The 144179-nt window shown below is 45.0% G+C and overlaps 1 pseudogene; it reads left to right on the top strand.

The window, feature by feature from the left end:
* Positions 1-61527: 61527 nt before the first annotated feature.
* LOC123171068 (uncharacterized) lies at positions 61528-99720 on the top strand (annotated as a pseudogene).
* Positions 99721-144179: the final 44459 nt, after the last annotated feature.

Below are 144179 nucleotides of genomic sequence, written 5' to 3'. Positions count from 1 at the left end.
AACTGTGAGACTACATATAAAGAAGCATGCAACTGTAACTTGACTCCAGCAACTACCTTCTTGCTGTTGAAGCTCACAAGGTTCATCTGATATTGCCAACTCGTCTTGTGTCAAGAGTGCTTGGGAAGTAGTGTCAGGTGGCAAGGGAGCTTGGGAACGTGCTGCTAGCTCAGTTGACGCACGAGTAAGTCGTGCAGCTGGTAGTACTGTGGTAGGTGTTGCAAGAACTAGGGCTGTCTCTGCTTGTTTGGTGGCAGCTATTTGTTTCTGTTTGGCTTTTTTTGCAACTCGTGTAGCATGGGATGCCGTGTTTGTAGAATTTTCCGCTGGACTTTGACCTTCTATTGCACCATCAGTACCAGCAGAATCTGCAGGATTCATCCGCTTCTCATTCCCTGCCATTCTGTGTTTCTTCCTCTTTCTCTGTGCCATGTTAAGTCAAGCCGACAAGAAAAACGAATAACAATTTAGTTCTTCAGAACAAATTGATGCGTGATGCAGACGAACTGAACTTTGATGTTAGACAACCACATGATAGGAGGATGTAATATGTATGAAAAACAGGACGGAAGAGATAACCAGAACTATGATGTGTAAACTAAGAAGAAGACATTTCACCAAATTAGAAGCAATGCAATGGAAGGTAGACACCATATGAAAGATGCTACAAATATCGCTCTGCCAAGTTAACAGTGTCTCATCATAAATGGCGTTTAAACAAATGTGAAGCAGTACAAGAAATAAATCATATGCAAGATGCAAACAACATCACACTACCATGTTAGAGGTCTCTCGTCATTAGTGCCATTGCATATTCACAGCATTGCATATTCACAGCTTATGATGTGTAAACTAAGGAGAAGGCATTTCAACAAATTAGAAGCAATGAAAGCTAGACACCATATGAAAGATGCAACGAATATCACTCTACCAAGTTAAAACTGTCTCGTCATAAGTGCCATTTCAACAAATTAGTAGTACAAGCTAGAAAAGAATGTGAGATGTAACCTATATCACACTCCGAAGTCAAACGTGTCTTATGATAAGTGATTGTTGCAGGTTACACAACAGTAGTAATTTGATGTAAGAACATGGTGTGATAGACAGATATTGTATGTTCTAGAAACAGGAACACGTGTCTTATTCAAGTATAATGTGTAAAGTAAGCAGATGGAATTCAACAAAATTAGAAGCAATACAAGCTAGACATCACACATAACATGCAACCACATATAACAGTGCCAAGTTAGAGGGAGCACCGGTGATGCTGCACTAGGGGAGACGTGCTCATCATAAACACAGCTTTGTTGAGTGTCTATGCATGTGTTGTCTTGGAAATCATCTTGGGGGTGTGGAGGAGTAGAAACTGTAGAGGCCCTCCGTTCGGAAGGAGCACCTTTATCCGCTGCCTTGCTAACTTCCTTCCGCTTTATTGATTTTGAATTGTCAAGTAAAACCGACAAGAAAAAGCAATAAAATTCTCTCTTCAGAACTCATTCATGCATGATACTGACAATCACTACTTTGATGTAAGGCAAACACATGATACCAGGATGGAATATGTACGAAAAACAGGACGGCATGGCATGTTCAACTGTTTGTGTAAACTAAGCAGAAACCATTCCAGCAAATAAGAAGCAATGCAAGCTAGACACCACATGAAAGATGCAACCAATATGACTCTGCCAAGTTAAAAGCGTCCCATCATAAATGGAATTTCAACAAATTAGAAGCAGCGCATGCTATAAATCATATGAAAGATGCAACTAATATCGCACTGCATATACTAAAGGTGTCTCGTCATGTTGATTGATGCGGGATACAAAAAAACAATAGTTTTATGTAAGGACATGCTTAATAGACAGATGTACTATGTACTAAATACAGGAAGGCATGTCACATTAACAGGTATAATGTATAAGCTAAGCAGACTAGCACATGCAGTTTAACCAGATTGGAAGAATTACAATCTAGACACCATATGCAACATGCAACCACATATCACGCTGCCAAGTTAGAGCAAGCACCTGCGATGCTAGTGTAGGGGAAATGCTGTAATCAACTACAGAGCTACGTTCACTATCTTCATCTAGCATTTCTGTTTCTTGAGAATCATGTCGGGAGGCTGACGCTGCATTCTTTAAATGAGGAGTAGTCCCCTTGCCTGCCTGCCTCATCATAAGTGATTGATGAGGGATACACAAGAACATTAGTTTGATGTAAGAACATGGTTAATACACAGATGTACTAGTATGTACCAAAAACAGAAAAGGCATGTCATATTCAAAGGTATAATGTGTAAGCTAAGCAGATGCAATTTAACCAAATTGGAAGCAATACAAGCTAGACATCCGGCTGGAGTGGTGAGCATGATCATCTAGGACCTGAGAGCCTGGTGGGAGGCGGGCTGCTTTGCCACCATCGCAGCTTTTTAGTTGGCTTCCAGGTGATGCCTATCTTTGCTGGGCTTGTCACTGGCTCGGCCAGTTCCCTGACTAGCTATTTGTCTTCTGGTGCTCACGGGATGGTGGTTCATGTAAAAAATATCTTTCCTTATCTTACCGACTTCGGCCTTTCGAATACAAGCTAGACACCATATGGAACATGCAACCACATATGACACCGCGAAGTTAAAGCAAGCACCTGGGATGGTGGTTCATTGCGAGCGAGGTCATCAACTCCAGAGCTACGTTTACCGTCTCCATCTGCTGACACTGCACCCTTTATAGCGTTGTAACGTGTCGTGCCTAACCGCACACGAAGCTGGAGCGACTTCTCCCTTTTCTTTTTGGCTTCTCTCATGGCAGCAGAGTCTGAAATACCCTTGCATAAAAACACAATAGTGAGAGTAAGGGTGAAGTGTGTGTAGAACTAGTGCACTGTAAAAGTAGCAGATAGCAGGTGGCTGAAAAATAAATGACAGGAGACATATGATAGCTCTACAACATTGCATGGCAAACAAAATTAGATTCTACTCCGTATGATTTTGTAATATATGAGCACAGGAAATGCAGGTACTCCTCCAGCACACCACCACATGTGGTTATATCTAAGATAACAGTCGACTGAAAATAAATAGGTCAGTCGATTTTTTTAATGAACCGTCCGATCTATAAGGAACGGGCAGATGGCCTTCGTCTACCTCCCGCCAGTCACTGTTGATGATCTTTCTCGAACTGCCAGCGACCACCGGCCCAGACCCCTACCTCCGCCGCCCCGCCCTCCCATCGACCTCACACCACCACCGTGCTTGGCAGCGCCCCCAGGCCATCCCTTTAATCCCGGCCGACCTCCAGATCAGGCGCCAGTAGCTCTAGGCCGCACACGCCCCTAAGATAAACACCAAGGCGTTGCTTCCCCGGCGTAATAGGCGTACTAGCGCCTGTTACGCCGGGGAATGCTTCCGTTAATTGGGAATCAACTGGCCAGAAATTGAAATTCAGGGGGGCGACGGACCTCTAGCTAAGGTGAAATAGTATATGCGGAGAAACCTTGTGCATCGCGAGTTAATAGGAACATCTAGTATCAAGAAGAAGCGGTCACCTAGTGTCTTCTGTGGGATGAATACTGTGCAAGCAGAGACGTAAGATTTGCATGAATAAGGGAAGAGGAGTACCTTTTTCGGTTGCCGGTGTGGTCACCTCCACATGTCGCGCCGATCTTCTTCTTTTTACCGGGGAAACCGATGTTCTGGAGGGTGCAGGCTTGGACGAACCCATGGCCAAATTGTTGACCCTGTTGCCGTGGCCGTATGTCGGCGGAGGGGAAGCAGATCCAAGGCGGCGAAGGACGGCGTAGTAGGAACAGCTCCGGTGCGGTGGAGGGTGGCGAAGTTGGAGCGGCAGCGGTGAGGCGCAGGACGGCATGGTTGAACTGGGTCAGGTACGGACGGCTCAGCCTCGGCTTCAAGGGCGTTGCGGTTGAGGTTGCGGTGGATGACAACGTCGCGGTATCGGCTCCGGCGTGATGGAGGAGGGCGGCGGTTGATGGGTGGGATGGGGTGGCGGACGGAGGACGCCGGGGTTTCGCGGCTGGTGGAGAGGTAGTTTTGGTGCCCACGGAGTACGAATGGGGAATCGGACGGGTGGGGGGGAACCATGTTTCGGTCTGGGACGCGCTTGTTTTTGGCTTTTTTGAACAGAAGATGGGACGCGCTTGTTTGAAATTTGGGGAAAGTACAAACTTTGCCCCCCTCTTAAATTTTGGACCTACTGCGGGTCGGGGGTAGGATGGTAATCCCAGGTGTCCCAAATAGTGGGCTGGAGCGATTTCGGCCGCGCGCATGTGTGCTTAGGCGGCCATTGTGTATGAATGTTTTTCGGATGCGGTTGCGTGGCGTCTAGATGAAGCTACAAACCTACCCCGGTTTAGACCTTTGGACGTCGGGCCGGTAGGTTTCACGGGTCGGAGTTATTAGAAAAGTAATTTCCTTGTACTACCAAACATTGGTCTCACCGGTTTCGGGCGAGTAGAGGCTCTTTTGGCGCTTCGTTCGAAATTTTGAAACACAAGCATTCACGTTTAGAGTACTCTTGAACTATGAGGATTGACCTAAATAGACAACGTTATATTTGACCTTGTATTTTTGAAAACCTCATTAAACTATCTGCTTCTTTTTGAAAATTTGACACTTGAAAATCCTATAACTACGATTATTTTGGAACGGAGGAGCTAAATTTGAATCTATTTTGTACACGACTACATATGCTATTATGTACAAAATCAGAGCAAAGATTGGTGCCCCCATAATTTAGGTATGGTTTACAAATGCCATGATATCAAATTCAAATAATTGAATGGACTTCATGTTGAATTCGATTTTTTTAAACCACCTTAAGTTGAATTCAAATGTATGCTAGTTCATAGGTAGCTATTTATAATGTCCATTGTGTAACTTTCGTATGTATAATGTGCTTTACACACAACATGAACTATACTCACATTTATATTCGATTGCTAAAGCGATGCATTGTCTGGAGTTCAAAATACTAACTATGTGGATCAATTGTGTCGAATAATAACATAGACATGCTCAAATTCGATAGAATCTAGATGTCTGATGGATCAATGACCGCTCCTTACGCGAATTGCAAATATCATGATCCCATCCTAATATTTGGATACAATTTATATCTTAAATCAATGTGTAGAGCAGTCTTTTACATGTAGTTTCACTCTCCATCCGTGGTCTCTCACACATGCTCACACACTCTCTCCCGAGGTGTCTTTCTCGCACACATGCTCTAGATATAACCCTCCCTCCCTCTCGTAACCATTTACAACTATTTTCACTAACCTTTATCACAAGCACTCTTCCTCTCGCAAACATACACACGCACAATCCTCATCGACCCTTTCTATATACATGGACCTGCCTACGTGTCTCATGTACGCACATTATCTTTACGCCTGTCTCTCACGCATTGTCTCACACCTCTCTTCCTAATCGACGAGTATGATTCTAGCAGAGCATTCTGTAGGATGCCCCTTAAAGTTAGGTTGGATGAATAGTAATATCAGAGATAAAGGGGTTACCTTAGTCCGAGAACCTAGGGTTACAAATCCTAGCCGGCTTTGTCAGTGGACATAGAGTCCTTCACAATTCTGCTATCTTTGTCTTGTACGACTAGTCATCCATGGGTCTTCCTAAATGCGTCACGGGCCGACCAATGTGGCGCAGATCGGAACCGAACGAAGGGCCTCACCTCGACCCACCGGACCTCACGCGGTGACACACCCTCTGCCCCCATGTCTCATTATCTTCTCACACCCACACATACCAACACAAACACCACACACAGAGAAAATTTCTCCTGGTGCCTCTATTCCCTCCCCCCTTGCATATACACACTCAAGGGAATGGAATCTCTTGTCGTGACGTCATATTCGTCTCTCTCTCTCTAGACCACTCTCATTTCTCGTGCTATCTCTCCCACGCCCCCCCGTCGGCCCCTCTATCCGTGCCTCTCTCGAATATGTAATACACACACATACCTCTCTAGGCCCCGCCAAATGCATCAACTACACATTCACACATGTTACATCACGTACCCCATTGATCTAAAAAGCCCTCTCTTCACGTTTATTTCGCATACAACATTCCTTTTGAATAAAGTGTGGCCAAAAAATTATTTTAGAGTTTCTACATATATACAACATTACAAAGTTATATGGAGGAGTACGAACGCTAATTTGCATTGTGTGGTGCCCACAATGATATTTATTCCGCACTGTGAATTTGTATATTTTTATCTATGTACAAAGTTAGTCATAATAAAGAGAAATGAAGAGCATATCTCTCTCCATCGCATACCCCCCCATGTACGCCCCTTTCACGTATGCACACAAAACTATCTCCAGGTCCTCTAAAAGTAAGCCCACAGAAAATTCACGCATGTTTCATCTTTCTCTCGCGATATATGCAATGACGATCATTGTATTTGAAGCGAAAGCACGATACATACATTGGACTTCAGAATCCACTCATTACGGTCACCATTTATGTTTAGTGGTTATTATACAGTCACGGGCTCACCGTACAACTCTGTATTTGCTCATGACATGACTAGTTGACCAGTTAAACGCTCCACGTGGCGCCTCTAGTGTTGCATCACATTATCTCACTACCATCATGCCCACCTGTCGACTTGTATCTACTCTACATCTACACTCTTATAAAATACATAAAATACACTCTTATAAAAAACAGAGTTGGTGATGATGGTGTGCCTGCCATCCTGCAATATAGGTCGTCTGATTTATATCTGACGGATAGGAAAGAAACTATGGCAATTTTGCAAAAAGGTACCCACACACCTCTCCACATTTGCAAATAAGGCCTTCCCTCGTTCATCCTTTTCTCTCACAAGATAAACAAGTCATACAAATGCATCTTGATGTTACGTGCAACGCACGGGCATCTTGCTAGTAAGAATGAAAACAAACGACAAAAATATATTTGGACGGTGGTTCGAAGTCATGACCGCAGGCACAGCGGACAAGGTGGCCTTGTATTGGTATGCTGAGCCGTCTGTTTTAACACACAGGAGCTCGTGTGGTGATTATACACACACACACACACGCATGCACACGAATTGCATCCATGCAACACTCACACAAACACATGCACCCACGCACGCACGCAACACTCACACGTACACACGCAGCCACGCACGCACGCAACACTCACACGCACGCACGCAACACTCACACGCACACACGCACGCATGCATGCACACACCAGTACACCACACGACCAACACACACTCTCACGCTCAAGTGCTCAACCTACACGTGCATGCGCACACATCAGGCCCTGACAGACACATACACAACCAGGTGATTCCCGCGCACGGGTTGGAGCCTTGTCACGCCTGCGTAAATTTGTGTTTATCTGACCTTTTTCCAATGCGAACTGACAGGTGGGACCCACAAGGAACGTGGTCAATTTAACTAGTCAACATGGCGCCACGCAGACTATTTGGCCGGTCAACAGAGTGCAATCCGATGTTGAACTGTGAGCAAGTGACCGTATAATCACCGCAAAACGTATATAGTGACCGTAATCAGCTTATTCTAAAGTTCGGTGACCGTATTACGCTTTTCTCTCTGTAGGCCCTCCAAAACTACATCTCTACACGTTCTCGCATGTTACATCTAACAACTATGCAATACAACACTACTACTACACTCTAACACAATAAATCATATGTGTTTTTAGTTTTACTAGATATCATATTGTTACTTATAATTATTCAGTTTGCATACATTAAAATTGCCTTTGAAATGTATGGCCAGTGTCATCTACCGCGCGGGAAAAATCCCACCCTTTCCTGTTTAATCGGGTTTGTATCGATGGATCATGCGAAACAGCAAAACAATAGTACTATACCGTACTACAAGTGACAGTTCACTGGGCCGTCGTGTCGTCTACTCCTCTGTCGTAAGAGTGGAGCGCTTGCTTTCATAAATCTTCTAGTCCCTTTCGCCGACATGTGGGACATCAAGCTACCGGGTCCACGTGCCATACCAGAATACAGTGCAGAGCAGCCGGGGTGAAGCACCCCAGTCATGGCGCCAGCGTAGTAATGAGCAATGAGGCGTCAAATCACAAGCTGCACCTTTCCCACAGTTAAGTTGGAGGGACGAAGCAACCATCATTTCACTCGTTGCTGAATCTGCTTCTCCCTCATCTTCTTCAACTTAACCACGTGTTGCTTCTGCCGTTGTTCTGCTTCATGTGGGACGCGGATCGGCTTGGTAAAGCACTGACATGTGGGACCGCATGTTAGCAAACTGCCAGGACAACGTCCTCCGAAAATAAGAAGCCTAATCCTAGACTTACAAAGGGCTACGTAGCTGCTACGTATACTTTCCATCTAATCTATATATGCCCCCCTGATTTTCAGGTGGGGTGGGCCTAATCCTCTCCTTTAATCCAATCAAATAGTCCCACATCACATCAGTTCGTAACTTTACGTAAACCATTACGTGGATGTAGCATTGCTCAAATAAGAAACCTCCCCCGCCATCCGCGCGGCAAAATCACCTCCTTTTTACTAATCTTGATTCTATAATTTTTTAGATCAATATAATTGAGATTTGTATAGATATCACATAGGAGCAAAACCAAGTGGTATGGTTAAGGGCATCCACAATGTGTAGCCAAATGTGAAAATAGCTTTTGGCATCGTGGGAACCATTGTGGACGGTGTTGCCAAAGCCAAAAAGATGGAACCGAAGCTCCCTGATTGATTGATTGAAGGAATAGAAAAATGCAACGTCTCTCCTCTTTCTCCCATGCTTGGACGCATGTAGTACAATATAGAGCACATAGTCTACTCCCCTGTCCCTTCTATCATAAATCACAAAGCAGTGAGGCGTCAAATCACAAAAGCACGGACGAAGCAACCATCATTTCACTCTTCGCTGACTCCGCTTCTCCATCGTCTTCTTCGAGAAACCATCTCACCGCACTAGTACTCCTAGTAGTACTAGTAAAGGACTTCCTGGATGCAAATAAGGTGGTTGTCTCGGCTTGCAGGCGGCACTTGCGAATGACTTACCGTGGTCTCCCTCAATGGTGTTCTCCGTCGAACGCACTTTGCCAAACCACCCAAAAAAGATATCGTCGACGTCACCGCAATGGGGAAGGAAGTCAAATATAGTTACTACCTCCATTTTTTTGTCACAAGGCCAGTATATCAAAATTACAATTTGCAAAGGGCCACTAACACTAATCGAGGCAAAATTGATGGGGTTAGCAACCAAGGACATTAATATCCCCTGCATGCATGCGGAAGTGAGAAGGTTGGTTTGCATGGCGCTGCATTAATCAAGCGATGAGTACTGAGATGGTTAGCTCTTTGGTCTTTGGAGAAAAAAATACGCATTAATTGACACGTGAAACGAGGATTTGTATCGATTAAATCCCGCGAAGGAAAACCCCGCCTTTCTTTTTTAACACTAGTACTCCTAGTATGTACGTACTTATCCTGTTTGGGTCTAGGCCTTGCATTGCCAAACTTCGCCACACATTTTTGCCAAGCTTGCCTAAAGTTTTCAAAATGAGAAGGAGGTACACTTGCGCACGGCTGTCGCGGTCGCACCGCACCCTCACACGGTCGCTCCTGCACGCAGCGGTCGCACCGCACCCTCACACAGTCGCTCCTGCACGCCGCTAACCCAACCAAGGGAACGCACCCTCACTGGCACGTGTTGTCGCATGTGAACAAACCAAACTCAGCCATCCTATCCCTGACACATAATTTTCATTCATAGAGTATGTTTATCCAACCGCATGTTAGGGAGTATCCGTACGGCCCATGCGGTGGTCTGTTGGGGAAGAAGAAGAGGTGAGGAAGAAGGAAAGGGTTAGGAGACGTAGGATATTCATCCAACCGCCTGAAATGGTAGACTGACCCAAGTCAGGCGACTTGCATAACAAATGTATGTTTTTACACAGCAAAAGATCCATAAAAATAACAACATAAAGAAAAACAATCACTGCTCGCGGAAAGAGACGGCCTCGTCGTCTTTGGCTGCCGGCGCGAACCAGCCGTCGCTGCCGACGTGTGTCTCCGCACCGTGGTTGTCCTTGGCCACCAGCTACTCGTTCAAGCGGAGCGTGCGGGCGCTCTGCACGGGCGAGAGCACAACCCGGTTCAAGTCGAGGACGTCCGGTTCCGCCTGCAGGAGGGCCTCGATGGCAGCGGCATCCGCGCGCTTCGCGTCGAGTCGAGCCTCCGTCGCCCGGTTCAAGTCCAGGACGTCCGGTTCCGCCTGCAGGAGGGCCTCGATGGCAGCGGCATCCGCGCGCTCCGCCAAGTCCAGGACATCCAGTTCCGCCTGCAGGAGAGCCTTGATGGCAGCGGCATGTGCGCGCTCCGCGTCGAGTTGAGCCTCTGCCTCCCGGTCCTCCTTTAGTATCGCCATGTTGAACCGCTGGTCCGCCTGCACCATGGGGGACTCGGACACCGACATGAAGTCGACGTCCATTGTCTCATACCCATCGGGGGACTTCTGCGCCGCGACCTCCGCCATGAACATTGGATCGGCTTCCTCCTCCTCGTAGCTTGGCTCCAGAGAACTCGGGGATTGGCCCCTCACAAAGCGAGCTTGGGAACGGAGGTCTATGGCGCCGACCGCCGCCGCGATTTCTGCGCGGCGCTCCGGCGTCAGCATCTTGTAGTAAGTGATCTTGCGGCGCACCATGGCTTTTCGGCAAACTAGGGGACGCTTGATGCGGGCTAGGGGATCGAAAGGTGGGGGAATGGGCTAGAGATTTGTTGTGGTTTTAGGGCAGTGGCTGGCGTAGGTCGAGCAGCGAAGGTTCTGGTGTGAATAGTGGTTCCGGTGACGACCGGTCAATCGGTTTTGACTGTACATCACTCTTGTCGCGTTCGCGTTGCAGCCCGGCACGCCGGACCCTCCACGTCGCTCACCGAATGGAATGCGCTTCGTCTTGCGTTTTCGCTCGCTTGTGGGACCGCAGTTGAGAGCAAACCGACGTCCCTCGCCCTCCCCCGCCCGCGTCATTTATTATACCACCACTCCCTCCGTTTTATGCGGAGTAAATAAAAACAGAGGGAGTATACTACGGATGAGGATCCCCTGACGTGGCCGAACCCATTGAGTAACTGACATGCGGGGCCTAGCAAGCATGGGGTCCGCCAGTAAGTGACCGAAAGGGAGGGTAAGGCAGGGATACCTACGTCAGAGGATCCACTTCCACTATACTACTTTGACCAAATGTTAGAGTAATAATATATGACATGCAACTTACACAAAGCATACAGGGTCTAATGCGTTTTTCGAGGCTAACTTTGACCAAATGTTAGAGTAATAATATATGACATGCAACTTACACAAAGCATATGGTCAAATTCGTATGTGAAAGGAGTTTCCAATGATATAATTTTCACATTATACATCTCATGTACTATTAATCTTGTCAATAGTCAAATTGGAAACCATCTCGAGTACAAATCTAGGAGTACGTACGAATCTAACAATATTGATTGGGCGTTGTTGAATGTTGATACCTTTTTGATCAAAGTAGAGATACTTTGACTACACATAAAACTTATATGTAAACTATAAAGGATAGGGGGAGTATATTGTACGTTCAAAAACAAAACGAACATTAAATACCCTTTATATATGATTTGCGGATGCTATGATCACCGGTTCAAAATTTTGAATCCGCCTTAGGTATCACGTGCCCCCACTCATTCCCTCTCGATTTCATCTCGGGGTCCGGAGATCTATTGAAGGAGGACTAGGGTGGGTACATGCGAATGATACTCGGCGGAATGTTCAAATGAGGCATGCGGGAGGATGGACTCGACTGGAGGGCGACATGATCGATGGAGAAGAGGGTTGGAGAGGAATGAGAAATAAGCAAACGCCACATGATTATACTTGAACATCTCAAATAAACAATAAGTTGTCTTGCTTAGCCTACATAGTGAAAGGCCTAATGCGCAACGCGGAGCACTGACGCTCGAATATGGCCGGGAAAACAGGGAAACCGACATGTGGGGCACACCCGTCGGGACGACGTAGCGCAGACTAGTCCAATGGAGGAGCTGGCCCACGACCTCCTCGCCACCGACAACCGTTCATGTGGGTCATTGGGGCCAACAATGGGGCGCAGCTCCAGCACCGCCTCTGCACACGGCGACCGCGATGAGCGACACGCTCATATCGTTGCTAGACACGGTCGGTTTCAGTGTGCCGAGGGTGGCGTTAGTGCTGTGGCACGACCAACGGTATGTTTGGTTTGTGCCCAAGGTTGCCCCATCAAAACATAGGGTCTATACATACACAAATTATCTTAGGCACTCCAATAGTACGTCCACTACACATTCACGTATTTCACATCTTTCTACATCTACGGGAACCTACGAAAGGGTTAACGTAAATTGCCTCTCTCTCTCCTCCCCTGATTTTCATGGTGGTGGGCCCCTCCCTCCCCCCAATCTACAATCAACAGCTCACACGTTTCACATTACGTTAATTACGTAACTGGGATTACGTAGGTGTAGCATTACTCGTGCTAAAAAAACCAACTAAGCCAACCTCCTAGCATATCGCGCGGGAAAAGACCCGGCCGCGCCGTTTTAGTCGGGATTACCGGATTACTAGTAGTAGTATCGATGGATCGCGTGAAGGAACAAATTTTTTTTTGAGGGGGCGAAGCACCTAGTTTAAAAGGAAAAAGGCGGTACACTCATAACACTCCTGTCGCGGTCGCATTGCACCCCACACACGTTCGGTCCTGCACACGGCTCACGCAAACGGAACGCGCTTCAGCTTGCCTCTTCACTGACACGTTGGACTGCACTTGGAGAAACTGACCATGCGCCAAACTCCCCCCGCCCACCGCACGAAAATCCTCCCCCCCACCCAAAAATTCCCCCCAAATCTGATTCAACCGCCCTTCGGCCAACTAGCCAATAATATTCCCCAAACCCCCCTCCCCCCTGTCCCCCTCCACTCCATTCGCTCCGCCAAAGCCGCCCTCCCTGCCGCGCCGATACGTCGGCGCCGCGGTTCGGTGATCTTCTCGCTCCCACAGTACGCTCTCGTAGACTGCCGTCCTCTAGCCGTGCCGCCACCTCTGGCTACGTTCTTGTGGAGGTGCACGGCGGTCAGCGCCGCCACCACTGGCGACGTTCGTGTGGAGACGCACGGCGGTCAGCTTCTCCCACGGTACGTGCATTCTAGACTGAGGCCCGTTCATATCGGTGTAGCGCTGAATGTTAGCTGATAGACGCTGTTAATCTCACTGTTTGCCGAAGTAGTTTACTGTCAATATGCTCTACTTAAGAAACTTCCTTGCCCTGTTCTGCACTCAATTTGCTTAGCTGAGATGGCATGCCAAGGCCGATTAGTTGCTAAAATATCCTGCCATATATTTATTGTGACGTAGATTGCCATGGTCTAGTAGCCAATCTGTTAGGTGAAAGAGCTCTACACCGTTTTATACTCGATCTTTGTTGCTGCGATGGCCTTCGATAGTTCGATGGCTGTGTGCTCGGCCTCATTGACTGCTGAAACAGCCTACCATAATTTGGCACTCAAATCTGTTTGCTGAATTAGCTTTACATATATTTCGTTACTTAGATCTGCTCGTCCAAATATCTTGCCATAGCTTTAGACATCGACTTCATAAAAAAGCATATATGTTTTTCCTGTAATATCTAGTAGAAGAACTAATTTGTATGTCTAACAGATGGACATGACTTGGATAACTTCTGCTCGAAGATTCTCCGCTGCATATGTCGAGGGGGTTGAAAACTTCATGAACTTTATCAGAGCTGAGTACGGTGGTCCGAAATAAGATGTGCTCTGCCCGTGTAGCAGTTGTATGAATTCAGTTACAAGACCCCAGTCAACTATGCAAAATCATCTACACTTGTATGGGATGTCGGTCACATATACTAGGTGGGTTCATCATGGTGAAGCTGTGAACGTCAATGTTATTGACTACGTGGAAGCAGTAGATCACCATCTTGATCTGCCTGATGCTCAAAGGGAAGAGGAGGAGGAGGTGGTGGTGGCAGAGCCAGTGAGTTTGACCAACATTGAAACAATGCTACGAAATGCTCGTGCATTCCATGAACTTTCACCTGCAGAAGAAAAACGGTGGGCCCGCATGTTGGAACAATGCAACGTTGCTGTCACCCCAGGAAATAAGCTGTCGATATTCTCAGCTATGGTCACCTTTCTTCAGGTGAAGACATCTGAGCGGATGACCAACAAATCATTCGATGCAATGTTGGCTGCTTTCCGCGAATCTTTCCCAGATGTGTCTGAGCTGCCACACACCTACAGTAAAATGAAGAATTTCCTTCGTGCAGTTGGAATTGGATATGATCATGTTTGTAAGAATAATTGTGTTCTGTTCCGGAAGGATTATGCCAACTTAAGTGAATGCCCGAAATGCAAATCATCAAGATGGAAAGATGGCGATGCTGTGAAGAGGATTCCTCATAATGTTCTGAGAATAATTGTGTTATGTTCCGGAAGGATTATGCCAACTTAAGTGAATGCCCGAAATGCAAATCATCAAGATGGAAAGATGGCGATGCTGTGAAGAGGATTCCTCATAATGTTCTGAGACATTTTCCAATTATACCAAGATTGCAGAGGTTGTTTCATGATGCTGAAACAAGAGAGGATGTACTGTGGCATTCTAGGAACCAGGAGTACAGAGATCAGAATGTAATGAGCCATCCATCTCATGGTAGTGAGTGGAAAAGCTTCAATGATAAACACAAAGAGTTTGCTGCTGACCCGAGACACATTAGACTTGGCTTAGCTTGAGATGGATTTAACCCATTTGGCCACCAGAGCGCCACATATAGCATGTGGCCAGTGCTTGTTATCCCTTACAACATGCCTCCAAATGTCTGCACCAAAGAATCAAACTACATGATGGCCTTGCTCATCCCAGGTCCAAAAAGTCCTGGAAAGGATTTTGATTTGTTCATGGAGCCTCTTGTGGAGGAACTTCAACAACTATGGAAGGGTGTTCTTACTCGAGACCTATATAGCAGCCCACCAGCTGATTTCTTTCTGCGTGCTGTTATAATTTGGTGCATCCATGATTATCCGGCTTTGGGCACTATGTCAGGGCGAACGACACATTGTTACAATGCATGTTTTCGCTGTGACAGGAATCCGCTGTCATACGCAATACTTAGCAAGATCTGTTACATTGGACACCGCCGTTTCCTTGCCAAGGACAAGCCGCATCCTAGAAAATACCGAAGACATGTGTTCAATGCAAAGCATGAAAACCGTGATGCGCCAAAGAGGCTCACCGTCGATGAGTTGCAAGTGGAATTAGAGAAGGTCAGGCATATTACACCAGGAAACCATCCTGGTAATGGTAGCGGGAAAAGGAAGCGTGGCAGGGTAGAAGAGAGATTATTGTTTACCCACAGGTCCACTTTGTTCCACTTGGAGTATTGGAAAGATTTGGATCTGCGGCATAATCTTGATGTGATGCACATCGAGAAAAATATATGTGACAGCATTATTGGCACACTTCTTAATATTGAAGGCAAGACGAAAGATACCTTAAAATCTAGGATTGATTTGACACACCTGGGTATCAAAAAGAATTTGCAGGTGCAAGATGAAGGTAAACCACGGGATATGGCACCAGCTGTGCACGTCTTGGACAAGGTAAAAAGAAAAGAATTATGCGAGGTCCTGTCACGTGTGAGATTCCCACATGGATTTGCTTCCAACCCTGAAAGGAGAGTCAGTGCAGATGGAAACAAGGTACAAGGGTTGAAAACTCATGACTGCCACGTCCTACTTCAAAGGGTTTTACCTGTTATCCTTAGAGGATTGGGCCGCCCTGACTTATACAGAGCAGTTGCAGAGTTGGGACAAATCTTCAAGGAACTCTGTAGTAGGAATATCAGGCTAGATGCTTTGGAGCGTCTTAGAGACAAGATACCAACTATCCTATGCGACCTTGAGAAGATATATCCTCCAGCCTTCTTTGATGTGATGGTGCATTTGGCTGTTCATCTACCTGATGAGGCACTACTTAGAGGTCCAGTACAGTATGGCTGGATGTACCCTATTGAAAGGCGGCTAGGCACTTTCAAGGGCTATGTTAGGAACAGAGCTAGACCCAAGGGTTCCATTGCAGAGGCCTACATTGCTACAGAAGCGTTGACATTCTGCTCAAAATACATTGAAACAGCTGATCAGCTTAGCAAAGAGGTGGGTGAAGACAATCCAGGGCTCAATGTTTTTGATTATTCTGTTCGAGTTACAGGGAAGAGTCGACAAGAGGACAAACCTAAAGATTTGGACAAAATGGTTTGGTATGTGTTGAATAACTGTCCTGAGATACTACCTTATATCAAGTAAGTGCAGTACTGCAGCTTATACATCGTAATCTACTAAACTTGCAGCACATTCTTATATATTTAGATGTTTGACGCGATCACTATGTTGTGCAGCATCTACAAAGAGGAGTTACTACCGCAAAATCCAAGAAACATTGACAAACTGGTTATGGCAGGATTTGCGAAATGGTTCAAGAACCATGTAAGCTTTTGAAGTGCACTGTCAGTTTTTTTAATATATTGAGTACATAAGATGATCAGCTTGTCTATTTTCTAACCATAGGTTAAGAAGATGCGGGAGGATGGGCAGGCAGTTGATGATTCCCTTTACTCACTAGCAATGGGTCCTGATACTCGGGTAAGACATTATGAATCTTGCGTTGTTGGAGATGTGCGCTACAACACCCTTGCACGAGACGAAGGCAGGAAGACACAAAACAGTGCCATCATGAGCACAGATACGTATGACAAAGAGACAACTGAAATGTATGCTAACATAATAGACATTGTTCAGTTGCAGTATGTCTCTAGTTTCGAGGATCATTGGTGTGTGGTTCTGTTGTGCTGTCGTTGGTATAACCTGTTTTCCAGGATCGCAAAACCCAGAGCTGATGATTATTTCAAATCCATCAATGTCAAGGCGGCGTACCAGACCAACGAGCCTTTTAATTTGGCAAATCAAGCAACACAGCTATTTTTCTTGGAAGACACATTTGCACGTAGCGATGACTGGAGAGTGTTGCAAAGGTTTGAGCAGAGGAATTCGTTTAATGAAGTTGCTCAACAAGATGATGCTTACACTGCTCCTGATGTACAAGATAACACAGATGTTCCTAATATCTTTGAGAACCATCACGTCAATGACGTCGGCGAATAGATTGCCTGTCGTGCTATGGACATACAAGAGTTGATCAAGAAGAAGCCAACGTTCGAGGACGTTGAGGACGAAGAAGAAGATGACACCGTGGGGAATTACGATTCAGACTCATACACATGGCGAAGATGTTGACGCTGCTGCTGCGGATGATGATTACATTGCTTTTGTCGTATTTGCCTGTCAGAAGACGTTTTTTTATCTACTATGTGAAATTGTGTTTGCTATGACAACTGAAACCTGATGAACATGTTGTTTAGTATTCTGTTGTGAGAACATCACTTGTTATGTATTCTGATTTGTGTTTGGTGATTGTATGACAACTAAAACATGATGACATTGTTGTTTAGTTGTACTCATATTTTGCTGTGAAACTTGAATTTGATGACATAGTTTGTTGTTGGACTGCAATTTGCTCGACGTCTTCGAATGAGAACAAAGCTGACCCGACAGGGCCTTTGCTATTTATTTATTTATATGAGCAAAAGGGGATACCCCCTGATTTCCGTTAATAGAAATCATTAGATGTTCACAACACTACGCCCAGCCTGCTACACAGGTTTCATTCATTACTAGTTTCAGCAAAGTGCTCATGTCGTAGCCACTAAATACATCACGAGTGCTACATACACTGCAAATAAAGAGACAATCATCCTACAGAGCACATCGATTTTGCCCATTATCTTCACAAGCTCTTTCATCTCCTCATTGCTGTCAAGGCCGTTCAGCAGCTATTGCTTGGTCATGATCAGAGGAACTGCATCTTTAACCTTCTGCTCTGCATCTTCCTCTTCTGCCGTTCCTTCAGTTACTTGTCCAACACCCCAACCTGCTGGTATTGGGATTCCTCGGCTAACCAAATAATCAGCGTAGTTGCATTCCCCCACATCACCAACTTCCCAGAAATACAAATCACACGAGTCTTCCCTTTTCTGCAAGAATCAAATTGGAAGATCATCAACCAAACTATTAAAAAAATCAGCAACTGAAAGCAGCAGAACAACACTTAAACATATTATTACCCCACGATTCGGGCATTTGTAGAAGACTCGGCCAGGGTTGCGAATTGTGGTTGAGACGCGACGGATGACTCTGCGTGATTTGCAGCAGTGGCACCACACCAACGGCAGCGGGTTGCGATGAGCAATCGGCTGCGGTGCGCGTGTCGGCGGGGGTGTGATGAGACCCACATGTGATGGTACGGGTGGCGACTTGGCGCATATCTGGTTGTTGCCTGCTGAAGAGCAGGTGGACGAGCAGCCAGCGGACATGGTTGCTGCGGCCAGAGCTTCTGATGCTAGGCAGAGTAAGTAGAGAAGAGGAGAAGCGAACGTTGGATATGTCAGTTTCATTACTCGCAGAGTAGCATAGCACCATATATAGTCATAGTCTAGGTTTGGATGCGAACCAGCTACAGGAGGGACCTCCTTGTTTTGCGAAAAAATTTTATTTCTCCACCTGACAGCTGGGACCCACCGGCTGTATCTTCACACGCAAGGAAGTGCCTCCTTGTTTTGCGAAAAAAATTATTCATCCCGTTGACAGCTGGGACCCGTCAGATTTGGTGACTGACTTGTGGGCCTACTAAGCGGACGTGTACGCACGGCTTTGTCAACTTAATCAACAAATGATTCTAGCAGCTGGACCGTTGGATGTTAATCCAACAGTCATGCTCCTTCTTCAACCTCTGTTCTTGCTCCTGTCTCCCGCGGGCGGCACCGCGGCTGTGCTGCCGCGCACCCGAACCAGTGAAGTTTCCCACTCCTCTCCATCTGCGACTCTACTGCCCCGTCTTCCCCATCTCCGGGTCGTTCCAGTCTGGGTGCGCTCGGCACGGTGTGGTCAACGTGGTCAACAACCGAGAGCCATCGGAAGATGACTGTACGTGAGAGGCTAACAGTGGGGACGCACCACGCCCATGGATGCATGCATGCAACGGAACGCGGCGAGGTCAACGTGGTCAAGGAACGACTTCCATCGGAAGTATACTGTACGTGGAGAGTCTCAGCTGGGTCCACGGCCGCAGCAAGTAAGTGCCTCCTTATTACGCGGAAAATAATGAGTCCTCCAACAAACAGCAGGGACCCACTGGACGGGCCACCGTATTTTGCAAAAAAAAAACGTTTGCCCCCTGACTGCTGGGACCCACCTGACGGGCCACCGCATTTCACAAAAAAAAACGTTCCCCCCGCTGTCAGCTCGGACCCACCGGAAGTGCCTCCTTATTACGCACAAAAAAAATGAATACTCCCCCGGCTAGCTGGGACCCACCTTGGTGGGAGGCTGACTTGTGGTCCTACTAAGTTGATGGGGACGAAGGGCTTTGTCAACTTAGTCAATATGAACGATTCTAGCTCCAGTGACCGTACGATGTCCATCCAACGGCCGTAGTGCTTCTTCAACCTCTGGTCTTCTTGCTCCAGCCGCCCAAAGCAGCGCCGGTCGTGCCGCATGCTCCTGCCTCCCGTGGCCGGCTGTGCTGCCGCGGAGGCCTCACCGCCCCCTACTATTCCCACAACTGGCCAGGCCCTGCGGCGACGGCAGCCTCACACCGCAGCCGAACCAGTGAACCCTCGTATTCCTCTCCGCGCGGGCTTCCACTGCCGCGTCTTCCCCGGCTTAGCGTCGTCCCCTTCCTAGGCCTCGCCGTCGTCCACCGCCGTGGTGCTCTCCGCGCGGCGTGGTCAACGTGGTCAAGGAACGACTTCCATCGGAAGAGTACTGTACGTGGAGAGGCTGACAGCTGGGTCCACAGCCACAGCCCAGTTTTTTTGTGATTTGCCAAGTAAGTCGCTTTGTCAGGCCTGTTGGGCTGCAAATCTTTCAAGACGAGGAGAGCTTTCATTCGGCTGGCCGAGAAAATGGCCCATCAGTAATGAGAAATGGGCTGTACATTTTTAAAACACATCAAACCGGCAATTAGTTTCAAATATCTTTTTTTTCATTTCGAGATTTTAAATTACATTAATTTTTATGCGTGGAGAATTTGTTGGATTTTATACTGATATACATTTATTTTTAAAATCAGTTTGAATGTGAGTCGAAATTTCGGGATTAAAAACAGTTCGGACCACACCGAAATATGCAAAATTTCGTATAATTTTTTAATCGTGGCCACAATATGGGCTGTAATGCTAACAAAAAGAATATGGGCTCCAAAAAAACCTTAATAATTAGCAAATGGGCTGTAAATTATTAGAAATAATGGCAGATGGGCTGTATGCTGTTTTCCACAGATTTGAGGCTTTCCTAAAAAAAAGGGTTGACGCACAAGCAGTGACTGTTGGATGGCCATCCAACGGCCGTCGTGCTTCTTCAATCTCTGCTCTTCCTGCTCCAGCCGCTCAAACAAGCGCAAGCGGGACTGCCTGCTCCCTCCTCCCCGCGGCCGGCTCTGCTGCCGCGCAGGCCTCACCGCCCCACCGTACTCCCATCGCTGGCCTAGCCATCCCTCTACTCACCCACACCTGCTGTTATTCTCCGGCGACGGCAGACGAACCAGTAAACCCTCGTACAGTCGTACTCCCCTCCGCGTGGGAAACAACTGCCGAGTCTTCCCTGCCTCCGTGTCGTTCCCTTCCTAGGCCTCGCCGTCGTCCACCGCCCTGGTGCTCTCGGCGCGGCCTGGTCAACGTGGTCAACGACCGACATGCATCTGAAGTGGACTGTATGTGGAGAGGCCGACAGCTGGGTCCACGGCCGCACGCAAGGAAATGCCTCCTTATTACGCGAAGCAAAATAATGATTCCTCCACCTGACATCAGGGACCCACCGAAAGGGCCTCTGTATTTCGCGAAAAAAACGTTACCGCCGCTGACAGCTCGGACCCACCAGCTATATCTTCGCACGCAAGGAAGTGCCTCCTTATTACGCACAAAAAAATGAATACTCCCCCTGTTAGCTGGGACCCAGTATAGTGGCAGGCTGACTTGTGGGCCTACTAAGTTGACGGGGACGGAGGGCTTTGTCAACTTAGTCAATATGCACGATTCTAGCTCCAGTGACCGTACGATGTCCATCCAACGGCCGTAGTGCTTCTTCAACCTCTGGTCTTCTTGCTCCAGCCGCCCAAACCAGCGCCGGTCGTGCCTCGTGCTCCTGCCTCCCGTGGCCGGCTGCGATGCGGCGGAGGCCTCACCGCCCCCTACTACTCCCACCGCTGGCCAGGCCATCCCTCTACTCACCCACACCCCCTGTTATTCTGCGGCGATGGCAGCCTCACACCGCAGCGAACCAGTGAACCCTCGTACTCCTCTATGCGTGGGCATCCACTTCCGCGTCTTACCCGGCTCCGCGTCGTCCCCTTCCTAGGCCTCGCCGTCGTCCACCGCCCTGGTGCTCTCGGCGCGGCATGGTCAACATGGTCAAGGAACGGCTTCCATCGGACGTGGACTGTACATGGAGAGGCTGATAGCTGGGTCCACGGCCGCAGCAAGGAAGTGCCTCCTTATTACGTGCAAAATAATTATTCCTCCACCTGACAGCGGGGACCCACCGAACGGGCCACCGTATTTCGCGAAAAAAACGTTTGCCCCTGACAACTGGGACCCACCAACTACATCTTCGCACGCAAGGAAGTGCGTCCGGGCAAAAACAAAGATTCGCCCCCCTGACTGCTGGGACCCACCAGCTACATCTTCACAGGCAAGGAAGTGCCTGACAGTCAGGACCCACCTGGTCGAAGCGTACGTAGCGTTGTCATTCTGGTCGTGAACGTGTACGTACATATATACTGGTGGATGTAGAGGCGCGCACGTGTCGTAGTAGAGGCGCGTACGTGTCGTAGTAGAGGCGTGCACATAGCATGTACACGTATGTGCAGCAGCCAAGGTGCAAGAAAGAAAATACGGCCACATATGTGTACATACGGGCGGGGTCTCGAACGCCTACTCGCGCATACGTACGGCCAGGGCTCGTGTACATGGCTGGGTCGGAACGGAGAAACATCGTCGTCATCGTGTTCATGGGGAGGCAACGGAATGCGTCGTGTTCATGGGGAGGCAATGGAATGCGTCGTGTTCATGGTGAGGGGTGTGGCGTACCGCAAAACGGAGGAAACGGACCTCCTACGGTCGAAACGGGGGTCCTGTTGATCGGGAGGAGTGTTGCGTACCGCAAAACGGAGGAAACAGACCTCCTACGGTCAAAACGAGGGTCCTGTTGATCGGGAGGGTGTGGCGTACCGCAAAACGGAGGAAACGGACCTCCTACGGTCGAAATGGGGGTCCTGTTGATCGGGAGGGGTGTGGCGTACCGCAAAACGGACGAAACGGACCTCCTACGGTCGAAACAGGGGTCCTGTTGATCGGGAGGGGTGTGGCGTACCGCAAAACGGATGAAATGGACCTCCTACGGTCGAAACGCGGGTCCTGTTCATTGGGAGGGGTGTGGCGTACCGCAAAACGGGACTCCACGGGATACTGTTCATCTCCACCGTCGACCTCCTCCAGCCTCCACGGGCTACCGTCAACCTCCTCCAGCCTCCACGGGCTCCTGTTCATCCAGCCTCCACCGCACGCTACTCCACTGGCTACTGTTCAACCACCCCTCCACGGGCACCGCTCCACCGTCTACTGTTCATCCAGCCCTCCACACCACGGGGTCCTGTTCAACCACCCCTCCATGGGCACCCCTCCACCGTCTACTGTTCATCCAGCCCTCCACCACACCACGAGGTCTTGTTCATCCAGAGGCAACGCCACCGCTCACTGTTCATCCAAACCCCCTCGCAACGCTCACTGTTCATCCCAGAGGCAACATCGATCGACTTCAGTTAGCAGCAGTAGCGAAGGAATCGCTCGATCGGGTTCAGTTAATAGCCATCGATCGATCGCTCGGGTTCAGTAACGCGTAGCCTGCAGTGCAATCGCTCGGGTTTAGTTAGAGCCCAACGCCTCGCTCGGGTTCAGTTAGAGCCAACGCCTCGCACACACGCACGTACGTGTACGAGAGAAACGCGCATCGCTCAGCCCCCGACCTCCCACCGTAACCGGGAACTCCCCAAAATTTTCCTCGCCCTCGCTTCTACCATGGTTTTTTCCGTCATGGACGGCCCAAAGAATGTCATGCAGCTGCGTTTCCGGCCCGCCCAGGACGAAAAGCTCATTTTTTGTCATGATTTTTTGTCATAGAAGTAGGAGCCCACCACATCTATGATGATACCGGGTTTTGTCACAATTATCATCATAGAAGTGTCATATGTATGACAGAAAAAAATTCGTTCGGCCCAAAATGTCACGGATGTGTCTTTTTTTTGTAGTGATACAAGTGAAATTCTACCATGGGAGGATCCTTCCTAGAATAAAAGTGAAATTTTTGCACAAAGGTATTAGTGAGTAGGAGGTATTGGTCACACATATCTCCGAGGAAGGCGGTGATGCCGGCATTCTCCACCAAATAGTAGAAGTCATCATAGATTCCTGCCTCCCTCAAAAATGTATCACTTGGCCACTCACACGGCCGAACCTCCGCAGAGCGGGGAAGGTTGTACTTGGGCTTCTTCTTCTCCTCATGCTCATTTCCCTCTAAATTCCGGCTCGAAGAGCCCCTTAACCATCTCTTCATGGTTTTTCTTTCCTCTGAAAGTTTCTGAAATTTTTAGTGACTTAAAATAAAAGTGAACAAAACTCAACAAGATTGATAGCAACTACTCCCACTGTAACATCCCAAATTTTCAATTTGGAATGTTATACATAGGTCATTCATGCATATCATATTTTACTGCATTTTTGCTTTGCGATCCTCAAAATTCTAAGCAACTCAAGGACCCACGGAGAGAGTTGGGGATTTCACGTTTTTCATATTTGAATTTTATCAAATATCAAAACAAGGATCACTTTGGTTTTAATTATTTTTCTCTCCGAAAATATTTCATATTAAAATATATGAGAGGAGATAATATGACTTCTCCAAAATAAAGGGAATATTGGAGGAATAATATTAAAATCAAATAAATAATTCTTTTGGACTTTTATTGCTATTTTATTTGAATTAGGAAAAATATGCGTTTTTGAAAATTGCATTAGAGGCCCAAATAAATGTTCACTTTGTCCGCAATATTATTAGAGGACCGCGAAAATTTATTTCAGGATTTTTGGACTCTGTTTAGTATTTCTTTTATTTGTTTTTCTGCGTCAGGATTATTTTTTTAAAAAAAGTGCACCAACCTAACCGGGCCGTGCCCGATCCGGAGACTGCCCGGCCAGGCTTTATAAGCCGCGCCCTGACCCCGCCGCCCCAAACCCTAGCCGCCGCACCGCTGCCTCGATCCGAGCGCCGCCGCCAGCTCACGCCGCCGTCCGTCGTCGCCACCCCGTCGCTCGGCCGCCGCCGCCGATCCCGCCCCGCTTTCGTCGACCCCGCCACGGAGGTAGCCGCCGCCGCCGTCTGGTTTTTCTCGGGAAAAACCGATCGGTTTTTTAAGTAAACCCTATATTCGTTTTTTTAGATTTCGGTTCGGTTTGTTTTTTGTCAGTTTTTTTAGCAGACGTTCGTCCGTACGTTCGTTTTAATGAACGATGTTCGTCAGTTAGCCGCAGACAGCGAACGTTCGTTCGTCTCGTTTTATTTTCCAGGGTTTTTCCGCGATTATTTTCGATCGCGATTTCTGCCCTAAATCTTCATTTTTGTTTATCTTTTCGCTCGTTTATCCAAATCAGGTGAAACAAGCGCCTAGATCTTCGTTTCGAAGCCCTCTTTCTGTTTAACCAACTTGAACAAGATTTTGGTACTGTAAAATTTGACTTTAGTCCAGATTAGTAAACGGATCTTGTTTCTTTCATAGTTTGAGTTTCGTTGCTCCGTTTGATTTGATTCTTTTTGCAAATCGAATCGCTTTAGTTGAGTTTTCAGATTCGATCTTCTTATTTGAGTTTTACTCGTGCATCTTCGCTTGATTGCTTATGTATGCTATTGTTTGTTTGCGATAGAATTCCCGCAGTGCGAAGCGTGCTACTACGAGTCTTTAGGATTTGTAGATCGTCAGCAAGGCAAGTAACACATTGATCATACCCCTCACAAATAGCGATGGATATAGCAGTTGATTTATCGGGCATTTGCAAAGAGATTTCAGTTGGTGTCAACTTATTCAAGTCAAGTCTACGATATAAAGAGAAGGGCATAACACTAACATCGGCTCCCAAATCACATAAAGCAGTTTTAACATAGTTTCTTTTAATGGAGCATGGTATAGTTGGTATTCATGGATCTCCTAGTTTCTTTGGTATTCCACACTTAAAAATATAATTAGCAAGCATGGTGGAAATTTTAGCTCCCGATATCTTTCTTTTATTAGTAATAATATCCTTCAAGCATAAGGAGACATTTTCAGAATATCAGTCAAACGCATACGCAAAAAGACAGGTCTAAGAATTTCAACAAAGAGCTCAAAGTCCTCATCATCCTTTTTCTTGGATGGTTTGGGAGGAAAGGGCATGGGTTTCTGAACCCATGGCTCTCTTCCTTTACCATGTTTCCTTGCAATGAAGTCTCTCTTATCATATCTTTTATTTTTAGGTTGTGGGTTATCAAGATCAATAGCAGGTTCTATCTCCACATCATTATCATTGCTAGGTTGAGCATCAACATGAACATCATCATTAACATTATTACTAGGTTCATGTTCATCACCAGATTGTGTTTTAGCATCAGAAACAGAAATATCATTTGGATTCTCAGGTGTGTCTACAACAGGTTCACTAGAAGCATGCAAAGTCCTATCATCATTCTTTTTCTTTTTATTACTAGGAGGACCAGGTGCATCAGTATTAATTCTCTGAGAGTCTTGTTCAATTCTCTTAGGGTGACCTTCAGGATACAAAGGTTCCTGAGTCATTTTACCACCTCTAGTCATAACTCTAACAACATTATCATTGTTCCTATTATTCATCTCATTCAACAAATCATTTTGTGCCTTGAGAACTTGTTCTACTTGAGTTTTTACCATGGAAGCATCTTTACTAATAATCTTGAGATCATTAACAGTTCTACACATATAGTCACCCAAGTAGTCAAGCATATAAGCATTATATTTCAATTGTCTACCAACATAAGCATTGAAATTTTCTTGTTTAATAATAAAGTTATGAAATTCATCCAAGCATTGACTAGCAGCTTATTATAAGTAATATCACCTTCATCAAATCTATAGAGAGAATTTACCTTTACTACCTGTGTCGGGTTATCAAGACCTTGTATTTCTTCAATAGGTGGTAAATTCTTAACATCTTCAGCCTTTATACCTTTTTCCTTCATAGATTTCTTGCCTCTTGGATATATTTAGACTAAGAAATATAATACCGCTCTTCTTCGAAGTTGGCTTAGGTGGTGGTTCGAGAAGAGTCCAATCATTATCATTACTCAATATATTATTCAATAACGCCTCTATCTATTATAAAAGATATGAAGTATCTCAACCAGCACAACTATCTAGGTAGTCCCTAGAAGCATCGGTTAGTCCATTATAAAAGATATCAAGTATCTCATTTTTCTTGAGAGGGTGATCAGGCAAAGCATTAAGTAATTGCAGAAGCCTCCCCAAGCTTGTGGGAGACTCTCTTCTTCAATTTGCACAAAGTTAAATATTTCCTGTAAAGCAGCTTATTTCTTATGGGCAGGAAAATATTTTTCAGAGAAGTAATAAATCGTATCCTGGGGACTACGCACACAACCAGGAGCAAGAGAATTAAACGATATCTTAGCATCACCCTTTAATGAGAAAGGAAACAACTTAAGAATATAGTAATAGAGAAAAAGTTTCCTCATGAGCAAATAGGGTGGCTATGTTAGTCAATTTAGTAAGATGTGCCACAACAGTTTCAGATTCATAACCATGGAAAGGATCAGATTCAACCAAAGTAATTAACTCAGGATCGACAGAGAATTCATAATCCTTATCAGTAACAAAAATAGGTGAAGTAGCAAACTTAGGATCATATTGCATTCTAGCATTCAAAGATTTTTCTTTCCACTTGCATAGTAATTTCTTAAGATCATCTCTATCCTTACAAGCAAGAAAGTCCCTAGCTACCTCTCCATCCATAACATAACCCTCAGGCATAACAGGTAATTCATATCTAGGAGAGCTAGATCTAACATGTGTTTCAAAGTGTTCGGTTTCAATAATTTCATCAGTTTCAGAAATATCATCTTCATCAGCATTCTCAATATTTTTTGCTCTAGCAAGTTGTTCATAAAGAAAATCACCCAGTGGCACATTATTATCAAGCAAAGTAGTAGTATCATCATAAGCATCATGCATAGCAGAAGTAGCATCATCAATAACATTCGACATATCAGAATCAATAGCAGGTGTAGGTGTCGCAAGTTTACTCAAAACAGAAGGTGAATCAAGTGCAGAGCTAGATGGCAGTTCCTTACCTCCCCTCATAGTAGAGGGAAAAATCTTGGTTCTAGTTTCAGATTCCTCATAGTAATCAACAGATATAAATCCCAAGTGACTCAGAGAATAGAGCTATGCTCCCCGGCAACGGCGCCAGGAAAAAGGTCTTGATAACCTACAAGTATAGGGGATCGCAACAATTTTCGAGGGTAGAGTATTCAACCCAAATTTATTTATTCGACACAAGGGGAGCCAAAGAATATGCACGAGTATTAGCAGCTGAGTTGTCAATTCAACCACACCTGAAAGACTTAAGATCTGCAGCAAAGTAGTATGGAAGTAACGGTAACGGTGGCAAAAGTAACAATAGCAATATTGTAGTGATTGTGACAGTAGCAATGGCAAAGTAACTTAGCAAAGATCAATATGTGAAAAGCTCGTAGGCATTGGATCGGCAATGATAGTTGTGTCAGATAATATTCATCATGTAGCAGTCATAACCTAGGGTGACACAGAACTAGCTCCAGTTCATCAATATAATGTAAGCATGTATTCCGTATATAGTCATACGTGCTTATGGAAAAGAACTTGCGTGACATCTTTTGTCCTACCCTCCTGTGGCAGCAGGGTCCTAATGGAAACTAAGGGATATTAAGGCCTCCTTTTAATAGAGAACTGGACCAAAGCATTAGCACTTAGTCAGTGGCAGAGCTAGAACTTTTGTGGAGCCTGGGCAAGTTTAGCCTAAATGTATAATCTAGATATCAGAAATCGGGTATTCGGATACACATCATATAATATATCACCAAACTTCTGAATCACAGATCCACATTAAAAATGAAGTGAAAACATAAATATAATAGTCACACAAAATGTAATTTTAAAGTGAACTAATATATAGTATATCAATATATGTTTCAAAGACCAAATACAGTTGAGACTTGACAACAAAGATAAATTACTGGCCTTGCATAGAGGCAAACTCGCAATGTTGGCAACAAAAGTAAGGCTATCCATACCATACTAATGTTTACCAGATGTGATCTTGCCATTTCTTCCACCACGGTCAAAAGAATCTATCATTTGTTCATTTTTGCCAAAAGGAAGACATACAATCAGCCTTGCGAGAGGCATACTCACCATTTTTGCCGAAGTCCTAGAAGGCACTAAAATTCTTCGCAAAAAAGAAGGCACTACAAGATAGAAAATGGGTTTGTAATTAAGTTGTGAGATGTGAATAGATAAATCTTGAAAGCTTGCAAAAATAGAGATGGACAGATGGAACATACCGACAGTGCACTAAAGAAAATCACGGGGCAAATGCCCTTCCGAGACCTCATTACAGTAAATGTTTGAATGATATCATTATCTTCAACTGAGTTGAATAACTCCCGCTCGGTGTAGCATATCATCAAGTCATTGAACCATTCATTATTTCCGGTGGGCAATGTTAGGCGGTGGTTGTGACTCAATGCCTATTTCCGGTTGCACACCATTCACATTTGTAGTGCTGCTCTACTCACAAAAAACCTCCCCATCTCTGAAATTTAATGATAAAATTTGAGGTTAGTTGTCACGCAACTAAATAAGAAAATGAGCTACAATAAGTAACAATAGTACGATCTTTTAAAAAAAAGTAACAATAGTATAGAACTACTTACACATAAACTACATGTATTGTATCAAAATTCCTTAAAGTCGTCAATGAAACAATAGCTAAATTTAAGGCCTAAATATATTGGTTCATTGCATATTGCCAAATGACTTTTCAAATTTAAAGAATTCAAGAAACACGTTCGTATCAAAATCTGGAGGCATAGCATAGAGGAGTGTAGAGCTGCTGCTCTTTTGAGATTCTACATCAGGTCTTCGCCGTGCTTCAAGCCCTAGTCTTGACCAGTTATTCAGAGATATTCAGAGATAACTAGATGAGGGATCCCTAGCCCCTAGCCCTAATTTCCATGGATAATTCTTAGCCAAGGAACTATGCCAAAGATGAGATCATGTGAGTGAGGAAGGAGTAGGCTTGCCTGGGCGTCGGACGTCCGCTCGCCGCCGGTCCTGCGTAGCCCCCTCTCACCGTCTAGGGCAGTAGGGCTCTAGGCTGGCTGCCACCCCTGTCGCCCAGTCCCAGCGCTCGGCGCCTGTGAGAAACGAAGAGACAGAAGCGATTGATCCAACCACCTTACTGTTGGCTGGGCTGCGGACTCTCGTACGGTGGCCTGCTGGGCTGTGAACCAAGAAACGAAGGCCCAAATTATTTTAGCCCAGATAAAGGAAGCTACCGAACTACTTTAGGACATTCTTAATTGATCAAGCGCTGCTGTCGGGGAGCCAGGGAGCCCGGGCAAGTGCCTAGGGTCACCGGGCGGTGTCTCCGCCGCTGCACTTAGTGAATACATGAACTCCTCAAACTACGGTAATCACCGGAAAGAATCCCAATTATTGTCACCTTGGGGTATGCGGATCATAACTCGTAATAGGTGTCCACAACTTGCAAGATACGATCAAGAACACAAATATATTCATGAAAACATAATAGGTTCAGATTTGAAATCATGGCACTCGGGCCCTAGTGACAAGCATTAAGCATAGCAAAGTCATAGCAACATCAATCTTAGAACATAGTGGATACTAGGGATCAAACCCTGACAAAACTAACTCGATTACATGATAAATCTCATCCAACCCATCATGGTCCAGCAAGCCTACAATGGAATTACTCATGCACGGCGGTGAGCATCATGAAATTGGTGATGGAGGAAGGTTGGTGATGATGATGGCGACGGATCCCCCTCTTCGGAGCCCCGAACAGACTCCAGATCAGCCCTCCCGATGAAGAACAGGAGGTGGCGGCGGCTTCGTATCGTAAAACGCGATGGATCCTTCTCTCTGATTTTTTTCTCCCCGAATAGGGTTATATAGAGTTGGAGTTGAGGTCGGAGGAGGTCCAGGGGGCCCACATGCCCTCTAGGCGCGCCCCCCAGGCTTGTGGCCTCTGGGTGGACCCCGTCTGGTTAACTATTGCGCCAGTATTTTTTATATACTCCACAAATATTCTTCGTAAATTTTCAGGTCAATCCGAGAACTTCAAATTCTGCACAAAAATAACACCATGGCAATTCTGCTGAAAACATCGTCAATCCGGGTTAGTTCCTTCAAATCATGCAAATTAGAGTCCAAAACAATGGCAAAAGAGTTTGGAAAAGTAGATATGATGGAGACGTATCAAGGCATCACGTCCGAGACAAGTAGACTGACTCCTGCCTGCATCTACTACTATTACTCCACACATCGACCGCTGTCCAGCATGCATCTAGAGTATTAAGTTCATAAAGAACAGAGTAAGGCCTTAAGCAAGATGACATGATGTAGACAAACTAAACCCAATTAATATGAAAAAAGCCCATATTTTTATCCTTAATGGCAATGATACAGGTACATCAAGGAAAACATTGTATTGAAGATCAAAGAGAGAGAAGAAGCCATATAACTACTAGCTATGGACCCGTAGGTCTGTGGTAAACTACTCACACATCATCTGTGGGGCAGCAAGGTTGATGTAGAGGCCCTTAGTGATTGATTCCCCCTCTGGCAGAGTACATGAAAAGGTCTCCATATTGGATCTCTGAAGAACAGAAACTTGCGGCGGCGGAAAAAGTATTTGGGGTGGTTCTCTAATGTACGGGGAATATTTGGGAATTTATAGAGCTGGAATTAGGTAAGGAGGTGCCACGAGGGGCCCACAAGCCTAGGATTGCACCTGGCATGCTTTTCGCTGCCTCATGGCACTTCAGGTCTTCTCCCGAAGCTTCTAGGGTCCCTTCTGGTCCAGAAAAAATCATCAAAAAGTTTCGTAGCGTTTGAACTCCGTTTGGTACTGATGTTCTGAAAAGCCAAAAACAAGAAAAAAAACAGCAACTGGCACTGGGCACTAGGTTAATAGGTTAGTCCCAAAAAATGATATATCATTGCATAATAAACATCAAAGATTGATACTATAATAGCATGGAACAGTCAAATATTGTAGATATGCTAGAGAAGTACCGGACTACTAGAAAATTGTTCTTTCATAAAAAGATTTAGCAAAGCAGCATTAATATCACATGACTCTGCACTAGTGGTGGGAGGAGCAATTGGAGTACTAATAAAATCATTATTATTAGTATTGGAAAAGTCACACAACTTGGTATTTTCTTGAGATATCGCGACAAAGCAAACAAGCGGTAAACAGAAAATATTTTTGTGGAAATGTTTAAGAAGTGGGGGAGATTAAAATGAGAGGCAAATGGCAAATGAAAGTAAATGCAAGGAGATGAAAGCTTATGCAATGGTTCTTGATAGGTTTTGGTGATGTCTCTCCGGCAATGGCGCCAGAAATTCTTCCTGCTACTTGTGAGTTGTGTTGGGATTTCCTCGAAGAGGAGAGGATGATGCAGTATAGTAGAGATAAGTATTTCCCTTAGTTAAGAAACCAATGTTATAAATCCAGTAGGAGAACCACGCAAGACCTCGTGAACAATGGCTACACACAAAAGAACAAATACTTGCACCCAACGCAAACAAGGGGTTGTCAATCCCTTGGTGGTTAATTGCAAGGATAAAATCTCGTAGTGATAGATAGATAAACAAAAACACAAAATAAAATAATGGTAAATAAATTGCAGCAAGGTATTTTTGGATTTGAGTATATGATAAAGATAGACCTGGGGGCCATAGTTTTCACTAGAGGCTTCTCTCTCGGACAAAAAGCATGCGGTGGGTGAATAAGTTACTATTGGGCAATTGATAGAAAAGCGCATAGTTATGACGATATCCAAGGCAATGATCATGTATATAGGCATCATGTCCGAGACAGGTAGACCAAATCCTACCTGCATCTATGATGACCCACAAGTATAGGGGATCAATCGTAGTCCTTTCGATAAGTAAGAGTGTCGAACCCAACGAGGAGCAGAAGGAAATGACAAGCGGTTTTCAGCAAGGTATTTTCTGCAAGCACTGAAATTATCGGTAACAGATAGTTTGGTGATAAAATAATTCATAAAGGGTAACAAGTAACAAGTGTAGCAAATGTGCAGCAAGGTGGCCCAATCCTTTTTGTAGCAAAGGATAAGCCTGGACGAACTCTTATATAAAGCAAAGTGGTCCCGAGGACACATGAGAATTATCGTCAAGTTAGTTTTCATCATGCTCATATGATTCGCGTTCATTACTTTGATAATTTGATATGTGGGTGGAGTGGTGCTTGGGTGCTGTCCTTACTTTTACAAGCCTCCCACTTATGAATAACCCCTCTCGCAAGCATCCGCAACTATGAAAGAAGAATTAAGATAAATCTAACTATAGCATGATGTGGATCCAAATCAGCCCCTTACGAAGCAACGCATAAACTAGGGTTTAAGCTTCTGTCACTCTTGCAACCCATCATCTACTTATTACTTTCCAATGCCTTCCCCTAGGCCCAAATCATGGTGAAGTGTCATGTAGTCGACGTTCACATAACACCACTAGAGGGAAGACAACATACATCTCATCAAAATATCAAACGAATACCAAATTCACATGATTACTTATAACAAGACTTCTCCCATGTCCTCAGGAACAAACGTAACTACTCACAAAGCATGTTCATGTTCAAGATCAGAGGGGAAATAAATATCATTAAGGATCTAAACATATGATCTTCCACCAAATAAACCAACTAGCATCAACTACAAGGAGTAATCAACACTACTACCAACCCGCAGGTACCAATCTGAGGTTTTGAGGCAAAGATTGAATATAAGAGATGAACTAGGGTTTGAGAGGAGATGGTGCTGGTGAAGATGTTGATGAAGATTGACCCTCCCTAGATGAGAGGATCATTGGTGATGACGACGGCTTCGATTTCCCCCTCCCGGAGGGAAGTTTCCCCGGCAGAATCGCTCTGCCCGAGCCCTAGATTGCTTCTGCCCAGGTACCGCCTCGAGACGGCGGCGCTTCATCCCGAAGGCTTCCTTATGTTTTTTCTAGGTCAAAACCCTCCATATAGAAAAACATGGGCACCGGGGGCTGGCCAGGGGGCCCACAAGCTCAGGCGGCGCGCCCTGGGGGGTAGGGCATGCCCTCCAGGCTTGTGGCCACCTGGTGGGTCCCCTTTTGTTGTTTCTTCGCCCAATATTTTTTATATATTCCAAAAAAATTCTCCGTAAAGTTTCAAGGCATTTGGAGTTGTGCAGAATAGGTATATTAGATTTGCTCCTTTCTGGTCCAAGATTCCAGCTGCCGGCATTCTCCCTCTTCATGTAAATCTTGTAAAATAAGAGAGAAAAGGCATAAGTATTGTACCTTAAAGTGAAACAACAGTCCATAATGCAATAAATATCAACATAAAACATGGTGCAAAATGGACGTATCAACTCCCCCAAGCTTAGACCTTGCTTGTCCTCAAGCGAAAGCCGAAATCGGTAATCATGACCACATGTTTAGAGATAGAGGTGTCGAGAAAATAAAATACGGACATGAGGGCATCATGATCATCCTTAGAACAACAACATATTATCATATAGCTTCTCATGCCAAAGTGATAATTCGTTCACAAGGTAAATTATAGACCAAAAACTTTATTGAAAACTAACAAACTATGATCTTGGCCATTAAAGCAATTGCAATTTATCATAATGTCAGAAAGAGTCAATGTAAGAGCTTTTATGTAGCAAGTCCACATACTCAACCATCTTTTTGTCTTTCATAATTGCTAACACTCACGCGATAGTTGTGAGATCGAAGCTTTAATCAGACACATAGAAATATAGGGGCTTATAGTTTCGCCTCCCAACCGTTTACCTCAAGGGTAATGTCAACAATAATACTTTATGATCACCTACATTCGAGTGGATATGTATGTTTGGATCTTTCTCCAACATGTAGTGCTTGCCAAAAAGAGAAAATACAAGAGGAAGGGTGAAGACCACCATGAATCTTGCATAAAGGTAGAAAGAAAAATAAAGGATAGGCCCTTTGCAGAGGGAAGCAGAGGTTGGCATGTGCTTTTATGGTTGGATGCACGACATCTTGATGCCAAAGAACATCACTTCATATTGTCGCTTGTGATAGAGAACTTTATTATGCATTTTGTCGCTTTTATTTCTTCCCCATCACAAGTTCGTATAAAGCTTAGTTTCCTCACACTAAAAAATCATACATATTTAGAGAGCAATTTTTAGTGCTTGCACCGATGACAACTTACTTGAAGGATCTTACTCAATCCATAGGTAGATATAGTGGACTCTCATGGCAAAACTGGGTTAAAGGTTTTTGGATGCACAGGTAGTATCTCTACTTAGTGCAGAAGATTTGGCTAGCATAGGATGAGAAGCAAGCTCAACATGTTGGAGGATCTAGTACATTATAACTTCTATTCGGATATAAGAAAACATAACCCATTATGTTGTCTTCCTTGTGCAACATCAACTTTTTAGCATATAATATTTTAATGAGAGCTCACAATCACAAAAGATGTCCAAGATAATGTATTTATATGTGGAACCTCTCTTTCTTTATTACTTCATATTAATTGCAACAATGACCAATACTATGTTTGTCAATCCTCAACAAATTTCATGCATCATACTTCTTATGTGTGAAGTCATCACTCTCCATAAGATTATATATAATCTTTTATTTCTTTATTTCTTTTCCTTTTTCCAAGATCAAAGCAAGAAAGCAAAGCCCTCATCTCAAAACTAATCTTAATCATATAACTCTCGCACTCGATTACATAGATAGATCACAAAGCAAAAACTCAAAGACTAGATCTTACTAAAACTTTTATTCTACTAGATAACGATATAACCAAAAGGACTGAACTAAGATAAACGATAATGATAAAGATGTGATGGTGATATGATACCTGGACACCTCCCCCTGGCACAAGCCATGGGGAGTGTCCATACCCGTGTACTCAAGTCTCCTTCGAAGGTGGTGGTGATGAAGTTGATGATGTGGGAGGCTTGTCCTCCGTCTTCCAAGGCATAGGCTCACCATCATAGAAGGATGAACGAGTCTCCGAAATCCTCAAATCTACAGCCAAACTCATTCTCTTAAATCTGTATTCATACTCACAGTTTTGGTTTTGCAGGTCCTACATCTGGGCTTAGAGGTGATTGATTTTCTCATGAAGCTTGAAGATGCCCTCTCCAATATCATTGTTGTCCAGCTTGTGGTCACGGGTGAATTCCGTGATCATGGAGTGGTTGGCATTGAGTCCGCGTTCCACCATCCCTTGGCACTTGAAGACCTCGTGCTCCATGATGCGTCTCCAACGTATCTATAATTTTTGCTTGTTTCATGTTGTTATGTTACCAATCTTGGATGTTTTATATTCATTTTATAGCAACTTTATATCATTTTTTGGGACTAAACTATTGACGTACTGCCCAGTGCCAATTGTTGTTTTTTACTTCGCAGAATAGCCCTATCAAACGAAGTCCAAACGCAGCAAAAAAAATTGGATATTTTTTTGGACTAGAAGACACCTTGGAGGCCAAGAAAGCACCTGGGAGGAGGCCCGTGGGGACCACAAGACACCAAGGTGCGCCAGGAGTCCCAGGCACGCCCTGGTGGGTTGTGGGGCCCATAGGGGTCTCCTGCATCACCTCTTCGCCCTATAAATTCCCAAATATTCCAAAAACCCTAGGGGAGTCGACGAAACACAATTCCAGCCGCAGCAAGTTCCAGAACCACGAGATCCAATCTAACACCATCACGGAGGGGTTCATCATCCTCATTGGTGCCTCTCCGATGATGCGCAAGTAGTTCACCATAGACTCAAGGGTCCGTAGGCAGTAGCTAGATGGCTTCTTCTCTCTTTTTGATTCTTAATACAATTGTCTCTTGGAGATCTATTTTATGTAATGACTTTTTGCGGTGTGTTTGTTGGGATCCAATGAAGTTCGATTTTATGATTAGATTTATATCCATGAAAGTTATATGAGTCTTCTTTGATCTCTTATATGCATGATTATTTATAGCCTCGTATTCTTCTCCGGATCTTTGGTTTAGTTAGGCCAACTAGATTGATTTTTCTTGCAATGGGAAGAGGTGCATTGTGATGGGTTCGATATCACAGTGTCCTCTCCTAGTGACGGAAGGGGCAGCGAGGCACGCATGTATCATTGCTATTAAGGATAACAAGATGGGGTCTATTCCTACATGAATAGATCTTGTCTACATCATGTCATCATTCTTATTGCATTACTCCATTTCTCCATGAACTTAATACACTAGATGCATGCTGGATAGCGGTCGATGTGTGGAGTAATAGTAGTAGATACAGGCAGGAGTCGGTCTACTAATCTTAGAAGTGATGCCTATATATTGATCATTGCATGGGTATCGTCATAATTATTTGTTCTTCTATCAATTGCCCAACAGTAATTTGTTCACCCACCGTGTGCTATTTTCTCGAGAGAAGCCACTAGTGAAATCTACGGCACCCGGGTCTATCTTTTATCATATTTGCTTTTTGATCTATTTTTGGCCACTTTTATTTTCACATCTATTATTCCTAAAACCCAAAAATACCTTGTTGTACTTTTTCTTTACTTATTTTATTTTGTGTTCTTGCGAGATCTATTTATCCAAACTCATACAAACCAATCTATCTTTTTTCCCCGAGGAGGGATTTACAACCCCTCTTACGCGTCAGGTTGCAAGTATTTGTTATTTGTTTGCAGGTACCGTTTACATAGTGTTGCTTGATTCTCCTATTGGATTGATACCTTGGTTTCACGATTGAGGGAAATACTTACCGTCGCTATGCTGCATCATCCCTTCCTCTTTGGGGAAATACCGACGCGTTCTAGCCACGTCAAAGGAATTTCTGGCGCCGTTGCCGGGGAGACATCATCAACATCTATCAGGTTCCTAATCACAAATCTCATCTCCTTGCAATTTACTAAATTTGCCATTTTCCTCTCCTTTTCATCTTCCCCACTTCACAAAAATTTGCTTTTTTATTCGGCCTCTTTTTCGTTCGCCTTTTTCTTGTCAGATCTATCTTTTTGCTTGCAATCTTGTTTGCGTAGTAATGATGTCTCAAGAAAATACCAAATTGTGTGATTTTTTCAATACCAATAATAATTATTTTATTAGCACTCTGATTGCTCCTCCCGCCATTAGTGCAGAATCTTGTGATATTAATTCCACTTTGTTGAATCTTGTTATGAAAGATCAATTTTCCGGTACTCCTAATGAGGATCTCGCATCCCATCTAAACACATTCATAGAATTGTGTGATATTCAAAAGAAAAAAATGTGAACAATGATATTGTGAAGTTGAAATTGTTTCCTTTCTCTTTGAAGGATCGTGCAAAATTTTGGTTTTCTTCTTTGCCTCGCAATAGTATCGATTCTTGGGATAAGTGCAAAGATGCTTTTATTACTAAGTATTTTTCGCCCGCGAAAATTATTTCCCTTAGAACTCAAATCATGAATTTTAAGCAGCCTGAGCATGAACATGTTGCACAATCTTGGGAAAGAATGAAATTGATGCTAAGAAATTGTCCTACTCATGGTTTAAATCTTTGGATGATCATACAATTTTTTATGCGGGATTGAATTTTGTTTCTAGAAATCTTTTAGATTCCGCCACGGGTGGTACTTTTATGGGGATTACTTTGGGTCAAGCTACTAAATTGCTAGATAATATCATGGCAAATTATTCACAATGGCATACCGAAAGAGCACCTACTAGTAAAAAAGCTAATTCGGTTGAAGAAATTACTACTTTGAGTGAAAAAGTTGAAGCTCTTATGAAACTGGTTGCTAGTAAAGTGCTCATATTGATCTTAATGATTTGCCTTTGTCTACTTTTATTGAGCAAAATAGTGATCCCGTTGATGTGAATTTTGTCTCGTGAAACAACTTTAATAATAAATCTTATAGAGGTAATTTTAATCCTAGGCCTTTTCCTAGAAATTCCTCTAGTAATTATGGTAATTCTTCTTACTATAATAATAGGAACCCCTTTGATCTTGATAATAATATTAAAAGATTCATCAATGCTCAAAAAGTTTTCAATACTATGATAGAAGAAAAGTTGAATAAGATTGATGATATGTCTAGAAGCATTGATAGAATTTCCCATGATGTAGAAAATCTCAAGATTAAATTTTTTCCACCCGCATGTTTCTATGGATGAAAGTAAGAAAAACCCCGCTATGCTTAGAGCTAAAAGAGAATTTTTAGAAAGAGCGTTTTCTAGTGATTGCTTTCATAAAAATGGTGAAGATATTAAAGTGATTGGTATTTCTTCTATTAATTCCTTGTTTAGTAAAATTAAAATTGGTGATACAGGGACTGAAGAAGAGTCAACTTTAGTTAGAGGGCATCCCAATAATTTGGAGGGTGAAAATCTTGATGAAAAAATTGCTAAAAGTGGGTTTGGAGAGGTCAGAACTTTAACTAGTGATGCACCCACTCTTTTCGATTACAAAGACTTTAATTATGATAGTTGCTTTTTAATTGAATGTATTTCTTTGTTGCACTCTGAAAGTGCAATTGGCACTTAAACTATATTCTGGTGTGATGACAATTTGGAACTAATATCGGTTGCTAAAGTTTATCTCAGGATGTTGGTTCCATATTGCTCTTGATGGAGATGGGCGACCCCCCAATTCAAAAAGATCAAAGGCGTGGTCTACCGGTGATTCGAAGGTTTTCTTTTGGTTCGATTTGAGTCGTAGGAAAGACCGCACTATTAAGAGGGTCAGTGTGGATATGTGTTGTGTGGGAATGCCAATGCCAAAACATAAACACCAGCCTACCCATTCCCACCAATTAAATTGGCAGCGTGCTTGCATGTGGTACTCACAAAGCTAGCAACAGAAAGTTTCTGGGGACCCCATGCGCACGGGGTCTTGGTATTGCGTAACTCTCTGGGTACCCCATGCCCATGGGGTCTTTTGACCCCCGTGCGCACGGCGTACTGCGTAACTCTCTGGGTAGCATGTGCGCACGGGTTCTTTTGACTCCCCTGCGCACGGGGTGGTGCAAAAGTCTCTGAGTACCCCATGCACACGGGGCTGACTTATCCCGTGCGCACAGGGTCCAACGGGCAGAAACTGCCACCCGGGCAAGAACACTATAAAATCCCCCTTCTTCCACCTCCATCCCTAACCCTAAGCTCCACCCTTGCTACACTCCATTTTGCTCAATACTCTCAATCCCTCTACCCAAACTTGTTGAAACTTTGGGGATTGGGAGAGCAAGACCCGATCTATATCTTGACCAAACCAAATCGCGTTCCCCGCAACATTTCTTGCACATTGACTTGTTACTCTTGGAGCTTGGGCTCCTAGGCGGTTAGAGGTTCCTCCGGAAGCTTCCTTGCTTGTGGTGTGCTCCGGAGAAGTTTGTAAAGGTGTGGTAGTCGCCTTCAAGACCAACCCTGAGTGATTCGAGGCTCATCCTTTGGGGGTGACTCGAAAGAGAATACAATGAGCCTTCGTGGCGTTTCGCAAGCCTTGGCTCCGGCACCGCTCTAAATGGAGAGTAGCTCTTCCCAAAGGAAGAGTGAACTTCGGGATAAAATCCGCGTCCTTGCCTCACTTGTGGTTAATCCTTTCTCGCACTTTACTTTGTCGTGTATGCTTGTTGGCTTGCTAATTAGATTGTTGCCAAGCATATTCGCCCTAAGCTTGCTTGTCATATAGGTTGTGTTCACCTAGTTGCATATCTAGTGAACCCTATTTATCGGCTAAACCATAAAATTGACAAGGAAGATTAAAATTTGTAGTCTCCTTTCACCCCCCCTCTAGTCGACCATATCGATCCTTTCAATTGGTATCAGAGCCTCATGCTCTAATATAAGGTTTTACAACCTTAGTGGATATGGTCGATCTAGGGGATGTGTGCTACCTCTTGAGCATGCGTTGGTTTTCCCTTGAAGAGGAAAGGGTGATGCAGCAAAGTAGCGTAAGTATTTCCCTTAGTTTTTGAGAACCAAGGTATCAATCCAGTAGGAGGTTACACGCAAGTCGCCTAGTACCTGCACAAACAATCAAGAACCTTGCAACCAACGCGATAAAGGAGTTGTCAAACCCTTCACGGCCACTTGCAAAAGTGAGATCTGATAAAGATAATAAGATAAATATTTTTGGTATTTTTGTTGTATAGATTGGAAAATAAAGCTTGCAAAATAAACTAAATAGTAAACTAGAATTATAGATCGGAAACTTATATGATGTAAAATAGACCCGGGGGCCATAGGTTTCACTAGTGGCTTCTCTCAAGATAGCATATTTTATGGTGGGTGAACAAATTACTGTCGAGCAATTGATAGAAAAGCGCATAGTTATCAGAATATCTAGGCATGATCATGAACATAGGCATCACGTCCGTGTTAAGTAGACCGAAACGATTCTGCATCTACTACTATTACTCCACACATCGACCGCTATCCAGCATGCATCTAGAGTATTAAGTTCATAAGAACAGAGTGACGCATTAGGCAAGATGACATGATGTAGAGGGATAAACTCAAGCAATATGATATAAACCCCATCTTTTTATCCTCGATGGCAACAATACAATACGTGCCTTGCTGCCCCTACTATCACTGGGAAAGGACACCGCAAGATTGAACCCAAAGCTAAGCACTTCTCCCATTGCAAGAAAGACTAATCTAGTAGGCCAGACTAAACCGATAATTCGAAGAGACTTGCAAAGATATCAAATCATGCATATAAGAATTCAGAGAAGAATCAAATGTTGTTCATAGATAATCTTGATCATAAACCCACAATTCATCGGATCTCGACAAACACACCGCAAAAAGAATTACATCGAATAGATCTCCAAGAGAATCGAGGATAACTTTGTATTGAGATCCAAAGAGAGAGAAGAAGTCATCTAGTTAATAACTATGGACCCGAAGGTCTGTGGTAAACTACTCACACATCATCGTAGAGACTATGGTGTTGATGTAGAAGCCCTCCATGATCGAATCCCCCTCCGGCAGATCGTCGGAAAAGGCCCCAAGATGGGATCTCACGGGTACAGAAGGTTGCGGCAGTGGAAAAAGTGTTTCGTGGCTCCCCTCGATGTTTTCAGGGTATGAGAGTATATATAGGCGAAAGAAGTAGGTCGGCTAAGCCACGAGGGGCCCATGAGGGTGGGGGCGCGCCTACCCCCCTGGGCGCGCCTTCCTGCCTCGTGGCTTCCTTGTTGCTTCCTTGACGTCCACTCCAAGTCTCCTGGATTGCGTTTGTTCCAAAAAAGATCCTCGCGAAGGTTTCATTCTGTTTGGATTCCGTTTGATATTCCTTTTCTATGAAACACTGAAATAGGCAAAAAAAACAGCAACTGCCACTGGGCCTCCGGTTAATAGGTTAGTCCCAAAAATATTATAAAATAGCATATTAAATCCCATTAAACATCCAAAACAGATAATATAATAGCATGGAACAATAAAAAATTATAGATGCGTTGGAGACGTATCAGCATCCCCAAGCTTAATTCCTGCTCGTCCTTGAGTAGGTAAATGATAAAAACAGATTTTTGATGTGGAATGCTTCCTAACATAATTTTCAATGTAATTTTCTTTATTGTGGCATGAATGTTCAGATCCGAAAGATTCAAGATAAAAGTTTAATGTTGACATAAAAATAATAATACTTCAAGCATACTAATAAAGTAATCATGTCTTCTCAAAATCGCATGGCCAAAGAAAGCTATCCCTACAAAATCATATAGTCTGGCTATGCTCTATCTTCACCACACAAAATATTTAAATCATGCACAACCCCGATGACAAGCCAAGCAATTGTTTCATACTTTTGATGTTCTCAAAAAATTTCAATCTTCCCGTAATACATGAGCGTGAGCCATGGACGTAGCACTATAGGTGGAATAGAATGGTGGTTGTGGAGAAGACAAAAAGGAGAAGATAGTCTCACATCAACTAGGCGCATTAATGGGCTATGGAGATGACCATCAATAGATATCAATGTGAGTGAGTAGGGATTTCCATGCAACGGATGCACTAGAGCTATAAGTGTATGAAAGCTCAACAAGAAACTAAGTGGGTGTGCATCCAACTTGCTTGCTCACGAGGACCTAGGGCATTTTGAGGAAGCCCATCATTGGAATATATAAGCCAAGTTCTATAATGAAAAATGCCCACTAGTATATGAAAGTGACAACATAGGAGACTCTCTATCATGAATATCATGGTGCTACTTTGAAGCACAACTGTGGTAAAAGGATAGTAGCATTGTCCCTTCTCTCTTTTTCTCTCATTCTTTTGGGCCTTTCTCTCTTCTTTTTTATGCCCTCTTTTTTTCGTCCGGAGTCTCATCCCGACTTGTGGGGGAATCATAGTCTCCATCATCCTTTCCTCACTGAGACAATGCTCTAAAAAGGAAGATCATCACACTTTTATTTACTTACAACTCAAAAATTACAACTCGATGCTTAGAACAAAATATGACTCTATGTGAATGCCTCTGGCGGTGTACCGGGATGTGCAATGAATCAAGAGTGACATGTATGAAAGAATTATGAAGGTGGCTTTGCCACAAATACAATGTCAACTACATGATCATGCAAAGCAATATGACAATGATGGAGCATGTCATAATAAACGGAACGGTGGAAAGTTGCATGGCAATATATCTCGGAATGGCTATGGAAATGCCATAATAGGTAGGTATGGTGGCTGTTTTGAGGAAGGTAAATGATGGGTTTTTGATACCGGCGAAAGTTGCGCGGTACTAGAGAGGCTAGAAATGGTGGAAGGGTGAGAGTGCGTATAATCCATGGACTCAACATTAGTCATAAAGAACTCACATACTTATTGCAAAAATCTATTAGTTATTGAAACAAAGTACTACGCGCATGCTCCTAGGGGGGTAGATTGGTACGAAAAGACCATCGCTCGTCCCCGACTGCCACTCATAAGGAACACAATCAATAAATAAATCATGCTCCGACTTCATCACATAACGATTCACCATACGTGCATGTTACGGGAATCACAAACTTTAACACAAGTACTCCCTCCATTCCGAATTACTTGTCGCTCAAATGGATGTATCTAGCACTAAAATAGTGTTAGATACATCCATTTGAGCGACAAGTAATTCAGAACGGAGGGAGTATTTCTCAATTTCACAACTACTTAACTAGCATAACTCTAATATCACCATCTTCATATCTCAAAACAATTATCAAGTATCAAACTCCTCATAGTATTCAATGCACTTTATATGAAAGTTTTTATTATATCCATCTTGGATGCCTATCATATTAGGACTAATTTTATAGCCAAAGCAAATTACCATGCTGTTCTAAGGGACTCTCAAAATAATATAAGTGAAACATGAGAGATCAATAATTTCTACAAAATAAAACCACCACCGTGCTCTAAAAAGATATAAGTGAAGCACTAGAGCAAAATTATCTAGCTCAAAAGATATAAGTGAAGCACATAGAGTATTCTAATAAATTCCGATTCATGTGTGTCTCTCTCAAAAGGTGTGGATGATTGTGTTAAACTAAAAAGCAAAGACTCAAATCATACAATACGCTCCAAGCAAAACACATATCATGTGGTGAATAAAAATATAGCCTCAAGTGAAGTTACCGATAGACGAAGACAAAAGAGGGGATGCCTTCTGGGGCATCACCAAGCTTAGGCTTTTGGTGTCCTTGGGGTACCTTGGACATCCCCAAGCTTAGGATCTTGCCACTCCTTGTTCCAAAATCCATCAAATCTTTACCCAAAACCTTGAAAACTTCACAACACAAAACTCAACAAAAAATCTCATGAGCTCCGTTAGTATAAGAAAACAAATCACCACCTTAAGGTACTGTAATGAACTCATTATTTATTTATATTGGTGTTAAACCTACTATATTCCAACTTCTCTATGGTTCATACCCCCCGATACTAGCCATAGATTCATCAAAATAAGCAAACAACACGCGAAAAACAGAATCTGTCAAAACAGAACAGTCTGTAGTAATCTGTATCAAACGTATACTTCTGTAACTCCAAAAATTCTTAAATAAATTGGTGGACGTGAGGAATTTATCTATTAATCATCTGCAAAAATAATCAACCTAATAGCACTCTCCAGTAAAAAATGGCAGCTAATCTCGTGAGCGCTAAAGTTTCTGTTTTTTACCGCAAGATCGCAAAGACTTCCCCCAAGTCTTCCCAAAGGTTCTACTTGGCACAAACACTAATTTAAAACATAAAACCACATATAAACAGAAGCTAGATGAATTATTTATTACTAAACAGGGAAAAAATCAAGAAACAAAAATAAAATTGGGTTGCCTCCCAACAAGCGCTATCGATTAACGCCCCTAGCTAGGCATAAAAGCAAGAATAGATCTAGGTATTGCCATCTGTGGTATTGGGAAAGAAAAGAGAAAATTTCTTATCTATAGCATTTATCTTTCTATTTTGAGAGAGCACGTGGCCATTAATGGTGGAAGAAAGATTAAGCATGTTACGGAAATTTGCATCTAAGCTAGCTTTCATCTCTTTGATAATTTCATTTTGATAGAAGCACAAAAGAGAGGTGGACTCAACCTTCTCACTCATGGGGTGCCCAAATGTAGTTTTCATCTTTTCATAGGTATCTATGGCATCCCCCTCAAGTAAACCTTCTTTGAAAATAGAATCTAAAACTTGCTTGAAAGAAGAGGGTAGGCCAACATAAAAGCTTTTTAGGTATATCTCAATTTGATATTGGGGCACATAGCTGGCTCGCATCCTTAATAGCCTATCCCAAGCATCTTTCAAAGACTCGTCAAGCAAATAACGAAAAATTCTGGGTTCATCCTTATCAAAATTAATCAAAATCTTATTGATAACCTCGGTAGGTCTTTCCGTAGCATCATTTTTCGTGAGCTTAGAAAGGACAGAGGGACTATCCAAAGTATTAAAACCTGGGAGAAAACCCTTAGCCCTTTTTGATTCGGCCATGGAGAAAGAAAGGCAAACGGAAAAGAGGCGAATAAAACGGCAAAGGTTAAGTGGGGGAGAGGAAAACGAGAGGCAAATGGCAAATAATGTAATGCGAGGGATAAGAGTTTGTGATGGGTACTTGGTATGTCTTGACTTGAGCGTAGATCTCCCCGGCAACGGCGCCAGAAATCCGCACGTTGGCGGGAGATCAAATCTTGACTTGACTTGGTGTAAACCTCCCTGGCAACGGTGCCAGAAATCCTTCTTGCTACCTCTTGAGCATGCGTTGGTTTTCCCTTGAAGAGGAAAGGGTGATGCAGCAAAGTAGCGTAAGTATTTCCCTCAGTTTTTGAGAACCAAGGTATCAATCCAGTAGGAGGTTACACGCAAGTCGCCTAGTACCTGCACAAACAATCAAGAACCTTGCAACCAACGCGATAAAGGGGTTGTCAAGCCCTTCATGGCCACTTGCAAAAGTGAGATCTGATAAAGATAATAACATAAATATTTTTGGTATTTTTGTTATATAGATTGGAAAATAAAGATTGCAAAATAAACTAAATAGTAAATTAGAATTATAGATCGGAAACTTATATGATGTAAAATAGACCCGGGGGCCATAGGTTTCACTAGTGGCTTCTCTCAAGATAGCATATTTCACGCTGGGTGGACAAATTACTGTTGAGAAATTGATAGAAAAGCGCATAGTTGTGAGAATATCTAGGCATGATCATGAACATAGGCATGACGTCCGTGTTAAGTAGACCAAAATGATTCTGCATCTACTACTATTACTACACACATCAACCGCTATCCAGCATGCATCTAGAGTATTAAGTTCATAAGAACAGAGTAACGCATTAGGCAAGATGACATGATGTAGAGGGATAAACTCAAGCAATATGATACAAACCCCATCTTTTTATCCTCGATGGCAACAATACAATATGTGCCTTGCTGCCCCTACTGTCACTCGGAAAGGACACCACAAGATTGAACCTAAAGCTAAGCACTTCTCCCATTGCAAGAAAGACCGATCTAGTAGGCCAAACTAAACCGATAATTCGAAGAGACTTGCAAAGATATCAAATCATGCATATAAGAATTCAGAGAAGAATCAAATATTGTTCATAGATAATCTTAATCATAAACCCACAATTCATCGGATCTCGACAAACACACTGCAAAAAGCATTACATCGAATACATCTCCAAGAGATTCGAGGAGAACTTTGTATTGAGATCCAAAGAGAGAGAAGAAGCCATCTAGCTAATAACTATGGACCCGAAGGTCTGTGGTAAACTACTCACACATCATCGGAGAGGCTATGGTGTTGATGTAGAAGCCCTCCGTGGTCGAATCCCCCTCCGGCAGATTGCCGGAAAAGGCCCCAAGATGGGATCTCACGGGTATAGAAGGTTGCGGCAGTGGAAAAAGTGTTTCGTGGCTCCCCTCGATGTTTTCAGGGTACGTGAGTATATATAGGTGAAAGAAGTAGGTCGGCCGAGCCACGAGGGGCCGACGAGGGTGGGGGCGCGCCTACCCCCCCGGGCGCGCCCTCCTGCCTCGTGGCTTCCTCGTTGCTTCCTTGACGTCCACTCCAAGTCTCCTGGATTGCGATTGTTCCAAAAAATATTCTCGCCAAGGTTTCATTCCGTTTGGATTCAGTTTGATATTCCTTTTCTGCGAAACACTGAAATAGGCAAAAAACAACAACTGGCACTGGGCCTCCGGTTAATAGGTTAGTCCCAAAAATAATATAAAATAGCATATTAAAGCCCATTAAACATCCAAAACAGATAATATAATAGCATGGAACAATAAAAAATTATAGATACGTTGGAGACGTATCAATGTGGGAGGTGGCGCACCCGTTGCAGAGGATGGTGAAAACCTACCCCCCGCCGCGCCCCATGCACTTGGTGCTCCGGTCGTTGCTCCCGCCGCTCCCAGGTGCCCCCTTGACCGCAGCTGATATGCTTTCAATGTTTGTGGACCTCAAAACCGCTATGTTGAAAGAAGTCCGTTCCTCGGTCAAGGAGGAAATTTATGCTCACTTAAAGCCCTCGACATCCGCATCAAACTCATTTGATCCAAATGCCAATCATGATGCGGATGACTCGGGAGAACCTTTTGCATCTTCTGCTCGTACTCAAGTTCCCAAGTACAATGTCATGGAACCCTTTTACTCACCACAACCCTTGCAACATCCTCGCATTAATCCTGTTGGGCCTCCGCCCCCTTTGTAAGCTAATGTGTTTGCTAAATGGAAGCTAGATATGGAGTCTCATATTCATAGTGCGTCAACACAACTTTGGTGGATTGTGGTCAATGGATTAAACCCCAAGGGCCCAATGAATCTCACTCCAAGAGAAGCGGTTGATGATCAACTCAATGCAACCGCTCACAACATGTTGCGCACCGCCGTGACCGAAGTCTATAGTGACTCCATTGCTCTCCTTAAGACTGCCAAGGAAATCTTAGATTGCCTTGAGGAGGCTCTCGAAGGAGATGAAGCAATTCGAAGATATCGATTGGCTTTGCTCAAGCAAGAAGTCAATCTATTTGTGAGGAATGAGGGTGAGTCCGCGGAAGAGGTTTACCGAACGTTAAAGTCTCTTGTGCTCAACTTGAGAACCTTTGGGTGCACTTGGGAAAATGATGACTTCATCAAGGACAAGTTCATAGATGCTATGGTTCTCACGGAATGTACCATGGTCATGATGATACATCAACATCCGGATTATCACAAGTTGACTGCAGCTCAAGTTATTTCCACTTTCTCCACTCATTTTCTTTTGGAGACCAAGTCCAAGAATACCTTTGCAATTGCTCATGCAACCAAAAACTCCAATCTTGCCTTGAAGGTCAAGAAAGTGATTAGTCAACCCTCAAGGGATGAAGAAGTGAGTGAAGAGACATGTGAGGAAGATGTTGACACCTCATGCCCGGCAAATGACTTTGCGGAGACTTGGCTCTCTTAGTCAAAAAGTACTCCAGGACCATGGCAAACAAAGGGAAGAATCTTCAAGGAAGATCGTTTGGACGAAGGAAATGCTACAATTGTGATAGCCCAAGACACTTTGTGCATGATTGTCCGTATGAGAGACGTGAAGACAAGTATGAGAAGCTTGTGCTCAAGAAGAAGAAGTTCACAAAGTTTGGAAAGAGGAAAGATGACAAGGCTCTAGTCCATGAAGAATACATGTACGGAGATGAAATTGACGGTGATGATGATCAAGTGGGCACGGCCGCCATTGCCATGCATGCCACTACCTCCTCCTCCACCACCGGCCTCTTCGACTCTCCAAACGAGGGCAAGCCTTTCACTCGTCGGTGCCTTATGGCCAAAGAGGTAAAAACAAAGTCCAAACCTCAAAAATCCGCCATCTACACTCCCAATGTCTCATGTGATATAGTGGAGGATGAGTGTGACGAGGGCGTGGGTAATGATGAGGAATCCTTGATGGTGTTCATGAAAACTCTTCATGGTGAATCTCGTGCTCATTTTGGCGATCTCCTTAAATCACTCCGAATGCGATGATTTTATTGAGAACGTTGAAAACCTCCTCATAGAGGAAAAAGAGAGAGTCGAACTCCTCGAGCACGAACTACATGAAGAGAGTGTCATGAGAGCATCACTTGAGGAAGCCTTGTCGGCTCATCAAATTGACTTTGTTAAAACCAATGATGATTTGAAACTTGCTCTGAGAACAAAGATGCCCTTAACATTAGGGTTGAAAAGCTTCTAGTTGATCACACGAGACTTGTTGAGGAACATGAGTTACTTGTGACGAGTCCCAAGGTTGCCAAAGGTGAATCATTAAGGCTACAACCATTAAGGCACTTATGCTCAACTTAAAGCTACAACCATTAAGGCACTTACTTTCATACCTCATATGGAGTTAAATGATGATTCTTGTTCGGCTAACTTTGTTCATGATTGCACCTCGCTCCAAGAGGAGAATAAGAAGTTAAAGGCCCAGATTGAGAAAGGGCTTGTGTCATGGATTCAAGGGGAGAAAAACCTCAATGACCTCTTGAGTAACCAAAAGGAGTGTGTTGCCAAGGAGGGGGTTTGATCCCTCATCCAAGAAAGGTAAGAACAAGAAGAAGAGCAAGAAGAAGAAGATCGGTTCGACTCCTCCTCCTCCCCAAAAGGTAGTGTTTGTACAAGAAGGGCACAAGGAGAAGGAGAAGGAAAAGGGGGTTGTTGGAAATGGCAAGGTCACTAGGGACAAGGCCATTCCCAAGGATTTTGCCGGCAATAACAATCCATCTTAAGTCCTCATGAGAGGAGATGATGGCTATACATTTACAAAATTTGTTGGCACTAACAATGATGATTATGCTTGGACTATTTCGGTTCCTAAGACCCTTGTTGCTAACTCGCTAGGACCCATTGCAAAATGGGTACCTAAAACCAAAGCTTGATTCTTGTAGGACTATATCTCCGATGGAAAACAATGGGTGATCGATAGTGGATGCACCAATCATATGACCGAAGAAAGGGAGATGCTTGTGGAGTTCGTTGATTCTCTCAAGGCCTCTTTGAACATCTCCTTTGGTGACAATAGCAAGGGCAAGGTATTGGGGTTGGGCAAGGTGGTAATCTCTAATGATTCCTCTCTTTCAAATGTCATGCTTGTCCAATCCCTTCACTACAATTTATTTTCAACAATTCAATTGGCTTGTGTCGGTTATGATTCTCATTTCTGTGAATTCCATGTGACCGTATTTAAGAGAAGCAATCTCAAAGTGGTCTTTGTTGGGCATGTTTAAGACAACCTTTACATGGTTGATTTCTCAAAAGAGAGAACTCATCTTGCAACATGCCTAATGGCCAAGGCCGACGTGGGGTGGCTATGGCACTGATGGCTAGCCCACGTTGGCATGAGAAATTTACAAGCTCTTAAAGGGGGAGCACATTCTTGGACTAACCAATGTGTATTTCGCCAAAGATCGTCCTTATAGTGCTTGCATTGCCGAAAAACTACATGAAAAAGCTCATAAAGTGAAGACTATCATCACCACCTTGAGCTTATCCGCTTGGATCTTTTTGGGCCTCCAACTTATGATAGTTTGGGAGGGAGGAGGTATTGCCTTGTCATCGTCGATGACTACACAAGATATACTTGGGTGTTCTTTCTCAAGAACAAATATGAAACTCAAGAAACCTTCATCAACTTTTCTAAAGAAGCTCAATGTCAACATAATTGTGAGATCAAGGCAATTCGAAGTGACAATGGCACTGAGTTCAAGAATTACATGATGGGCGAGTTCTTGAGTGAAGAGGGGATAAAGCATAAATATGCCACGCCATATACTCCCCAACAAAATGGTGTTGCAGAGAGGAAGAATCGGACTCTTATTGAGATGGCTAGGACTATGCTTGATGAGTATAAGTCTCCATACAAGCATTAGGCCGAAGCCATCAACACCGCGTGTCATGCTTCAAACCGGCTTTATCTTTGCAAGCTCAAGAACAAGACCCCATATGAACTCCTAATCGGGAGAAAGCCTAACATCAAATACTCTCAGGTATTCCGTTGTAAGTGTTTTACTCTAAACAAAAAATCCCGGTTAGCTAAGTTTGAGCCTAAAACTTATGAGGGCATATTTGTTGGTTATGCATCAAACTCTCATGCTTATCGAGTTCTCAATAAATCCATCGGATGCATTGAGGAAACGGTGATTGTGGAGTTTGATGAAGATAACGGTTCCTGTGTGGAGCAAATTGTTCCTAGTGTTGTAGGTGAGGAGGTTCCTTCACAAGCTATAAGGAATAGATAGGCCACATTCTTCCACAAGAAACACCCCAAGTCCAATTAGAAGAAGGAGTAAGAGCCCCTCTTGTGGAGTCTCCACAAGGGAAGTCATCACCGGCACCACTTGTACAAGATGCTACGGGAGATCATGAACCTATCCAAGAACAAGATCAAGTCCCTCATGTCCCCGAGCAGGATCAAGGGCACGCTCATTCAAATGGTGAAGAACCAATTATTGAGGCTCAAGATCAAGCTCAAGTTTGTGATCAAGATCAAGATCAAGATCTACACCAACCACAAGTTTCTTCATCATCTTCACTTCCCCACGAACAAGAACTTGTGGTTGAGAAGAGAAGGGTGTCTCCAAGGCTAAAACAATCTCAAGGACAAGCATCTTCATCAAGTTAAAAACCAAGTGAATAAGAGCTTGCAATCAAAGAGCAAAAATTGGCCGCCAAGTTAAAACATCTTTAACATCGCACCGAGAACATCTATGGAAGCATAAAAAAGGGGGTAACTACTCGTAGACATTTGGCAAACTTTTGTGAGCATCACTCGTTTGTCTCTTGTGTTGAGCCCCTTAAGGTTGAATATGCACTTGACGATCCGGATTGGGTAGATGCCATGCATGAAGAACTCAACAACTTCACCCGCAACAAAGTATGGACCCTTGTTGAGAGACCCAAAGAGCACCACAATGTCATTGGAACAAAGTGGATCTTCAAGAACAAACAAGATGAACATGGACAAGTAACAAGGAACAAGGCAAGGTTAGTGGCACAAGGTTTCACCCAAGTTGAAGGTTTGGACTTTGGTGAAACTTTTGCCCCCGTTGCCCATCTTGAATCCATTCGCATCTTACTTGCATATGCCTCTCATCATGATTTTAAATTGTATCAAATGAATGTGAAGAGTGCATTTCTTAATGGTCCTCTTAAGGAGTTGGTGTATGTCAAGCAACCTCCCGGTTTCGAAGACCCCGATCACCCCTCTCACGTTTATGAACTCCATAAGGCTCTCTATGGACTTAAACAAGCCCCTCGTGCTTGGTATGATCACCTTACGACGTTCCTAAGCGAGAAGGGGTTCCAGATTGGAGTAATAGATTCCACTCTCTTCACAAAGATGGTAAAAGGAGAATTGTTTGTGTGCCAAATATATGTTGATGATATTATCTTTGGTTCCACCAACCATGTTATTAACGTTGAGTTTGAGAATCTTATGGCTAAAGAATTTGCTATGGGCATGATGGGAGAGTTGAAGTTCTTCCTCGGTTTTCAAGTGAAGCAATTGAGAGGAGGAACCTTCATCAACCAATCTCTTTATATTCAATACATGCTCAAGAGGTTCAAAATGCAAGATGTCAAACCCATGAAGACACCCATGCCCACAAATGGCCAACTTCATCTTGATCCCAGTGGTAAAGAAGTGAATCAAAAGGTATATTGCTCCATGATCGGTTCCTTGCTTTACCTTTGTGCATCTAGAACGGATATTATGTTGAGTGTGTGTATGTGTGCAAGATTTCAATCCTCTCCTAAACAAAGCCACTATTTGGAAGTGAAAAGAATCCTTCGATATTTGGTTCATACCCCCAAACTTGGGGCTTTGGTATCCCAAAGGTTCAACTTCCAAGTTAATGGGATACTCGGATTCGGATTGGGCTGGAGACAAGGTTGACCGCAAGTCCACTTCCGGTTCATGTCAATTCCTAGGGAGATCTTTGGTAAGTTGGTCTTCAAAGAAGCAAAATTGTATATTTCTCTCAACCGCCGAAGCCGAGTATATTGCCACCGGAAGTTGTTGTGGTCAGTTATTATGGATGAGGCAAACTTTGATGGATTATGGTGGCAAATGTGACAAAGTGCCTCTTTTGTGCGACAATGAAAGTGCAATCAAGATCGCCGAGAATCCAGTGCAACACAGCAAGACCAAGCATATTGAGATTCGTCATCATGTCATTCAGGATCAACATTGACCTATTCCATGTCAACACCGAGAAGCAACTAGCCGATATTTTCACCAAGCCACTTGATGAAGCAAGATTCCGCGAGTTAAGGCATGAGCTAAATATCGTGGATATAAGTAAATTGGGTTGAGATTCTTTCTCATGCACACATACTCATATAATATCTTGCTTAGATGTAGGCACATGTATAGGGGGAGCTAGCTCAACTCATGAGTTACCTCATCCTAGAACTGCATAAATTGAAATAATCTTTCACATTAGCCATTTTTAGGTGGCACTTGTGCTTCAAAGATGAGTGTTGGTCTTGGGCCCAAGGTTCACATCTTCGCGGTGCCATGCCAATCAAACTCAAACATAATGGCCTCGGCCGCCTGTCGGATTCAAGGCTCCGCAGACCCAAGATAGATTCGAACTCTGGGTGTGTGCGAATAACTCAACCTCCCTAGTCTGCCAACCCGTCGATCTCACGGCCTAGCCCGATGAACTGGAATGGAAAGGGACACAGCAGTTTACCCAGGTCCGGCCACCTTGCGGTGTAATACCCTACTCCTGCTTTGTGGTGGATTGGCCTCGAGGCGGGCTGAGGATGAACTGGTACACAGGAAGAACAACCTCAGGAGGTGCGTTCTTGTGCTTGTGCGAGCTGGTGAGCGCGTGGATGGTCTGAATGATTCATCCATTCTATGGTAGTGGCTAGGCTATATTTATAGTGGCCTTGGTCCTCTTGCCCCAAAACGAAGGCGGGAAGGGATCCCAAAACGGCCAAATTAGAAGAGAGACAACTAGTACATCTTATCCTGATGAAAGGTGGTCTTCGCCTGCAAAGCTTCTGGGCATGACGCCGTGGTGACCTCGGCGATGACCTCCGTCCTGCTCTCCTGGCGGTCTTGATCTTGTAGCATGGAAATGGAAACCTTTGGCTGATTCCTCGGGACTCCGCGCCTGCGCTTGCCTCTTTAGAACCAAAGAGGAAACCTTCTGTACTGCGCCCGCTGGCGCCCGCCTGGCCTTGGTCATCATGGCTTACATCACCTTAACCTCACGTGGTGGGCGCCTGCATAGGAAACTCTGCTCCTCAGGAGCCAGCCTAGGGAGGCCACTCCTTCTAGAGGTCTTGACGTCGTCTGCCTCGCGAGGCTTGGCCCGTCTCGAGGGTCTTGTGTTGTTGATGCTGAAGATGGGCTGTACCAGCCTGCCGATGGAGCCATGTCGTGGGCCGCAGGCAGGCACGTCTGGGTACCCCGATTCCCAGAACAAAGACAGTAGCCCCCGGGCCCAAGGCGCGCTCGGACTTGGCTTCGAGGCGAAGCCAAAGGGCAAGGGTGAAGCGCCGCACGCCCCAATCGCCTGCGGGCCTAGTCAACGCGTGGCGCTTGATGGGACATGGGCTTCTCCGCTTCCCCACGCCGCCTTGGCAACCGCCAGACTTGATGGTTGCCTATTTGTAAGCGCGGCTCCACTATCATTGCCTGCCGTGTTCGCCCTTTGCTTCCTCCTTTCCTATGAGCTTGCTACTCCCCTTCCGGATTCTGCACCGGCGCCAATCCACCTCCGCCGCGATGGCTCTGAGGCCGAAGAAGAGGGGAAAGACTCGTGCGCACGCTAATCCCCTCAGGGCTTTGAGCCCGCGCTTGGTCGGTCGACAGTGATCAATCAGGAGGGATTGGACAAGGTTCGGCCGGCCCTCGCCGCCGATTCTAATGAGTGGAAGGCAATGACAATCTGGCCTGCTTCGTGGGCCCAGATCGACATGGAAGCCACCGAGATCCCCATCCACCTTCATGCCCTCCTGGCCGGCTTGGTCCCCCTTTCTCTGATTTCTTCAATGCCATGCCGCATTATCAGATCCACACGCTGCATTTGGACCCCTGGTCCATTGTGCTCCTCGCTGCTTTTGCCTTACTGTGCGAGGCCATTGTGGTTGTCGCCCCATCTGTGGCCTTGTTCCGCCATTTCTTCTTGCTTCATCTGGTCGACGGCAAACAATGCTTGGGATGCGTGTCGTTCCGGGCGATGGCGGCGACGGCTAACTCCGGCACTGACTTCGCGCTCCATCCGGATGTGATGGGATTCTGGGAGCAGTGGGTGTACGTGGACGCCGCCACGTACAGCCCCCTACTCCAGCTTCCGCGGGCGCCGGCGGAGCCGAGCTCTGGCTGGGGACACGCGAAGCTCGTCGACCGGCGACTCGCCCGTGTCTGGTCTAGATTGGCCGAGCTGAAGAAGGCGGGGGTGACGGCGCCTATGGTGATGAGGGAATTTGTCCGGCGCCGCATCGCCCCGCTCCAGTGCTACTCTCGCCCAATGCGGGCCTTCATCGGCCCCAAAGACCCCATCAGGCTTCAGGTGCCTGATACGTCTCCAATGTATCTATAATTTTTGATTGTTACATGCTATTATATTATCTATCTAGGATATTTCATATGCATTTATATGCTATTTTATATGATTTTTGGGACTAACCTATTAACCTAGAGCCCAGTGCCAGTTTCTGTTTTTTCCTTGTTTTTGAGTATCGCAGAAAAGGAATACCAAACGGAGTCCAATTGACCTGAAATTTCACAGAGATTGTTTTTGGACCAGAAGAAGCCCACGGAGTACCGGAGATGGACCAGAAGAGTCCCGAGGCCACCATGAGGGTGGGGGGCGCGCCCTACCCCCCTGGGCGCGCCCCCCTACCTCGTGGCCGCCTCGTGGACCCCCTTGACTTGTTCCCAACGCCAACACCTCTTATATATCCCCAAACTTCCAGAACATAACCTAGATCGGGAGTTCCGCCGCCGCAAGCCTCTGTAGCCACCAAAAACCAATCGGGACCCTGTTCCGGCACCCTGCCGGAGGGGGGATCCCTCACTGGTGGCCATCTTCATCATCCCGGCGCTCTCCATGACGAGGAGGGAGTAGTTCACCCTCGGGGCTGAGGGTATGTACCAGTAGCTATGTGTTTGATCTCTCTCTCTCTCTCGTGTTCTTGATTTGGCACGATCTTGATGTATCGCGAGCTTTGCTATTATAGTTGGATTTTATGATGTTTCTCCCCCTCTACTCTCTTGTAATGGATTGAGTTTTCCCTTCGAAGTTATCTTATCGGATTGAGTCTTTAAGGATTTGAGAACACTTGATGTATGTCTTGCATGTGCTTATCTGTGGTGACAATGGGATATTCACGTGATCTACCTGATGTATGTTTTGGTGATCAACTTGCGGGTTCAATGACCTTGTGAACTTATGCATAGGGGTTGGCACGCGTTTTCGTCTTGACTCTCCGGTACAAACTTTGGGTCACTCTTTGAAGTTCTTTGTGTTGGTTGAATAGATGAATATGAGATTGTGTGATGCATATCGTATAATCATACCCAAGGATACTTGAGGTGACACTGGAGTATCTAGGTGACATTAGGGTTTTGGTTGATTTGTGTCTTAAGGTGTTATTCTAGTACGAACTCTAGGATAGATCGAACGGAAAGAATAGCTTCATGTTATTTTACTACGGACTCTTGAATAGATTGATCAGAAAGGATAACTTTGAGGTGGTTTCGTACCCTACAATAATCTCTTCGTTTGTTCTCCGCTAGTAGTGACTTTGGAGTGACTCTTTCTTGCATGTTGAGGGATAGTTATATGATCCAATTATGTTATTATTGTTGAGAGAACTTGCACTAGTGAAAGTATGAACCCTAGGACTTGTTTCCTAGCATTGCAATACCATTTACGCTCACTTTTATCACTTTCTACCTTGCTGTTTTTATATTTTCAGATTACAAATACTCATATCTATCATCCATATTGCACTTGTATCACTATCTCTTCGCCGAACTAGTGCACCTATACAATTTACCATTGTATTGGGTGTGTTGGGGACACAAGAGACTCTTTGTTATTTGGTTGTAGGGTTGTTTGAGAAAGACCATCTTCATCCTACACCTTCCACGGATTGATAAACCTTAGGTCATCCACTTGAGTGAAATTTGCTACTGTCCTACAAACCTCTGCACTTGGAGGCCCAACAACGTCTACAAGAAGAAGGTTGTGTAGTAGACATCAAGCAATTTCTGGCGCCGTTGTCGGGGAGGTGACTGCTTGAAGGTATATCTTTAGATCTTGCAATCGAATCTTTTTGTTTCTTGTTTTATCACTAGTTTAGTCTATAAAAGAAAACTACAAAAAATGGAATTAAGGTTGCCTCATATGCTTCATCTTTTTAATGTCTTTCGTGAAAATGATGGGAAGGAAAATTGTGGTCAAGTACTAGAAGAAGAATTACATAGAATGCTTGGCATAAAATACGTGAATGATGAGCATGATTGGAATGTTGTTAGTATGAATTCTTTGAATACGCATGATGCTAATGATATGCAAAGCCACAAGCTTGGGGATGCTATGTTTGATGAAGATGATATGCTTAGTCCCCCAAGTTTTTACGAGCAAATTTATTATGATGAAAGCATGCCTCCTATTTCTGATGATTATTGTGATGACACGTATGCTATAAAGAATAAAGACAACCATGAAACTTGTCATCGTGATTTTAATTTTCAATTGGATTATGCTTCACATGATAGTTATTTTGTTGAGTTTGCTCCCACTACTATTCATGAGAACAAATTTGCTTATGTGGAGAGTAATAAAATTTCTATGCTTGTGGATCATGGAAAGAATGCTTTATGTGATAGTTATATTGTTGATTTCATTCATGATGCTACTGAAAATTATTATGGAGGAATATATGATTGTAGGAGTTGCGGTAATATCAAGTTTCCTCTCTATGTGTTGAAAATCTTGAAGTTATGCTTGTTTTACCTTCCTATGCAAGTTGATTCTTGCTCCCATAAGTTGTTTGCTCACAAAATTCCTATGCATAGGAAGTGGGTTAGACTTAAATGTGCTTGCATATGCTTCATGATGCTCTCTTTATGTTTCAATTCTTACATTTTATGTGAGCGTCATTGAAATCATCATGCCTAGCTAAAAAGGCAATAAAGAAAAGTGCTTGTTGGGAGACAACCCGATATTTACCTTTACTGTTTTTGTGCGTTCACATAATTAAGCTACTGTAGTAATCATGTTTATATATTTTGTTTCAATAAAGTGCCAAGTAAGATCTTTAGGATAGCTTACGGTGATAGTTGTGTTGATCCTGCTGAAAATCAGAAACTTTTGCGCCCAGTAAATTAGTTTTGATAATTCACAGAAATGTGATTTTGATCTGATTCTTTTTGCTCTGGATTGGTACACAAATTTATCAGGTTTTCCTGATTTGGTAGAATTTTTGGAGTTACAGAAGTATGGGAAGTTACCAGATTACTACAGACTGTTCTGTTTTTGACAGATTCTATTTTCTATGTGGTGTTTGCTTATTTTGATGAATCTATGAGTAGTATCGGAGGGTATGAACCATAGAGAAGTTGGAATACAGTGGATATTACACCAGTATGAATTTAGAATGAGTTCACAACAGTACCTAAGTGGTGATTTATTTTCTTATACTAACGGAGCTTACGAGTTTTCTGTTAAGTTTTGTGTTGTGAAGTTTTCAAGTTTTGGGTAAAGATTCGATGGACTATGGAATAAGGAGTGGCAAGAGCCTAAGCTTTGGGATGCCCAAGGCACCCCAAGGTAAAATTCAAGGACAACCAAAAGCCTAATCTTGGGGATGCCCCGGAAGGCATCCCCTCTTTCGTCTTCATCTATCGGTAACTTTACTTGAGGCTATATTTTTATTCACCACATGATATGTGTTTTGCTTGGAGCGTCATTTTAATTTATTTAGTTTTGCATGCTGTTTGAATAATATCCCAAGATCTAAAATTCTTAAATGTTAGAGAGTCTTCACATAGTTGCAAAATTATTCGACTACTCATTGATCTTCTTTATATCTTTTGGAGTAGTTTGTCATTTGCTCTAGTGTTTCACTTATATCTTTTTAGAGCACGACGGTGGTTTTATTTTATAGAAATTATTGATCTCTCATGCTTCACTTATATTATTTTGAGAGTCTTTTAGAACAGCATGGTAATTTGCTTTGGCTATGAATTTATTCCTAATATGATAGGCATCTAAGAGGGGTATAATAAAAACTTCCATATAGAGTGCATTGAATACTATGAGAAGTTTGATACTTGATGATTGTTTTGAGATATGAAGATGGTAATATTAGAGTTGTGCTAGCTGAGTAATTGTGAATTTGAGAAATACTTGTGTTGGAGTTTGCAAGTCCCGTATCATGCACGTATGGTAACCGTTGTGTAAAAAATTTGAAGCATGAGGTGTTCTTTGATTGCTTTCCTTATGAGTGGCGGTCGGGGACGAGCGATGGTCTTTTCCTACCAATCTATCCCCCTAGGAGCATGCACGTAGTGCTTGGTTTTGATGACTTGTAGATTTTTGCAATAAGTATGTGGGTTCTTTATGACTAATGTTGAGTCCATGGATTATACGCACTCTCACCCTTCCATCATTGCTAGCCTCTTCGGTACCGTGCATTGCCCATTCTCACCTCGAGAGTTGGTGCAAACTTCGCCGGTGCATCCAAACCCCGTGATATGATACGCTCTGATGAGGACACCACAACCATCGACAAGTCTCCAACCATTATAGGTTCAATCACAAGAAGTCGCGCCAAACAAATAAGTGACCAGGTGAACGCTAACTTAAGTTTACCTTGTAACCTTGATGACACAACTATGCTTTCATCTCCATTGTTGTTGGTTGAACTTAGGTATAACATGGAAGCAATCCAACAACCTATGATCTCTTGAAGCAACCGGTTTGGAGGAACAAGTTTGGAGAAAATAAGTTGCAAGTGAAGCTGATGCTGTCAGTTTTTACCTCTGATGTTTTGGTGTGGCACACCCATGTGATGGACAGACGGGGCCATAGGGGTACATCAACAGAAGCTACATCAAATTATCTTTCCAATGCAAAAAAACCTCACATCATTTGGAGTTGTGAGTCAAAAGTTCTAGTCATTCTCGTGGAAGGTGTCCAGGCTGTCAAGACTTCGCGAATTTCTGAGGAGCTCTACAACAACTCCCAAAGTTGACTGCTTATTCACCCAAGAAAGCCATGCAAACATGCTTACTTTTGAAACCATTTTCACACCTAGCTAAGGGGGGTTGTCCCTGCTATAAAACCCCATCTCCCCCATCCTCTAGAAAACCTTTTGTCAAACAATTCAGCTACAAGCTTATGCAGCAAGACTGCTAGAGAGATCCGAGAGATCTTGCTAACTTTTCTCTTGTGAGTTCATTCGGATTCACGAGAAGGAGCCTCTGGTTCCCCCTAGTTCATGCTCTACGGTTCCGGCCGTTTTGTGTGGATTAGTCCCGGTTTGTGGTTCTGCGATTGTTCGGACAGCGGGTTGGAGTTCTTGTAGCTTCGGTTAGCCATCCCCAACGTACGGGTTGCATCCAACCTTGGCAGGTATAAAGCTAGTTATCCCAGCTGCTTGCAGCTAGTTATCCGTCCCGATTCGATCCTATGACGTGAAGATCGGGCCACCCTCGGGCGTGAACTCGTTCGTCGGGTTCCCACCTATCATCTGGCATCAGAGCTTTCGTTGACACGGTAGGATCTGTTATCCAACTTTATCTTGCTATCATCCCTTTAGATCGAGTGTTTTTCATGCTATATTTTCTGTCCTAGAAGTCCAAAGCCCCACCAAAAATAAATCCAAGCCTTGTTGGTGCGAGATCTTGTTGTTGCATACCTTGCATGTTCTTCATCTTTTAGATCTGCACCAAGTTGATCTTCATAATTGCTTTCAGATTCGGTTGTTGTGCTTTGGAAAAAGAGAGAAAAAGAAGAGTGGCAAAAAATCAAAGAGAGAAAAAAAGAGTGGAAAAAAGTCAAGAGAGAAAAAGAAAGTCTTGTGTAAGATCTAAAAGTTTCAGCTTGATAGAAAAAATTTCAGAAGCTTGTGTGTTGTGTTTTTCAATCTTGGTGCAAAGGTGCAGCAGATCCATCCACATATTTTTCTTGGTTTGCATCAACTTGATTTCAGCACAAGCCCCTTTTTGTTTACCCCACCGAGCTCCACCAAAAACCGAAGCTAGTTCTTTGATCCCTGTCTTTCAATTGCTTTAACACATCCGGGTGAAGCACAATCTGATTTGAACTCATAAGAACTTTGGTGAGTAAGAGGTGAGGTTGTGTGATTCCACAAAATTATCATATTCCACTTTTGGCCTTACTAACATGGCAGGATCTAGATCGAGTGTTCATGGAGAAAACCATGGGGAAGAAGATGCCCCGGTCACACGTGCTGATTTTCAGGAATTACAGAACATGGTTCGAGACCTTGGAAGGATGTTTCATGAGCGACCTCCAGCAGGTGGCGATAGGGTTCGACACCGACAACACCCTATTGACCCACTTGAGGAAGTTGGGGATGAAAATTCCGTGCATGCTGCTGTGGATGGTGACTTGGAGGATGATAACAACAGCCATGGTGGACATGTGGCTGCTGCTCGTGGGCGTGGTGTTGCTGCTCATGGAGGGCAGTGAGGAGGACAACTTCGAGGGCAAGGGCATGGTCCTCGTGGGCACTACTATGACCCTCATGAGCGTGTTGCTCGTGGTCATGGAGATGATTTTGATGATTATGATGGTGTCCCATACCGTCGTGCTGCTGAAGATGGGCGTCATGCAGAACGTCGTGATCGAGATGGTCGAGATGACATAGCAAGAATCAAGTTGCATATCCCCAAGTTCACAGCAAAGGAAGACCCCGATGCATATTTTGACTGGGAAGAGCAGTGTGATCAGATTTTTCGTATCCATAACCTTGCTGATCCGAAGAGAGTAAACCTTACTTGTGTTGAGTTTTCTGGTTATGCACTCACTTGGTGGAATCAACTACAAGAAAATCAACTGTTGCTAGGCCGTGGTCCCATTGACACTTGGGAAGAGATGAAACAAGCCATGAGGCGAAGGTTTGTTCCTTCACAATATCAAAGAGATCTCCGAAACAGATTGCAGCGTCTCAGCCAAGGCACGCGCACGGTGGATGAGTACTATAAAGAGATGGAATTGTTGTTGGTTCGTGCTCGTATTCATGAAGATGAGGAGTCAAAGATGGCAAGATTTTTGCATGGTCTCAACAATGAAATTTCTGATTTTGTGGAGATGTTTCTCTATAAAACTCTACAAGATATTTTGAAGCAAGCAAAGCGCACGGAGAGGAAGGTGCAGCGGAGTGGTCATGGACGGATATCTCATAACCGCACCACCACACCATGGCAAAGGTTGCAGCCAAGTGCCTCTCATGGTGGTTCTCAGTTTCAGCATACTTCACACCCTACTGCCACCCGGCGAACAGCGGCTTCATCGGCATCATCACCAGCCCCTAGGAATGTGGACAAGCGTGCTCCTTCTGCTGCTGGAAGTACCTCTAACCCCACGGCTGTACCATCATCTCGAAGCCGAGATATTGAGTGTTGGAAGTGCAAAGGGCATGGTCACATTTCTTCTGAATGTCGAAGCAAGAGAGTTCTCTTTGTGAATGAACAAGGTGAATGGGAATCTGAGAGTGAGCATGAAGATAATGGAGCATTGGGTGATCATGAGGATGAAGAGGGCGAGAAGAGTGGTTGTGATATTCAGGCCGACATGGGAGATTGCTTTGTTTCTCGTCGTGTGCTCAGTGTTAATGCGGCTAGAGAAGAGAAAGGGCAGCGACATAATATTTTTCACACCCGTGGCACCATCAAGGACAAGGTTTGCAGAATTATTGTTGACAATGGCAGTTGCAACAACATTGCAAATTCAGATTTGGTAGAGAAGTTGGGACTGAAACAAAGAAGGCACCCAAGTCCATATAAGATGCAATGGCTCAATGATTGTGGTACACTTCGAGTAAGCAACATTGTCACCGTTCAGTTTTCCACTGGGAAGTACCGAGATCAAGTGGAATGTGACGTGGTGCCAATGCAAGCATGCCAATTGCTGTTGGGAAGACCTTGGTTGTATGATCATGATGTACAAATCAGCGGCCGTACTAATCGTCTCTCATGCATTCCAATACGAGGGAGAGTGCATATCTTTGCTCCCTTTGACACCCGAAGAAATATTGATGGATGATCTGAACAAGAAAGAGAGAGTGAGCGAGAAACACTTGAGTGACATCCACCAACATAGTGAGCGAGAGAATCCAAAGCCAAATAAAACCCCATAGCTTAAATTGACCAAGACATGGGAAAAACAGGGATTAGTTATGATGGCTAGGAAAAGGGACATGAGAGAGTTGAGAGAACCCAATTCCGTGTTCTTTGTACTTTTGTACAAGGACAATTTTCTTTCTACTAATGAATTAACCTCCACCACTCCTAGTGTTGTTGTTGAAATTTTGCAGGGGTATGAAGATGTGTTCCCCGAGGAGATACCACCAGGGCTGCCACCACAAAGAGGCATTGAACACCAAATTTTGGTTCCAGGAGCCCCATTGCCGAACCGACCACCATACCGCACAAATCCGGAGGAAACCAAGGAGATTCAGCGACAAGTTGAAGGCCTACTAAACAAAGGTTATGTAAGGGAAAGTCTCTCTCCTTGTGCTGTACCCGTTCTTTTAGTGCCAAAAAAAGATGGATCTTCCCGAATGTGTTGTGATTGTAGGCCTATTAACAACATCACCGTGAGGTATAGGCACCCCATACCTAGGCTTGATGATATGCTTGATGAACTTAGTGGCGCCACCATCTTTTCTAAAATTGACTTGCGAAGTGGCTACCATCAAATTAGAATGAGAGAGGGTGATGAATGGAAAATTGCTTTCAAAACAAAATCTGGTTTGTATGAGTGGTTAGTTATGCCATTTGGATTGACAAATGCACCTAGTACTTTCATGAGATTAATGAATCATGTGCTTAGAATGTTCATTGGCAAGTTTGTGGTTGTTTACTTTGATGACATCCTGATTTATAGCAAAACTTTGGATGAACATGTTGAACACATTCGGTGTGTGCTTGCTGTCCTAAGAGAGGAGAAATTATATGCTATCAAGGAAAAGTGCACATTTTGCATAGAAAAAGTTGTGTTTCTTGGCTTTATTGTTTCAGTTCAAGGTGTGGAGGTAGATGAGGAGAAGGTCAAGGCCATCAGTGAGTGGATGCCTCCACAAAATGTAAGCCAAGTACGAAGCTTTCTTGGCCTTGCTGGTTTCTACCGTCGGTTTGTGAAGGACTTCAGCACCATTGCTGCCCCCAATGAATGAGCTAACCAAGAAAGATGTTCCCTTCAAGTGGGCAAATGCACAAGAGAAGGCCTTCCAAGAGCTGAAAGAAAAAATGACATCTACACCATTGCTTGCACTACCCAACTTTGGTAAGACTTTTGAAATTGAATGTGATGCAAGTGGTGTTGGTATTGGAGGCGTACTAATGCAAGAAGGCAGGCCTATTGCATATTTTAGTGAGAAGCTAAGTGGTCCAACTCTAAATTATTCAGCTTATGACAAAGAATTATATGCACTTGTGAGATCTTTGGAAACATGGCTACATTATTTGTGGCCTAAAGAATTTGTGATACATTCCGACCATGAATCTTTACAGCACCTTAGGGGTCAACAAAACTGAACCGTAGACATGCAAAATGGAGTGAATTCGTAGAATCTTTTCCTTATATTGTCAAGTACAAGAAAGGAAAAGATAATGTTGTTGCTGATGCTTTGTCTAGACGCCATATTTTACTCTCACAACTTGATACTAAAATTCTTGGGCTGCAAAGCATCAAAGAATTGTATGCCAATGACCCATATTTTGCTAAACCACACTCAAAGTGTAGTGAGGGGAAAGGTTGGGAAAAGTTTCACTTGCATGATGGATTCTTGTTTCGAGCTAACAAATTGTGCATCCCAGATTGCTCTGTTTGTTTGTTGCTTTTGCAGGAGGCTCATGCTGGTGGTCTCATGGGACATTTTGGAGCAAAGAAAACTGAGAGTGTGCTGATTGACCATTTCTTTTGGCCAAGGATGAGGCGTGATGTTGAGCGCTACATACTACGTTGTGAGATTTGCCGCAAAGCTAAGTCACGTTTAAACCCTCATGGACTTTATACGCCCTTATCCATTCCTAGTACACCTTGGGAAGATATTTCTATGGATTTTGTTCTTGGATTACCACGCACTAAGAGGGGGAGTGATTCAGTTTTTGTGGTGGTTGATAGGTTTAGCAAGATGGCTCATTTTATCCCGTGTCATAAGAGCGATGATGCTTCACACATTGCTGATTTGTTTTTCAGGGAAATCGTGCGGCTACATGGAGTACCACGCACTATTGTTTCAGATCGTGACACCAAGTTTCTGAGCTATTTTTGGAAAACGTTGTGGGCAAAGCTAGGGACAAAGCTTCTCTTTTCCACTACATGCCACCCACAAACGGATGGACAAACTGAAGTTGTCAACCGCACGCTATCCATGATGCTGAGAGCAGTTTTAAAGAAAAATTTGAAGATGTGGGAAGAATGTCTCCCCCACGTGGAGTTTGCATACAACAGGGCAGTACATTCGACCACTAAATTTTGTCCTTTTGAAATTGTTTATGGTTTCAAACCTGCTGCTCCCATAGATCTTTTGCCTTTACCATTGCAGGAGCGAACCAATCTTGATGCAAGTAAGCGTGCTGACTTCGTGAAGAAAATTCATGAGAAGACCAAGGAAAATATTGAGAAGATGACTGAACAATATGCAAAACGAGCAAACAAGGGAAGAAAGAAGGTGTTGTTTGAAGAAGGTGATCTTGTGTGGGTACACCTGCGGAAGGATCGTTTCCCAGATCAACGCAAATGCAAGTTGCAGCCACGTGGAGATGGTCCATTCAAAGTTCTTGCGAAGATCAATGACAATGCCTACAAGATTGACCTTCCGATGGATTATGGTGTTAGTCCAACTTTCAATGTGTCCGACCTCTCTCCATACTTTGGACCATCAGAGTCGAGGACGACTCCTCTTCAAGAGGGGGAGGATGATGAGGACACCACAACCATCGACAAGTCTCCAACAATTATAGGTCCAATCATAAGAAGTCGCGCCAAACAAATAAGTGACCAGGTGAACGCTAACTTAAGTTTACCTTGTAACCTTGATGACACAACTATGCTTTCATCTCCATTGTTGTTGGTTGAACTTAGGTATAACATGGAAGCAATCCAACAACCTATGAGCTCTTGAAACAACCGCTTTGGAGGAACAAGTTTGGAGAAAACAAGTTGCAAGTGAAGCTGATGCTGTCAGTTTTTACCTCTGATGTTTTGGTGTGTCACACTCATGTGATGGAGAGACGGGGCCATAAGGGTACATCAACAGAAGCTACATCAAATTATCTTTCCAATGCAAAAAACCTCACATCATTTGGAGTTGTGAGTCAAAAGTTCTAGTCATTCTCGTGAAAGGTGTCCAGGCTGTCAAGACTTCGCGAATTTCCGAGGAGCTCTGCAACAACTCCCAAAGTTGACTGCTTATTCACCCAAGAAAGCCATGCAAACCTGCTTACTTTTGAAACCATTTTCACACCTAGCTAAGGGGGGTTGTCCCTGCTATAAAACCCCATCTCCCCCATCCTCTAGAAAACCTTTTGTCAAACCATTCAGCTACAAGCTTATGCAGCAAGACAGCTAGAGAGATCCGAGAGATCTTGCTACCTTTGGTCTTGTGAGTTCATTCGGATTCGTGAGAAGGAGCCTCTGGTTCCCCCTAGTTCGTGCTCTATGGTTCCGGCCGTTTTGTGTGGATTAGTCCCGGTTTGTGGTTCTGCGATTGTTCGGACAGCGGGTTGGAGTTCTTGTTCGGTTAGCCATCCCCAACGTACGGGTTGCATCCAACCTTGACAGGTATAAAGCTAGTTATCCCAGCTGCTTGCAGCTAGTTATCCCTCCCGATTCGATCCTACGACGTGAAGATCGGGCCACCCTCGGGCGTGAACTCGTTCATCGGGTTCCCACCTATCACGCTCTATCACACATAAACCTCCTTATATCTTCCTCAAAACAGCCACCATACCTACCTACTATGGCATTTCCATAGCCATTCTGAGATATATTGTCATGCACCTTTCCACCGTTCTGTTTATTATGATATGCTTCATCATTGTCATATTGCCTTCCATGATCATGTAGTTGACATCGTATTTGTGGCAACGCCACCATGCACAATTTTTCATACATGTCACTCTTGATTCATGCCCATCCCGGTACACCGCCGGAGGCACTCATATAGAGTCATATTTTGTTCTAGTATCGAGTTGTTATCCTTGAATTGTAAATAAATAGAAGTGTGATGATCATCATTATTAGAGCATTGTTCCGTGTGAGGTAATAAATAAATAAATAAAAGAAAGGCCAAAAAAGGAGAAAGGCCAAATAATAAAAAGAGAAAGGCCAAATAAAAAAAAGAGAAGGCCCAAAAAATGAGAGAAAAAGAGAAGGGACAATGCTACTATCCTTTTTCCACACTTGTGCTTCAAAGTAGCACCATGATCTTCATGATAGAGAGTTTCTTATTTTGTCACTTTCATATACTAGTGGGAATTTTTCATTATAGAACTTGGCTTGTATATTCCAACAATGGGCTTCCTCAAATGCCCTAGGTCTTCGTGAGCAAGCAAGTTGGATGCTGATACGTCTCCAACATGTCTATAATTTTTGATTGCTCCATGCTATTATATATTCTGTTTTGGATGTTTAATGGGCTTACTTATACACTTTTATATTATTTTTGGGACTAACCTATTAACCGGAGGCCCAGCCCAAATTGTTTTTTTGTGCCTATTTCAGTGTTTCGCAGAAAAGGAATATCAAACGGAGTCAAAATGGAATGAAACCTTCGGGAACGTGATTTTTGGAACAAACGTGATCCAGAGGACTTGGAGTGGACGTAAAGAAATCACCTAGGAGGCCACGAGGCAGGGGGCGCGCCAACCCCCTGGGCGCGCCCTCCACCCTCATGGGCCCCTCGTGGCTCCACCGACCTACTTCTTCCTCCTATATATGCCTACGTACCCCCAAACCATCGAAGAGCACCACGAAAACCTAATTCCACCGCCGCAACCTTCTGTACCCGTGAGATCCCATCTTGGGGCCTTTTCCGGCGCTCCGCCGGAGGGGGCATTGATCACGGAGGGCTTCTACATCAACACCATAGCCTCTCCGATGATGTGTGAGTAGTTTACCTCAGACCTTCGGGTCCGTAGTTATTAGCTAGATGGCTTCTTCTCTCTCTTTGGATCTCAATACAAAGTTCTCCTCGATTCTCTTGGAGATCTATTCGATGTAATCTTCTTTTGCGGTGTCGAGATCCGATGAGTTGTGGGTTTATGATCAAGATTATCTATGAACAATATTTGAATCTTCTCTGAATTCTTTTATGTATGATTGGTTATCTTTGCAAGTCTCTTCGAATTATCAGTTTGGTTTGGCCTACTAGATTGATCTTTCTTGCAATGGGAGAAGTGCTTAGCTTTGGGTTCAATCTTGCGGTGCTCGATCCCAGTGACAGTAGGGGAAACGACACATATTGTATTGTTTCCATCGAGGATAAAAAGATGGGGTTTATATCATATTGCATGAGTTTATCCCTCTACATCATGTCATCTTGCTTAAAGTGTTACTCCGTTCTTATGAACTTAATACTCTAGATGCATGCTGGATAGTAGTCAATGTGTGGAGTAATAGTAGTAGATGCAGGCAGGAGTCGGTCTACTTGTCACGGACGTGATGCCTATATACATGATCATACCTAGATATTCTCATAACTATGCTCAATTCTATCAATTCTCGATTGTAATTCGTTTACCCACCGTAATACTTATGCTATCTTGAGAGAAGCCACTAGTGAAACCTATGGCCCCGGGGTCTATTTTCCATCATATTAATGTCCCAACAACTAGCTATTTCTATTACCGTTTATTTTGCAATCTTTACTTTTACTCTTTACCATAAAAATACCAAAAATATTATCTTATTATCTCTATCAGATCTCATTCTCGTAAGTGACCGTGAAGGGATTGACAACCCCTTTATCGCGTTGGTTGCGAGGTTCTTATCTGTTTGTGTAGGTGCGTGGGACTTGAGCCTGGTCTCCTACTGGATTGATACCTTGGTTCTCAAAAACTGAGGGAAATACTTACGCTACTTTACTGCATCACCCTTTCCTCTTCAAGGGAAAACCAACGCAGTGCTCAAGAGGTAGCAAGAAGGATTTCTGGTGCCGTTGTTGGGGAGTCTACGCACAAGTCAAGACATACCAAGTACCCATCACAAACTCTTATCCCTCGCATTACATTATTTGCCATTTGCCTCTCGTTTTCCTCTCCCCCACTTCACCCTTGCCATTTTATTCGCCCTCTCTTTCCGTTATCTTTCTTCTCGTGTTTCTTGAGTTTGTTGCCATTATGTCTGAATCGGGGGAGGCCATCGTTAATGAAGGCAATAATAATAACATGGGAAAATTTGATGCTTTCGATGATCCTCTTGAGGAACCTACTATCTTGCATACTAAAAAGTTCCGAGTCGGTAGTGGTAATATTATTCGGAAAGGAGTTATTCAAGATTTCTTTACTTGTGCTGGTGCTTTGCCCATCATGAGTGGCTCTATTCTTCATAGAACTAGTAGCCTAGCGGATGCGATATCTTTGCTCGTAGTCGAACTTGAAAGGCAATTTCTTCATATGCATCCTTGCATACAAAGAATTTTCCTAGAATTTTCTAATATTGAGCATTCTTCTGTTAAGCATGCCGCTACTATCTTTTTGGCTCATGAGTTCAGAATTATAATTAAAGAGGCTAGAGAAATTTTTGCGCATTATAGGGTAGATGCTAGGCATCCTCCCATAGAAGCTATCCTTTTTAATCAAGAATACATGATGCATTTACAATCTTTGGATCATGTTGCTTATAATGAAAATCTTAGAAAAAAGGTTCCAGCTGATGTTCTAATTGATAGAATTTCTGAGCTGAATGATGATTTTGCCATTCAGAATAATGGGTTAGGTTTTTCTCTTGAACAAAGGCTTGTGACTTTTTGCCAAAAGAATGCTTGTAATGATGATTTAGTTGTGCAATATGAGGGGCCAAAGGAGGAACCCATACCTCCCGAGATTGATCTTGGGGACTTTTGTCCCATTAAATTTAGCCCTTTTGACTATTTTTGCTTGCCTCAAAGAAAACTTGCTGCTGAACGTAGAGAATATGAGAGAAGTTTTCATGACTTGCCGTACCATTATTATGGCAATACCTAGATCTATCCTCGCTTTTATGCCTAGCTAGGGGCGTTAAACGATAGCGCTTGTTGGGAGGCAACCCAATTTTATTTTTAGTTTTTTGCTTTTTAGTTCTGTTTAGGAATAAATCTTTGATCTAGCCTCTGGTTAGATTTGTTTTTATGTTTTAATTAGTGTTTGTGCCAAGTGAAACCTATAGGATCTTCTTGGATGATAGTTATTTCATCTTGCTGAAAATTCCAGAAACTTTCTGTTCACGAAAACAATTGTTAAAAATCACCAGAACGTGATAAAATACTGATTCCAATTGCGGCAGATCAATAAAGAAATTATATAGGTCGTCCTATTTTGGTAGATGTTTCTGAGTCCCAAAAGTTTGCGTTAGTTACAGATTAGTACAGATTGTTATGTTTTTGACAGATTCTGTTTTTCGTGTGTTGTTTGCTATTTCGATGAATCTATGGCTAGTAAAAGAGTTTATAAACCATAGAGAAGTTGGAATACAGTAGGTTTAACACCAATATAAATAAGGAATGAGTTCAATACAGTACCTTGAAGTGGTGTTTTGTTTTCTTTTGCTAACGGAGCTCACGAGATTTTCTGTTATGTTTTGTGTTGTGAAGTTTTCAAGTTTTGGGTAAGGATTTGATGGATTATGGAACAAGGAGTGGCAAGAGCCTAAGCTTGGGGATGCCCAAGGCACCCCAAGGTAAAATCCAAGGACAACCAAAAGCCTAAGCTTGGGGATGCCCCGGAAGGCATCCCCTCTTTCGTCTTCGTCTATCGGTAACTTTACTTGGAGCTATATTTTTATTCACCACATGACATGTGTTTTGCTTGGAGCGTCTTGTATAATTTGAGTCTTTGCTTTTTAGTTTACCACAATCATCCTTGCTGTACACACCCTTTTGAGAGAGACACGCATGATTCGGAATTTGTTAGAATACTCTATGTGCTTCACTTATATCTTTTGAGCTATATAGTTTTTGCTCTAGTGCCTCACTTATATCTTTTAGAGCACGGCGGTGGTTTTGTTTTATAGAAAATTTTGTTCTCTCATGCTTCACTTATATTATTTTGAGAGTCCTACAAAACAGCATGGTAATTTGCTTGAATTGAGAAATTAGTCCTAAGATGATAGGCATCCAAGATTAGTAAAAACTTTCTTATAAGTGCGTTGAATACTAAGAGAAGTTTGATACTTGATAATTGTTTTGAGATATGAGGATGGTGATATTAGAGTCATGCTAGTTGATTAGTTGTGAATTTGAGAAATACTTGTGTGAAAGTTTGTGATTCCCGTAGCATGCACGTATGGCGAACCGTTATGTGATGAAGTCGGAGCATGATTTATTTATTGATTGTCTTCCTTATGAGTGGCGGTCGGGGATGAGCGATGGTCTTTCCCTACCAATCTATCCCCCTAGGAGCATGCGCGTAATACTTCGTTTCGATAACTAATAGATTTTTGCAACAAGTATATGAGTTCTTTATGACTAATGTTGTGTCCATGGATTATACGCACTCTCACCCTTCCACCTTTGCTAGCCTCTCTAATACCGCGCACTTTTCGCCAGTATCATACACCCACCATATACCTTCCTCAAAACAGCCACCATACCTACCTATTATGGCATTTACATAGCCATTCCGAGATATATTGCCATGCAACTTACCACCGTTCCGTTTGCTATGACACACTTCATCATTGTCATATTGCTTTGCATGATCATGTAGTTGACATCGTATTTTTGGCAAAGCCACCTTCATAATTCTTTCATACATGTCACTCTTGATTCATCGCACATCCCGGTACACCGCCGGAGGCATTCATATAGTCATATTTTTGTCCTAAGTATTGAGTTGTAATTATTGAGTTGTAAGTAATAAAAGTGTGATGATCATCATTATTAGAGCATTGTGCCAAGTGAGGAAAGGATGATGGAGGCTATGATTCCACCGCAAGTCGGGATGAGACTCCAGACGTAAAAAAGGAAAAAAAAAAGATGTAACGCCCACGATGCGGCTATATCTCCCACGTGTCGAGGCACGACTTGGAGGCATAACCGCATGGTGGTTTTGTCGCAAGAAGGGTCATCTTCACACAATCCCATGTAACGAACAAGAATGGGATAAAGAGTTTGCTTACAGTCGCCACTTCACACAATACATAAATTAAACATACATCATTCAGAGTACAATTAAGGTCTGACTACGGAACCAAAATAAAAGAAGACAACCCCAAATGCTAGATCCCCGATCGTCCCAACTGGGCTCCACTACTGATCATCAGGAAACGAAACATAGTAAAGACCAAGTTCCTCGTCGAACTCCCACTTGAGCTCGGTTGCGTCACCTCCACTGGTATCGTCGGCACCTGCAACTGTTTTGGTAGAATCTGTGAGTCACGAGGACTCAGCAATCTCACACCCGCGAGATCAAGACTATTTAATCTTATAGGAAGGATGGGGTAATGAGGTGGAGCTGCAGCAAGCACTAAGCAAATATGGTGGCTAACATACGCAAATAAGAGCGAGAAGAGGAGCAACGCAACGGTCGTGAAGCTAGAAGTGATCCTGAAACTGCTTACGTTCATACATAACCCAAACCGTGTTCACTTCCCGGACCCCGCCGAAAAGAGACCATCACGGCTACACACGCGGTTGATGTATTTTAATTAAGTCAAGTGTCCGGTTCTCTACAACCGGATATTAACAAATTCCCATCTGCCACATAACCGCGGGCACGGCTTTTGAAAGATAATACCCCGCAGGGGTGTCCCAACTTAGCCCATCACAAGCTCTCACGGTTAACGAAGGATATTCCTTCTCTCGGGAAGACCCGATCAGACTCGGAATCCCGGTTACAAGACATTTCGACAATGGTAAAACAAGACCAGCAAGACCGCCCGAATGTGCCGACAAATCCCGATAGGAGCTGCACATATCTCGTTCTCAGGGCACACCGGATGGGCAAGACGTCGGGTTGGCATAGACCCTGGTTGCCCAGGGGGCGCCGGACATCACCCAGGTTTGGACCAGCACTCGAAGGAGCACTGGCCCGGGGGTTAAAATAAAGATGACCCTCGGGCTCGCGAAAACCCAAGGGAAAAAGGCTTAGGTAGGCAAATGTAAAACCAAGGTTGGGCCTTGCTGGAGGAGTTTTATTCAAGGCGAACTCTCAAGGGGGTCCCATAAATCACCCAACCGCGTAAGGAACGCAAAATCAAGGAACATAACACCGGTATGACGGAAACTAGGGCGGCAAGAGTGGAACAAAACACCAGGCATAAGGCCGAGCCTTCCACCCTTTACCAAGTATATAGATGCATTAATTAAATAAGAGATATCGTGATATGCCAAAATATCCATGTTCCAACATGGAACCAACTTCAACTTCACGTGCAACTAGCAACACTATAAGAAGGGCTGAGCAAAAGCGGTAACTTAGCCAAACAACAATTTGCTAGGAAAGGTGGGTTGGAGGCTTGACATGGCAATATGCGAGGCATGATATGGCAAATGGTAGGTAGCGCGACATAGCAATAGAGCGAAACAACTAGCAAGCAAAGATAGAAGTGATTTCGAGGGTATGGTCATCTTTCCTGCAAAGTTCTCAGAGTTGCCGAAAGCTTGATCCTCGTAAGTGTTCTCAACAGGTTCCTCGTAAGCGTTCTCGTCTCCCGGCTCTACCCAAAGCAAGAACACAAGCAAAGGACCAACAATCAATCACGGGCAATGCACAAGCAACATGATGCAATACATGGCATGATATGCGAGATGTGATATGCAATGCATATGCGTGCTCCGGAAGGCAAAAGATGAACAAGGCATCAACTTGGCAAACCAAGTATGCCGCTGAAAATATGGGATGATTTCAGTTGAAATCGGTATAAAGATCACCGGAGTCGGATGCACGGTTTGCAAATGGCAAGCAAAACAAGGATGGCACAATTCTGCGATTAACAACATGATGCCACTTAGCATGCCACAAGAAACTAAGCTGATGCACTCCAACATATCAACAAGGCATATGGCAGAGATGCACTCAAGATGCTTGACAAAACATGAACACTGAGCTATGGCTAAATCACATCAGAGCAGGTTCAAACAAGCATGGAAAAAGTGCAAAAGATATCAGCTTCACAGACTTAGTGAAAATACTAACATGCCAGAATAACATCACGAAGCCATGTTTAGATCAAGAAAACAACATGCTACAGGAATATATCATAGCCAATCAAGGCACGGCATGAATCTACTAAATGCATAAAACAAAAATCCCTTACAGATCATGAGCCAAAAAGGCGCAGAAGATATGATGGCACCCATATAAACATAGCAAGTTTTATAACCAGATTCAGACTTAGCAGAAAATAGAGCATGGCATTAACAGAATTATGAAGGCATCTTTGCGAGCTTGATTCAGTCATCACAAGGCATTGCAAGACAAGATAAGCATAGAATCAGCAATAAGACATGTTTATGAAACTAACCATGGCAAGAACAAGCTCATAGCATGCAAGGATCAACTACAACAACCTTGGCAAAATTGATTAACATGTAAACAATCTGCCAGGAACATTTTATAGCAAAAGTAGAGCAAGATTGAGACATTCTAGGGCACTCCATAATTGCAAACAGGGGCAAGGATGGATGGAGCACATCCATATGTCCAAAACATCCTTACTGGAAATACTTAAAATAGGCATGGATCTCATTGTAGCAACATGAATACATGGCATAAAAATAACAACAGGGAAAAGACGGTGAAATTCTAAGTCCCTAAAATCAGCAATATCACGAGAGCTACTTTGCATGCTTGTGCTAGTCACCACATTGATCACAAAAATACATGGCATACACCCCTCTAAAGATGGCATGGCATAGCCCAAAACACATGTAGAGCTCGTGCCCATATGCAGCACCCAATAAATGTAGCAAAAAATGACAAATGCTCATAAACTGATAAGAATCAGCACCTAACATTTTATATCACTCTTGCATCAACTATTTGGGCATCAAGATGGACTCAAACAAGCATGGCACAATGGAACAAAATGAAGAGCACATCATGATGAACATGTCGATATATCATATGCATGAAACGAAGCTACGGGCACAGAGTTATGGCATGATGAACATGGGCTAAATATATAGCAGAAAAATGGCAGACGAAATCAACCTCTCGAAAACTAGATCTAGGGTTTGCACGTTCTTCGAGGATGACCGGGGAGCTCGCCGGAGTTGATGTTGCGGTGGCCGGAGAGGGAGAAGGGGGGTCGCCGGAGCGCGTACTCGCCGGATCCGGCCCTCTCGCGACCGGATCTGGCCGGAGGAGCGGCGACGGCGAGCGGGGACGTGAGGCGCGGTCGGGCGACGACCGTGGCGGCGAGGCGAGGCGGCACCGGCGGGAGGCGGACGGCGGCGGGGACGCGAGCCGGGCGGCGCGGCTCGCCGGCTGGAGGCGCGAGCGGCGGACGGGCCCCGCGGACCCGAATCGGGTCCGGCGGGCCGCGGCGGCGGGGACGGCGCAGTGGACACGTGGAGTGACGCCAGTGGCTGCGGGGCGGCGCGAATTCGTCCGGTGGCGGCGGAGGGCGCTTTCTAGGGTTTTGGACCCGGATTTGGACGGGGAGGACATATTTATAGGTAGGAGGAGGTAGGAGTGTCCAAATGGAGTGTAGTTTTCGACCACGCGATCGTGATCCGACGGCGGAGGACATGGAAGGGGTTTGGAAGGGTTATTGGGCTGTTTTGGAGGGGTGTTGGGCTGCAACACAAAAGAGGCCTCTGCGGTTACTCTGTTAACCGTTGGAGCATCAAACGGCCTCCAAATGGAACGAAACTTGATAGGCGGTATACCGGTGGTGTACCAAGGCTGCTTGGCAAATCTCGGTCCATTCCGAGAATGTTTAACGCCCGCACACGAAAAGCGGCAAAAGGGGGCGCCGGAGGACGTAGGAGTGTCGGATTGCAAAACGGACAACAGGGAAAATGCTCGGACGCATAAGACGAACACGTATGAAAATGAGATGCACATGATGACATGATATGAAATGCATGACATGGACAAAATGCAAAACAAAGACAAAACCCAACCACGAGGGAATCTCATAACTTAATGCCGAAAATGGCAAGAGTCGGAGTACAAATATGGCAAGTTACATCCGGGGCGTTACAACACTCCACCACTACGAGAGGATCTCGTCCCGAGATCTAGGACTGAAAGAACTCCGGATATTCGGAACGGAGGTGGTCCTCGCGCTCCCAGGTGGCTTCTCGGTCGGAATGGTGTGACCACTTCACTTTCAGGAATTTGATAGACTTGTTGCGAGTCTTGCGCTCAGTTTCTTCAAGAATAGCAACGGGGTGCTCATGATAAGACAGATCTTCTTGGAGGTCAATCTCTTCGAAGTTGATGGTGCGCTCAGGAGTCTTGAAGCACTTGCGAAGCTGTGACACATGAAACACATCGTGCACATTTGCGAAGTTGGACGGAAGCTCAAGTTGATAGGCGAGGTCGCCTCTTTTGCCAATGATCTTGAAAGGACCCACATATCTAGGGGCAAGCTTCCCTTTGATACCGAAGCGACGAGTGCCTTTCATTGGAGAGACGCGGAGGTAGACATGGTCTCCGATCTCGAAAACCAAATCACGGTGCTTGCTATCATAGTAACTCTTTTGACGCGATTGCGCGGCTTTGAGATTTTCACGGATGACTTTACACATTTCTTCTACTTCTGTGATTAAGTCATTGCCAAGAAGTTGGCGTTCACCAGTCTCTGACCAATTGAGAGGAGTACGGCACTTTCTGCCATATAGAATCTCGAATGGGGCCTTGCCCGAACTCGCTTGGAAGCTGTTGTTGTAGGAGAACTCGGCATATGGGAGGCAATCTTCCCACTTCATACCGAAAGAGATGACACAAGCCTTAAACATATCTTCAAGGATTTGATTGACTCGCTCGACTTGGCCACTAGTTTGAGGGTGGAAAGCTGTGCTGAAGTGAATGTTGGTGCCCATGGCCTTCTGGAAGGAGTCCCAGAACTTAGAAGTGAAGATGCTTCCACGATCTGAAGAAATCAATTGTGGAATGCCGTGCAAGGAGACAATCCTGGAGGTGTATACCTCTGCCAACTGAGCTGCTGTGATAGATTCTTTGATAGGAAGAAAATGAGCCACTTTAGTAAGCTTGTCGATGACAACGAAGATAGCATCATTTCCACGCTTGGACTTAGGAAATCCAGTCACGAAGTCCATTTCGATATGATCAAACTTCCATTCTGGAATAGCAAGAGGTTGGAGGAGACCAGCTGGTCGTTGGTGTTCTGCTTTCACCCTTCTGCAGACGTCACATTCATTCACGAATTGAGCGATTTCCCGCTTCATTCGAGTCCACCAATACGACTGCTTGAGGTCATGGTACATCTTCGTACTTCCAGGATGAATGGAAAGAAGAGAATTGTGCGCTTCATTCATTATGACCTTCCTTAGATTACCTTTGGGAACCACAATCCGGTCCTCGAAGAATAAAGTGTCTCTGTCATCAATGCGACAGCACCTGTATTTGGAAATGCCCTTGTCAATACCACGTTTCACCTTCTTCACCATGGTATCCAGGAGTTGTGCCTCAAAAATTTGATCTTCCAAAGTAGGAGAGACTAGGAGGTTGACAAGAAAGCCTTGAGGAACAACTTGGAGATTCAGTTTGCGGAAAGCTTCACAAAGGTCCGGTTGGAAGGGCTTGAGGATTAAGCTGCTGCAATAAGCCTTCCTGCTCAAAGCATCTGCAATGACATTGGCCTTGCCTAGAGTATATTCAATACTCAGATTGTACTCTTGAATCATTTCAACCCATAGAGTTTGCCTGAGGTTGAGGTTGGGCTGAGTGAAGATATACTTGAGACTCTTGTGATCGGTGAAAATGTCCACTTTCCTTCCCAACAAGAGATGTCTCCATGTTATTAATGCATGGACAACTGCCGCCAACTCAAGATCATGAGTGGGGTAGTTCTTTTCATTGGGCTTCAACTGACGAGAGGTATAGGCCACAACTTTCTTCTCTTGCATTAACACAGCACCGAGACCTTGAAGAGAAGCATCACAGAAAACTTCAAATGGCTTGGATTCATCAGGAGGAGTTAAGATAGGAGCTGTGATGAGTTTCTCTTTGAGAGTGTTGAAAGCAACGTCACACTCAGGAGTCCAGACATACTTCACATGCTTCTGGAGGAGGTTGGAAAGAGGCTTTGCAATCTTAGAGAAATTCTCAACGAATCTTCAGCAATAGCTTGCAAGTCCAAGAAAACTGCAAAGCTGCTTGACATTCTGAGGAGGTTCCCTATTCACAACTGCAGACACCTTCTCGGGATTAACAGTGATGCCCTTGGCAGAGATGATATGACCAAGGTAAAGAACTTCATCAAGCCAAAACTCACATTTGGAAAACTTCGCATAGAATTGATACTCTCTGAGCTTGTCGAGCACCAATCGCAAATGTTTGGCATGATCCTTCTTATTCTAGGAGAAGACCAAGATATCATCGAGATACACCAAGACGAATTCATTGGTGTAGGGGTTGAAGATGAAGTTCATCATTCGAGAGAACGTTGGAGGAGCATTGACAAGGCCGAAAGACATGATAGTATATTCATAAGAACCAAAGCTTGTTCTGAATGCTGTCTTGGGAATATCTTCTTCACGAATGCGAATCTGATGATAACCCATCCGGAGGTCAAGCTTGGAGAATACTTTAGCACCTTTAAGTTGCTCGAAAAGCTCATTAATGTTGGGAAGTGGATACTTGTTCTTTATTGTCTTCTTGTTCAATGGACGGTAATTGACGCAAAGTCGGTCCGTGTCATCCTTCTTCTGGACAAAAAGAACTCCACAACCCCATGGAGATGAACTCGGTCTAATCAGACCCAGACGCTCTTGTTCATCGAGCTGTTTCTTCAATTCCTTCAGCTCTTTTGGCCCAAGCTTGTATGGACGCTTGCAAACGGGTTCTGTACCGGGCTCAAGATCGATAACAAACTCGACTGGCCGGTGAGGAGGCATTCCCGGAAGCTCTTCTGGAAAGACATCTTGGTACTCACAAATGACTGGAATCTGAGAGATTGTGTCTAGCTCGCCCTTCTCATTGAGAGAGAATAACCGAATGGTCTCATCACGATCGGCATAGATGATCACATCCTCAGAAGAGTGTGTCAATTGAATTTCCCTGGCAGCACAATCAAGTTGAGCCTTGTGCTTAGAATGCCAGTCCATCCCGAGAATTAGATCAATATCAGAGTCGCCAAGAACCATTGGAGAAGATAAAAATTTGTAGTTGCCCATCTTGATAGAAACAACCGGAGCCATCATTTTGGTATTCATGAACAAGCCCGGAGAGGAAACCGCTATCGGCTTAGGCAGATCGACAGTATGCAAATTGTTCATGGATGCAAAAGGTCTTGATATGAAAGAAATAGATGCGCCAGTATTGAATAAGACTTTTGCAGGAATATCATTAATTGAGAGATTACCCATTATCACATCAGTAGATTCCTCCGCTTGAGCTGCATTCATCATGTTCACCTTTGCAGACTTGGGATTATGCTTGACCACTGCATTGCTTGAAGATCTCACAGGAGGAGGAGGCGGAAGGCGCCTTTGGTTGAAGCATTTGTTCGCATAGTGACCTTTTTGCTGACATTTGTTGCAAGTCACCTCTGAGAGCGGACGATGATAAGGAGCATTAGACCTTGGAGCTTGATTCTGAGACTTGTTCTGATAGCCTCGGTTGGGTGGGTGGGAAGATCCATGGCCACCTTTGTTCTTCTGGTGGTAAGGCTGACGAAACAGAGGAGGAGGAGGCAACCTGAACTTCTGTTGCTTAGCTGCCACTAGTGAGGAAGAAGAAGACTGAACTGCGTCCCTGACTCTCTTCTTAGAAGCCTCACACTTGAGCTGAGCAGCTTCTTGCTTCAGTGCCATGTTGTAGAATTCATCATACTTGGTCGGCTCAAAAAGCATGAGAGCTAATTGCAGATCTTCTCTGAGGCCACCTCTGAATTGATAAATCATGCTCGTTTCATCAGGGACGTCTTGCTTAGCGAAGCGAGCGAGTTTCTGAAACTGGGTATTGTATTGATACACGGACATGCTGCCTTGCTTGAGATTGCGGAACTCCTCACGCTTGCTCTCAACAACACTTTGCGGAATGTGTTGAGCTTTGAAGTCTCGGCGGAAAACATCCCAGGTAATCACACGACCTCCTCTGGAATCTTTGTATTGTTGATACCACTCGGCAGCTTGATCCTTGAGTTGAAAAGAAGCAAACTTGACAAAGTCCTCAGGCCTGACATTGCTACATTCAAAATGCTTGTTGATGTCCACGAGCCAATCATCGGTGTCTGTGGCCTCGGCGCAGTAGCTGAAAGACTTCGGCTGATTTGCAAGGAACTGGTTGAGGGTAGCGAAGTGAGGCTGATTGTTGCCTTGGCCTTGATTTCGTTGGTTGCCTTGTGCTTGGGTGCGCTCTTGCAAGAGTTGCAAAATCATCTGGGCATTGGCGTTGGTGGCTGCCATGACAGCTTGCCATGCCTCCGGAGGCAGAGGAGGGTTCGCCTGACTCCCATCATTGCGTTTCGGATTCTGACGCGTTGGCAGAGCCATCCTGAAGAGGGTGACATCCGTTAGCATCTTGATAGACAGATAGGCAAGTTGAATCAACGGATAGAAATTGCAACATATAGTCTTCACAATAAACATTCGAACAAGGATGAACGAATGAATTCCATAGTAAATCATCACACTTCCATAAGTTGAGAAGCCACTTAGAAAAAGGTATGGAATCAACATTTGACTTCGAAGCAACTCGAATACCACAACTCAAAACAAAACAAAGGATTGGCTTGCAGAATAAGCCGGAACAAACATATGATAGAGATTTCATCCGAAGTTTTCGTGGTGGGGCCCACACGGGCTCGGTCGTACAGCACCATCATGTACAAGGCAGTGCACATGACATACGAAGCGTCCCCGAGTCAGCATAGCCAAGGACTCTTTAAGACACAACGAGACCACTGTAAAACTAATCGTGGATAGGCGGACCACTAGACGTCGAACCCCAATCTCATATCATGCATCTGTCGGAAAGATATCCTAGGAGCTACTTGAATCCCCACTTATAAAATCCCAAAACTTTCTGGTTATGCAATCAGGTGTTGGGGATACAGGGGACGCAATATATCTCACCCAAACTAACAATACCTAGATCCAGCTGTATCCATCCTTCAACACATAACCAAGAAACCTTCGGAAATCATTTACCTCAACCTTCAAAAAGCATCTGTTATACGAGTTATGGCAATACTCCCGAACTCCCGCCCCAGTACTGGGTGGCGTCGAGGTGATCTCACCAACAACTGCATAAAAGAGATTTTCGATGTCGGCGAAACTCAGGTATTCCAGAACTGCAACGATAAAATTGTGACGACAACACCTCGGAGCTCAACTCCCCGGGACACTGCCACAACCCCTAAATGTCAGGAGGCACCAAGAACAATGTTCTCGTCACAAAACCATCGGAACGATTCCAAGATACCCGCTTGATCCTAAAAAAAATCATGAAATTTGAGGAGAGGAGAGTCAAAACTTCTATGCCAGGGGGCCTCACCAGAGCGACGAAGGGACTGAGGAGTGAAAAGAATCCTACTCTCCGATATATATAATCCTAAGGCTCAAAACATTTTTTTCTAGACTCAACAACGCCAGCGATTTGATCAAGCAGGGGGCTCGTAAGTCAGGAATGGCTCTGATTACCAACTTGTAATGCCCACGATGCGGCTATATCTCCCACGTGTCGTGGCACGACTTGGAGGCATAACCGCATGGTGGTTTTGTCGCAAGAAGGGTCATCTTCACACGATCCCATGTAATGAACAAGAATGGGATAAAGAGTTGGCTTACAGTCACCACTTCACACAATACATAAATTAAACATACATCATTCAGAGTACAATCAAGGTCCGACTACGGAACCAAAATAAAAGAAGACAACCCCAAATGCTAGATCCCCGATCGTCCCAACTGGGCTCCACTACTGATCATCAGGAAACGAGACATAGTAACGACCAAGTTCCTCGTCGAACTCCCACTTGAGCTCGGTTGCGTCACCTGCATTGGTATCGTCGGCACCTGCAACTGTTTTGGTAGAATCTGTGAGTCACGAGGACTCAGCAATCTCACACCCGCGAGATCAAGACTATTTAAGCTTATAGGAAGGATGGGGTAATGAGGTGGAGCTGCAGCAAGCACTAAGCAAATATGGTGGCTAACATACGCAAATAAGAGCGAGAAGAGGAGCAACGGAATGGCGCGAAGCTAGAAGTGATCAAGAAGTGATCCTGAAACTGCTTACATTCATACATAACCCGAATCGTGTTCACTTCCCGAACCCCGCCGAAAAGAGACCATCACGGCTACACACGCGGTTGATGTATTTTAATTAAGTCAAGTGTCCAATTCTTTACAACCGGATATTAACAAATTCCCATCTGCCACATACTCGCGGGCACGGCTTTCGAAAGATAATACCTTGCAGGGGTGTCCCAACTTAGCCCATCACAAGCTCTCATGGTCAACGAAGGATATTCCTTCTCCCGGGAAGACCCGATCAGACTCGGAATCCCGGTTACAAGACATTTCGACAATGGTAAAACAAGACCAGCAAGACCGCCCGAATGTGCCGAAAAATCCCGATAGGAGCTGCACATATCTCGTTCTCAGGGCACACCGGATGGGCAAGACGTCGGGTCGGCATAGACCCTGGTTGCCCAGGGGGCGCCGGACATCGCCCAGGTTTGGACCAGCACTCGAAGGAGCACTGGCCCGGGGGTTAAAATAAAGATGACCCTCGGGCTCGCGAAAACCCAAGGGAAAAAGGCTTAGGTAGGCAAATGTAAAACCAAGGTTGGGCCTTGCTGGAGGAGTTTTATTCAAGGCAAACTGTCAAGGGGGTCCCATAAATCCCCCAACCGCGTAAGGAACACAAAATCAAGGAACATAACACCGGTATGACGGAAACTAGGGCGGCAAGAGTGGAACAAAACACCAGGCATAAGGCCGAGCCATACCAAGGCCGCTTGGCAAATCTCGGTCCATTCCGAGAATGTTTAACGCCCGCACACGAAAAGAGGCAAAAGGGGGCGCCGGCGGACGTAGGAGTGTCGGATTGCAAAACGGACAACGGGGAAAATGCTCGGACGCATGAGACGAACACGTATGCAAATGAGATGCACATGATGACATGATATGAAATGCATGACATGGACAAAATGCAAAACGAAGACAAAACCCAACCACGAGGGAATCTCATAACTTAACGCCGAAAATGGCAAGAGTCGGAGTACAAATATGGCAAGTTACATCCGGGGCGTTACAAAAGAGGCCAAAAAAAGGGAGAAAAGGCCCAAATAAAAAATGAGAGAAAAAGAGAGAAGGGACAATGTTACTATCCTTTTACCACACTTGTGCTTCAAAGTAGCACCATGATCTTCATGATAGAGAGTCTCCTATGTTGTCACTTTCATATACTAGTGGGAATTTTTCATTATAGAACTTGGCTTGTATATTCCCATGATGGGCTTCCTCAAAATGCCCTAGGTCTTCGTGAGCAAGCAAGTTGGATGCACACCCACTTAGTTTCTTTTGTTGAGCTTTCATACACTTATAGCTCTAGTGCATCCGTTGCTTGGCAATCCCTACTCACTCACATTGATATCTATTAATGGGCATCTCCATAGCCCGTTGATACGCCTAGTTGATGTGAGAATATCTTCTCCTTTTTTGTCTTCTCCACAACCACCATTCTATTCCACCTATAGTGCTATATCCGTGGCTCACGCTCATGTATTGCGTGAAGATTGAAAAAGTTTGAGAACATCAAAAGTATGTAACAATTGCTTGGCTTGTCATTGGGGTTGTGCATGATTTAAATACTTTGTGTGGTGAAGATAGAGCATAGCCAGACTATATGATTTTGTAGGGATAACTTTCTTTGGCCATGTTATTTTGAAAAGACATGATTGCTTTGTTAGTATTCTTGAAGTATTATTATTTTCATGTCAATATTAAACTTTTATCTTGAATCTTTTGGATCTGAACATTCATGCCACAATAGAGAAAATTACATTAGGGTTATGCTAGGTAGCATTCCACATCAAAAATTCTATGTTTATCATTTACCTACTCGAGGACGAGCAGGAATTAAGCTTGGGGATGCTTGATACCTCTCCAACGTATCTATATTTTTTTATTGCTCCATGCTATTATATATTCTGTTTTGGATGTTTAATGGGCTTACTTATACACTTTTATATTATTTTTGGGACTAACCTATTAACCGGAGGCCCAGCCCAAATTGATGTTTTTTTGCCTATTTCAGTGTTTCGCAGAAAAGGAATATCAAACGGAGTCCAAACGGAATGAAACCTTCGGGAACGTTATTTTTGGAACAAACATGATCCAGAGGACTTGGAGTGGACGTCAAGAAATCACCGAGGAGGCCACAAGGCAGGGGGCGCGCCTACCCCCCTGGGCGCACCCTCCACACTCGTGGGCCCCTCGTGGCTCCACGGACCTACTTCTTCCTCCTATATATACCTACGTACCCCCAAACCATCAAAGAGCACCAAGAAAACCTAATTCCACCGCCGCAACCTTATGTACCCGTGAGATCCCATCTTGGGGCCTTTTCTGGCGCTCCGCCGGAGGGGGCATTGATCATGCCGGGCTTCTACATCAACACCATAGCATCTCCGATGATGTGTGAGTAGTTTACCTCAGACCTTCGGGTCCATAGTTATTAGCTAGATGGCTTCTTCTCTCTCTTTGTATCTCAATACAAAGTTTTCCTCGATTCTCTTGGAGATCTATTCGATGTAATCTTCTTTTGCGGTGTATTTATCGAGATCCGATGAATTGTGGGTTTATGATCAAGATTATCTATGAACAATATTTGAATCTCCTCTGAATTCTTTTATGTATGATTGGTTATCTTTGCAAGTTTCTTCGAATTATCAGTTTGGTTTGGCCTACTATATTGATCTTTCTTGCAATGGGAGAAGTGCTTAGCTTTGGGTTCAATCTTGCGGTGCTCGATCCCAGTGACAGTAGGGGAAACGACATGTATTATATTGTTGCCATCGAGGATAAAAAGATGGGGTTTATATCATGAGTTTATCCCTCTACATCATGTCATCTTGCTTAAAGCGTTACTCCGTTCTTATGAACTTAATACTCTAGATGCATGCTGGATAGCGGTCGATGTGTGGAGTAATAGTAGTAGATGCAGGCAGGAGTCGGTCTACTTGTCACGGACGTGATACCTATATACATGATCATACCTAGATATTCTCATAACTATGCTCAATTCTATCAATTGCTCGACAGTAATTCATTTACCCACCGTAATACTTATGCTATCTTGAGAGAAGCCACTAGTGAAACCTATGGCCCCAGGTCTATTTTCCATAATATTAATGTCCCAACAAATAGCTATTTCTATTACCTTTTTTTTGCAATCTTTACTTTTACTCTTTACCATAAAAATACCATACATATTATCTTATTATCTCTATCATATCTCACTCTCGTAAGTGACCGTGAAGGGATTGACAACCCCTTTATCGCGTTGGTTGCGAGGTTCTTATCTGTTTGTGTAGGTGCGTGGGACTTGAGTGTGGTCTCCTACTGGATTGATACCTTGGTTCTCAAAAACTGAGGGGAATACTTACACTACTTTACTGCATCACCCTTTCCTCTTCAAGGGAAAACCAACGCAGTGCTCAAGAAGTAGCAGATGCACACCCACTTAGTTTCTTTTGTTGAGCTTTCATACATTTATAGCTCTAGTGCATCCGTTGCATGGTAATCCCTACTCCTCGCATTGACATCAATTGATGGGCATCTCCATAGCCCATTGATTAGCCGCGTCGATGTGAGACTTTCTCCTTTTTTTGTCTTCTCGACACAACCTCCATCATCATATTCTATTCTACCCATAGTGCTATGTCCATGGCTCGCGCTCATGTATTGCGTGAAAGTTGAAAAAGTTTGAGAATACCAAACTATGAAACAATTGCTTGGCTTATCATCGGGGTTGTGCATGATGGGAGCATTTTGTGTGACGAAAATGAAGCATTGCCAAACTATATGATTTTGTAGGGATGAGCTTTCTTTGGCTATGTTATTTTGAGAAGACATAATTGCATGGTTAGTATGCTTGAAGTATTATTGTTTTTATGTCAATATTAAACTTTTGTCTTGTATCTTTCGGATCTGAACATTCATGCCACAATAAAGAGAATTACATTGAAAATTATGTTAGGTAGCATTTCACATCAAAAATTCTGTTTCTATTATTTACCTACTCGAGGACGAGCAGGAATTAACCTTGGGGATGCTGATACATCTCCAACGTATCTATAATTTTTGATTGTTCCATGCTATTATATTATCTGTCTAGGATGTTTTATATTCATTTATATGCTATTTTATATGATTTTTGGGACTAACCTATTAACCTAGAGCCCAGTGCCAGTTTCTGTTTTTTCCTTGTTTTTGAGTATCGCGGAAAAGGAATACCAAACGGAGTGCAATTGACCTGAAATTTCACGGAGATTGTTTTTGGACCAGAAGAAGCCCACGGAGTACCGGAGATTGACCAGAAGAGTCCCGAGGCCACCACGAGGATGGGGGCGCGCCCTACCCCCCTGGGCGCGCCCCCTACCTCGTGGCCGCCTCGTGGACCCCCCTGACTTGTTCCCAACGCCAACACCTCTTATATATCCCCAAACTTCCAGAACATAACCTAGACTGGGAGTTCCGCCGCCGAAAGCCTTTGTAGCCACCAAAAACCAATCGGGACCCTGTTCCGGCACCCTGCCGGAGGGGGATCCCTCACCAGTGGCCATCTTAATCATCCCGGCGCTCTCCATGATGAGGAGGTAGTAGTTCACCCTCGGGGCTGAGGGCATGTACCAGTAGCTATGTGTTTGATCTCTCTCTCGCGTGTTCTTGATTTGGCACGATCTTGATGTATCGCGAGCTTTGCTATTATAGTTGGATCTTATGATGTTTCTCCCCGTCTACTCTCTTGTAATGGATTGAGTTTTCCCTTCGAAGTTATCTTATCGGATTGAGTCTTTAAGGATTTGAGAACACTTGATGTATGTCTTGCATGTGCTTATCTGTGGTGACAATGGGATATTCACGTGATCTACTTGATGTATGTTTTGGTGATCAACTTGCGGGTTCAGTGACCTTGTGAACTTATGCATAGGGGTTGGCACACGTTTTCGTCTTGACTCACCGGTACAAACTTTGGGGCACTCTTTGAAGTTCTTTGTGTTGGTTGAATAGATGAATCTGAGATTGTGTGATGCATATCGTATAATCATACCCACGGATACTTGAGGTGACATTGGAGTATCTAGGTGACATTAGGGTTTTGGTTGATTTGTGTCTTAAGGTGTTATTCTAGTACGAACTCTAGTATAGATCAAACAGAAAGAATAGCTTCATGTTATTTTACTATGGACTCTTGAATAGATTGATCAGAAAGGATAACTTTGAGGTGGTTTCGTACCCTACAATAATCTCTTCGTTTGTTCCCCGCTATTGTGACTTTGGAGTGACTCTTTGTTGCATGTTGAGGGATAGTTATATGATCCAATTATGTTATTATTGTTGAGAGAACTTGCACTAGTGAAAGTATGAACCATAGGCCTTGTTTCCTAGCATTGCAATACCATTTACGCTCACTTTTATCGCTTGCTACCGTGTTGTTTTTATATTTTCATATTACAAATACTCATATCTATCATCCATATTGCCCTTGTATCACTATCTCTTCGCCGAACTAGTGCACCTATACAATTTACCATTGTATTGGGTGTGTTGGGGACACAAGAGATTTGTTGTTATTTGGTTGCAGGGTTGTTTGAGAGAGACCATCTTCATCCTACGCCTCCCACGGATTGATAAACCTTAGGTCATCCACTTGAGGGAAATTTGCTACTGTCCTACAAACCTCTGCACTTGGAGGCCCAACAACGTCTACAAGAAGAAGGTTGTGTAGTAGACATCAGTGCCCTCGCTTCCCTCCAAGACGCTGCAAATGGTGCTCCAGCTCCTGACGGGCGACCCGGCGCTTGCCGCGCTCCTAGTAGACAGGTGCCTCCTATACCAATGCTCGAACAGGGAGGCCTTCGCGAAGCAGATGCCTTGCTTGACATGTGGGGGTTGCGCCCAGCGGGCCTTGAGGGGCCTCACGAGAATCCCATTTTGGTGGCTCCTGTGATTGCCGATCATGTGGCGCGCGCCCCTGATGTGGTTGCAGGGGGGCGAACGCCGTCGAGTACTCCTGGGGTGACCGCTGGAGAGCAGGTGCCGTCAGGTGCTCCTGAGATGACTGCTCCTGAAGCTCCAGCAAGTGCTCCTAAGGTGGCTGCTGGTGAGCAGGTGCCATCCAGTGCTCCTGAGGCTGCTGCCCCTGAAGCTCCGACAAGTGCTCCTGAGGTGGTGGTACGCAGCCTAGCCGCAAGGGGCCGTGCTCCGATCCTCGGCTCACCTCGTCTAAACTTTGGGGCACTTCGCAAGAGAAAAGGGCTCTGGGGCTGAAGTGGTGATTCCCCTAGCCCCTGAAACAGAGGAAGTACATAGCCGTAGACGAGTAAGTACCTTATCTTTGTGGTTCTTCGAGTCGCGTCCTTTCCTGACCCTAGCTCCTCGGGATCTCTTCGGCTGCGGCGGCGAAACCTCCTCGGGAGCAACCTCCGGAGGCCCTTGGTCCGCTCTCGATTCCAGGCCCCTCACGACAAGCATCCGCGCAACGCACGGGACCGGCCCGCAAGGCAGAGGCACCGCTGGAAGGCCATGAGCCTGTGATCCCAGGACCTTTCCTCCGCGACTATTTCTAGGGCACAGGGGGCATGCCGAGGGCTCATATGTTCATGCCTGTTGGCAGCTGGGTTGCCCCGGCATCGGTGTCATCCTCGAGCGGTGAGGCCGAGATGTGTAGCGCCTCCGCCAAGGTCCGGGGATAGGTTGAAGGGGCACCGGCCTCCATCCCCCTGTCGAAGGCGAGCGAGTCGTCTCGTGCCTCGCCGGCAGCCCGTGGTGTGGAGGAGGGGCCCTGCCGTGCACTGGAGCTCGCGCACAGGTGCATCATCGTCTAACATGACCTTTTCCAGGAAGCAATGAGCGCGCTAGGCCGGCTTGGGGGAGAACTTGTCGACATCGACGCAAGCCTCAAAGCGGAGGGCCTCCGCCTGGCACGCGAGTGGCATCAGCTGAAGGTCGCCATCAACCTTGGGCATTGTCGGTGTCAAAACCGGCGGATCTCGGGTAGGGGGTCCCGAACTGTGCGTCTAAGGCGGATGGTAACAGGAGGCGGGGGACACGATGTTTACCCAGGTTCAGGCCCTCTCGATGGAGGTAATACCCTACTTCCTGCTTGACTGATCTTGATGATATGAGTATTACAAGAGTTAATCTACCACGAGATCATAGCGGCTAAACCCTAGAAGCTAGCCTATGGTATGAACGTTGTTGTCCTATGGACTAAACCCTCCAGTTTATATAGACACCGGAGGGGGCTAGGGTTACACAGAGTCGATTACAAGGGAGGAGATCTACATATTCGTATTGCCAAGCTTGCCTTCCACGCCAAGGAAAGTCCCATCCGGACACAGGACGAAGTCTTCAATCTTGTATCTTCATAGTCCAACAGTCCGGCTAAAGTATATAGTCCGGCTGTCCGAGGACCCCCTAATCCAGGACTCCCTCAGTAGCCCCTGAACCAGGCTTCAAAGACGATGAGTCCGGCCCGCAGATTGTCTTCGGCATTGCAAGGCGGGTTCTTCCTCCGAATATTCCATAGAAGATTTTGAACACAAGGATAGTGTCCGAATCTGCAAAACAAATTCCACATACTACCGTAGAGAGAATAATATTTCCACAAATCTAATCTGCTGACAACTTTTCATAACGTGACATCACACCACGGCCTAGTAATTATTCGAACCGTTTCTCCCAGCCTGCCACTGCATGTTTCGTGAGGCGGTTTTATTGGCACGTCTTGTCGAAGAAGAGATCGTGTTCCCCTTATTACGGGATTCTTATCAATACGGGTGTGGGTAATACAATCGTGCCTGTTGGTATGACTCCTTGATTTGAGGCAAGTTCCAAACGGCCACGCGGAGGACGCTTGATATTCATCCTCTTTATAAAGAGGCCAAGGCCTGTCCTTTTCTTCTCGCACTCAATCGAACCCTTCCCCCACCTTGAGTCCCAACACCCAAGGCTCAGGCTAGGCGCTTCGGACCTTCAATCATGTCCGGATCCAACCTTCAAGGTCGGTGGATGCCCTCCTCTGTCACAGAGGAGGACATCAAGAAGCTAAGAGAAGCCAGGTATCTGACCGCCAAAATCTCACACAGGCTGCCTGCTCGAGGGCAGGTCATTCCCACTCCCGAACCCGGCGAGAGTGTCGTATTTGTCTCCCACTTCCTCCGAGGGCTAGGCCTTAGTCTAGATCCTTTGTTAGGGGGCTCAAGTTCTATTACGGGCTGGATTTCCATGACCTGGGCCCGGATTCCATCCTTCACATCTCGTCGTTCATCGTCGTGTGTGAGGCCTTCCTCCATGTCACCCCACACTTCGGCTTATGGCTCAAGACCTTTAATGTGGAGCCGAAGATGATTAATGGGTGACACGCAGAATGCAGAGGTGCCGTAATAAGCAAAGGCGCCGATGTTCCATGGCCAAAGGGTTCCTTCCCGGAGCTGTCCAGCTTATGGCAACGGGAATGGTTTTACATCACAGCTCCCCGCGGTACTAAGTGGGTAGCCGCCCCTGCCTTCTGCTCGGTCCCCCCGCCACAACTGGCGTCATGGATCAACAAGGGGCTGGACTGGGGGCCAGTAAATGATGTGCCGACATTGCAGAGTCGCATCCGAGATTTCCTCGAGAGAGATGTCAACCTTGTCAAGGTAATGCAGGTCATGCTAGTTCGTCGAGTCCTGCCTTGCAATGGTCGACCTCTCCGTATGTGGGAGTTCAACCCGGAAGGACCGCGAGCTATTCAGCACTTCTTCGGCATGACGCTCGAAGAGATGTACAGATTGTTCTTTGAATCACAAATAAAGTGTCCAGACACCACCGAGGATGCGGGTCTGAGCTGCAATCGTCCAGATACCCAAGTAAGTAGTTCTTCGGCCGAACATGTTGTCTCTTTATTTATCACAACATCATTCTGAAAAGTCGCTCTTTGACTAGGACTGGGTAAAAAAGGCGAAGATGATCAGGTGTTCGGCCCCCCTTCCCGAAGGCTCAACAGATCCAGTACTGGCCAGAATGCTTGAGCTCGCGCCTTATCAAGCGCCCTCAGGGGAAGATAAAGGAGGGAATAAAGAAGCCAAAAGTGGGCCTCACTCATTATTCATCCAAACTGGGGGAATTAGTGCCTTCGCGAAGGAGGATAACCGGGGAGGAGAATCTAAAATTCCTTCTCCCAAGGAAGGAAGAGGGCCGCCTCTGAAGACTTGGAAACAATGGTTTCCAAACGAGGGAAGAAACCTATGTCAGGGGGCCCTACCCCGGAGGGCATCCTTACCGCACAGTACCCGCAAGGGGACCAGCCCTCCACCGAGCTGTAAGTAAACGAAAGTACTCCATAGTAAACATATCCTGCTTTATTTCTGAGGATAATAACCGAGGCGTATGTCTTGTAGTTCGGATCGTAGCCCTTCTCGACAGAGTTCGTCTTCGGGGGATCTTCTTCCGGAGATGATGGAGAGCGAAACACCTCCCCATGCCTCCCCGCCTCATGTGGCGGACGACCCTGAGGTGTCGTCACGGAGGATTTCTCCTGATCCGCCAAGGCCATAGGGTAACCCTTCGGCCACCCGAAGTTCGGAGTATTCGGCTCCTAAGGAGAGCAACAGAAAGAGTCCGGGACTGTCCGGTGCGCGACCAGACGCACTGATGAATCTTCTGGAACAAGCAGCTATCTCAGAAGCGCATCGTACGCTAATGGGTACGGTGGTTGAGAGGATTTCATCTGCCAAAAGCGGGTTGCATGAAGCTTTTATGAGCCTGCTGAGAGGCTTTGAGGTACGCAAAGTAATATATATGTTTTGACGGTACCGCACACGCTAGGTGTGCCCTATGCAGATAGTAGCCCCTGAGACTCTGGTTGCTGTCGAAAACGGCAGCAAACAGAGGATCATAGTCCCAGGTAATAATCATGTCGCCTTCATGTGCAGGTGGCTGAAGGTCCGGTGGCTAGCCGGACTGGTGAGTTTGCCGAACTGAAGCGGCAACTTGATGCGGCAGATGCCGACATCGTGCTTGTAAACAAGCGGCTTGACGAGGCACAGGGTATGTATTCTCCGATAGTCAACATTTATTAAGAGGAGCATAATGCTAGTATCTTTAATATGCTATGACAGCAGATGGAGCTGCCGCCGTGGAGACCCTTCGGGCGGAACTTGCCCAAGCCAAGGAACAAGCCAGGAAGAGTGATGCAGCTGCCCTAAAGGCAGTCGAAGAGCTGAGAGCCGAATAGGCTGCGCATTGCCGGAGCAAAGAGAAAATAGCCAAGATGGCTGTTGAGTTGAAAGATGCCGCCGACCGTTATGAGCTTCTTGAGAAGGAAAGCCAAACGAAGATGGCGGACCTGGAGAAAGCCATGGTAACAGCCAAGGAAGCCCGCTCTAAAATTAGGGCGGCGAAGGAGGAGCTACATTAAGCCGGAGATATTGCGGCTGGGAAGCCCTTTTTGTTGCGGACGAAGTTCGGAGATCCTAAGTATGCCCCTCTTGATCAATTATGGAGTTCTGCAGACGCATACGTGGATTTGGCAGAGCGTGCGCTGATGCGACCGAGTTTTTCAAAGATCAAAAAGATCACGAAGTGGAAAAGCTGTTCTGGTCGCAGTTCAATGTTCCGGTGTGTCCGCTGCTGCTAAATGAGCGAATGGCCGAGTGGGTTGAGCTCCATAGGTTATCCGGGCTTGCCATGAGGTCTGTTGTGGATCATCTTTGGCCGGAAGGACCAAGGCCGAATAGTTATTATGGCTTAGTGCAACGATTCCTTGGTGCTGTGCCGCATATCGACGCTATGAAGAGGTCGGCGTGCATAGAGGGTGCGCGGATGGCTCTTGCCCGTGTCAAGACATACTGGGCCGAGATGGAGGCCACCGCTATTGCAACCCAGAGTTCGGCCGTAGGCCGAGTATCGGCCAAGCACTATTTTGAGGAAGTCCTCGAAGGCGCTCGTTTAATAGAGCCTCAGTGCTTGAAGAGTATCATGTTCTAGTGACATGTATCCCAATTGTAAGAACAATGTTATTTGAATTATAAAGGCTGTGTTTATACTTTTGCCTGAAAGTATTATTATGCCTCCTGTGCGGTCGTTTATGTATGTATGTATATATATATATATATATATATATATATATATATATATATATATATATATATATATAACCTGAAAGTTTGCAGTCGTCGGCTTCAGCCCCCACGCATATAATGCGGGGGTGTTCGCAAAAGAGCGTGTTCACACTTGATCCAACGTCTTGGTCCATTAAGGAGGTGGTAGCGCGGCGAACGAGGCAATCGGACTATATTGCTTTAACACTTTCACTTAACCATAGGAGTTTGACAGTGGGGCTACTATATAGCCCCTGGTACTTCCGCGCTCATCCGAGTACGGGGCGCGTACGTACATGACCGGGAAAACCGGCCCTTCGTTAATGCGGAGGAATCCCGAAGATTCCGCTAAGTCATCGAGTGGTTGACCAGTCTCGCGCTTTATCATGACAGTCAGTTTTCGGCTTTCTCTACTGAGGTGCTCATCCGGATGAACCAGGGCACAATCGCAGTAGTTCTCCCGGTGCCACCTTAGCCGATAGAGCGGAACGTAAGGTAGCAAAACGCGGGAGCCGGGCAAACCCAACATTTGACCAAAGACATGATTCGGAGCTGATGCATATAAGGCCAAACTCGCGACGCCGAACACTCCCTAAGGTATTCGGTCTTTACAACATATACCGGGCTGAGTAACGCCCTTGATAATGAACCCCAAGTGTCCAGGTACGTGCATTATTCTGACATGGCGAAATGCCAATAACGTCAGCATCCCTCTCGGTTATACTGAGTATCCGGAGGATGTGAAGCAACAGGAGGCAGTAAAAAAGGTTTACACAGGGTCTTAATCTAAAAAGAAACCTTTGAGCGGGGCCCTGCTGCATGTCTGCGCCAGTGTCTCTGTTGTGCCGTATCCTGGAAGGGTGTAGCACGATTATCATTTGTAAAAGAGAAAATTTTAGGTGAAAGTTGTCGTGCGAAAAATTGGTTATTCTCAATAAACCATTAAAATTCAAGATAAGTAAGGTCGAGCCGAACTGTAGTCCTTTTTACATGCGGGAAGCCCCTGGTACCGCCTATGGGGGTATATCCATCAAACCAATCTCAGGTTTATCTAAGCTGTTACAGCTAATGGTACGCCGGACTCGTCTAGCAGTGTCTGCGGTCTTGACGACCGATCGTTTACTCTTGGTTGGAGAGGCCATTTAGTGTTCGGCTGCTAAAGCCGCCACACGTTCTTCCGCGCGTAAGGAACGCTCAACATTTCCGCTAACTGTGATGATGCCACGTGGACCGGGCATCTTAAGCTTAAGAGAAGCGTAATGCGGTACTGCATTAAAACGAGCGAAAGCTGTTCTTCCGAGTAGTGCTTGATAGCCGCTTCGGAATGGAGCGATGTCGAAGGTTAACTTTTCACTTAGGAAGTTGTCGGGAGAACCGAATACAACCTCTAGTACTAGAGAGCCCGTACAGCGGGCCTCTGGGACTGGTATTACCCCTTTAAAGGAAGTATTACTTTGGCTGATTCTTGTCGGGTCTATCCCCATTTTGCGGACTGTGTCCTGATATATCAGATTAAGACTACTGCCGCCGTCCATGAGGACTTGGGTGAGATGGTATCCGTCGATAATTGGGTCTAGCACCAAGGCAGCCAATCCTCCGTGCCGGATACTTGTCAGGTGATCCCTGCGATCAAAGGTGATTGGGCGGGCCGACCAAGGGTTGAACTTAGGGGTGACGGGCTCTACGGCGCATGTGTCTCGGAGTGCATGTTTGCTCCTTCTTTTTGTTACGTGAATCATATTCATTGTTTTGACCTCTGGTGGGAATTTTTTCTGTCCCCCAGTGCTTTGCTGGCGAGGCTCATCCTCGTCTTCACTTGGTGTCTCCCTCCCCTTGTGTTCGGCGTTTAGCTTGCCGGCCTGCTTGAAGACCCAGCATTCTCTGTGGGTGTGATTTGCAGGTTTATCGGAGGTGCTGTGAATCTGATATAATTTGTCTAGAATCTTGTTGAGGTTGGACGGTCCATCTCTGTTGCCTTTGAAAGGCTTTTTCCGTTGACCGGGTCGAGATCCCCTGAATCCGGCGTTTACCGTTGTGTTGTCTGGGCTGTCTTCGTTATTTCGACGCTTGCTTTTACTGCGTCGTGGTTTTCCATTACCATCCCTGACTTCGGATGTGCCTGGGTCGCTGGTGCTACTACGGGCCAGCCAGCTATTGGCCCGCGCAAAAGCGGGTCATAAGGCTTGTTAGGGCTGCCATTGTCCTTGGTTTTTCTTGGCCGAGGTGTCTAGCGAGCCATTCGTCGCGGACGCTGTGTTTGAAAGCTGCTAAGGCTTCGGCGTCCGGGCAGTTGACGATTTGGTTCTTCTTAGTGAGAAATTTCTTCCAAAGCTTTCGGGCTGACTCTCCGAGCTGTTGAATTATATTACTTAAATCGTCTGCATCCGGAGGTCGGACATAGGTCCCTTGAAAGTTGGCCCTAAAAGCATCCTCAAGCTCCTCCCAACTTCCAACTGAATTTTTGGGGAGGCTCTTCAGCCAGTGCCGAGCTGGTCCTTTTAGCTTGAGGGGCAAGTATTTGATGGCGTGGAGATCGTCTCCGCGAGCCATATGGATATGGAGGATGAAGTCCTCAATCCAGACCCCAGGGTCCGTCGTTCCGTCGTACGCCTCTATGTTCACGGGTTTGAATCCTTCTGGAAATTCGTGATCCAGCACCTCATCGGTGAAACATAGGGGGTGCGCAGCACCCCTGTATGTGGATGTGTCATTGCGTTCTGACGGTTATAGTGTTCGGTTTTGATTATGCGCTAGAGCGTGCTTCCTAGATCCGTAGATGGATCTGGTCACGCCGGACTTTTGATGCAAGTCCTCGCGTGGATCATGTGCTGATTTATGTGCGGCCTTGTTAGCTGCCCTATCGCGGCCACGAGGTGGTCGATCCGACGGGTCGGCCGTTTTATTTTTTGGCTGTGTGGGCTCTAAGGCCTCATCATCGAATTCAGGCAACAGCTTGCACTTTGGATAGCTCTTTGTGTGGCAACTACCACCATACTTTTCTTTAGTGTCGAGCACTTTGTTCCATCTACTGTTGAGTGTATTATGCGCGGCCTTAAGCCTTTGCTTCTGCTTCTTCAGACTCCTCGCGGTGGCAATAATCCTTCTACGGAGGTTTTCTTGTTCCAAGTGCCTTTCCGGGATGATGTGTGCGTCGTCGTCCGGACTGTTTTCCTCTCCGGAGAGAGGTTGATGAGCTTTATCCTCAGTGTCGACGTGTTCGGACAGCGGCTCCGTACTATGTTCGCCGTTCGCTGGTTCATCCTGCTCTATCTCTGGGTCAATGTGGTCGTCGCTTCCTCTGGGGTCGACCGGGGTGTTATTTTTTCTTGCGCTGTTATCGCTATTTTTGCCGAGGCGGGATTTGGAGTGGCGCCTACGCCGTCGCTTTGATTGCTTCTCGAGGGAGCTATGCTTCGCTGGATCCTTCCGTTCCTCATCATTGTTTTCTTTGGGTGTATCTACCATATATATATCATGTGATGAAGTGGCTGTCCAGCGCCCTGTGGGCGGTGGTTCCTGTTCGTCTCCTGCATTGTCGTCCATACCGTCGATGTCTTCGGAGCCGAAGTCGAGCATGTTGGTTAAATCGTCGACAGTGGCTACTAAGTGGGTGGTGGGTGGGGAGTGAATTTCTTCGTCGTCCGCATCCCATTCTAGCCGGACATAGTTCGGCCAAGGTTCTCCTGACAAGGAGAGAGACCTTAATGAATTTAGCACATCGCCAAAAGGCGAGTGCTGAAAGATATCCGCAGAGGTAAACTCCATGATCGGCGCCCAATCAGATTCGATAGGCATGGACGCAGGCGGTTCGGGGCCTGTCGCTGGGGATGAGTCCGAGGATCTGGGGAGACAGGTCTCGTAGGAGGTGAAGTTAGTATTCGGCTCTATCGCCACTGAGTGTGTGGCCTCCGAGGCGGGGTCCATCCACCCGTCCTCGGACGGCGCAATTTGTTTCGGATTGAGGGCCGGAGTAGTTGCAGGTGTGATCTCCCGAACATTGCTCGAGATGGCCAAGCGAGTTGGCCCGCAGTGCAAAGCCGCCGAATACAAAGATCTGTCCGGGGAGGAAAACCTCACCCTGGATCACATCGTTGCTGATGATCGAAGGAGCCATCTAGCCTTACGGTGACGGCACAGTGGAACTCTCAATGAAAGGACCAATGTCGGTGTCAAAACCGGCGGATCTCGGGTAGGGGGTCCCGAACTGTGCGTCTAAGGCGGATGGTAACCGGAGGCGGGGGACACGATGTTTACCCAGGTTTGGGCCCTCTCGATGGAGGTAATACCCTACTACCTGCTTGATTAATCTTGATGATATGAGTATTACAAGAGTTGATCTACCACGAGATCGTAGAGGCTAAACCCTAGAAGCTAGCCTATGGTATGATTGTTGTTGTTCTACGGACTAAACCCTCCGGTTTATATAGACACCGGAGGGGGCTAGGGTTACACAGAGTCGGTTACAAGGGAGGAGATCTACATATTCGTATTGCCAAGCTTGCCTTCCATGCCAAGGAAAGTCCCATCCGGACACAGGACGAAGTCTTCAATCTTGTATCTTCATAGTCCAACAGTCCGGCTGTCCGAGGACCCCCTAATCCAGGACTCCCTCAGGCATCTGCAACATGAGCAGGCCCGGGCGGATGCCGCGGTGTCCCTCGCGGCTTCTCACGAGGCCCGCGCCCGCGCTCTGGAGGAGGCCGGCGTTGCTGACCGTCGTCATGAGGCGGCCGAGGAGCGGGAGAGGGAGCTCCAGTCTTCGAACGCCGCCCTTGAGTGGCAGGTCCGAGCGCGCGGGGCCGCCCTAGCGGCACCGCCGAACTTGGCCCCCTCTGATGAGAAGGGGAACCAGGAGCATGAGGACGCTCTGGCGCTCGGGGTCTTCGAATACATCCTAGAGCTCGAGCGTCTGGAGGTGAGGGAGCGCCAAGCGGCCGCGGTTGAGGACGCCATTACCGCTCAGGAAGCCAGGGTCCAGCAGGAGATCGACCAAAGGGTGGCGAAGATTCGCGCGGCTCTTGCTGGCGAGCACCGCCGAGAGTTGAGGCTCCAGGAGACCCGGTTCGAACAGCAGCAGGTCGAGCTTGAGGGCAGGACCGTTGCCCTCAGCGCGAGGCTGGCCATAACAGAGCAGCACGAGAGGACCACCAAGGAGGCTCGGGCCTCCGCCCAGGCCGACTTGGCCTCCGCCCGAGCCGACTTGTCCTCACTTCAGCAGCAGGTCGCGAGCGTTACGTCACTTGTGGAGATGGCCACAAATGAAGCAGACCGCCGTCGGACGATGCAGCGTGGTCGTTCCTCGATGCTCGAGGACCTCAGGGTCAGGGCCAACCGGGCCTTAGACACCATTTGTGAAGAGAGCATCTCCCGTCCGCAGGAAGATGATGACGCCAGCTACCTCCACTTCTTCACCCAAGTCGTGACCCGCCTGGAAGCCCGGGCCACGAGGGCTTGCCAGCTCGTTGAAGAGAGAAGTCGGAGCCTTCTTGGGTGAGCGTTCTCACGCGTCTTCAGCTACCTTCTTAGCCTTGACCCTGACTTTGCCTTCAACGCCGCGATAGCCCCCGTGCCCGTGGTCACCCAGGGCGATCTGGCGAACTGGGTGAATGACCATGTGGACGACCTGGTCGCAGAGTTCGCCCCTGAAGACGGCATGATCGTGCTTGCAGCCGAAGAAGGCGGTACGGATGGTGACGATGAAGACGACGCCGGCGGCGGCGCATTAGGCTAGGCCTGCATTTCCCTTCCTGTCCTGACCTGCATGCCAAAATTTTCGGGTACAGCCCTGCGGGGCGTGAAAGCATTTTTGGAGGGGGGGTCCCCTTATAATGTATGAAATGATGATATGCTTTTGAGATAGATTCTGGAACGTGTTGTCGTGAGCCAGGAGGCTCCCGACCAAAGTAACTGTTGCGACTTATCTTTGCTGCCGTTGGTCTTGAGCGGGTTCTGGTGTTGCGGAAGCACTCCTCTCCCGAGGCAGGCTCTCGGGGGCTCGCAAGGGTTTAAGCCTCCTGGGGAGCCTGCTGGCCCGCCCGAGAGTGCCTCGCAAGGAGCCGATTGCCAGATTACGGCAAGGTGTGCGCGTAGTGATCCTGCGGCAGTCGCGTGTCTGACCCCTAGGGGTCCTCGACGCCACTCGGGCTATGTAACATCCCGATTCTCGGAATGTTTAAGCAAAAGTTTTCTCAAAAATCATGGCGAGAAATTTTTGTTTGTTTCATTTGTTAACAAAGCTTAAATTAGACTTTTCTATTCGGAGGATTTAATTTCAACTAATGTGAACCTAAATTAAAATTTGTGTTTAGTTCTTTTCTCTTAATCAGTTTTATTTTCCCTTCTTCCGCATATTAAAATATGCGCCTTTGAATTTTCTTTGGTCTTCTGAAATCCGTTAGATATTTATTTGAGCTTCTTTTCCTTCTCTAGATTTTCCTAAAAGGAAAATCAATTTCTTTTCCTTTTCTCAATCTCGAGCACAATTCCCTTGGACCAACATCTCTCTCTCTCTCTCTCTCTCTTCTAGGGTGCATCCACATTTTTCTTCCAAACCGAATTGGCCAAGCCCATCTCTGTTTTTTTCTTCTTCTCTCTTCTCTCTTCCCACTATTCCACTTGGGCCTGGCCGATCTGGTCCATTACCCCAAGGGACGCCTCTCCTCAGCTTCTCTAAACGTTCCCACTATCCTCTCATCCTCATCTTTTCTTACGCTCCCACTACAGAAAGAAAGGAAACTTACACCATGAAGGAAGCCACCCACTAAATTCCTTTAATTGCTACCGTTTCCAAAGATAAATAAACTGGCCCATCTCCCATCGAGCGAAACCTCCTCTCCTTCCTCTTCCCTTTGTACGTTCGTTCTCAACCTACATAACAGAAGAGAAAACCTACAGCCACCACACACACCCCTCCTCCAATTCCTTCAAGTCTCAACCATTCCAAGTTCTCAAGATATGTAGAAGTGTGTCTTGATCTACTCTTCCAATCCCACCACTTGTCCTACGCTCTCCCTTCTTCCTCCCTACAAGACATCTCCATAAACTTTTGAAGCTCCATGGACACGAGGTCACGATCCCGGTGACTCGGACCATCTCAGTCCAAGCCCTTGCGCCAAGTTCTTCTCCTCCATGCCATGAATCCATTAAGAGAAGAAGGAACTCGTTCTGTCGACCACACACGAACAATTTTGTAGAAGTGTGTCTTGATCTACTCTTCCAATCCCACCACTTGTCCTGCCCTCTCCCTTCTTCCTCCCCACAAGACATCTCCATGAACTTTTGAAGCTCCATGGACGCGAGGTCACGATCCCGGTGACTCGGACCATCCCAGACCAAGCCCTTGCGCAACTTCCTCTCCTCCATGCCATGAATCCATTCAGAGAAGAAGGAACTCGTTCCGTCGACCACACACGAACAATTTTACATGTTCGTCCACACTATTCGTCAAGTTCACCGCATCGATTCGTCGCGCTCGGTGAGCCTTTGCCTAATTCCTTTTATGCGTGTGCTATATCGTATTCGCAACACGCTGTAGACATCTCTTTACATCCTATGATGGTAGTTGGCCGCGCCAATGCCGCCATGTCCATGAACTGGAGGCCATCCGGTGGTATTCACATTTTTCTTTAGTTTTCATTCGTCATATGACTTCGTGACCCATAGATGAAATATTCTCTAGGACCTTTGTAACCTCGCGGAGGAGTTAGATTACTTTTTTGTTCATCTAGATGTGGTGTAGATTATTGTTTGTTGATCGGTGGTATTTTTGTTGTTGTTTGTTAAATACGTTATTTATCATATGCTCATGACATGCCTAGGACTCGCTCCTAGTTATTTTATATTATTAGGAGTAACATATGATTTACTAGATTTAGTTTACTATTATTTAAGTTGATAAAATAGTTGTACATTGTTCCGGCTCGATAATTTGTGGTTGCATGTATTTCTCTTTTATGCATGCGTACTAATATTTGTGAATTATTTGTCATGTATAGTATTTTGTATTTTTAATATAGATTTATTTTTAGTTACTAAATAACATATAATTTTGCAGGCATGTGTTATGCATGCGTGCAATATTTGGTGAACGCTCGACATGCTTATATTTATGTTGAATTATTCTAAACTTTGCTTTATGTATCGAATAATGGAATATTTCATGTTTCGATTATTTCCTTTTGTTTAGCATGAATATATCTTAGATATATTTTCTATATTCATTTACATCCATGTAGCATGCGTGTTTTATATATTCAAAATCATGTCATGCCTATGATAGTGGTCTGTCAATCTATTATTTTGTTGTTTAGTTTCTTTATAGTAGTTGTCTTGAATTGGCGTGTTAACTTCGAACATAGCCATGGTTGTGATGAATTACTTGTTGTAGGCACTCTATTAGCATTTTAATTATCTGTCGCATCATGCGTGGTTCAAGATCACTTTCTCACTTTGCTAAGTTGTGTGACATGTCATGTTTCATGTGTTATTTTAGTAGCAACTTTTGAGTAATTGTTAGCACGATTTTGTAGATGTTTATTGTTTAATATTGCATGGATAGTTGCTTTATGTCATTGTCATATTTGCATTCTATATAGAATTTATTCTTTGTGACATAAAGCTTAGTTTATTACTTCTTGGTAATTAGTGAACATGTTTTATTTACCTAGGATAGTAGCTATGCATGCTTAGTTGATTGACATGTCATGTTAGTACTTACTCAAGTAGAAGGCATATTTGGTTGTATGCCTACCATGTGTTATATCATTGGTAGTTTGTACCTTATGTTCATACATTTGGTTATCGTTTACTTGGTAGATATATCATAGTGATTTGCTGATACCATACATTCTTTTATTTAAGAATTTCTTGCCTTATCAATACCATGTCATGATGTTAGATTGCATGATGCGTGTGTGTACCAATCCGTGTGTTGTATGATGCTTAGTTGTGTACCTTTTATATGTTTGCAAGTGTATGATGACTACATAGAAATGCATGTCATCTTGTTATTCATGCTTCTATAACGCATGTTGATTTGGTTGATGAGATGATCTAGTTGTATACTTTCCTACGTGCTTAGTGTGCTTCCATGTTCTCATTTATCATAACTAGCATGGTAGTGTTGTATGCTAACATTGTGCTTGATCTTTAGGTCACTTGTTATCAACTAGGTTATCTCATAGTTACACATTGCATTTTATTAGTACCATATTTTGGTATCTCGTGTGATGATCATCCATGCTTAGCATCATATCTGGTCTATCTTACTGTTGCATTTGTGGTATGCCTAAGTCTAGACATCAAGTGATGCTAGTCATCTTTCATGTGTTATTATATTCCATGTGTTATGGTTGTACTTGTGTTGCTCATATATGCTTGACTTGTCTCATGTTAGTGTTATGCGTGTTTGGTACATGTTGCATTAGCTCATCACATGATTAGGATAATTTACCTTTCAATAGTTGAGTTGTGTCGTTCTCATATGCTTAGTGCACATTGTTGCTTTGTTGTTAATCATGTTGTGGTAATCTTTTTGCTAGAGGTCATTTGGATATTAGTTGTTTCCTTTATTATAAAGAGTGTCCTAGTTTAGCATGATCACTCATATGTTCAATGCTTGTGGTATTAGATAAGACATCTTCATGATTCTATACTCACATGCCTTGTAGGATGTGTATGATTATTTAACTGTCCAATTAGTTTGTGATAGTATTAGTTTGTCTTTCATTGTAGAAATGCTTGCTAATAGTTGTTATGATTAGTGTTTATTCTTTGCTTATTGTTAACCATTATAAATATTTGGATTCATTCAAATATTTACTTGTGGTTGATTATGAATCTTAATCATATCATGTCTATATAGTTGTGTATCCATTTGTTCCATGTGTTGTATAGTTTCTTGTAATTGTTTGACAAATGAATTGGTTTGATATAATGTACTTGATCCTATTTTCTTTTAATAATGATCTAGGTCTAGAACTAGATCATTTCAATTCATTTTATTGAATGATGTTTGATTGCTTGACTAGAATGGTTTATAATGTTGGTTTGGTTGTCTTATGGAATGCTTGCTTTTGAGTTATGATATAGTTGATGTATATGTTTGGTTGCTATTAACCCTTCTAAATATCTATTTGTTGTTAAATTTTACCTTCATTATGTCATGTTATGATTGAGTATAGTTGAAATGCATAGGATGGATTATTCCATGTACGTTCATGCCATTTGGTTTGGTATGTAACAGTTTCCTTTATGCTAAGCTGAGATGTGTAGTGGGCACTGCTAATGGTTAGTACCATAGTTCGTATTAGAACGTTAGTCTTGTTGACCAACTTTGCTTAGTCATCTTCAACCTAAACCCTGCCTATCCGTCGAGTCATCTCTCTTACATCCCAATCGTGCTACCTCATTTCCGAATCTCCATCTTTATCAATATCTTGCTATCCATCCACTCCTAAATTGTTTTGGATGTTATTTGGATTTTCTTTTTCTTTGGTATTTATGGTTTTTTTTTGCTATCGTTACGACGAGTAGGGAGTGACGACGATGTTGCACATGGATAGAACCAGATTACTGAAGAAGGACTCAACAACGGAGGCATGCCTCCTTCTTTGATCATACTTATCCTATGGTTTACAAAATTGCATTGAGTTTTATTGATTTTATATGCATGCTATTTTAATTCTCGTAGCTAGCGTGTCGATTGACACATTACCTTAATCCGCTTGTCGCCTATTTACTTGACACCTGAGTAGAAGTATAAGGTTCCGGTAGAGTAGAAATGCTTAGCCATGCTTATCACCCTATAGGTGCGTTGTTGAATGACCTCTGAGTCATTGACAATTGAAACTTAACGCTGAGCTAGGACTGTTGGCCCTTGTTGACCTTCTCTATCCTCTTCTACTCTGGGTGAAACTTACCATCTGAATACTGGCGCGGGCGACAGCTGAATCAAGGATTGAAGGAGCGATTGGCCGCACTTCATGAGTTGAAGGGGGCAATCAGTCGTTCGATGCAGGCAGGCTTACTCTTAAACAGAAACCAAAGGGCGAGAAATCACGGCAAACCAAGAAACCCCCCTTTTTTTCCTTGATAAGTACACGAAACTCCAAATCTCATTCCAAAAGATGGCAAATTGGGTTACAGAAAGAAGGCAAAAACAAATAGTTGCGTCCGGCGCCTAGTCTAGTCTTCTCAGCAGCGCGGAGCTAAGTGCTTCCACTATGCGTGGGCATAGTCATTGGGGGACAGTGTCGACGGCCAGCGCGGAGCATGGTGCTTCCACTTGGACGTGGGTGCGAGCCCCCGTGAGGCCCGAGGGCGGCGCTCAGGGGACTCCGGGGTGTATACAGCTCCAACTCATTATTACGTGAGAGTGTCATGAGTGGAGACCTTCACGGCGTCCCTAGCGCCTGACGAGGGCCCCGCCCTGAGCCTCCCCCGACCACCGTTGGGGCGTCCAGAAACCAGGATGAGACCAAGGGGCAAGGGGGACGCTGGCGGTGCCCTGGCAATCGTAGGTCCTCCACCGAGGGGAAGGGCTCGCCGGCGCCTTCCCCGGCGGGGACCTACCTTCGTGCGCCGTGCGCCGCCATCGTGGCGGCACCTTGCTCCACGCAGCATGGGGGAGGCCCTGGCGCCGGGCTCCCCCCGTGCAGCTCCCAGTGCATTCCGTCTGCTTGCGGCGGGGCCATCGTCCTAAGGTCCGCGGCCGTTGCCGTGGCTTGGTTTACCTGCGGTCCATGGTTAGCGTAATCGTGCCCCTAAGATATTGGTTGTACCTGGTGGTTGTTGTCGTCGAAGACATTGGTGAAGCTCCGGGGTAGCCCGCGAAGAGCCTCGGCCTCGCGTGGCCCTGATGCCCAGGCTGGCGAGGGGAACGAGTAGGGGCTTCTTCTTGGCGCGTACAACAAGTCCATTAGTGGAGGTGCAGGGGTTCCTGAAGCCGCCATACCCGAGTCGCCGCCTGGCCGTCCGGCGTCGTTGATGGCCAGCCTTGGCGCCAGGTCACGACGACCGTAGGGTGCCATCTCGGCGTGGCCCTAGGAGGGGCCACTCGGCCTTGCAACACCTGGAGGTAATGTATCATGGGAAGGATAAGCGGTGTCGCGGGTCAGGTTGGCGTCGTGAGGCTCTCAGGGGCCCCCGAGGAAGGGCGCGCGGGTGTAGCGGGGGCCGACGCACGCTCCTGGCAGCGCCTGCGACGCAGGCAAGGTGCAGAAGGGTGCTACACCCCTGCAGGCGGCATCCAGCAGCTCAGCGACCCGCTCCAGCCGGGCGTCGCGGCCGCCTTCTGCCAGCCTGCATCGTAGCAGCTCCCGTGCCACGATGAGCGCGACTTGCGTGTTCGCTTGCTCCCGGTGGGTGTGTAGCATTGTTGCCGCAGCGTAGCTCGAAGATCGCGTGGTGGCGTTGGCCGGCGTGCGGGCTGCGAGGAGCACGGACTGGAGATCTTCTTGGGCAGAAGGCGCTGCCCGGGCGGGCCGAGCGGCCGAGTGCTCAGCGTGAGCTCAAGGAGCGTCAGCCATGAGAATGGCTGGGCGGTGGCGAATCGACCGGCGGAAGAGAGGCTCTGACGCACCCCTACCAGGCACGCCAAATGTCGGATTCAGGGCTCCATAGAGCCAAGATAGATTCGAACTCTGGGGTGCGTGTGAAGAACTCAACCTCCCCAGTCTGCCAACCCATCGGTATCACGGCCTAGCCCGATGAACTGGAATGGAAAGGGACACAGCAGTTTACCCAGGTTCGGGCCACCTTGCGGTGTAATAACCTACTCCTGCTTTTTGGTGGATTGGCCTCGAGGCGGGCTGAGGATGAACTGGTACACAGGAAGAAAAACCTCAGGAGATGTGTTCTTGTGCTTGTGCGAGCTGGTGAGGGTGCAGATGGTCTGAATGATCCGACCGTTCTATGATGGTGGCTAGGCTATATTTATAGTGGTCTTGGTCCTCTTCCCCCAAAACGAAGGCGGGAAGGGATCCCACAACGGCCAAATTCAAAGGGAGACAACTAGTACATCTTATCCTGACGAAAGGTGGTCTTCGGCTGCAAAGCTTCTGGGCGTGATGCCGTGGTGGGCTTGGCGATGACCTCCGCCCTGCTCTCCTGGCGGTCTTGGTCTTGTAGCATGGAAATGGAAACCTTTGGCTGATTCCTCGGGACTCCGCGCCTGCGCTTGCCTCTTTAGCACCAAAGAGGAAACCTGATGTACTGCGCTCGCTGGCGCCCGCCTGGCCTTGGTCGTCATGGCTTGCATCACCTTAACCTCACGAGGTGGGCGTCTGCATAGGAAACTCCGCTCCTCACGAGCCAGCCTAGGGAGGCCACTCATTCTGGAGGTCTTGACGTCGTCCGCCTCACGACGCTTGGCCCCTTGCGAGGGTCTTGTGTTGTTGATGCTGAAGATGGGCCATACGAGGTCGTCGAGTGCCAAGTGCCAGTTGTTGTTTTTTGCATGGTTTTTACATCGGAGGAAATCAATAAACGTAGTCCAAACACCGCAGAACTTTTTGTGGAATTCTTATGGACCAGAAGACCACCAATGGGCCAGAGCAGCACCTGGGGGATGCCCCGAGGGGGGCACAACCCACCAGGGCACGCCTGGGGGACCAGGCACGCCCAGGTGGGTTGTGCCCACCTCGGTGGCCTCTCGCACCCTCTCTTTACCCTATAAATTCACAAATATTCCTAAAACTCTTGGGGTTAACCTAGATCAGAAGTTCCGCCGCCGCAAGGCTCTGTAGCCACTGAAAACCAATCTAGACCCCGTTCCGGCACCCTGCCGGAGGGGGGAATCATCTCCGGTGGCCATCTTCATCATCTCGGCAGCCACCACGATGAGGAGGGAGTAGTCCACCCTCGGGGCTGAGGGTTTGTACCAGTAGTTATGTGTTTAATCTCTCTCTCTCTCTCTCTCTCTCTCTCGTGTTCTTGAGATGTCACAATCTTGATGTATCGCGGGCTTTGTTAATATAGTCGGATCATATGGTGTTTTCCCCTCTCTATCTTGTTGTGATGAATTGAGTTTTCCCTTTGAGATTTCGTTGTTATCGGATTGAATACTTTTATGGATTTGAGAACACTTGATATATGTCTTGCAATTGAATACTCGTGGTGACAATGGGGTATCGTATTGATTCACTTGATATATGTTTTGGCACTCAACTCGCGGATTCGCGAGGTGACATTGGGGTAATCTGTGCATAGGGGTTGATGAATCTTCTTGTCTTTGTTTCTCCGGTAGAAATCTTGGGGAACTCTTTGAAGTTCTTTGTGTTGGATTGAGTATTATGAATATGAATTTGCTTTGGTGTTATTTTAGTACGAACTCTAGGATAGATCAAACGGAAAGAATAGCTTTGTGTTATTTTAGTACGAACTCTTAAATAGATCGAATGAAAAGAATAGCTTTGAGGTGGTTTCATACCCTACAAACAATTTATTCTTATGTTCTCCGCTAAATAGGAACTCTGGAGTGATTCTTCATCACACTTTGAGGGATGGTTATATGATCCAATTATATTAGCATTGTTGGGAGATTGCACTAGCGAAAGTATGGACCCTAGGCCTCATTTTCAAGCATTGCAATACCGTTTTTGTGCCCGTTTACTATTTGCTACCTCGCTGGTTTTTATTTATTCAGGTTATAAAAATATATTTCTACCATCAATATTACACTTTTATCACCATCTCGTCGTCGAACTAGTGCACCTATACAATTTTCCATTGTATTGGGTGTGTTGGGGACACAAGATATTTCTTGTATTTGGTTGCAGGGTTGTTTGAGAGAGACCATCTTCATTCAACACCTCCCACGGATTGATAAACCTTAGGTCATCCACTTGAGGGAAAATTGCTACTGTCCTACAAAACTCTGCGCTTGGGGACCAACACGAGTCTACAAGAATAAAGTTGCGTAGTAGACATCAAGCTCTTTTCTGGCGCCGTTGCCGGGGAGGTGAGTGCTTGAAGGTATATCTTTAGATCTTGCAATTGAATATTTTAGTTTCTTGTTTATCACTAGTTTGGTTTATAAAAGAAAATTACATAAAAAATGGAGTTGAGGTTGCATCATATTATTGATCATCTTTATAATGTCTTTTTTGAAAATGATGGAAAGGAAATTGTGCTCAATTGATAGAGGAAGAATTCTATAAGATGTTTGACAAAAAATCTTTGAATGATGAGCATGATTGCTATGTTGTTAGTATGAATTCTTTGAGTATCCATGATGCTAATGATATGCAAAGCCATAAGCTTGGGGATGCTATATTTGATGAAGATGATATTTTTAGTCCCCCAAGATTTGATGTGCAAATTTGTTATAATGATTGCATGCCTCCTATTTATGATGATTATCATGATGGAAGTGGATTTGGAGAGGTCATGACATTATTTAGTGATGAATCCACCATTTTGGATGAGGCTTCAATTGACTATGATAACAAAGTTGCTATCTATGATGATTATGGTGATGACATGTATGCTATAAATAATAATGATAACCATGAAACTTGTCATCATGATTTTAATTTTCAATCCCATGATAGTTATTTTGTTGAGTTTGCTCCCACTACTATTCATGAGAATAAATTTGCTTATGTGGAGAGTAGTAAAATTTCTATGCTTTTGTGTCATGAAAAGAATGCTTTATGTGATGGTTATATTGTTGAATTTCTTCATGATGCTACTGAAAATTATTATAAGGGAGGAACTTATGCTTGTAGGAATTGCAATAATGTCAAGTTTCCTCTCTATGTGTTGAAAGTTTTGAAGTTATGCTTGTTTTGCCTTCCTATGCTAGTTGATTCTTGTTCCCATAAGTTGTTCTCTCACAAAATTCCTATGCATAGGAAGTGGGTTAGACTTCAAGGTGCTTTTCATGTGATTCATGATGCTCTTGTTATGTTTCAATCCGTATCTTTTATGTGAGCATCATTGAACTCAGCATGCCGAGCTAAAAGGCATTAAGAAAAGTGCTTGTTGGGAGACAACCCAACACTTTTATCTACTGTTTTTGTGTGTTCACATGATTATGCTACTGTAGTAATCATGTTTTATTGCTTTTATTTCAATAAAGTGCTAAGTAAAGCCTTTGGGATAGTGTGGATGATAGTTGTCTTGATTCTGTGCAAAAACAGAAACTTTTGCTTCCAGAGACAGAATTGTTTAAATTCACTGGAGCGTCGAAAAGTTCTGAATTTTTTACAGATGATTGATATACAAATTGTCAACGTTGTCTTATTTTTTTGCAGAATTTTTGGAGTAGTAGAAGTATGGTAGTTATTCAGATCATTACAGACTGTTATGTTTTTGACAGATTCTGTTTTCAATGCATAGTTTGCTTGTTTTCTTGTTTCTGTGGCTTATATTGCTCAATATAAATTGTGGAAATGATATGCTACAGTAGGCATTGTGTGGAAACAATTATGAATCTTGTCTTTGACAGTACCAAAGTGAAATGGTTTGCTCTTTATCATACTAACATATCTCATGAAGTTTCGTTAAGTTTTGTCTGATTGAAGTTTTCAAGTTTTGGGTGAGATATCGATATGAGGAGAATAAGGAGTGACAAGACCCCAAGCTTGGGGATTCCCAAGGCACCCCAAGTTAATATCCAAGGAATATCCAAGCAACTAAGCTTGGGGATGCCCCGGAAGGCATCCCCCTTTCGTCTTTAACATTATCGGTAACCTCACTTGGAGATATGTTTTCATTCGTCACATGATATGTATTTTGCTTGGAGCGTCAATTTATTTTGTTAGGATTTGCTAGCTGTTATTTAGAATAATGTTTTGCATCTCTCTTTTCAATAAAAATGTCAAGTATAGCCTTTGCCATGCTTATCTTGCAAGTATATGAGTTGCTGTTTCAAAACAGAAAGTTTATCGATATTGCAAACATTCCCTAGAAAATTCAGAATGTGATAAGATGCTGAAATTTTTTGCAAACTAAGCTCTGATAAATTTTCTAAAGTGTGGTAATTGTTTCATAATTTTTGGAGTCAGGAAAGTATGATGAATATTGCATTCTTTATAGATTGTACTGTTTAGCAGATTGCTGTTATGTTTGCATATGTTTGCTTGTTTAATGATACTATTTGAGGATAGGAGTATTAAATATGCAGAGGAATTTAGTATGCAATGTTGATAATAATTTTAGTGATTTCCTACAGTAGAGAATGATAAGGTTTTTGCATTAGTTTATACTAACTTATCTGACGAGTTCTTATTGAGGTTTCTGTGGATGAAGCTATTGAGATTTAGGAAAACCGTGACATGAGTGGAATTAAGGAGACACAAAAGCTCAAGCTTGGGGATGCCCAAGGCACCCCAAGATAATATTTCAAGAAGTCTCAAGCATCTAAGCTTGGGGATGCCCCGGTAGTCATCCCACCTTTCTTCTTCAACAATTATCGGTTAGTATCGGTTGAGCCTAAGTTTTTGCTTCTTCACATGAGTTGTGCTATCCTTGAAATGTCATTTTATTTTCATTTTTCTTGCTGTTTTAATAAAGTACTTATACCTGAAAGCTTTTAAATAAAATAGAGTCCTCAAATAGTTGCCAGTGAGGCTAGGTAAGCGGCACTCACATCCCGTCAACGAAGCTCTTTTCTATGGATTTGCTCTAGTGCTTCACTTATATCTTTTTGAGCACGGTGTGCTTTAGTATTTTTGAAGAAATTCTCTCTTGCTTCACTTAAATTAATTTGAGAGAAAGAAATATTATGCTCATGATCTTCACTTATATTTGTTTGAGCTTATCAAAAGCAACACATGAAAATTAGTTCCAAAGTGATAGATATCCAAGAAGGATATAATAGAAACTTTCATGAAGATCATTGGACAAAATAAACTTGATTCCTTGTAATAGTTTTGAGATATGATGATGTGATATGTGAGTCATGTTGACGAGTAATTATGTTTTAGTAAAAATGTTGGTGTTAAGGTTTGTGATTCCCTATTGATAACCCACAAGTATATAGGGGATCGCAACCGTTTTCGAGGGTAGAGTATTCAACTCAAATTTATAGATTCGACACAAGGGGAGCCAAAGAATATTTGAAGGTATTAGCAGCTGAGTTGTCAATTCAACCACACCTGGAGATTAATTATCTGCAGCAAGTAATCAGTAGCACAGTAATATGACAATTTTGATAGTAGTGACAGCAGCAACGGTAACAGTAACAGTAATAGCAGTAATTTTGTAGCAAGTGTAACAGTGATGATAGCAGTAGTAACTTAGCAGAAACAATATAGGATAAATTCGTAGGCATTGGATCGGTGACTTGTTGGATGATATTCATCATGTGATAGTTATAACCTAGGGTGATACGACACTAGCTCCAGTTCATCGATATAATGTAGGCATGTATTCCGTAAATAGTCATACGTGCTTTATCTTCTATATCTAAATAGGGGCACCCCACTAGCTGATTTTCCTGCCTCCACATCGAGCCACGTCATCTAAATTGTTTTAGCCATTGATGAAGTATAGCTTAGTAGTTTGCAGCCATTTGATTAAAAGTTGACAAAATTACAGAGTGTTGCCACTGCTAACTGGAAAATATCGCTTCGTTCCGTCTGCTCGTGCCGCGTATCCCATCGTCAGACACGATTCGTTTAGTTTGGGCCGTACACGTCCGCATTTTCTCAACTGGGCTATCGGAGCAAGCTTTCGTATCTGGGATGTACATCGTTAGTGGAAGTTGTTGGGCTGTACAACGTTGCCCATGGAAAACAATCAGCACCTTCCCCATTGCGGTCCAACTACCCACCCGTGGCTTGCCCTCTTCTTCCCAATTCCCATGCTCCTCCACCCAGCCGCCGCCGCCACCACCTCCACCAGCCAGACACCACCACAGCTCATTCTGGCACCAATGCCGACACTCCCAGTCCAGTCCAACCGCCTCTGGGCTAGCCGCTACCAACCTTGACGCTCTACTACTACTATAGCTACCATCACCCGTGCTTCCCCTCCTCTCCCCGTCCAGTCGTCACCCACAGCCACCGCCGATGATCCGCCGGCGAGCCGCTGAACATATGTGTACCAAATGCATCCCCTGGCCAGTCGTCGGCACGCCCGATGGCCACCATGCCAGCAGTCGCCGCTAGGCCTTCCGCCGCTCAATTGATGTGCATTAACTTCATCACATTCGTTCATCTTCCCGTCACATTAACTTTTATTTCCACCACTATTGTGATGCCCCGATTCAATCGTACACTAATCTGCACGCAAATGTGTACGATCAAGATCAGGGACTCACGGGAAGATATCACAACACAACTCTACAACATAAATAAGTCATACAAGCATCATAATACAAGCCAGGGGCCTCGAGGGTTCGAATACAATTGCTCGAGCATAGACGAGTCAGCGGAAGCAACAATATCTGAGTACAGACATAAGTTAAACAAGTTTGCCTTAAGAAGGCTAGCACAAAAGTAGCAACGATCGAAAAGGCAAGGCCTCCTGCCTGGGACCTCCTAACTACTCCTCGAAGCCGAACTCCATGTAGAATCATCCTCGGGATCTCTAGCTCCTGGACTCCAGCATCTGGTTGCGACAACCAGGTATAGAAAGGGGAAAAGAGGGAGAAAAGCAACCGTGAGTACTCATCCAAAGTACTCGCAAGCAAGGAGCTACACTACATATGCATGGGTATATGTGTAAAGGACCATATCGGTGGACTGAACTGCAGAATGCCAGAATAAGGGGGGATAGCTAGTCCTGTCGAAGACTACGCTTCTGGCCACCTCCATCTTGCAGCATGTAGAAGAGAGTAGATGGTAAGTTCACCAAGTAGCATCGCATAGCATAATCCTACCCGGCGATCCCCTCCTCGTCGCCCTGTTAGAGAGCGATCACCGGGTTGTATCTGGCACTTGGAAGGGTGTGTTTTATTAAGTATCCAGTTCTAGTTGTCATAAGGTCAAGGTACAACTCCGGGTCGTCCTTTTACCGAGGGACACGGCTATTCGAATAGATAAACTTCCCTGCAGGGGTGCACCACATAACCCAACACGCTCGATCCCATTTGGCTGGACACACTTTTCTGAGTCATGCCCGGCCGCGGAAGATCAACACGTCGCAGCCCCACCTAGGCTCAACAGAGAGGTCAGCACGCCGGTCTAAATCCTATGCGCGCAGGGGTCTGGGCCCATCGCCCATTGCACACCTGCACGTTGCGTACGCGGCCGGAAGCAGACCTAGCCTAGCAGGCGTTCCAGTCCAATCCGGCGCGCGCCGCTCCGTCGCTGACGTCAAGAAGAGCTTCGGCTGATACCACGACGTCGAGTGCCCATAACTGTTCCCGCGTAGTTGGTTAGTGCGTATAGACCAAATGGCCAACTCAGATCAAATACCAAGATCTCGTTAAGCGTGTTAATTATCCGCGAACGCCGACCAGGGCCAGGCCCACCTCTCTCCTAGGTGGTCTCAACCTGCCCTGTCGCTCCGCCACAAAGCAACAGTCGGGGGCCGTCAGGAACCCAGGCCCACCTCTACCGGGATGGAGCCACCTGTCCTTTCAGCCCCCTCATCAGAATCACTTGCGGGTACTCAACGAGCCGACCCGACTTTAGTCACCACATGTGTCATGTATATAAAGTATATAGTATATACCCGTGATCACCTCCCGCAGTGATCACGGCCCAGTAGTAGCATGGCAGACGGACAAGAATGTAGGGCCACTGATGGAAAAAACTAGCATCCTATTCTATGCGGTAGGATAGCAGGTAAGGGTAACAACTGTAGCAACAATGACAGGCTATGCAGCAGAATAGGATTAACCGAAAGCAGTAACATGCTACACTCTTCTAATGCAAGCAGTATAGAGAAGAATAGGCGATATCTGGTGATCAAGGGGGGGCCTTGCCTGATTGCTCTGGCAAGAAGGAGGAGTCATCAACAGCGTAGTCGGTCGGGGCACCAGCAGCGGCGTCGGTCTCGTAGTCTACCGGAGAGAAGAGGGGGAAGGAACAATGAATACAATGCAAACAGATGCATAACGATGCATGACATGACAAAGCGTGATGCTAGGTGTGCCCAAACGCGGTAGTAGGTGATACCGGCGAAGGGGGGAACATCCGGGAAAGTATTCCCGGTGTTTCGCGTTTTCGGGCAGATGAACCGGAGGGGGAAAGTTGCGAGTTCGATATGTTAGGGAGGTGTGGCAGACGAACGGACTGCATATCCGGATTCGTCTCGTCGTTCTGAGCAACTTTCATGTACAAAGTATTTTCATCCGAGTTATGGATTATTTTATATTAAATTTTAAGGATTTAAATCATTTTTAGAATTAACAGAATTAATTTAATTCGAAACTGGATTTATGACATCAGCATGATGTCATGCTAAAGTCAGCAGTCAACAGGGGTTGACTGGTCAACCTGACCAGTGGGTCCCACTAGTCAGTGACACATTTTAATTAAACATATCAATTAACCTAATCAGGATTAATTAGGGGTGGGCCCCACTGTCATTGACTACTTAATTAGCTAATTAGGTTAATTAGGTAACTAATGTTTAACTAGTTTAATTAGTTGTTTAGTTTAATTAATCAAAATTAATTAAGTTAATTAATTAATTATTTTTATTATTATTATTTATTTATATTTTTTAATTCTCATTTTTTCTTTTTTTATAAACGTTCTCAGGGGCTGGGCCCCACTTGTCATTGGGCCAGGGGGGCAATCGGGTGCTGGGCTATCGGGCACAGCCCGACCGGGCACAGCCGGAACGGGCACTGGCCCGCGGGGCGCACCCGATTTGGGCGCTGCGGGGCGCCGGCGACCACGGTAGGGCGGTCGCAGGGAGCAGGGGGGCCAGGGCGGCGCGCTGGCGTGGAGCAGCGGCAGGGGAGGCTGTGGTGGTGCGGGCCATGACAGTTGTGAGCGCTCGAGGAAGGAGCAGCACGGCGGGTGCGGCTCGGCACGACTGCGGGCGTGCGCGACGGCACGCCGGGTGAGGCGAGGCCACGGTGAGCGCGGTCGGCGCGCGTACAGGGCGATGGTCAGGGGCGTGCGCGGAGTGCGTCGACCGCGGCGACGGACTAGGGACGTGTGTGCGAGGGATACAGAGAGGAGAGGGGAGTTTTGCTCACCCCCGATGCAGGGGTTCGCGGGCGAGGCTCGACGGAGTCCGCCGGGGAGGGGGTCAGGGAGGCGAGCGTCGACGGCAAGTGGCGGGGCATCGATCCAGCGGCGAGGTGGCAGGCGACGAAGCCAGCGAGGGAGAGTCAGGGATGGGCAGTCCGACGGGATCCAGCAACGACGAGGTCGCGGACGGGGCGGCGAGGTAGCGGGAGGCACCGGGCCACGGCGTCGCGGTGAAGGGGTCGGGGCCCTCCGCCCCGATCCAGACGAGGGAGGGGAGAGAGGCGTGGGGGATCGAGGGGAGGGGGTGGACCGAGAGGGGGAGTGAGGTCTGTGCGGTAGTGGCTAGGGTTTGGGGGAGTGGGGAAGGGGATAAGGGAGTGGGGAGAGCCGGCCGGTTAGGCCTTTGCCTAGTTGGAATGGCGGCCTGCTGGGTCGGAGCCCAGTGGGAGGATGGGTGCTTTCTTTTATTTATTTAGTTAGTTAGTCTTATTTTTTTATTCTTTTTCTTTTGTTTTATTTATTTTAGTTAGCAAACTATTTTACAAAAGTATAACCCCAGCTCCTAAATTAGCAAATTAACGTAGGCCACCTCCTCAACAAACTTGGTGACCAAAAGAATTAGTTTAATATTTGTTTAGTATTTAAAAGCATTTAAAAAAATTGTTTGGCCGCGGTTTTATCTACTATCATGCATTTAAATATTTTATTTTAAATATGGGTTCTTCTACTATCATTCCTTTTTCTGACGAATCACGTAATCCTCCAAGTTCACGCATAACTACCTACGCAATATTTGTCACAATCCGAACATTTTAGTTTTAACATTTGAAAACTTTTGTTGTTTGCTTTTATTTAAATTTTGAATTTGTTTCGGTTCTGAACTATCAGGAGTTTATCAACAGTAAACGGGGTGACGTGGCATCGTTAACGTGGGATTACTGTAGCTTAATTATCCGGGCGTCACAATTCTCCTCCACTACAAGAAATCTCGTCCCGAGATTTAAGGGGGGAGTAATGGGGAAAGGATTTGGTTACGAAATTCTAACGGATCTTCTCAATCTTGGCTGCTCTTCTCGAAGAGATCGATCCATTACATTGATGTCTTCATTCCACTGCTTCAGGTCATCATTATGAAGTCGTCATCCTTTCTTCGGGGGTTCCTTCGTACTTACGAATAGGTAACGGGGCAGATCGGTAATGACAGAATGCTATAAGGGTAATAATCTGGGATAATCCCATGAATGAGCATATGAGTACCTCTCGGGTTGAACAATTAAAACACATCGAGAGTAAGGTTCGAAGGTACCATAAGAAGTTTCAAGCGGATAGACAATCGTTCGTTGTCGGAAACAGAGTGTGAAAGGGGTTTAGAGCAACGGGAATAATTATTGTGTTTCATACCAGAATTGATGATCTCTCGGAAGGTAGCTCGTGAATTGCATACGAGGCCACACGCGAGGAACAATCTTGGGAACAAGGAGTGCAAGAGAGTCAGGTTTTGATCCTGTGGAACTGTGGGTTATGGGCCCACCATGTGGTTAAAGTAGGAAGGGCGGTGACATCTTGCACGATCATGATAGCAAGGCATGTCAGAGGGTAGCCTGTCAGTTATATGTCAGCAACATCGTCGGTACCAAGGGCGAGGGACGAAGAGAACCATTTTCCTGCTCGTTGAAACGAGGCGGACCAATAGGCAAAGTTCTCGTCCATCGGTGGTTACCGGAATGTCACCAACAATAGTAACAGGGTCTTACTGACAGAGTTGTACACCGAGGTGTTTGCACAAGCAGGGAATTAATACTGCTTAGATCATAATGATCACCAGAAACGTTAAACCAACCAATGGAAAGGAAAATATGATTATCAGATTAAACAGAACAATGGAAAGGAAAATGTGTTTAAACACATATTTCAGGGGTATATCCTTCCCAAGGACAATGGTTAGAAGAGAACCATTTAGGTTAGGGAAGAGGAAGTTCATGACATTACCCAAACAACGGTGTTTGAATAATTGATAACGAAAATTTAGCATTGTGCTTCAAATGTTTTTATTGAAGATCGGAGTACCACAGACATGCTTCGAGATAGCATTGACCTGGTCATTAGGTAAGATCAGGCTATGGATACACAAAGGATCCATCAGGAACAACTTATAGAGTAAGTCTTACAATTTCCTCATGGAAGAATAGCTAACCTTGCTAAAAAGGGAAACTTATAACAATAGGTCCTCCGGCCAGGTGTGTTAGGCATGACATCACCTTACCGGGTCATAAATAGACCAATGTTATAACTCTTGGAAATATGTTCCAACCATCATATCTGACCGAGATTCAGATCTGATTGGTGTCAGGATAACTCAGACTCAGGATGCCTGAGAAGAAAGGTGCAACACAAATTGTCGGAACGACATCGAAGATTCTCGGGAGATGAACTATGGAAGCGAGTTCCGAACAAGGGTTCATCATTAAATCAAGGAGAGGTGAGGAGGTGACTGATTGACTCAGCGACAATCCATTGAGATTTCCAAAAGATGGATTTCCACAACTATGTGAACAAGGAGATAACACTAACTAGATCGAATGACTTAATGATGTATGCTCGAGGAAAACATACACAGTTAAACATTGGTTGAAATGTGCACCCGAAATATGGGCTAGGTAGCACGATCAATGTTCGAATGATGATTCATTAAGCCATAGACGTAGAATGAAACTATAGACCAATAACTTCAAAGCAATAGGGTTGCTAGAAGTTTAGAATTTACACATCACAGACCATTTGTCGGTATTTCGTTTAGAAACAACACGGGGACCAAGAAAGAATGGTGATGGCGAGAAGTATCACTGTACCAAGAATTCTTAAGAGGTGGAGTAATGCTCACGACATTCTTGACATCAAAGATGGTAATACTCCACGGTAGAACATAACATAAGTTGGATAGCAGGGAAATCAAGATACAACACAAAATATGAACAAGTTTGTGTTGGGGGGAGGCAAGAATGTTGTCGATGATAACACAATTCATCGAGGGGCAAGGATGGTATTTCTCATCCTGAATTTCAACACACAACTTGGAAGAAGTCAAATTGTTGACAATGATCACGACAAATTTGTCGAGAGGTTTTCAAGAAGATGTAATTGATCGACGATGACATCAAGTCAAAGGAATGATGAAAGCGAAAGGTTATTGGAACCACGGTTAGGACACAAACTCGAAATCAAGTTTGCTGTTCAAGGAGAAGTGATATGACGAGGAAGATTGATGCAAGATTAGCTCACTGTCGAAATTTGTGCGCTGGGAAGGTCCAGGTAGCACAGTTAAATTCAGCACGATAATGATGTAGCCAATCAGGCTAGGAATGACGTGATCGGGTACAAACTCATAAGTAAAGAAGATTACTAAGAGTTGTTTAATCGCAGTGCGGACTCGATTCAGTTATCGGTGGTTTTGAGTGTTTAAAAACTCGAAGCCCGTGAAAAATTGGAATCAATGAGAATGTAGCACTTGATGGAGAACTCATAATAAGTTATGCAGTTCCGTGATAATCTCGAGATACCAGGGGGTAATACTCGACGACAAACCAAAGTAGAGGTTGGACTGGGGTATTGCTCTGCAGAAGACAAGTGCTTAACTTGTACGAGAAATGGTATTTAAAGGAGAACATGGTCGGAACCACGATTGCAAAAGGCCAGATCCCAGATATAAGATGAACTTATACCAAGGGAATAATTAATTTAAGAGAAGCTTTAATGATAAGAGCTACATCGTGTCCATGGGCATGAACGCAAAGTTCAAGGTCGACTCCCACTTCTTCAATGCATAACCTTTCATTCACTTCTCGCGTTTGATGAAGTTGCAGTGTTGAAAATTTTATCTGGCAAAAATACCAGAAGAGTATGACTCATGAAATCTTTCGAGTTCACACATATTATGGAAGGCATAGGTTCAACCCATCGGGGCATCGTGGAAACATATACCACAAGCTTCAATAGTAAATATCACCAGCTCGAAAGCAGAGCATGGTTGGCCAAATCAAGGAATAGGATTTACCAAAGGCATTATGTATCAGGGAAAGAACTTCCAAAGTGATTGAATATGAAGGACGTTGTCGGATAAAATCCAACAAGGTTCTGATGGTCCATAAAGGATCTGAGGTGAGTATCGGCACACAACCCGAGGAAGAATCAATGCAAAGACCTTGGATTATAGAAACAACTAAGTAACTTAGAGCTCAATTGCAAAGGAATTATGATTTACAAAGCGAAGGATCAGAAACAGACGCTCTGATCAAGGATGGATAAGTTCAATAGACATAGGGGCACAATCGACGACAATTTGATTGGCGAGAACCAGCTCACGTTTCAAATGACGTCTAAGCCGGAAGGATGAATTCTAGGATCTGATTGAGGATTGCGAGCATTCGCAACAAATTGAATCAACGGACTCAAAATGATAATGACAAGAGATGCCAATAAGATTACGAGACTTAAGATTAATCATAATGCAAGTAAGCAAGAATTTCAAGAGCAAAAAGGCTCCTGAGGATTTTCGGAAGATCGAATGGTATTTTGAACACTTTTGTGAAATACTTGAATCAACTGGGGATGAGCGGATACTCGGTAAGTGCGAGAATTATCCGTAGGGGTATTCAGGTGACAAAGAACAGCAAGGCAGTAAGCTCAAGGATTCTCGGAACAACAGAGATAATTTCGGGGTATCTTGTAATAACAAGATCAACTGGGAAACATTGTATGAATGGCGAGTATACGCGGTTATCCATAGGAGTTTATCGATGAAAGGGAATTGCAAAAGCGATGAACACAAGTTCTCGGGTTATCAGCGGAGAGTATCTTCAGGGTCTTCACGTGCAGCAGACGATCATCAGTAATAAGGGGCTCTCCGGGTGAAAGTGATAACGAGATCCTAATGTTAGATTTAGCAAAATTCACTTAACCCGAATAGAAGAGAGATCAGAGTCCCAGAGTATAGACAAGGAGTAAAAGATCCTAATACCACCCAATGGCGACGTGGGCCCGTAAGACACACAGCCATGTTAGTAAAAGTTTTTGCAATGTCTAGACTCGACTTCGGCCAAGGAGTTGGAAAGGGGGATTCCTACAGGCAGTCGGCTCTGATACCAACTTGTGACGCCCCCGATTCAATCGTACACTAATCATGCACGCAAATGTGTACGATCAAGATCAGGGACTCACGGGAAGATATCACAACACAACTCTACAACATAAATAAGTCATACAAGCATCATAATACAAGCCAGGGGCCTCGAGGGCTCGAATACAATTGCTCGATCATAGACGAGTCAGCGGAAGCAACAATATCTGAGTACAGACATAAGTTAAACAAGTTTGCCTTAAGAAGGCTAGCACAAAAGTAGCAACGATCGAAAAGGCAAGGCCTCCTGCCTGGGACCTCCTAACTACTCCTCGAAGCCGAACTCCATGTAGAATCATCCTCGGGATCTCTAGCTCCTGGACTCCAGCATCTGGTTGCGACAACCAGGTATAGAAAGGGGAAAAGAGGGAGAAAAGCAACCGTGAGTACTCATCCAAAGTACTCGCAAGCAAGGAGCTACACTACATATGCATGGGTATATGTGTAAAGGGCCATATCGGTGGACTGAACTGCAGAATGCCAGAATAAGGGGGGATAGCTAGTCCTGTCGAAGACTACGCTTCTGGCCACCTCCATCTTGCAGCATGTAGAAGAGAGTAGATGGTAAGTTCACCAAGTAGCATCGCATAGCATAATCCTACCCGGCGATCCCCTCCTCGTCGCCCTGTTAGAGAGCGATCACCGGGTTGTATCTGGCACTTGGAAGGGTGTGTTTTATTAAGTATCCAGTTCTAGTTGTCATAAGGTCAAGGTACAACTCCGGGTCGTCCTTTTACCGAGGGACACGGCTATTCGAATAGATAAACTTCCCTGCAGGGGTGCACCACATAACCCAACACGCTCGATCCCATTTGGCCGGACACACTTTTCTGAGTCATGCCCGGCCGCGGAAGATCAACACGTCCAGCCCCACCTAGGCTCAACAGAGAGGTCATCACGCCGGTCTAAATCCTATGCGCGCAGGGGTCTGGGCCCATCGCCCATTGCACACCTGCACGTTGCGTACGCGGCCGGAAGCAGACCTAGCCTAGCAGGCGTTCCAGTCCAATCCGGCGCGCGCCGCTCCGTCGCTGACGTCAAGAAGAGCTTCGGCTGATACCACGACGTCGAGTGCCCATAACTGTTCCCGCGTAGTTGGTTAGTGCGTTAGACCAAATGGCCAAACTAAGATCAAATACCAAGATCTCGTTAAGCGTGTTAATTATCCGCGAACGCCGACCAGGGCCAGGCCCACCTCTCTCCTAGGTGGTCTCAACCTACCCTGTCGCTCCGCCACAAAGCAACAGTCGGGGGCCGTCGGGAACCCAGGCCCACCTCTACCGGGATGGAGCCACCTGTCCTTTCAGCCCCCTCATCAGAATCACTTGCGGGTACTCAACGAGCCGACCCGACTTTAGTCACCACATGTGTCATGTATGTAAAGTATATAGTATATACCCGTGATCACCTCCCGCAGTGATCACGACCCAGTAGTAGCATGGCAGACGGACAAGAATGTAGGGCCACTGATGGAAAAAACTAGCATCCTATTCTAAGCAGTAGGATAGCAGGTAAGGGTAACAACTGTAGCAACAATGACAGGCTATGCAGCAGAATTGGATTAACCGAAAGCAGTAACATGCTACACTCTTCTAATGCAAGCAGTATAGAGAAGAATAGGCGATATCTGGTGATCAAGGGGGGGGCCTTGCCTGATTGCTCTGGCAAGAAGGAGGGGTCATCAACAGCGTAGTCGGTCGGGGCACCAGCAGCGGCGTCGGTCTCGTAGTCTTCCGGAGAGAAGAGGGGGAAGGAACAATGAATACAATGCAAACAGATGCATAACGATGCATGACATGACAAAGCGTGATGCTAGGTGTGCCCAAACGCGGTAGTAGGTGATACCGGCGAAGGTGGGGAACATCCGGGAAAGTATTCCCGGTGTTTCGCGTTTTCGGGCAGATGAACCGGAGGGGGAAAGTTGCGAGTTCGATATGTTAGGGAGGTGTGGCGGACGAACGGACTGCATATCCGGATTCGTCTCGTCGTTCTGAGCAACTTTCATGTACAAAGTATTTTCATCCGAGTTACGGATTATTTTATATTAATTTTTAAAGATTTAAATCATTTTTAGAATTAACAGAATTAATTTAATTCGAAACTTGATTTATGACATCAGCATGATGTCATGCTGACGTCAGCAGTCAACAGGGGTTGACTGGTCAACCTGACAAGTGGGTCCCACTGGTCAGTGACACATTTTAATTAAACATATTAATTAACCTAATCAGGATTAATTAGGGGTGGGCCCCACTGTCATTGACTACTTAATTAGCTAATTAGGTAACTAATGTTTAACTAGTTTAATTAGTTGTTTAGTTTAATTAATTAAAATTAATTAAGTTAATTAATTAATTATTTTTATTATTATTATTTATTTATATTTTTTAATTCTCTTTTTTTCTTTTTTTATAAACGTTCTCAGGGGCTGGGCCCCACTTGTCATTGGGCCAGGGGGGCAATCGGGTGCTGGGCTATCGGGCACTGGCCCGCAGGGCGCACCCGATTTGGGCTCTGCGGGGCGCCGGCGACCACGGTAGGGCGGTCGCAGGGAGCAGGGGGGCCATGGCGGCGCGCCGGCGTGGAGCAGCGGCAGGGGAGGCTGTGGTGGTGCGGGCGACGGCAGTTGTGAGCGCTCCAGGAAGGAGCAGCACGGCGGGTGCGGCTCGGCGCGACTGCGGGCGTGCGCGACGGCACGCCGGGTGAGGCGAGGCCACGGTGAGCGCGGTCGGCGCGCGTACAGGGCGATGGTCAGGGGCGTGCGCGGAGTGCGTCGACCGCGGCGACGGACTAGGGACGCGTGTGCGAGGGATACAGAGAGGAGAGGGGAGTTTCGCTCACCCACGATGCAGGGGTTCGCCGGCGAGGCTCGACGGAGTCCGCCGGGGAGGGGGTCAGGGAGGCGAGCGTCGACGGCAAGCGGCGGGGCGTCGATCCAGCGGTGAGGTGGCGGGCGACGAAGCCGGCGAGGGAGAGTCGGGGACGGGCAGTCCGACGGGATCCAGCAACGACGAGGTAGCGGGAGGCACCGGGCGGCGGCGTCGCGGTGAAGGGGTCGGGGCCCTCCACCCCGGTATGTGTTAAGCTGGTAATTTGTTCCGAACTGTTTACCTCTGTTTTTAAGGTTCACGAAGCTACTGATTCCTGAAAGAGTGATGCTGCTCCTAAGATTCTAAGGGGTATTTTTTTTCTCTAAAACATATTCCACGTTAGAAAGACATCAATTGTCTTAGATGACCTAGGGTACAGGAAAGAAAAATATAGAAACAAAAGGTTCTTCATTTGTCGATTCGAATATGAACAATTTTGCATACCACAATTTCATCCAGAGGTATCCTCCGTCATGTTTTCCACACTGCTGGCAGCAAAGGAAGGTTGTGTTAACCTACCGAATGGTGGATAAGTCCACTCTGGGGATTGGAACGGTCATCATCTGTGGACATACTATACTTTCAGCGTGGGGACTATGTAAGCACTGAAAGGAGATTCTGAGTAGTTTTTTCGTCTATATAGAGATATCTTTATTTGGTTTGACACTTTGTTGAACAAGTAGTTAGTACCGTCACTCTAGGTACCAGCTGAACTAACCAAAAGGATTAAAATATCATGTTATTGAAGAGTATCATGGAATGGGATATGGATTCTCCTGAAGTTGTTGAAACTTAGATTACCAACTCACCATTACTTGGTAGGAAACTATTTTTTTTCCTTGCATGTCATTGAAGAGACAATTTACCAGATTTCCAATTGATCCGCCTTATTGCCCAGATATTAGCATTTTTTGTACAAATGCCTTTACAAATTTTGAGGATTTATAATTATGCATCTTCCTTCTATTGAAAATCAGGAAGGTCCCAATTTTCTATGGGCTGGAACATTCAGTTTAGTTATATGATTATATATGGTCTCAATTATATTTGTAAGCAATGCAAGATATATTTGTTTTTCATTTATGATAGACGTGATATTATGTTTCTGAATTTTCTCAGATTGAACTCCGGATCAAAAGTGCTCGCCATTACGCCTCATAGGTCTCTTGCTGCTCAGACTGCATTCATTGCTTTATAGGCCTCTCTTGCTTCTCGCATTGGTACACACCCACGCTCACTCACCGCTAAATTTAGTTATTTACAGCTGATGATTATTCCGGGCAATTTATTTGTTCAAATATGTTTGCTACAATCAGCTTGTGACATCTTGCTAGGCATTTAGTCTCACACAGTCAATGGACACCCCCACAATCAATCACAACCTGTTGCCACATCCTTGACATATAGGTTAGTTGGGATGACACAAAAGTATTGCCCTAAAGATTTCTATGAGCAAGCCACCATATTAGAGAATGGTTTCACACAACATGCAATAAAAATAGAGTTGCCATTAATGTCAAACATGTTGTTCCTCACAATACCACTGATAGTATGTACAAATATTTGTTCAAGTATGTGACGAAAGGATTTGATTGGCAGGTAGAAAAATGGACTCTAATGTTGGATCATTTGATTCATCAAGTCAAACCGTCGATGAAATAGAAAATCACCCAGAATGTTGCTACATGACACCAAATGAGGTTGTTTGGCGCTTACCAAAGAGAATGAAGATTGATTTGGTATCCAGGCACCACATAAGTTATGTCAAAAATAAAAGCTTCTCAGTTGACGATGCACAAATTTTACCATCTACAAAGGTTAGACAATTTCTATTCATTCAAAAAGTATGTTATTTCTCCTAATTTGAGCCATATTGCCTACAAATACTAACTTGAACCATGAAATACTTCCAGCCATTTCCAAGCAAAGAAATGATGACCCATCAATCTTCAAAAAGTATCCAGAGGTTTGCCATCAATCATAACATAGAATTTACAAGCTCTATCCAAACATCGCTAACCAAACATTTTCTATTCGCGGTGCGATGATCCATACACCAGAGGGCTCAAACAATACTACACCTTCCGATTGCCAACATGCAACTATTGTCATTGAGAAAAAAATAGAATAGGTATTACTTTGAAAACTCTTAGTATAAATCGATTGGTTCAAATTCAACATGAAACTGAAATGACAATTTTTCACAGGTACACTTTAGCTAAAAGGAGCATTGAACTACAGAAGATGAAATCACCAGATTATTGTGCAATTAGGACAGGCGAGGGAAACATAACATTGTCAAGATGCATACAATCACAGGAATAATGTTGCACAAGAATAATGTTGTTTTTAACAACATGAAGGAACACCGCTGAGATGCATGCAAGCACCTACGAGTTGCACTATCTTTCTATCTTAAATTACTTACATTGCCGCTTAAATTGCAATCCGGTGTTATTACTATTTCCTGATTATGCATGTCGTCAGATATGTGGATACACCTATGCAACTATTATGTCTAAATTATGAAGTCCATGGGTTTATATGCACTTTATTGAGCTGATTAGGTGTAGTTTACTTCAATTGTTCTCAATATATACTGATGTTCCATGCACATGTACAAACGGGACAAAATAAGGTCATGTCATGCCAACTTTTTATGTGAAATTCCTTCCAAATCTTGATGGTATAGTAAACAAATATATGTTTCATTTACTAATTTTATAAGCGCATCAATTTTCCTCTACAAAATCCCCGCAGAAACGTGCGGGGCATCTTCTAGTTAAAAGAACTTGCATGACATCTTTTTTCCTACCCTCCCGTGGCAGCGGGGTCCATATTGGAAACTAAGGGATATTAAGGCCTCCTTTTAATAGAGAACCAGAACAAACCATTAACACATAGTGAATGCATGAACTCCTCAAACTACGGTCATCACCGGGAGTGGGCCCGGTTGTTGTCACTCCGGGGTTGCAAAATCGGATCTAGGACATGGATATAATGATGAATTCATAAACGGTTCAGATATGTGTTCATGGCACCCGGGCCCAAAGTGACAAGCATTAAGCATGGCAAAGTCATAGCAACATCAATCTAAGAACATAGTGGATACTAGGGAACAAGCCCTAACAAAACTAACTCGATTACATGATGAATCTCATCCAAATACTCACCGACCAGCGAGCCTACGAAGGAATTGCTCACTCCCAGTGGGGAGCATCATGGAATTGGCGATGGAGATTAGTTGGTGATGACGAAGAACAAAGATCCCCCACTCCGGAGCCCCAAACAGACTCCAGATCTGCCCTCCCGAGGAGGAACAGGGCTTGGCGGCAGCTCCGTCTCGTGGATCATGATAATTCTTTCTCCCTGATTTTTTTTCTTTGAAAATAGGAATTTATAGCATTGGTTTCAGGGTCAGCGGGGCCACCAGGTGGGTACAACCCACCTGGGCGCGCCAGGGGAGGGGGCGCGCCTTGGTGGATTGTGCCCACCTAGGTGCCCTTCTCCGGCGGGTCTTGGCTCCAGAAATTCTTATTATTGATATAAAAAATCCTCGCAAAGTTTGGTTCCATTCCGAGAACTTTTATTTCTGCACAAAAACAACACCATGGTAGTTCTGCTGAAAACAGCGTTAGTCCGGGTTAGTTTCATTCAAATCATGCAAATTAGAGTCCAAAACAAGAGGAAAAGCGTGAGAAAAAATAGATACATTGGAGACGTATCAACTCCCCCAAGCTTAAACCTTTGCATGTCCTCAAGCAATTCAGTTGATAAACTGAAAGTGAGAAAGAAAAACTTTTACGAACTCTTTTGCTCTTGTTTGCATAAATAAGCTTAAACAGCACCCAGGTTTTCAGCCAATCATTAAAACTAACCATGTCGACAATAACTCTTAAAGATTATAATGACTCATATCAATGACATAATCAGCTAGCGGGCAATAATAATATATCTCAAACAACAACATGTTGTCAAAACAACCATGATATAATATGACAATAGTGGTATCTTGCTAGCCCTTTCTGAGGCCGCAAAACATAAATGCAGAGCACCTCTAAAGTTCAAGCAGCGACTAAACATTGTAATTCATGGTAGAAAAGATCTAGTCATGATGCACCCAACATTAGCTACACGCAATGCATAAATCATGACAGTTGTGCTCTACTCAGTTTCTGGAGCTTGTTTTAGAACGTGGTGACACAACATAAAAGTAAATAGATAGTCCCTTCGCAGAGGGAAGCAGAGATTTGCAGAGGTGCCAGATCTCAATTTTTAAAACATAGATAAATGATTATTTTGAGACATGCACCCTTCTTATTCACTTCACGACCATCAGTTATCAACATCTTCCATGCTAAGCACGCTAGTGGCTGTTCCCAAGTGATAAAAGTAAAGGTTTACTCCCCCTCCACCAACAATCACATTCCACGGCTTGTCCGAAACAACGGGTGCCATCTATACCAATAACAGTCCTGGGGGAGTTTTGTTTAATTATTAGCATTTTTGAGTTTGGGACTGGGAATCCCTATTACCGCCCTTTTCTCGTGCGATGGCGATTGAATAAACACTCGAGCTGAGAATAACCCGCTTAGCATGGAAGATACCGACCACCTCCCGTCGTTCCATGTAGCGACCCGACCTCAAACAGTCAAGTCTCTGTGCTTCAGTGTCATCCCTGGATCGGTAATGCTGACACACACAGTACTCGAAGGATTTATAACAGAGTAGCAATCACACACTTATTACATTGAATGTCTCAAAAGAGAACTTATTACAATAAATATGGCTTAAGGCCATCTAAATAAGATAACAGCGGAAGACTTGGAAGATAAATGAGTCCATCAACTCCAACGGCATAGCTGAGATGCACAACAACGACCTATCGCACCTTTACTCGTCGTCTGAAAAGTCTGCAACATAATACGTTGCAGCCCAAAAACGGGTCAACACATGGAATATGCTGGCAATATAACACAGTAGAGCAATGAACAGATAAATGCTATCACTACATGCATATATGGCTGGTGGAGGCTCTATGGTTATATGGTTTTTGCGAAAAGCCAATTTTTTCCTACAACAAAGGAATATATTTTATTTAACTATCATGGTGGTTGAACAACATTGAGAAGGTACCTCCAACTCAATCCCAATTAAAAGTAATTATCAACCCAACAAATTAAGTTAGAGTGATGAGATACTTATGATAATCCAAGTACTACATACTCAAGATGTCCATAACCAGGGACACGGCTAACCATGATTAGATTGTACACTCTGCAGAGGTTTGCGCACTTTTCCCCACAAGACTCGATCTCCTCCGTTGGATTTCTCGCACTTCATGGTGTTTGAGAAACGGATGACCGAGACACAGTCTTTCAGAAGCATTAACTCTAACCCCGGGTAGACAGTACCAACCTACATCCCTCTACATCTGCTAGCCTACCACTTGAAGAGGTCATGCAACTTACTCAACTATGGAAGAGCCCATAATAGCTTGTGGCTGCACATGGAAGTTTCTAGCATGAAATATCTCAGATCCCTTTGAGCCTGGGTGGCGGGCCGTAGGATTATCACACGAGTACTCCGGGATATCCTAGGACAACACTGGATTCTCCAGGTGCCCAAACAAGCAATCCACCTAGATGTGTATTAAAGTTGCCACCTTAAGTTGAACCATTAAATAATCGTCTCACATTTGGCATGGATTCACTCACCCAAACCACGTCTACGAGCATAGCATAGCAGTATAAGCATAACGTAGAAGTAACTCCCAAGGGTTTGATAATAAACAGGGCAATAGGTTCTACCTCATCAACTACTTCCCAATACCCACAAGTTAATCACATCGTAATCATGCAGTGTTTGAGGTTTGGAACTAATGCATAAAAATTGGGTATGAAAAGAGTATGATCAATGTGTTGCTTGCCTTGCTGACGATCCGCAAAACCTAGTGACTCGTAGTAGCACGCTTCGCACTCCAGGAATTCTATCGCAAACAAACAATAGCATACATAAGCAATCAAGCAAAGATGCACGATTAAAACTCAAATAAGAAGATCGAATCTGAAACTCAACTGAAGAGATTCGATTTGCAAAAAGAATCAAATCAAACGGAGCAACGAAACTCAAACTACGAAAGAAACAAGATCTGATTACTAATCTAGACTAAAGTCAAATTTTACAGTAGCAAAATCTTGTTCAAGTTGGTTAAATAGAAAGAGAACTTCGAGACGAAGATCTAGGCGCTTGAATCGCCAGATTCCGATAAACGAGCGAAAAGATAAACTAAAACGAAAATCGGGTCAGAAATCGCGATCGAAAATAATCGCGAAAAACCCTGGAAAAAGAAAAACCGACGAACAGGCTAACGAACGAACGTTCGCTGTCTGCGGCTAACGGGTGGACGGCGTTCGTTAAATCGAACGTATGGACGAACGTCCGCAAAATAACTAAACCGAAAAAACAGAACCGATCTATTAAAAAAGTAGATCTAGGGTTTTGAAAATAAAAACCGATCGGTTTAAAAAAACCGGCGGCTACCTCGTGGAACGGGGCGGCGGCGTACTCCGGCGGCGGGGCGGCAGGGCAACTCCGGCGCCGGCGAGGCGGCGGCAGGGCGCGGCGCAGCGGCGGCGGTGCGGCGCAGGGGCGGCGCCGGCTGGCGGCGGGGCAGCGCTAGGGCTCGAGCGGGGCTAACGGGTGGCTTGAAGGAAATATGCCCTAGAGGCCATAATAAAGTTATTATTTATTTCCTTATATCATGATAAATGTTTATTATTCATGCTAGAATTGTATGAACTAGAAACATAATACATGTGTGAATACATAGACAAACAGAGTGTCACTAGTATACCTCTACTTGACTAGCTCGTTGATCAAAGATGGTTATGTTTCCTAGCCATAGACATGAGTTGTCATTTGATTAACGGGATCACATCATTAGGAGAATGATGTGATTGACTTGACCCATTCCGTTAGCTTAGCACTCGATCGTTTAGTATGTTGCTATTGCTTTCTTCATGACTTATACATGTTCCTATGACTATGAGATTATGCAACTCCCGTTTACCGGCGGAACACTTTGTGTGCTACCAAACGTCACAACGTAACTGGGTGATTATAAAGGTGCTCTACAGGTGTCTCCAAAGGTACTTGTTGGGTTGGCGTATTTCGAGATTAGGATTTGTCACTCCGATTGTCGGAGAGGTATCTCTGGGCCCACTCAGTAATACACATCACTATAAGCCTTGCAAGCATTGTGACTAATGAGTTAGTTGCGGAATGATGTATTACGGAACGAGTAAAGAGACTTGCCGGTAACGAGATTGAACTAGGTATCGAGATACCGACGATCGAATCTCGGGCAAGTAACATACCGATAAAGATCTTTGTAGAATATGTAGGAACCAATATGAGCATCCAGGTTCCGCTATTGGTTATTGACCGGAGAGGTGTCTCGATCATGTCTACATAGTTCTCGAACCCGTAGGGTCCGCACGCTTAACATTACGATGATAGTTATATTATGAGTTTATATGTTTTGATGTACCGAAGGTTGTTCGGAGTCCCGGATGTGATCACGGACATGACGAGGAGTCTCGAAATGGTCGAGACATAAAGATTGATATATTGGAAGCCTATGTTTGGACATCGGAAGTGTTCCGGATGAAATTGGGATTTTTCCGAAGTACCGGGAGGTTACCGGAACCCCCCAGTAACTTAATGGGCCTTAGTGGTTCTAGGTGGAAGAGAGGAGAGGAGGCCAGGGCAGGGCCGCGCGCCCCTCCCCCCCAGTTTGAATAGGACAAGGAGAGGGGGGGCGCCCCCCTTCCTTCCTCCCCTCCACCTTTTCCCCCTTCCTCTCGTAGTCCAACATGGAAAAGGGGGGAGTCCTACTCCCGGTAGGAGTAGGACTCCTCCTGGCACGCCTCTCCTCCCTTGGCCGGCGGCCTCCCCCTTGCTCCTTTATATACGGGGGCAGGGGGCACCTCTCTACACACAATTGATCAACGATCTTTTAGCCGTGTGCGGTGCCCCCCTCCACCATATTACACCTCGATAATATCGTAGCGGTGCTTAGGCGAAGCCCTGCGTCGGTAGAACATCATCATCGTCACAACGCCGTCGTGCTGACGAAACTCTCCCTCAACACTCGGCTGGATCGGAGTTCGAGGACGTCATCAAGCAGAACGTGTGCTGAACTCGGAGGTGCCGTGCGTTCGGTACTTGATCGGTCGGATCGTGAAGACGTACGACTACATCAACCGCGTTGTGTTAATGCTTCCGCTTTCGGTCTACGAGGGTACGTGGACAACACTCTCCCCTCTCGTTGCTATGCATCACCATGATCTTGCGTGTGCGTAGGAAATTTTTTGAAATTACTACGTTCCCCAACAGTGGCATCCGAGCCTGGTTTTATGTGTTGATGTTATGCACGAGTAGAACACAAGTGAGTTGTGGGCGATATAAGTCATACTGCTTACCAGCATGTCATATTTTGGTTCAGCGGTATTGTGAGATGAAGCGGCCCGGACCGACATTACGCGTACGCTTACGCGAGACTGGTTTCACCGTTGCGAGCACTCGTTGCTTAAAGGTGACTGGCGGGTGTCTGTCTCTCTCACTTTAGTTGAACCGAGTGTGGCTACGCCCGGTCCTTGCGAAGGTTAAAACAGCACCAACTTGACAAACTATCGTTGTGGTTTTGATGCGTAGGTAAGAACGGTTCTTGCTAAGCCCGTAGCAGCCACGTAAAACTTGCAACAACAAAGTAGAGGACGTCTAACTTGTTTTTGCAGGGCATGTTGTGATGTGATATGGTCAAGACATGATGCTATATTTTATTGTATGAGATGATCATGTTTTGTAACCGAGTTATCGGCAACTGGCAGGAGCCATATGGTTGTCGCTTTATTGTATGCAATGCAATCGCCATGTAATTGTTTTACTTTATCACTAAGCGGTAGCGATAGTCGTAAAAGCAATAGTTGGCGAGACGACAACGATGCTACGATGGAGATCAAGGTGTCGCGCCGGTGACGATGGTGATCATGACGGTGCTTCGGAGATGGAGATCACAAGCACAAGATGATGATGGCCATATCATATCACTTATATTGATTGCATGTGATGTTTATCTTTTATGCATCTTATCTTGCTTTGATTGACGGTAGCATTATAAGATGATCTCTCACTAAAATTTCAAGATAAAGTGTTCTCCCTGAGTATGCACCGTTGCGAAAGTTCTTCGTGCTGAGACACCACGTGATGATCGGGTGTGATAGGCTCTACGTTCAAATACAACGGGTGCAAAACAGTTGCACACGCGGAATACTCAGGTTAAACTTGACGAGCCTAGCATATGCAGATATGGCCTCGGAACACGGAGACCGAAAGGTCGAGCGTGAATCATATAGTAGATATGATCAACATAGTGATGTTCACCATTGAAACTACTCCATCTCACGTGATGATCGGACATGGTTTAGTTGATTTGGATCACGTAATCACTTAGATGATTAGAGGGATGTCTATCTAAGTGGGAGTTCTTAAGTAATATGATTAATAGAACTTAAATTTATCATGAACTTAGTACCTGATAGTATCTTGCTTGTCTATGTTAATTGTAGATAGATGGCCCGTGCTGTTGTTCCGTTGAATTTTAATGCGTTCCTTGAGAAAGCAAAGTTGAAAGATGATGGTAGCAATTACACGGACTGGGTCCGTAACTTGAGGATTATCCTCATTGCTGCACAGAAGAATTACGTCCTGGAAGCACCGCTGGGTGCCAGGCCTGCTGCAAGAGCAACACCAGAAGTTATGAACGTCTGGCAGAGCAAAGCTGATGACTACTCGATAGTTCAGTGTGCCATGCTTTACGGCTTAGAACCGGGTCTTCAACGACGTTTTGAACGTCATGGAGCATATGAGATGTTCCAGGAGTTGAAGTTAATATTTCAAGCAAATGCCCGGATTGAGAGATATGAAGTCTCCAATAAGTTCTACAGCTGCAAGATGGAAGAGAATAGTTCTGTCAGTGAGCATATACTCAAAATGTCTGGGTATAATAATCACTTGATTCAACTGGGAGTTAATCTTCCGATGATAGCGTCATTGACAGAATTCTTCAATCACTGCCACCAAGCTACAAGAGCTTCGTGATGAACTATAACATGCAAGGGATGAAAAGACAATTCCCGAGCTCTTCGCAATGCTAAAGGCAGCGGAGGTAGAAATCAAAAAGGAGCATCAAGTGTTGATGGTCAATAAGACCACTAGTTTCAAGAAAAAGGGCAAAGGGAAGAAGAAGGGGAACTTCAAGAAGAACAGCAAGCAAGTTGCTGTTCAGGAGAAGAAACCCAAGTCTGGACCTAAGCCTGAAACTGAGTGCTTCTACTGCAAGCAGACTGGTCACTGGAAGCGGAACTGCCCCAAGTATTTGGCGGATAAGAAGGATGGCAAGGTTAACAAAGGTATATGTGATATACATGTTATTGATGTGTACCTTACTAATGCTCGCAGTAGCACCTGGGTATTTGATACTGGTTCTGTTGCTAATATTTGCAACTCGAAACAGGGGCTACGGATTAAGCGAAGATTGGCTAAGGACGAGGTGACGATGCGCGTGGGAAATGGTTCCAAAGTCGATGTGATCGCGTCGGCACGCTACCTCTACATCTACCTTCGGGATTAGTATTAGACCTAAATAATTGTTATTTGGTGCCAGCGTTGAGCATGAACATTATATCTGGATCTTGTTTGATGCGAGACGGTTATTCATTTAAATCAGAGAATAATGGTTGTTCTATTTATATGAGTAATATCTTTTATGGTCATGCACCCTTGAAGAGTGGTCTATTTTTAATGAATCTCGATAGTAGTGACACACATATTCATAATGTCGAAGCCAAAAGATGCAGAGTTGATAATGATAGTGCAACTTATTTGTGGCACTGCCGTTTAGGTCATATCGGTGTAAAGCGCATGAAGAAACTCCATAATGATGGACTTTTGGAATCACTTGATTATGAATCACTTGGTACTTGCGAACCATGTCTCATGGGCAAGATGACTAAAACACCGTTCTCCGGAACTATGGAGAGAGCAACTGATTTGTTGGAAATCATACATACAGATGTATGTGGTCCGATGAATATTGAGGCTCGTGGCGGATATCGTTATTTTCTCACCTTCACAGATGATTTGAGCAGATATGGGTATATCTACTTAATGAAACATAAGTCTGAAACATTTGAAAAGTTCAAAGAATTTTAGAGCGAAGTTGAAAATCATCGTAACAAGAAAATAAAGACTACGATCAGATCGTGGAGGAGAATATTTGAGTTACGAGTTTGGCCTACATTTGAAACAATGCGGAATAGTTTCGCAACTCACGCCACCCGGAACACCACAACGTAATGGTGTGTCCGAACGTCGTAATCGTACTTTACTAGATATGGTGCGATCTATGATGTCTCTTACTGATTTACCGCTATCGTTTTGGGGTTATGCTTTAGAGACGGCTGCATTCACTCTAAATAGGACACCATCGAAATCCGTTGAGACGACGCCTTATGAACTATGGTTTGGCAAGAAACCAAAGTTGTCGTATCTTAAAGTTTGGGGTTGCGATGCTTATGTGAAGAAACTTCAACCTGATAAGCTCGAACCTAAATCGGAGAAATGTGTCTTCATAGGATACCCAAAGGAGACTGTTGGGTACACCTTCTATCACAGATCCGAAGGCAAGACATTCGTTGCTAAGAATGGATCCTTTCTAGAGAAGGAGTTTCTCTCGAAAGAAGTGAGTGGGAGGAAAGTAGAACTTGATGAGGTAACTGTACCTGCTCCCTTATTGGAAAGTAGATCATCACAGAAATCAGTTTCTGCGACACCTACACCAATTAGTGAGGAAGTTAATGATAATGATCATGAAACTTCAGATCAAGTTATTACTGAACCTCGTAGGTCAACCAGATTAAGATCCGCACCAGAGTGGTACGGTAATCCTGTTCTGGAGGTTATGTTGCTAGACCATGACGAACCTACGAACTATGAAGAAGCGATGGTGAGCCCAGATTCCGCAAAATGGCTTGAGGCCATGAAATCCGAGATGGGATCCATGTATGAGAACAAAGTATGGACTTTGGTTGACTTGCCCGATGACCGGCAAGCCATTGAAAATAAATGGATCTTCAAGAAGAAGACTGACGCTGACGGTAATGTTACTGTCTATAAAGCTCGACTTGTTGCGAAAGGTTTTCGACAAGTTCAAGGGATTGACTACGATGAGACCTTCTCACCCGTAGCGATGCTTAAGTCTGTCCGAATCATGTTAGCAATTGCCGCATTTTATGATTATGAAATTTGGCAAATAGATGTCAAAACTGCATTCCTGAATGGATTTCTGGAAGAAGAGTTGTATATGATGCAACCGGAAGGTTTTGTCGATCCAAAGGGAGCTAACAAGTGTGCAAGCTCCAGCGATCCATTTATGGACTGGTGCAAGCCTCTCGGAGTTGGAATAAACGCTTTGATAGTGTGATCAAAGCATTTGGTTTTATACAGACTTTTGGAGAAGCCTGTATTTACAAGAAAGTGAGTGGGAGCTCAGTAGCATTTCTGATATTATATGTGGATGACATATTGCTGATTGGAAATGATATAGAATTTCTGGATAGCATAAAGGGATACTTGAATAAGAGTTTTTCAATGAAAGACCTCGGTGAAGCTGCATATATATTGGGCATCAAGATCTATAGAGATAGATCAAGACGCTTAATTGGACTTTCACAAAGCACATACCTTGACAAAGTTTTGAAGAAGTTCAAAATGGATCAAGCAAAGAAAGGGTTCTTGCCTGTACTACAAGGTGTGAGATTGAGTAAGACTCAATGCCCGACCACTGCAGAAGATAGAGAGAAGATGAAAGATGTTCCCTATGCTTCAGCCATAGGCTCTATCATGTATGCAATGCTGTGTACCAGACCTGATGTGTGCCTTGCTATAAGTTTAGCAGGGAGGTACCAAAGTAATCCAGGAGTGGATCACTGGACAGCGGTCAAGAACATCCTGAAATACCTGAAAAGGACTAAGGATATGTTTCTCGTTTATGGAGGTGACAAAGAGCTCATCGTAAATGGTTACGTTGATGCAAGCTTTGACACTGATCCGGACGATTCTAAATCGCAAACCGGATACGTATTTACATTGAACGGTGGAGCTGTCAGTTGGTGCAGTTCTAAGCAAAGTGTCGTGGCGGGATCTACGTGTGAAGCGGAGTACATAGCTGCTTCGGAAGCAGCAAATGAAGGAGTCTGGATGAAGGAGTTCATATCCGATCTAGGTGTCATACCTAGTGCATCGGGACCAATGAAAATCTTTTGTGACAATACTGGTGCAATTGCCTTAGCAAAGGAATCCAGATTTCACAAGAGAACCAAGCACATCAAAAGACGCTTCAATTCCATCCGGGATTTAGTCCAGGTGGGAGACATAGAAATTTGCAAGATACATACGGATCTGAATGTTGCAGACCCGTTGACTAAGCCTCTTCCACGAGCAAAACATGATCAGCACCAAGACTCCATGGGTGTAAGAATCATTACTGTGTAATCTAGATTATTGACTCTAGTGCAAGTGGGAGACTGAAGGAAATATGCCCTAGAGGCAATAATAAAGTTATTATTTATTTCCTTATATCATGATAAATGTTTATTATTCATGCTAGAATTGTATTAACCGGAAACATAATACATGTGTGAATACATAGACAAACAGAGTGTCACTAGTATGCCTCTACTTGACTAGCTCGTTGATCAAAGATGGTTATGTTTCCTAGCCATAGACATGAGTTGTCATTTGATTAACGGGATCACATCATTAGGAGAATGATGTGATTGACTTGACCCATTCCGTTAGCTTAGCACTCGATCGTTTAGTATGTTGCTATTGCTTTCTTCATGACTTATACATGTTCCTATGACTATGAGATTATGCAACTCCCGTTTACCGGAGGAACACTTTGTGTGCTACCAAACGTCACAACGTAACTGGGTGATTATAAAGGTGCTCTACAGGTGTCTCCAAAGGTACTTGTTGGGTTGGCGTATTTCGAGATTAGGATTTGTCACTCCGATTGTCGGAGAGGTATCTCTGGGCCCACTCAGTAATACACATCACTATAAGCCTTGCAAGCATTGTGACTAATGAGTTAGTTGCGGGATGATGTATTACGGAACGAGTAAAGAGACTTGCCGGTAACGAGATTGAACTAGGTATCGAGATACCGACGATCGAATCTCGGGCAAGTAACATACCGATGACAAAGGGAACAACGTATGTTGTTATGCGGTCTGACCGATAAAGATCTTCGTAGAATATGTAGGAACCAATATGAGCATCCAGGTTCCGCTATTGGTTATTGACCGGAGAGGTGTCTCGGTCATGTCTACATAGTTCTCGAACCCGTAGGGTCCGCACGCTTAACGTTACGATGACAGTTATATTATGAGTTTATATGTTTTGATGTACCGAAGGTTGTTCGGAGTCCCGGATGTGATCACGGACATGACGAGGAGTCTCGAAATGGTCGAGACATAAAGATTGATATATTGGAAGCCTATGTTTGGACATCGGAAGTGTTCCGGGTGAAATCGGGATTTTTCCGGAGTACCGGGAGGTTACCGGAACCCCCCGGTAACTTAATGGGCCTTAGTGGGCCTAGGTGGAAGAGAGGAGAGGAGGCCAGGGCAGGGCCGCGCGCCCCTCCCCCCCAGTCCGAATAGGACAAGGAGAGGGGGGCGGCGCCCCCCTTCCTTCCTCCCCTCCACCTTTTCCCCCTTCCTCTCCTAGTCCAACATGGAAAGGGGGGAGTCCTACTCCCGGTAGGAGTAGGACTCCTCCTGGCGCGCCTCTCCTCCCTTGGCCGGCGGCCTCCCCCTTGCTCCTTTATATACGGGGGCAGGGGGGCACCTCTCTACACACAATTGATCAACGATCTTTTAGCCGTGTGCGGTGCCCCCCTCCACCATATTACACCTCGATAATATCGTAGCGGTGCTTAGGCGAAGCCCTGCGTCGGTAGAACATCATCATCGTCACCACGCCGTCGTGCTGACAAAACTCTCCCTCAACACTCGTCTGGATCGGAGTTCGAGGGACGTCATCGAGCTGAACGTGTGCTGAACTCGGAGGTGCCGTGCGTTCGGTACTTGATCGGTCGGATCGTGAAGACGTACGACTACATCAACCGCGTTGTGTTAACGCTTCCGCTTTCGGTCTACGAGGGTACGTGGACAACACTCTCCCCTCTCGTTGCTATGCATCACCATGATCTTGCGTGTGCGTAGGAATTTTTTTGAAATTACTACGTTCCCCAACATGGCTGGGGCAGCTCGGGCCTTCGGCCTTTAAAGGGCCGGCCGGGTCAGTGTCCCAGGCGGACACGGCTCGGTAAGGCAGTAACCTTTTTTTTCTAATATTCCGACGCGCAGAAAAATGAAGAAAAGGAATACTAAACGGACTCCAAAAATCCTGAAATAAATTTTCCCCATCCGCTAAAAATCTATTGGACAGGGTGAACATTTATTTAGGACTCTAATGCAATTTTGAAAAACGCATATTTTTCCTAATTCAAATAAAATAGCAATAAAATCCAAATAAAACTGTTTATTTGTTTTTAAATATTTTCCCTCCAATATTTCATTATTTTGGGGAAGTCATATTATCCCCTCTCATATATTTTTATATGAAATATTTTCGGTGAGGAAAATAATTAAAACCAAAGTGATCCTTGTTTTGATATTTGATAAAATTCAAATATGAAAAACGTGTAATCCCCAACTCTCTCCGTGGGTCCTTGAGTTGCTTAGAATTTCAAGGACCGCAAAGCAAAAATGCAGTAAAATATGATATGCATGTATGGCCTATGTATAACATTCCGAATTGAAAATTTGGGATGTTACAAGCCTACCCCCCTTAAGATGAATCTCGCCCTCGAGATTCGGGTTGGCTAGAAAATAGGTGTGGGTGGTCTTTGCGTAGATCATCCTCTCGTTCCCAGGTGGCTTCATCCTCTGTATTGTGGCTCCACCGAACTTTGCAAAACTTGATAACCTTGCTGCGAGTAACTCGGCTGGCAAACTCAAGAATCTTGACAGGCTTCTCCTCATAGGTCAGATCACTGTCCAACTGAATTGCTTCCAGGGGTACTGTATCTCTGAGCGGTATATCGGCCATCTCTGCATGGCACTTCTTCAACTGGGATACATGAAACACATCATGAACTCCTGACAATCCTTCAGGTAACTCCAACTTATAGGCTACCTCTCCCATGCGTTCCAAGACACGGTACGGTCCTACAAATCTCGGGGCTAACTTTCCCTTAACTCCAAAACGTTTAACTCCTCGCAGAGGTGACACTCGAAGATATGCTCTGTCTCCGATCTCATAGACTACCTCCTTGTGTTTCGAGTCTGCATAACTCTTCTGTCTGGACTGAGCTACCTTCAATCGGTCTCGAATTAGCTTAACCTTCTCTTCAGACTCTTTGATCAAATCTGGTCCAAACAACTGACGGTCTCCTACTTCATCCCACATCAATGGCGTTCGGCATCTTCTCCCATACAGGGCTTCGAAAGGTGCCATCTTCAAACTGGCCTGGTAGCTGTTGTTGTATGAGAACTCCGCGTACGGCAAATTTTCATCCCAACTAGATCCATAATCTAGTGCACAAGCTCTCAACATGTCCTTCAGAATCTGATTGACTCTCTCGGTCTGTCCGTCTGTCTGCGGATGAAAGGCTGTGCTAAACTCTAGCCTGGTACCAAAAGTCTGGTGCAGGTGATGCCAAAACTTTGAAGTGAACTGTGTTCCTCTATCTGATACGATGGTCCTCGGAACTCCGTGCAGACATACGATCCTGGTCATATATATCTTGGCCAACTTCGCACTTGTATAGGTGGTTTTCACTGGGATAAAGTGGGCCACTTTGGTCAAACGATCCACTACTACCTAGATAGAATCATATCATGATCGGTCCTAGGCAATCCGGTGATGAAATCCATGCCAAGCTTGTCCCACTTCCATTCGGGTATCGGCATAGGCTGCAGTAATCCTGCTGGCTTCTGCCTTTACTCTCTGACATACATCACATATAGCTACATACTCGGCAATATCCTTCTTCATACCAGTCCACCAGAAACGGTCCTTCAAATCCAAATACATCTTGGTGTTTCCGGGGTGTATCGAGTATGGCGAGTCATGGGCCTCTTGAAGTATCAATTTCCTGATCTCTGCGTTGTTGGGCACATAAACGCGGTCCTCAAACCATAAGGTGTCGTGCTCATACTCACGAAAACCTTTGGCCTTTCCTTTGCTCATTCTCTCCTTTATCCCTGCAATTTCTTTGTCATCCTTCTGAGCTTCTCGAATCTTTCCCAACAATGTAGACTGAACTTCCATTGCTGCAACAAAACCTCTAGGAACAATCTCCAAACGAAGTTCCCTGAGATCCTTGGCTAACTCCTTTGGCATCCCTCCGCTTACGAGGGTATTGGCATAACTTTTCCGGCTCAAAGCGTCTGCTACGACATTGGCCTTTCCTGGATGTTAGTGCAACTTCATATCATAATCCTTTATGAGCTCCAACCATCTCCTCTGCCTGAGGTTCAGCTCCTTTTGGGTGAAAATGTACTTCAAACTCTTATGATCCGTGTACACATCGCAACGGTTTCCAATAAGGTAATGTCTCTAGGTCTTGAGTGCATGCACTACGGCTGCTAACTCCAAATCATGTGTAGCATAATTCAACTCATGCGGTCGAAGCTGTCGAGATGCATACGAAACAACTCTTCCGTCTTGCATAAGTACTCCTCCAAGTCCTAAGCGAGAGGCGTCGCAATACACTTGGAAATACTTGCGTATATCCGGCAGAATTAGCACTGGGGCTGTAGTCAAACGCTTCTTCAACTCCTGGAAACTTGCTTCACATTCTTCAGTCCAATAGAATTTGGTATCCTTCTTTAATAACTCCGTCATAGGTTTTGCAATCTTGGAAAAATTCTCAATAAATCTCTGATAGTATCCCGCGAGTCCAAGAAAACTGCGGATCTCGCTAACTGAGGTGGGTGCCAACCACTCAGTGACTGACTGAACCTTGGTGGGATCTACTGCTATACCTTCTCCTGATATAACATGTCCAAGGAATCCAACTTCCTTCAACCAAAACTCACATTTGCTGAACTTGGCATACAACTGATGTTCCCTGAGTTTCTCGAGAACTAAACGCAAATGCTCCTTGTGCTCCTCTTCATTCTTCGAGTATACCATTATATCATCAATGAACACCACCACAAACTTATCCGAGAATTCCATGAACACCTTATTCATCATACTCATGAAATAGGCAAGGGCGTTAGTCAGTCCAAAAGACATAACCGTATACTCATATAACCCGTACCTTGTGGTGAATGTTGTTTTTGGTATATCCTTTTCTTGAATCTTTAGCTGGTGATATCCTGATCGCAGATCGATCTTCAAAAACACTTTAGCTCCTTGCAGCTGGTCAAACAAATCATTGATCATCGGCAGTGGGTACTTGTTCTTGATCGTCACTTCATTCAATGCACGATAATCAACAACCATTCTTAACAATCCATCCTTCTTCTCAACCAAGAGCACTGGGGCTCCCCATGGTGATGAACTTCGTCGGATGTAACCTTTCTCCAACAACTCCTTAATCTGCTTCTTAATCTCCTCCAGATCATTTGCGGGCATCCGGTATGGTCTCTTTGATATCGGTCCGGTGCCTGGCAACAGTTCTATCAAGAACTCGATGTCTCGATCTAGTGGCATGCCTGGTAATTCCTCTGGAAATACATCCGGGTAATCCTTCACAACAGGCACTTCCTCCTGAACAATTCCTGAGAGGGAATTTACTTGGGTTCTCCCTGACGAATGCCTGGATACATACTTGATCCTTTTTCCCTCCGGGGTGGTGAGTAGAATTGACTTACTAGCACAATCAATGCTCCCTCCATACTTCGACATCCAGTCCATGCCTAATATCACATCCAATCCTTGTGACTCCAAAATTATTAGGTCTGATGGGAAAACATGGCTACCAATGGTTAAGGGTATCCGGTCGCACCATCGGCTGGCCATATACTCTGCTCCAGGTGAACTTACTAACATGGGTGTCCTAAGGGCTTGGGTTGGCAACTTAAACTTATACACGAATCCCCTTGATATATATGAATGAGATGCGCCAGTATCGAAAAGAACAAGAGTGGTAAAAGACTTAACCAAAAACTTACCGATAACTGCGTCTGGTTGCTCTTCAACCTCCTCCACGTTAACATGATTCACTTGTCCTTCGTTGAATGGATTGGGCTTCTTCCCAGCGCTCCCATTACCATTTCCATTCTTCGGTTCAGGGCACTCTGTGGCATAGTGTCCAGTCTTCCCGCACTTGAAGCAAGTAATGTGACTTAGGTCTCTCTTGGCGGGTGTGGCTGGATTGGAGCGGTTCTGACTGTTGCCTGCTCCGTTCCCATTCCCATTCTTGGAACCATTGTGGTTATGCGAACTTCCTCCATGGTTATGGGTAAAACCTCCCGAGTTCGGGGTTAAACGAGGCTTCTGCTGAGCTCCTGAGTTGTACCTTCCTTGCCCATACTTCCTCTTGCGGCTCTCAATCTGCTGCTGCTTCCCTTCCATCATAAGAGCCTTGTACCAGCTCCTGGTAGTTGTTGAATGTTGCCACCATCAACTGCATGCCCATCTCGTCATTCAGCCCTTCCATAAACTTCTCCTGCTTCGCGGCATCTGTGGCCACATCATCAGGGGCATAACGAGATAGCTTACTAAACTCCCTACGTATTGAGCCACAGTACGATTTCCCTGGCGCAAGTTGCGAAACTCGCGCTTCTTCATGCTCATAGCTCCAGCTGAGACATGGGCTGTGCGGAATGCTTGCTGAAACTGATCCCAGGTGATATTGGCTATAGGGAAAGTGGCTGTGTAATTTTCCCACCATGAAGCT

Source organism: Triticum aestivum, chromosome 7D (assembly GCF_018294505.1).
Source record: "Triticum aestivum cultivar Chinese Spring chromosome 7D, IWGSC CS RefSeq v2.1, whole genome shotgun sequence".
NCBI classification, from domain to species: domain Eukaryota; kingdom Viridiplantae; phylum Streptophyta; class Magnoliopsida; order Poales; family Poaceae; genus Triticum; species Triticum aestivum.
This window is presented reverse-complemented; position numbering and strand designations above follow the sequence as displayed.